Source organism: Triticum urartu, chromosome 2A (genome assembly GCF_056163025.1).
Source record: "Triticum urartu cultivar PI428250 chromosome 2A, HENAU_Tu73, whole genome shotgun sequence".
Taxonomy (NCBI): Eukaryota; Viridiplantae; Streptophyta; class Magnoliopsida; order Poales; family Poaceae; genus Triticum; species Triticum urartu.
Genome location: NC_141874.1, coordinates 81,734,520 through 81,878,698, shown reverse-complemented (window position 1 = coordinate 81,878,698; position 144,179 = coordinate 81,734,520). Strand labels below are relative to the sequence as shown.

The window sequence follows — 144,179 nt, the reverse complement described above, 5'->3', positions numbered from 1 at the left end:
TTGGTGGGTTTTGGGCCAAATTGGAGGGGTGTTGGGCTGCCACACACAAGAGGCCTTTTCGGTCCCTCGGTTAACCGTTGGAGTACCAAACGAAGTCCAAATGGTACGGAACTTGACAGGCGGTCTACCGGTAGTAAACCAAGGCCGCTTGGCAAGTCTCGGTCCAATCCGGAAATGTTTAATCCCCACACACGAAAGAAAGCTAGAAATGACCACCGGAGGAGAACGAAGCGCCGGAATGCAAAACGGACAACGGGGAAAATGCTCGAATGCATGAGATGAACACATATGCAAATGCAATGCACATAATGACATGATATGAGATGCATGAAAACAAAAACAAGACACGGAGACAAAGACCCGAACCCGAGAAATAAATATAACTTAACACCGGAAATGACAAGAGTTGGAGTACAAATTGGGAAAGTTATATCCGGGGCATTACAGGTGTCATGATGACATTCACAGGAAGATTCTCCAGACACCTTTTCGGAACCCAGATCTTCTTCATAGGCAGTCCATTCCTGCAGTTAGTACCAATGTACCTGGCAAACACTTCACCATTCTGATCCTTAAACAGTATATAGTTTGCATGAAAGGATTCATCAATGATAATGGGGTTAGCACAAGTGAAGCCAGATAGATTGGATGGGTCTGCTGAAGGTTCCTTTGCAGCAACCCACATGGTTTTAGGGTATTGCTCAGGTTTCAAGTAAGAGCCATCAGCATTCATTTTCCTTACGAACCCAACACCCTCTTTCCTTGGGTTTCAGTTCAGTATCTGCTTTTTGAGGACATCACATAGTGTCTGATGCCCTTTAAGACTTTTGTACATCCCTGTTTCAAGCAATGTCTTGAACCTAGCATTCTCATCAGCAATAGCAGTGGTATCCTCAGCAGAGGGGCTAGTTACCACATCAACAGTTGAAGATATTGCAACAGTAGTAGCAGTAGAACATTCAGCAACAGAAGTAGCATTATCACGCTCAATGCATTTAAGACATGGTGGTTCAAATCCTTCCTGAGCGGGACTGATCTGTTTGGAGTGAAGTGACTCGTTTTCCTTTTCAAGATCTTCATGAACCGCTCTCAATTTCTCAAGATCTTGCTTTGAAGATAATCATAGGAAAGCTTTTCATGAGTTGTTGAGAGAGTTTCATGACGACTTTCAAGTTCCTGATACTTAACGTGAAGATTTTTTATGTCTTCAATTAAGGATCCAGATCGAGTCATTTCAGCACCTAACAGATCATCGCTTCTGTCTAACAGTTTTTGAATATGTTCCATAGCTTTCTGCTGTTCAGTTGCAATTTTAGCAAGTGTTTTGTAGCTGGGTTTTGAATCACAATCAGAGTCATCGTCACTAGATGTTTGATAGTGAGTAGTGCGTGTGTTTATCTTGGCACCGCGTGCCATGAAGCAATAGGTAGAAGCGGAGTAGTCCTTGTCAATTGCATCGGTGTCGGTGACGAGGTCATTGTCTTCAGTATTGAAGATGGACTTGGCAACGTATGCTGTAGCCAGACTTGCGACGCCTGAATCGGACTCCTCCTCAGACTCCACCTCCGCCTCCTCAGAAGCGGACTCCTCCTCTGAGTCCATTTCCTTGCGAACAAACGCACGTGCCTTGCCAGATGAGCTCTTCTTGTGTGATGAAGACTTTGAAGAAGACTTGGACGAAGACTTTGAGTATTTCTTCTTCTTCTTGTCGTCAGAGTCATATTCCTTGCTCTTCTTCTTCTTTTTGTTCTCATTGTCCCACTGTGGACACTCAGAGATGAAGTGGCCAGGTTTCTTGCACTTGTGACATGTTTTCTTCTTGTAGTCGTGAGCAGAAACTTCATCATTCCTTGAGCTTGATCGGGAAGACTTTCTTCTTGGTGAATTTTTGGAACTTCTTCACAAGCATAGCAAGTTCTCTTCCAATGTCTTCAGGATCATCAGAACTGCTGTCAGATTCTTCTTCAGATGAGGAGACAGCTTTTGCCTTCAAGGCACGAGTTCGCCCATAGTTTGGACCGTAGATATCTCTTTTCTCAGAAAGCTAAAACTCATGTGTGTTGAGCCTCTCAAGTATGTCAGATGGATCGAGTGTCTTGAAACCAGGACGTTCTTGAATCATCAGGGCTAGGATGTCAAACGAACTATCAAGTGATCTCAGTAGTGTCTTGACGACTTCATGTTTGGTGATCTCAGTAGCGCCGAGGGCTTGAAGCTCATTTGTGATGTCAGTGAGTCGGTCAAAAGTGTGCTGGACATTCTCATTGTCATTTCGCTTGAAGCAGTTGAAGAGGTTGCGAAGGACACTGATTCTCTGATCTCTCTGGGTTGAGATGCCTTCATTGACCTTGGAGAGCCAGTCCCAGACCAGCTTAGATGTCTTCAAAGCACTCACTCGGCCATACTGTCCTTTGGTCAGGTGACCACAGATGATATTCTTGGCAGTAGAGTCCATTTGAACAAATTTCTTGACATCAGCAGCAGTGACACCTTCTCCAGCCTTGGGAACACCGTTTTCGACGACATACCATAGGTCGACATCAATGGCTTCAAGATGCATGCGCATCTTATTCTTCCAGTAGGGATATTCAGTTCCATCGAAGACGGGGCACGCAGCGGAGACTTTAATTATCCCTGCAGTCGACATAGCTAAAACTCCAGGTGGTTAAACCGAATCACACAGAACAAGGGAGCACCTTGCTCTGATACCAATTGAAATTGCGTTATATCGACTAGAGGGGGGGTGAATAGGCGATTTTTATGAAAGTCTTCAAAACGTGGAAGTTATGAAGACAAACGATAGAAATAAACCTATTACCATGCAGCGGAAGGTAGACTACACTAGGCAAGCCATAGTCAAGTATTCAATGAAGTGAAAGCACAATGACTTAATAGCAGCAATGTAGTAAGGATCAGGTAGGAAGATACTATGAAGCCATACAGAACATGCAGTCACTCAGTGAAGACAAAAGATAGTGCAAACATACAATGACTTCACAAGGAGCAACAGTAAGTAAAGGGAAGGGAAGATGAAACCAGTGACTCGTTGAAGACAATGATTTGTTGGACCAGTTCCAGTTGCTATGACAACTGTATGTCTGGTTGGGGCGGCTAGGTATTTAAACCTTAGGACACACAGTCCCGGACACCCAGTCCTGAACACGCAGCTCAGGACACCCAGTCCTCACCATAATCCCCTTGAGCTAAGGTCACACAAACCTCGCCCAATAACTCTGGTAAGTCTTCAAGGTAGACTCCCAAACCTTCACAGACTTCGTTCACCGGCAATCCACAATGTCTCTTGGATGCTCAGAATGCGACGCCTAATCGGCTGGAGGATGCACAGTCCTCAAGTGTAATAAGTCTTCAGATCACACAGACAAGAAGACTTAAGTGATGCCCAATTCTCTCTGGCTCTGGGTGGTTAGGGCTTTATCCTCGTAAGGAATTCTCTCTCAAAGGCTTCGAGGTGGGTTGCTCTCAAACGACAAAAGCCGTACTCTCAATCTGAGCAGCCAACCGTTTATGGTTGTGGGGGTGGGCTATTTATAGCCACTTGGCAACCCGACCTGATTTGTCCGAAATGACCCTGGGTCACTAAGGAACTGACACGTGTTCCAACGGTCAGATTTCAAACTCACACGGCAACTTTACTTGGGCTACAAGCAAAGCTGACTTGTCCGACTCTGGACAAGATTCGCTCTCATAGTCTTCACTCGAAGACATAGGTTTTGTTTAGGCATCACTTCAGTCATTCTGACTGGTTCTCTTGGACCCCACTTAACAGTACGGTGGTTCCTATGACTCAACACAAAAGAAAAAGAACTACGAAAGATCTAAGTCTTCGAGCTCCATAGGCTTCATGTGGTGTCTTCTCTTGTCATAGTCTTCAATGTGAATATCTTCATATACCACCTTTGACTTCAATGTCTTCATACATTTTTAGGGGTCATCTCTGGTAGGAAAACCGAATCAATGAGGGACTTCTACCTGTGTTATCCTGCAATTCTCATAAAACATTAGTCCCTCAACTATGTTTGTCGTCAATACTCCAAAACCAACTAGGGGTGGCACTAGATGCACTTACAAAAAGAGATGTCAGGCCTCGTGGCACTCACCAAATACATAAGCGAGCCAATAATCTGAGAATACCTCAGTTGATCTCTAGCAATCCGTCGATTCTTTCGAAGCAACACACTAGCATCATATGGAGTTGGAGAAGGCGTGCAGTCGCTATACCCAAAACGACTCAAGACCTTTTCCACATAATGAGACTGAAGCAGTGTGATCCCACCATTCTCATCTCTCAACAGCTTGATGTTTAAGATAACATCATCTACTCCTAGATACTTCATCTCAAAACAGCGAGATAAGAAATCCTTAACCTACTTGATTAAATCAAGTTTGGTTCCAAAGATCAATATGTCGTCGACATACAGACAAAGAATAACTCCTTCGCCCCCACCATAGAGATAGTACACGCACTTGTCACCATCGTTTACTACAAAGCCGGCAGTAGTTAATGTTCTTTCAAACTTCTCATGCCACTCCTTAGGAGCTTGTTTAAGGCCATATAAAGACTTTAATAACTTGCACACCTTTCCTTCTTGACCAGGTACTACAAAACCATCTGGCTGATCCATGTAAATTTCCTCCTTCAACTCTCCATTGAGGAAAGCCGTCTTAACGTCCATTTGATGAACGAGAAGACCATGTGAGGCAGCCAGTGATAGTAGCACCCGAATTGTGGTCAGTCTAGCCACGGGTGAGTAAGTATCAAAGAAGTCTTCACCTTCTTTCTGGGTATAACCCTTGGCCACAAGCCGTGCCGTGTACTTTTCAATCGTACCATCAGGTCTAAGCTTCTTCTTGAACACCCACTTACATCCTACAGGTTTGCACCCATAAGGAGGGTCAGTGATCTCCCAGGTACCGTTAGCTAAGATGGAATCCATCTCTCTACGTACAGCTTCCTTCCAGTAGTCAGCATCAGGAGATGCATAGGCTTCTGAAATAGTCCTGGGTGTGTCATCCACGAGGTACACAATGAAATCATCACCAAAGGACTTTGCAGTCCTCTGTCTCTTACTCCTCACAGGAGTTCCATTGTTACCCTCAACAGGATTCTCAACGTGTTCCATCACAATGGTGGGTTCAGGAATTACAGTGAATTCCTCACTAGATGGAGTAGGTATCTCCTGATTTGATGAACTCGACATATCCTTCATAGGAAATATGTCCTCAAAGAAAGTTGCATCATTTGATTCCATAATCGTACCAACATGCATGTCGGATACCTCAGATTTTATTATCAAAAATCTATAGCCGATGCTATGAAAAGCATAGCCCAGAAGAACACAATCCACGGTTTTTGGTCCAAGCTTGCGCTTCTTGGGAATTGGTATATTGACTTTTGCCAAACAACCCCAAGTACGTAGGTAAGAGAGTTTCAACCTTTTCCTTTCCCATTCCTCAAATGGAGTCATGGTCTTATGCTTTGTGGGAACTCGGTTTAGGACATGACATGCAGTCATTAGCGCCTCCCCCCACCATTCCTTGGATAGACCCGAAGTGTCTAACATGGTGTTAACCATATCAGTTAGAGTTCGGTTCTTTCTTTCAGCTACCCCATTTGACTGGGGTGAGTAGGGAGGCGTCCTCTCATGGATTATACCATGTTCCGCACAAAACAGATCAAATTCATTGGAAAAATACTCTCCACCACAATCGGACCTAAGCCGTTTAATTTTTCGATCAAGTTGGTTCTCTGCCTCAGCTTTATAGTTTTTAAAGAAAGTCAAAGCCTCATCTTTTGATTTCAGAAGATACACATAACAATATCTAGTGGAGTCATCAATCAACGTCATGAAGTATCTCTTTACACCTTTTGTCAACACGCCATTCATCTCACAAATATCAGAATGTATAAGCTCTAGTGGCGCCAAGTCTCTTGCCTCTGCAGTCTTATGGGACTTGCAAGGTTGCTTAGCTTGCACACATACTTGGCACTTGGAGCCTTTGACAGTAGAGATTTTCGGAATTAAATTCATATTGGCTAACCGCGTCATGCAACCAAAGTTAATATGACAGAGTCGTGAATGCCAAATATCAGACTCATTATTGTGGCAAACATTATTAATAACTTTAGTGCAAATATCTGACAAAGATAGGCGGAACAAGCCTCCGCACTCATAGCCTTTTCCAACAAATTGTCCACACTTAGAAATTACAACTTTATTGTATTCGAAAACCAACTTAAAACCATCTCGACATAAACGGGAACCGCTAACGAGATTTTTATTGATGGACGACACATGATGAACGTTCTTCAGACGCACAGTCTTCCCCGAAGTAAACTTCAGATCGACCGTACCAACACCTCGAACGATGGCATGTGACCCGTTCCCCATCAGCATGGGTGAAGTCCCTGTTGCCTGGTAAGAAGAAAACATGGAGGCGTCAGCACAAACATGTACATTGGTACCGGTGTCAATTAACCAATCAGGGGATTGAAATACTGAAAGGATGGTAGGAAAAATACCGTACCCTGATTCCTTCATATCAGTATCACCAATGACAACATTAGCGGACTTGCGGCTCTTCTCATGTTCGCGCTCCTCAAAGCGGTTAGGACACTTCGGAGCCCAGTGATTAGGATCACCGCAGACATGGCAAAGTCCCTTCCCCTTCTTATGAGAATTCTTCTTGAAGTTGGTAGAATGTGATGGCTTGTTCTTTGTATCAAACTTGCCTTTGCTCTGAGTTTTGTTATTATTGTTTTTGAACTTGTTGGGCTGGGAGTTCTTCTTCTGTACCATGTGGGCACTAGAACCTCCCTCAGCAACTCGAGCACGTGTGTCCTTTGCTCTCGCCTTCTCTTCAACATCAAGAGTACCAATGAGATCCGCAACGGAAAACTCATGTCTCTTGTGTTTCAGGGAAGTAGCAAAATTGTTCCACGAAGGTGGAAGCTTGGCAATGATGCCTCCGGCAACAAATTTGTCCGGCAACACACACTTGAAGTACTCAAGTTCTTTTGCGAGCGACTGTATCTCATGAGCCTGCTGTACAACAGGGCGCTCATCAGTCATCTTGTAGTCATAGAATTGCTCCATGACATACAACTCGCTGCCGGCGTCCGAGGCACCAAACTTGGCCTCGAGCGCAGCCCACATGTCCTTGCCGTTGTCAAATGACATATATGAAGCCACAATGGAGTCATCAAGAACACTCAGAAGAGCGCCTTTAAAGAGGGTATCAATCTTCTCAAAAGCTTCCAGCTGTGCTAGATTAAGATCGCCCTCAGGCTTGCCCTTGGTGGCATCATAGCAGCCCATGGTCTGAAACCAGTAGACTGCTCTCGTGCGCCACCTCTTATATTGCGCCCCCTTAAAGGCAGGCGGCTTCAGATGCGCGGCAAAACCACTTGGAGTAAATTGCCTATAATCAGGTTTTTGGATTGTTGTAAATATGAGCAAATTACTAAATATAGACAACGTGCATAGCTCTGTCCTCGGCTCGTCTCGGCCACGCCGCGCCGCGCCGCGGCGAGCGAGGAGGAGGAGCGCGCGTGTAGGTCTCCTCTTCTTATGCTCATACAAGTGGTAGAAGAGCTCACCTTATAAAGAGGTGCAACTCTCTCTCAACTTCCGGGGTGGGACTAAACTTTAGCCTCACTCACTCCACTCACATGTGTGCATGAATGGGCCAATAGAATTTTAGAATTTTAGTTGGGCTTTGGGCCAAAGGCCTACTAGCAAAATTCCAACAAGGATTCTCACAAATTAATATGGCGGTATGCATGGATCAATTCTTCTCGTGCATGTATATGTTAAATAACTGTCTCTTGGGGTTGTCATCCATTTAGAAATTTATGCTACACTAGATCACAACTTGAATAGTGGACTATGCCTTGAACTACAAGTTTTCTGTGAAACTAGTTTCACACAAATTCTTGACCGATACTGGGCTGCCGCAAGGCTTCCCCGCAGGTGGAGCATATACGTCATACTCCAGGGCCTTTCATGAATTTATTAGAGAACACCCAATTCTCACAGACTGCGACGTTAACAGTCAAATTCATATAGGTGTGTTCCTCAGAAGATGTTCTGCAGGACAACATCTCTGCTTACCCGAATAAGCCACTTGGAACACATTAAGATAAGTATCAACCTGCCATGCAGATCAGGAGAGTATTGCATCTTCACGGAGTGGGATAATTAATATAGGGATACTCTCCTCCCAGCTGACCAACAGCTTGTCTCCCACTTCTACTTCACGGGATCTCCGATCACATAGAGTGGGTTACCACTATGGACAACTCATGCGGTGGGTCTCAAACCCATCTCCATCGATCCATTATTTATCACATTACGTGATAGACCCTTTGTGAAGGGATCTGCCAAGTTTTTCGACGTTTGGATATAATCCAACGTAATAACTCCGGAGTTCCTCAATTTTCTGATAGATTTTAGTCCCCTCTTCACATGCCTTGAGGACTTCATATTGTCCTTAGAATTGTTTATCTTGACGATCACAGTTTGATTATCACAGTTCATCAGGATAGGGGGTATTGGTTTTTCAACCATAGGTAAGTCCATCAAGAGTTCACGAAGCCACTCTGCTTCAACAGTGGCAGTGTCTAATGCTGTGAGTTCTGCTTCCATAGTTGACCTCGTTAAGATGGTCTGCTTGCAAGACTTCCAGGAAACAGTGCCACCACCAAGTGTAAAAACATAACCACTTGTGGCCTTAATCTCATCAGCATCAGATATCCAGTTTGAGTCACTATAACCCTCCAGTACCCTTGGATACCCGGTGTAGTGAATCCCATAGCTCGCGGTGCCTTTCAAATAGCGCATAACTCTCTCAAGCGCATGCCAATGATCATCTCCCGGTTTTGACACAAACCGACTCAGCTTGCTCACAGCAAAAGAGATGTCAGGCCTCGTGGCACTCGCCAAATACATAAGCAAGCCAATAATCTGAGAATACCTCAGTTGATCTCTAGCAATCCGTCGATTCTTTCGAAGCAACACACTAGCATCATATGGAGTTGGAGAAGGCGTGCAGTCGCTATATCCAAAATGACTCAAGACCTTTTCCACATAATGAGACTAAAGCAGTGTGATCCCACCATTCTCATCTCTCAACAGCTTGATGTTTAAGATAACATCAGCTACTCCTAGATCCTTCATCTCAAAACAGCGAGATAAGAAATACTTAACCTCCTTGATTAAATCAAGTTTGGTTCCAAAGATCAATATGTCGTCGACATACAGACAAAGAATAACTCCTTCGCCCCCACCATAGCGATAGTACACGCACTTGCCACCATCGTTTACTACAAAGCCGGTAGTAGTTAATGTTCTTTCGAACTTCTCATGCCACTCCTTAGGAGCTTGTTTAAGGCCATATCAAGACTTTAATAACTTGCACACCTTTCCTTCTTGACCAGGTACTACAAAACCATCTGGCTGATCCATGTAAATTTCCTCCTTCAACTCTCCATTGAGGAAAGCCGTTTTAACGTCCATTTGATGAACGAGAAGACCATGTGAGGCAGCCAGTGATAGTAGCACCCGAATTGTGGTCAGTCTAGCCACGGGTGAGTAAGTATCAAAGAAGTCTTTGAAGGAAATATGCCCTAGAGGCAATAATAAAGTTATTATTTATTTCCTTATATCATGATAAATGTTTATTATTCATGCTAGAATTGTATTAACCGGAAACATAATACTTGTGTGAATACATAGACAAACAAAGTGTCACTAGTATGCCTCTACTTGACTAGCTCGTTAATCAAAGATGGTTATGTTTCCTAACCATGGACAAAGAGTTGTTATTTGATTAACGGGATCACATCATTAGGTGAATGATCTGATTGACATGACCCATTCCATTAGCTTAGCACCCGATCGTTTAGTATGTTGCTATTGCTTTCTTCATGACTTATACATGTTCCTATGACTATGAGATTATGCAACTCCCGTTTGCCGGAGGAACACTTTGTGTGCTACCAAACGTCACAACGTAACTGGGTGATTATAAAGGTGCTCTACGGGTGTCTCCAAAGGTACATGTTGGGTTGGCGTATTTCGAGATTAGGATTTGTCACTCCGATTGTCGGAGAGGTATCTCTGGGCCCTCTCGGTAATGCACATCACATAAAGCCTTGCAAGCATTGCAACTAATGAGTTAGTTGTGAGATGATGTATTACGGAACGAGTAAAGAGACTTGTTGGTAACGAGATTGAACTAGGTATTGAGATACCGACGATCGAATCTCGGGCAAGTAACATACCGATGACAAAGGGAACAATGTCTTCGTAGGATATGTTGTTATGCGGTCTGACCGATAAAGATCTTCGTAGGATATGTGGGAGCCAATATGAGCATCCAGGTTCCGCTATTGGTTATTGACTGGAGACGTGTCTCGGTCATGTCTACATTGTTCTCAAACCCGTAGGGTCCGCACGCTTAAGGTTTCAATGACAGTTATATTATGAGTTTATGAGTTTTGATGTACCGAAGGAGTTCGGAGTCCCGGATGAGATCGGGGACATGACGAGGAGTCTAGAAATGGTCGAGACGTAAAGATCGATATATTGGACGACTATATTCGGACATCGGAAAGGTTCCGAGTGATTCGGGTATTTTTCGGAGTACCGGGTAGTTATGGGAGAAGCAATGGGCCTTGATGGGCTTTAGTGGGAAGAGAAGAAAGGGCCAAGGGGCTGCTGCGCCCCCCCCCCTCCCCTCTGGTCCGAATTGGACTAGGAAAAAGGGGGCCGGCCACCTTTCCTTCTCCTCTACTTCCTTCTCCCTTCCTCCCCTCTTGGTGGACTCCTACTAGGACTTGGAGTCCTAGTTGGACTCCACATCCTGGCCGCACCAATTGCCTTGGCCGGCCTCCTCCTCCTCCATCCTTTATATACTGAGGCAAGGGGCACCCCATGAACACAAGTTGATCCACGTGATCATATTTTTAGCCGTGTGCGGTGCCCCCTTCCACCATAGTCCTCGATAATATTGTAGCGGTGCTTAGGGGAAGCCCTGCGACGGTAGTGCATTAAGATCGTCACCACGCCTTCGTGCTGACGGAACTCATCCCCGACACTTTGCTGGATCGGAGTCCGGGGATCGTCATCGAGCTGAACGTGTGCTAGAACTCGGAGGTGCCGTAGTTTCGGTGCTTGATCGGTCGGGTCGTGGAGACGTATGACTACATCAACCAAACGCTTCCGTTGTCGATCTACAAGGGTACGTAGATCACACTCTCCCCTCTCATTGCTATGCATCACCATGATCTTGCGTGTGCGTAGGAATTTTTTTGAAATTACTACGTTCCCCAACAGTGGCATCCGAGCCTAGGTTTTATATGTTGATGTTACATGCACGAGTAGAACACAAGTGAGTTGTGGGCGATATAAGTCATACTGCTTACCAGCATGTCATACTTTGGTTCGGCGGTATTGTTGGACGAAGCGGCCCGGACCGACATTACGTGTACGCTTACGCGAGACCGGTTCTCCCGACGTGCTTTGCACATAGGTGGCTTGTGGTTGACAGTTTCTCCAACTTTAGTTGAATCGAGTGTGGCTACGCCCGGTCCTTGCGAAGATTAAAACAGCACCAACTTGACAAACTATCGTTGTGGTTTTGATGCGTAGGTAAGATTGGTTCTTGCTTAAGCCCGTAGCAGCCACGTAAAACTTGCAATAACAAAGTAGAGGACGTCTAACTTGTTTTTGCATGGCATGTTGTGATGTGATATGGTCAAGGCATGATGCTAAATTTTATTGTATGAGATGATCATGTTTTGTAACCGAGTTATCAGCAACTGGCAGGAGCCATATGGTTGTCGCTTTATTGTATGCAATGCAATCGCGCTGTAATGCTTTACTTTATCACTAAGCGGTAGCGATAGTCGTGGAAGCATAAGATTGGCGAGACGACAACGATGCTACGATGGAGATCAAGGTGTCGCGCCGGTGACGATGGTGATCACGACGGTGCTTCGGAGATGGAGATCACAAGCACAAGATGATGATGGCCATATCATATCACTTATATTGATTGCATGTGATGTTTATCTTTTATGCATCTTATCTTGCTTTGATTGACGGTAGCATTATAAGATGATCTCTCACTAAATTATCAAGAAGTGTTCTCCCTGAGTATGCACCGTTGTGAAAGTTCTTCGTGCTGAGACACCACGTGATGATCGGGTGTGATAGGCTCTACGTTCAAATACAACGGGTGCAAAACAGTTGCACACGCAGAATACTCAGGTTATACTTGACGAGCCAAGCATATACAGATATGGCCTCGGAACACGGAGACCGAAAGGTCGAGCGTGAATCATATAGCAGATATGATCAACATAGCGATGTTCACCAATGAAACTACTCCATCTCACGTGATGATCGGACATGGTTTAGTTGATTTGGATCATGTAATCACTTAGAGGATTAGAGGGATGTCTATCTAAGTGGGAGTTCTTAAGTAATATGATTAATTGAACTTAAATTTATCATGAACTTAGTCCTGGTAGTATTTTGCAAATTATGTTGTAGATCAATAGTTCGCGTTGTTGCTTCCCTGTGTTTATTTTGATATGTTCCTAGAGAAAATTGTGTTGAAAGATGTTAGTAGCAATGATGCGGATTGGATCCGTGATCTGAGGTTTATCCTCATTGCTGCACAGAAGAATTATGTCCTTGATGCACCGCTAGGTGACGGACCTATTGCAGGAGCAGATGCAAACGTTATGAACGTTTGGCTAGCTCAATATGATGACTACTTGAAAGTTTAGTGCACCATGCTTAATGGCTTATAATCGGGACTTCAAAGACGTTTTGAACATCATGGAGCATATGAGATGTTCCAGGAGTTGAAGTTAATATTTCAAGCAAATACCCGAGTTGAGAGATATGAAGTCTCCAACAAGTTCTATAGCTAAAAGATGGAGGAGAATCGCTCAACTAGTGAGCATGTGCTCAGATTGTCTGAGTTCTACAATCGCTTGAATCAAGTGGGAGTTAATCTTCCAGATAAGATAGTGCTTGACAGAATTCTCTAGTCACCATCACCAAGTTAGTAGAACTTCGTGATGAACTATGATATGCAAGGAATAACGGAAACGATTCCCAAGCTCTTCGTAATGCGGAAATTGACGAAGGTAGAAATCGAGAAAAACATCAAGTGTTGATGGTAGACAAGACCACTAGTTTCAAGAAAAGGGCAGAGGGAAGAAGGGGAACTTCAAGAAGAACAACAAGCAAGTTGCTGCTCAAGTGAAGAAGCCCAAGTCTGGTCCTAAGCCTGAGACTAAGTGTTTCTACTGCAAAGGGACTGGTCACTGGAAGCGGAACTACCCCAAGTGATTGGTAGATAAGAAGGATGGCATAGTGAACATAAGTATATTTGATATACATGTTATTGATGTGTACTTTACTAGTGTTTATAGCAACCCCTCAGTATTTGATACTAGTTCAGTTGCTAAGATTAGTAACTCGAAACGGGAGTTGCAGAATAAACAGAGACTAGTTAAGGGTGAAGTGACGATGTGTGTTGGAAGTGGTTCCAAGATTGATATGATCATCATCGCACACTCCCTATACTTTCGGGATTAGTGTTGAACCTGAATAAGTGTTATTTGGTGTTTGCGTTAAGCATGAATATGATTTGATCATGTTTATTGTAAGACGATTATTCATTTAAGTAAGAGAATAAATTGTTGTTCTGTTTACATGAATAAAACCTTATATGGTTACATACCCAATGAAAATAGTTCGTTGGATCTCGATCGTAGTGATACACATAATCATAATATTGAAACCAAAAGATGCAAAGTTAATAATGATAGTGCAACTTATTTGCAGCACTGCCGTTTAGGTCATATTGGTGTAAAGCGCATGAAGAAACTCCATGCTGATGGGATTTTGGAATCACTTGATTATGAATCACTTGATGCTTGCGAACCATGCCTCATGGGCAAGATGACTAAGACTCCGTTCTCCGGAGCGAGCAACTGACTTATTGGAAATAATACATACTGATGTATGCTGTCCGATGAGTGTTAAAGCTCACGGCAAGTATCGTTATTTTCTGAACTTCACAGATGATTTGAGCAGATATGGGTATATCTACTTGATGAAACATAAGTCTGAAACATTTGAAGAAAATTCAGAGTGAAGTGGAAAATCATCGTGACAAGAAAATAAAGTTTCTACGATCTGATCATGGAGACAAATATTTGAGTTACGAGTTTGATCTTCAATTAAAACAATGTGGAATAGTTTCACAAACTCATGCCACATTGGACACCACAGCATAATGGTGTGTCCAAACATCATAACCGTACTTTATTGGATATAGTGCAATCTATGATGTCTCTTACCAATCTACCACTATCGTTTTGGGGTTATGCATTAGAGACAACTGCATTCACGTTAAAAGGGCACCATCTAAATCTGTTGAGACGACACCGTATGAACTGTGGTTTGGCAAGAAACCAAAGTTGTCGTTTCTTAAAGTTTGGGGTTGCAATGCTTATGTGAAAAAGTTTCATCCTGATAAGCGCAAACCCAAATCGGAAAAGTGTGTCTTCATAGGATACCCAAAAAGTTACTGTTGGGTACACCTTCTATCACAGATCCAAAGGCAAGACATTCATTGCTAAGAATGGATCCTTTATAGAGAAGGAGGTTCTCTCGAAAGAAGTGAGTGGGAGGAAAGTAGAACTTGATAAGGTAATTGTACCTTCTCCCTTATTGGAAAGTAGTTCATCACAAAAATCTGTTCCTGTGACTACTACACCAATTAGTGAGAAAGCTAATGATGATGATCATGTAACTTCAGATCAAGTTACTACCGAATCTCGTAGGTAAACCAGAGTAAGATCCGCACTAGAGTGGTACGGTAATCCTGTTCTGGAGGTCATGCTACTTGACCATGACGAACCTACGGACTATGAAGAAGCGATGGTGAGCCCATATTCCGCAAAATGGCTTGAGGCCATGAAATCTGAGATGGGATCCATGTATGAGAACAAAGTATGGACTTTGGTTGACTTGCCCGATGATCGGCAAGAAATTGAGAATAAATGGATCTTCAAGAGGAAGACGGACGCTGATAGTAGTGTTACTATCTACAAAGCTAGAATTGTCGCAAAAGATTTTCGACAAGTTCAAGGTGTTGACTACGATGAGAGTTTCTCACTCGTATCTATGCTTAAGTCTGTCCGAATCATGTTAGAAATTGCCGCATTTTATGAAATTTGGCAAATGGATAAACAAAACTGCATTCCTTAATAGATTTATTAAAGAAGAGTTGTATATGATACAACCAGAAGGTTTTGTCAATCCTAAAGGTGCTAACAAAATATGCAAGCTCCAGCGATCCATCTATGGACTGGTGCAAGCATCTCGGAGTTGGAATATACGCTTTGATAAGTTGATCAAAGCATATAGTTTTATACAGACTTGCGATGAAGTCTGAATTTACAAAAAAGTGAGTGGGAGCCCTACAACATTTCTGATAAGTATATGTGAATGACATATTGTTGATCGGAAATAATGTAGAATTATTCTGCAAAGCATAAAGGAGTGTTTGAAAAGAATTTTCCAAAGAAAGACCTCGGTGAAGCTGCTGACATATTGAACATCAAGATCTATAGAGATAGATCAAGACGCTTGATAAGTTTTTTTCAATGAGTACATACCTTGACAAGATTTTGAAGTAGTTCAAAATAGAACAGTCAAAGAAAGAGTTCTTGTCTGTGTTACAAGGTGTGAAATTGAGTAAGACTCAAAACCCGACCACGACAGAAGATAGAAAGAGAATGAAAGTCATTCCCTATGCCTCAGCCATAGGTTCTATAAAGTATGCCATGCTATGTACCAGATCTATTGTATACCCTACACTGATTTTGGCAAGGTAGTACAATAGTGATCTAGGAGTAGATCACTGGACAGCGGTCAAAATTATCCTTAGTGGAATAAGGATATGTTTCTCGATTATGGAGGTGACAAAAAGGTTCGTCGTAAAGGGTTACGTCGATGCAAGTTTTGACACTAATCCAGATGACTCTAAGTCTCAATCTGGATACATATTGAAAGTGGGAGCAATTAGCTAGAGTAGCTTTGTGCAGAGCATTGTTGACATAGAAATTTGCAAAATACTTACGGATCTGAATGTGACAGACCCGTTGACTAAAATTATCTCACAAGCAAAACACGATCACACCTTAGTACTCTTTGGGTGTTAATCACATAGCGATGTGAACTAGATTACTGACTCTAGTAAACCCTTTGGGTGTTGATCACATATCGATGTGAACTATGGGTGTTAATCACATGGTGATGTGAACTATTGTTGTTAAATCACATGACGATGTGAACTAGATTATTGACTCTAGTGCAAGTGGGAGACTGAAGGAAATATGCCCTAGAGGCAATAATAAAGTTATTATTTATTTCCTTATATCATGATAAATGTTTATTATTCATGCTAGAATTGTATTAACCGGAAACATAATACTTGTGTGAATACATAGACAAACAAAGTGTCACTAGTATGCCTCTACTTGACTAGCTCGTTAATCAAAGATGGTTATGTTTCCTAACCATGGACAAAGAGTTGTTATTTGATTAACGGGATCACATCATTAGGTGAATGATCTGATTGACATGACCCATTCCATTAGCTTAGCACCCGATCGTTTAGTATGTTGCTATTGCTTTCTTCATGACTTATACATGTTCCTATGACTATGAGATTATGCAACTCCCGTTTGCCGGAGGAACACTTTGTGTGCTACCAAACGTCAAAACGTAACTGGGTGATTATAAAGGTGCTCTACAGGTGTCTCCAAAGGTACATGTTGGGTTGGCGTATTTTGAGATTAGGATTTGTCACTCCGATTGTCGGAGAGGTATCTCTGGGCCCTCTCGGTAATGCACATCACATAAAGCCTTGCAAGCATTGCAACTAATGAGTTAGTTGTGAGATGATGTATTACGGAACGAGTAAAGAGACTTGCCGGTAACGAGATTGAACTAGGTATTGAGATACCGACGATCGAATCTCGGGCAAGTAACATACCGATGACAAAGGGAACAACGTATGTTGTTATGCGGTCTGACCGATAAAGATCTTCATAGAATATGTGGGAGCCAATATGAGCATCCAGGTTCCGCTATTGGTTATTGACTGGAGACGTGTCTCGGTCATGTCTACATTGTTCTCGAACCCGTAGGGTCCGCACGCTTAAGGTTTCACTGACAGTTATATTATGAGTTTATGAGTTTTGATGTACCGAAGGAGTTCGGAGTCCCGGATGAGATCGGGGACATGACGAGGAGTCTCGAAATGGTCGAGACGTAAAGATCGATATATTGGACGACTATATTCGGATATCGGAAAGGTTCCGAGTGATTCGGTATTTTTCGGAGTACCGGGTAGTTACGGGAGAAGCAATGGGCCTTGATGGGCTTTAGTGGGAAGAGAAGAAAGGGCCAAGAGGCTGCTGCGCCCCCCTCCCCTCTGGTCCGAATTGGACTAGGGAAAAGGGGGCCGGCCACCTTTCCTTCTCCTCTACTTCCTTCTCCCTTCCTCCCCTCTTGGTGGACTCCTACTAGGACTTGGAGTCCTAGTAGGACACCACATCCTGGCCGCACCAATTGCCTTGGCCAGCCTCCTCTTCCTCCATCCTTTATATACTGAGGCAAGGGGCACCCCATGAACACAAGTTGATCCACGTGATCATATTCTTAGCCGTGTGCGGTGCCCCCTTCCACCATAGTCCTCGATAATATTGTAGCGGTGCTTAGGCGAAGCCCTACGACTGTAGTGCATCAAGATCGTCACCACGCCGTCGTGCTGACGGAACTCATCCCCGACACTTTGCTGGATAGGAGTCCGGGGATCGTAGTTTCGGTGCTTGATTGGTCGGGTCGTGGAGACGTACGACTACATCAACCAAACGCTTCCGTTGTCGATCTACAAGGGTACGTAGATCACACTCTCCCCTCTCATTGCTATGCATCACCATGATCTTGCGTGTGCGTAGGAAATTTTTTGAAATTACTACGTTCCCCAACAGTCTTCACCTTCTTTCTGGGTATAACCCTTGGCCACAAGCCGTGCCTTGTACTTTTCAATCGTACCATCAGGTCTAAGCTTCTTCTTGAACACCCACTTACATCCTATAGGTTTGCACCCATAAGGACGGTCAGTGATCTCCCAGGTACCGTTAGCTAAGATGGAATCCATCTCGCTTCGTACAGCTTCCTTCCAGTAGTCAGCATCAGGAGATGCATAGGCTTCTGAAATAGTCCTGGGTGTGTCATCCACGAGGTACACAATGAAATCATCACCAAAGGACTTTGTAGTCCTCTGTCTCTTACTCCTCACAGGAGTTCCATTGTTACCCTCAACAGGATTCTCAACGTGTTCCATCGCAATGGTGGGTTCAGGAATTAAAGTGAATTCCTCACTAGATGGAGTAGGTATCTCCTGATTTGATGAACTCGACATATCCTTCATAGGAAATATGTCCTCAAAGAAAGTTGCATCATTTGATTCCATAATCGTACCAACATGCATGTCGGATACCTCAGATTTTATTATCAAAAATCTATAGCCGATGCTATGAAAAGCATAGCCCAGAAGAACACAATCCACGGTTTTTGGTCCAAGCTTGCGCTTCTTGGGAATTGGTATATTGACTTTCGCCAAACAACCCCAAGTACGTAGGTAAGAGAGTTTCAACCTTTTCCTTTCCCATTCCTCAAATGGAGTCATGGTCTTATGCTTTGTGGGAACTCGGTTTAGGACATGACATGCGGTCATTAGCGCCTCCCCCCACCATTCCTTGGATAGACCCGAAGTGTCTAACATGGTGTTAACCATATCAGTTAGAGTTCGGTTCTTTCTTTCGGCTACCCCATTTGACTGGGGTGAGTAGGGAGGCGTCCTCTCATGGATTATACCATGTTCCGCACAAAACAGATCGAATTCATTGGAAAAATACTCTCCACCACGATCGGACCTAAGCCGTTTAATTTTTCGATCAAGTTGGTTCTCTGCCTCAGCTTTAGAGTTTTTAAAGAAAGTCAAAGCCTCATCTTTTGATTTCAGAAGACACACATAACAATATCTAGTGGAGTCATCAATCAACGTCATGAAGTATCTCTTTCCACATTTTGTCAACACGCCATTCATCTCACAAAGATCGGAATGTATAAGCTCTAGTGGCGCCAAGTCTCTTGCCTCTGCAGTCTTATGGGACTTGCAAGGTTGCTTAGCTTGCACACATACTTGGCACTTGGAGCCTTTGACAGTAGTGATTTTCAGAATTAAATTCATATTGGCTAACCGCGTCATGCAACCAAAGTTAATATGACAGAGTCGTGAATGCCAAATATCAGACTCATTATTGTGGCAAACATTATTAATAACTTTAGTGCAAATATCTGACAAAGATAGGCGGAACAAGCCTCCGCACTCATAGCCTTTTCCAACAAATTGTCCACACTTAGAAATTACAACTTTATTGGATTCGAAAACCAACTTAAAACCATCTCGACATAAACGGGAACCGCTAACGAGATTTTTATTGATGGACGGCACATGATGAACGTTCTTCAGACGCACAGTCTTCCCCGAAGTAAACTTTAGACCGACCGTACCAACACCTCGAACGATGGCATGTGACCCGTTCCCCATCAGCATGGGTGAAGTCCCTGTTGCCTGGTAAGAAGAAAACATGGAGGCGTCACCACAAACATGTACATTGGTACCGGTGTCAATTAACCAATCAGGGGATTGAAATACTGAAAGGATGGTAGGAAAAATACCGTACCCTGATTCCTTCATATCAGTATCACCGATGACAACATTAGCGGACTTGCCGCTCTTCTCATGTTCGCGTTCCTCAAAGCGGTTAGGACACTTCGGAGCCCAGTGATTAGGATCACCGCAGACATGGCAAAGTCCCTTCCCCTTCTTATGAGAATTCTTCTTGAAGTTGGTAGAATGTGATGGCTTGTTCTTTGTATCAAACTTGCCTTTGCTCTAAGTTTTGTTCTTATTGTTTTTGAACTTGTTGGGCTGGGAGTTCTTCTTCTGTACCATGTGGGCACTAGAACCTCCCTCAACAACTCGAGCACGTGTGTCCTTTGCTCTCGCCTTCTCTTCAACATCAAGAGTACCAATGAGATCCGCAACGGAAAACTCCTGTCTCTTGTGTTTCAGGGAAGTTGCAAAATTGTTCCACGAAGGTGGAAGCTTGGCAATGATGCCTCCAGCAACAAATTTGTCCGGCAACACACACTTGAAGTACTCAAGTTCTTTTGCGAGCGACTGTATCTCATGAGCCTGCTGTACAACAGGGCGCTCATCAGTCATCTTGTAGTCATAGAATTGCTCCATGACGTACAACTCGCTGCCGGCGTCCGAGGCACCAAACTTGGCCTCGAGCGCAGCCCACATGTCCTTGCCGTTGTCAAACGACATATACGAATCCACAATGGAGTCATCAAGAACACTCAGAAGAGCGCCTTTAAAGAGGGTATCAATCTTCTCAAAAGCTTCCAGCTGTGCTGGATTAAGATCGCCCTCAGGCTTGCCCTTGGTGGCATCATAGCAGCCCATGGTCTGAAACCAGTAGACTGCTCTCGTGCGCCACCTCTTATATTGCGCCCCCTTAAAGGCAGGCGGCTTCAGATGCGGAGCAAAACCACTCGGAGTAAATTGCCTATAATCAGGTTTTTGGATTGTTATAAATATGAGCAAATTACTACGAGATTTAATCCGAATAAACAGAAGATAAATCATGACCACAGCAGCAGAGATTAAACTAATCATGCGAACTGGCATAGCAGATGAACATATCACATCTAGGGCATATACTAGAAGCATGAATTCTACCACGATCTCGAATAGGAAGGATAGAATCACATACGGTGCAGCGGGTGCAGCACCGCCGGCGTTGACGTTGTCGCCCATGTCATCGAGGACGAGGTTGCCGAGGTCAGGGAAGAAGTCGTCGTTCGCGAGGTCGTCGCTGCCAGCAGTCGCGCGAGTGCGCTCCCCAAAAACCTGATCGCCCCTCTCCCGTACAGTATCACGAGAGGCGGGGTTCCGGAGGCCTGCTGTCCCTTCTCGCGGTGCACGCCCGAAGGAGGGATGGAGAAGACTTGCTTGGCGGCGCAATGATCTGGAACGGTGGTGAGAAACCATACGAAGCGGCCGCGGCTAGGGTAGACGTCTGCCTGACTATATAGTGCGGGCCGGGTAGGTCGTGGGAGTAAACCCCATGTCCGAGTCGTCACGATCCAAAAGAATCGGAAACGGTTCAGTAATTAACGCATCCGTTAATTATTAATTAATGACTCATTAATTTTCCCATGCAGCAAAAATATAGACAACGTGCATAGCTCTGTCCTCGGCTCGGCTCAATCCCGCAACCCGCGGCGCGTCGTGACGAGGCGTGGCGTGGCGAGGCGAGCGAGGAGGAGGAGCGCGCGTGTAGGTCTCCTCTTCTCATGCTCATACAAGTGGTAGAAGAGCTCACCTTATAAAGAGGTGCAACTCTCTCTCAACTTCCGGGGTGGGACTAAACTTTAGCCTCACTCTCTCCACTCACATGTGTGCATGAATGGGCCAAGAGAATTTCAGAATTTTAGTTGGGCTTTGGGCCAAAGGCCTACTAGCAAAATTCCAACAATCCCCCACAAAGTCTCATTGGCACATCTCATCATTTAGTTCCAAAACATTATTTTATATATCGCTGCTTAGTGGAGACTGTGAAGTTGAACTTCCATTTAGAAATTTATGCTACACTAGATCACAACTTGAATAGTGGACTATGCCTTGAACTACAAGTTTTCTGTGAAACTAGTTTCACACAAATTCTTGACCGATACCGGGCTACCGCAAGGCTTCCCCGCGGGTGGAGCGTATACGTCATACTCCAGGGCCTTTCATGAATTTATTAGAGAACACCCAATTCTCACAGACTGCGACGTTAACAGTCAAATTCATATAGGTGTGTTCCACAGAAGATGTTCTGCAGGACAACATCTCTGCTTACTCGAATAAGCCACTTGGAACACATTAAGATAAGTATCAACCTGCCATGCAGATCAGGAGAGTATTGTATCTTCACGGAGTGGGATAATTAATATAGGGATACTCTCCTCCCAGCTGACCAACAGCTTGTCTCCCACTTCTACTTCACGAGATCTCTGATCACATAGAGTGGGTTACCACTATGGACAACTCATGCGGTGGGTCTCAAACCCATCTCCATCGATACATTATCTATCACATTACGTGATAGACCCTTTGTGAAGGGATCTGCCAAGTTTTTCGATGTTTGGATATAATCCAACATAATAACTCCGGAGTTCCTCAATTTTCTGACAGATTTTAATCTCCTCTTCACATGCCTTGAGGACTTCATATTGTCCTTAGAATTGTTTATCTTGACGATCAAAGTTTGATTATCACAGTTCATCAGGATAGGGGGTATTGGTTTTTCAACCATAGGTAAGTCCATCATGAGTTCACGAAGCCACTTTTCTTCAACAGTGGCAGTGTCTAATGTTGTGAGTTCTGCTTCCATAGTTGACCTCGTTAAGATGGTCTTCTTGCAAGACTTCCAGGAAACAGCGCCACCACCAAGTGTAAAAACATAACCACTTGTGGCCTTAATCTCATCAGCATCAGATATCCAGTTTGAGTCACTATAACCCTCAAGTACCCTTGGATACCCGGTGTAGTGAATCCCATAGCTCGCGGTGCCTTTCAAATAGCGCATAACTCTCTCAAGCGCATGCCAATGATCATCTCCCGATTTTGACACAAACCGACTCAGCTTGCTCACTGCAAAAGAGATGTCAGGCCTCGTGGCACTCGCCAAATACATAAGCGAGCCAATAATCTGAGAATACCTCAGTTGATCTCTAGCAATCCGTCGATTCTTTCGAAGCAACACACTAGCATCATATGGAGTTGGAGAAGGCGTGCAGTCGCTATACCCAAAACGACTCAAGACCTTTTCCACATAATGAGACTGAAGCAGTGTGATCCCACCATTCTCATCTCTCAACAGCTTGATGTTTAAGATAACATCAGCTACTCCTAGATCCTTCATCTCAAAACAGCGAGATAAGAAATCCTTAACCTCCTTGATTAAATCAAGTTTGGTTCCAAAGATCAATATGTCGTCGACATACAGACAAAGAATAACTCCTTCACCCCCACCATAGCGATAGTACACGCACTTGTCACCATCGTTTACTACAAAGCCGGCAGTAGTTAATGTTCTTTCGAACTTCTCATGCCACTCCTTAGGAGCTTGTTTAAGGCCATATAAAGACTTCAATAACTTGCACACCTTTCCTTCTTGACCAGGTACTACAAAACCATCTGGCTGATCCATGTAAATTTCCTCCTTCAACTCTCCATTGAGGAAAGCCGTCTTAACGTCCATTTGATGAACAAGAAGACCATGTGAGCCAGCCAGTGATAGTAGCACCCGAATTGTGGTCAGTCTAGCCACGGGTGAGTAAGTATCAAAGAAGTCTTCACCTTCTTTCTGGGTATAACCCTTGGCCACAAGCCGTGCCTTGTACTTTTCAATCGTACCATCAGGTCTAAGCTTCTTCTTGAACACCCACTTACATCCTACAGGTTTGCACCCATAAGGACGGTCAGTGATCTCCCATGTACCATTAGCTAAGATGGAATCCATCTCGCTACGTACAGGTTCCTTCCAGTAGTCAGCATCAGGAGATGCATAGGCTTCTGAAATAGTCCTGGGTGTGTCATCCACGAGGTACACAATGAAATCATCACCAAAGGACTTTGTAGTCCTCTGTCTCTTACTCCTCACAGGAGTTCCATTGTTACCCTCAACAGGATTCTCAACGTGTTCCATCGCAATGGTGGGTTCAGGAATTAAAGTGAATTCCTCACTAGATGGAGTAGGTATCTCCTGATTTGATGAACTCGACATATCCTTCATAGGAAATATGTCCTCAAAGAAAGTTGCATCATTTGATTCCATAATCATACCAACATGCATGTCGGGAACCTCAAATTTTATTATCAAAAATCTATAGCCGATGCTATGAAAAGCAGAGCCCAGAAGAACACAATCCACGGTTTTTGGTCCAAGCTTGCGCTTCTCGGGAATTGGTATATTGACTTTCGCCAAACAACCCCAAGCACGTAGGTAAGAGAGTTTCAACCTTTTCCTTTCTCATTCCTCAAATGGAGTCATGGTCTTATGCTTTGTGGGAACTCAGTTTAGGACATGACATGCAGTCATTAGCGCCTCCCCCCACCATTCCGTGGATAGACCCGAAGTGTCTAACATGGTGTTAACCATATCAGTTAGAGTTTGGTTCTTTCTTTCGGCTACCCCATTTGACTGGGGTGAGTAGGGAGGCGTCCTCTCATGGATTATACCATATTCCGCACAAAACAGATCAAATTCATTGGAAAAATAATCTCCACCATGATCGGACCTAAGCCGTTTAATTTTTCGATCAAGTTGGTTCTCTGCCTCAGCTTTATAGTTTTTAAAGAAAGTCAAAGCCTCATCTTTTGATTTCAGAAGATACTCATAACAATATCTAGTGGAGTCATCAATCAACGTCATGAAGTATCTCTTTCCACCTTTTGTCAACACGCCATTCATCTCACAAAGATCAGAATGTATAAGCTCTAGTAGCGCCAAGTCTCTTACCTCAGCAGTCTTATGGGACTTGCGAGGTTGCTTAGCTTGCACACATACTTGGCACTTGGAGCCTTTGACATTAGAGATTTTCGGAATTAAATTCATATTGGCTAACCGCGTCATGCAACCAAAGTTAATATGACAGAGTCGTGAATGCCAAATATCAGACTCATTATTGTGGCAAACATTATTAATAACTTTAGTGCAAATATCTGACAAAGATAGGCAGAACAAGCCTCCGCACTCATAGCCTTTTCCAACAAATTGTCCACACTTAGAAATTACAACTTTATTGGATTCGAAAACCAACTTAAAACCATCTCGACATAAACAGGAACCGCTAACGAGATTTTTATTGATGGACGGCACATGATGAACGTTCTTCAGACGCACAGTCTTCCCCGAAGTAAACTTCAGATCGACCGTACCAACACCTCGAACGATGGCATGTGACCCGTTCCCCATCAGCATGGGTGAAGTCCCTGTTGCCTGGTAAGAAGAAAACATGGAGGCGTCAGCACAAACATGTACATTGGCACCGGTGTCAATTAACCAATCAGGGGATTGAAATACTGAAAGGATGGTAGGAAAAATACCGTACCATGATTCCTTCATATCAGTATCACCGATGACAACATTAGCGGATTTCCCGCTCTTCTCATGTTCGCGCTCCTCAAAGCGGTTAGGACACTTCAGAGCCCAGTGATTAGGATCACCGCAGACATGGCAAAGTCCCTTCCCCTTCTTATGAGAATTCTTCTTGAAATTGGTAGAATGTGATGGCTTGTTCTTTGTATCAAACTTGCCTTTGCTCTGAGTTTTGTTCTTATTGTTTTTGAACTTGTTGGGCTGAGAGTTCTTCTGTACCATGTGGGCACTAGAACCTCCCTCAGCAACTCGAGCACGTGTGTCCTTTGCTCTCGCCTTCTCTTCAACATCAAGAGTACCAATGAGATCCGCAACGGAAAACTCCTGTCTCTTGTGTTTCAGGGAAGTAGCAAAATTGTTCCACGAAGGTGGAAGCTTGGCAATGATGCCTCCGGCAACAAATTTGTCCGGCAACACACACTTGAAGTACTCAAGTTCTTTTGCGAGCGACTGTATCTCATGAGCCTGCTGTACAACAGGGCGCTCATCAGTCATCTTGTAGTCATAGAATTGCTCCATGACATACAACTCGCTGCCGGCGTCCGAGGCACCAAACTTGGCCTCGAGCGCAGCCCACATGTCCTTGCCGTTGTCAAATGACATATACAAATCCACAATGGAGTCATCAAGAACACTCAGAAGAGCGCCTTTAAAGAGGGTATCAATCTTCTCAAAAGCTTCCAGCTGTGCTAGATTAAGATCGCCCTCAGGCTTGCCCTTGGTGGCATCATAGCAGCCCATGGTCTGAAACCAGTAGACTGCTCTCGTGCGCCACCTCTTATATTGCGCCCCCTTAAAGGCAGGCGGCTTCAGATGCGCAGCAAAACCACTCGAAGTAAATTGCCTATAAACAGGTTTTTGGATTATTGTAAATATGAGCAAATTACTAAATATAGACAACGTGCATAGCTCTGTCCTCGGCTCGGCTCGGCCGCGCCGCGCCGCGGCGAGCGAGGAGGAGTGCGCGTGTAGGTCTCCTCTTCTTATGCTCATACAAGTGGTAGAAGAGCTCACCTTATAAAGAGGTGCAACTCTCCCTCAACTTCCGGGGTGGGACTAAACTTTAGCCTCAATCACTCCACTCACATGTGTGCATGAATGGGCCAATAGAATTTCAGAATTTTAGTTGGGCTTCGAGCCAAAGGCCTACTAGCAAAATTCCAACAAGGATTCTCACAAATTAATATGGCGGTATGCATGGATCAATTCTTCTCGTGCATGTATATGTTAAATAACTGTCTCTTGGGGTAGACAATGATAGACAAGGCAACAATCAACAATGGGAAACACTTTAGTTCAGACGTCTGAATCCATGTGTTTCGTCAGACCAGCCCCTTGTCATTCGTTTGGAGGGATTCATCCAACGATGTAGAAGTGAGCTATATATAAAGTAAGGACTGTCTATTTGACATTTGACTGTTTTTCAATTCGAAAACAGTCAAATTTCCTGACCAATCAACACATTACACGTGAGCGAGCAGGAAAATCAGCAGATAGCTAAAAAAACCTCCTGGTCGTCTAAACGGGTCGGGTAAACATCTGACCCGATTTGTCCGATCCCAGGCACAACAAAACACGCCAATTGCCATCAACCACTACAAAGATCTCACCTAACAGCCTAGAACAAATCTGGGAGGCGCCCATGGGAAAGGGAGAGGTGGCCATGGGAGATCGGGGAATCAACAGGTCAGCAACAATCGTACACAAACTCCTCACCATCATCTCTCTTCACCTCTTTCATTAACAAAATCTGAAGGAATTTTATTCATCTTCAAAATAGAGAGATCAAGATCAGCTATAATTCTAGGAAAGATACATGGGGATTAACATAAAAAATACAGGAAAAATTCAGAAAACATTCAGAAGCTTATAGTGCAAGTGGTAGTCATTTTCCAGTGTAAATCCTATAAAATTCTAGTGTAATTCCCAGAAAATTACAGTGCAAATCCCCATGTAATTAAATTGTAGTGTAAATTCTCCATAATTTCCCATGTAAATCCCCCATAAATACCAGTGTAAACATGGGACAAATGATGTAATTACACTGTACATACCTAGTAATTTACACTGTAAATCATAAAAAAAATACAGTGTAAATCCCAAAAACTTGTGAAATCTGGTGTAAATTCCAGTGTAAACATGAGACAAATTGTGCAATTACATTGTAAGTACACAGTAAATTCCAGTTTAACTACACTGTACATACCTAGTAATTTACATACAAAAAATTGTAAAATCTGGAATTTCAGTGTGGGATAAATCTGATATAAATTCCAGTGTAAACATGAGACAAATGATGCAATTACCTAGTAACCTGGTTTGTAATACAAAATGGACTATCTATCCATGGTTACTTGCCACTGGCAGCAGCCAAACTTTACACACAATTTCCTAGCTTTACATTGTAAGTACATGGTAAATTCCAGTTTAATTACACTGTACATACCTAGAATCTACAAATTAAATTCCAGTGTAAGTTACACCGGAATGATGTAGGTTACACTGTAAGTACCTTGTAAAAATTCCAGTGTAATTTACACTGTAGGTACTACTTACAGTGTAAATTAAATTGTAGGTATCTACAAATTAAATTACAGTGTAAATGCCAGGGAAAATTACACTGTAGCTACCTAGAAATTTCCACTATAAATCTCTAGAAATTCTAGTGCAAAAATCTAGGGGTTTTACACTAAGAAACCAGTAAAATCCACAGTGAAAATAAACTAGAAGAAAACTCAGGTAATTACACTTTTACCTAGTAATTTGCAGTGTAAAAGCCTTAGAAAACATTCAGGCATAGAAAGAACATAGAAAGCAGAGAGCATAAGCACAAACACAATCTACAGAATACATTCAAGCATGCAGACATTACAAAATACTAGCATTAACATTCAAGCATACAGAATACGTTCAAGCATCTATTACTAAAATGCTTTGCTACTCATGATTATGTTAACACTAACATTCTACTTTCCAATTGTGACAGGACAGGAGCATGATGAGGGTAGTGACTGAAGAGGATCTACTGAGTTATCACAGGAATAACTCATACTAAATGTGAGATATAGTTGCTAAAACATTGGGAAGATGTTTAAAAATACATAAAAAGGGTAAAAGGCTAACAAAATTATGATGCAAGAAACGTTTTATTTCACTGCGCTCCTTCATTCCGACAATATATACAAGGTAAAGTGACAAAAACAAAAAATACCACGGACATTCATGAGATGTCTAAAATTAAACTTGTGATGAATCTTGCAGGTACATTCAGGAGATGGATCTACGAACATTCAAGTGAGCAAACCAGATGACAGTTTCATCACAACAAGATGACAATGTAAGCAAAACAAGAGCTGAATAACTATTACAAGAAAATGCCAAAGAAAAACACACTAACAATCATTGAAACTTACATTTGCAGACATTGGAGGCAAACTTGCATAATGAAGTGGCAGCAAGCGAAGATGGGGGAGGAGAATGTAATCCCTGGGACACAAACCTGTTCTATAACATGAATCTGCAACATGTACACACCACAAAATTCAGAAATACAATGATGAACCTAAGAGAAACTCATAACATTTCAGAAGAAAATAACTAAAAGAAATCCCTAAAAGTTGCAGGTGCCTGAAGATGTTGATTGCAGTAGAGCAGCAGCTAACACGAATTCAAGCACGGGTCAAAGGAATGGAGAAGGAGAAAGAAAAGAACCAGAAGACTCACTTGAACAAGGAGACGATGAATTCCTCAATGAAGAAGGCATTAAAGTGAGCTAAATGAAAACTGCCCTACAGTACTGAACCAAGCAAGGAACATTGAATACTAGCTAAATAATATATAGGAACCAATGGTATTACTGAGCAAACTAGACTTAATTACATTGGAAAATAGACAAAATTAATGTGCAAACAGTGTGCAAGACGGGCTAAAATACACTGACAAAACCACTCAAAATCCAATAACAACCCACACTGGAATTATTGGGTAAACTACACTCTAATGTTGGGGTAAATTACACTGAAACTACATTCAAATTACACTATAAATCCACTGGAATTAATGGATGAATTACAATTAGAAGTCTGTAATGCTGGGATGAACTACACTGCAATCACAATCAAATAACATAGAAAATTCACTCATTACCACACTGAAAAAGGTTAATTAAATTATAAATCTGGTAGAAATTACACCATAAATTTGGGACAAATTACACTGCAATACTGAGATAAAATTACACTGTAAGTCTACACTGGAATTACAACCAAATAACACTGTAATATCCACTCAATATACACTGTAAATCTGGGACAAATTACAATGTAAATCTGGGACAAATTACACTGAAAGACTGGCACAAATTACAGTTCAAAAATCAGGTTAATTACACTGCAAAATCTGAAAGAAATTACACTGATACAGTACTGAGATTACACTGCAAGTCTGGGACAAAATTACATTGTAAGTCTGAGATGAATTACAGTGTAAAATAACACTGCAAATCCAATCACAACAACTGAGTAAATGACCATCAAAGGCTGAGATAAAATTACACTGAAATTAAACTCAAACCATCCCTGCAAGAAGTAAACAAACATGGTACAAGGGGAACTAAACACCTACATCCCGCAAGAACAAATCAGGAGGCGAAATGTACTTAGTACATGAACAGGAATACACACAGGAGCATCAGAACATGAGCAGGAAAGAGCTAGGCATCTATACAAACCTCACCTACAGGAACATGAGCAGAACATCTATAGAAATCCCGCACACTACATCTACAGAAAATCCAGCACCTGTAGCTGCATCTACAGAAATCTGCCACGGAATCCCGCATGCTACATCTACACCTACAGAATCCCGCATGTTATATCTACGTAGAAAAGGAAAACAACCGTTACATCTACAAACTACAACAGGAGCACGCACGCGTGTATCACAAGGCCCAGCAAATCACACATACCAGCGGCTGCATCAGATGGCGAGAGGGCGACATGAACTGACCTAGATCTGGAACAACACAAGCAGAACAACAAACACGCGAGAGAGAGAGAGAGAGAGAGAGGGGAACAACTAACCATGACACAGGGGGCGAAGAGAAAGGGAAGAGAGATCAAGCTCAGGCGGTGGGAGATCTCGAAATCGCCATGGACGGGGAGAATCGCATCCTCTGCTCCCCGCTCGAGCTCCCCCTCAGCCTTATCGAAACAGAGAAAACGAAATGAAAAGAGTCGGCCCGGGCGGCGGTAACGGACAGAGAGAAAACCGCACCAGACAAAAAACCGGACCCGGGAACAAGCTCGAACAATCGCAGAAACCAGCGTGAATCTCCGTGCAAAAACGGATGGACAACAATTTGAACGTCAACGAATTGCAAAACACTCAGCTGTAAAATAGCAAAACCGCCGTATATAAACCTTCGGTTCATCTCTCTAATTCCCTGTTCACAACCCTAACCAGTGCCCACGCCATCGCTGCCGATCGGAGCCACGGGGAGCAGCGCGTCGGCGGCTCGTCGCCCATGCCCCCCACCGTCAATCCGACTAGAGCCAAGGCAAGAAGCACATCGTCGCCCTTGACACTGGCCCAACGAGGCATATCATGAGCAACACTTTCACAATTCTGGATCATCTCCCACTCCCGCGATCCCTGACTACAATGGGAAGTGCTTCGTTCTCCTTGGTCCTTGCATCCACCGTCCTGTACGAGGGCTACTACGATCAACACACTATCACTGCCTCGTTGATGTACCCTCTATTTCTACTCATGCCAGATCTCAATATCCAATCTGGTGCCATGCTTGTCCCCATCACCCTCCCAGTACTACCGGCAGCTCTACATGCATACCCAGTCACCCATATCTACTTCTCAACTGCTGCATCCCCTTCTCACTCTTGATCACCCCTCCAGTTCCACCTTTCCCTTCTCAATCCCACATCGAATCTCTCCACGTCTGCTGCTCCGTCCATAGCATTTGATCGATGTCGCCTAGATACAAACCGTCATAAGTGTTGAAGCAATATTGATACAATCAGGAAGCAACTCATACGAATCTAAACTACACATGTGGCCTAGTGTTGAAGCACGGAACAATGCAAAAAGAAGCATGCTTATTTTATTTTTTTGTCATTTTATTTTTTCTGCCTAAGTATGGAATGACAAGCTATGAAGCTTTATGAAAGTATGTACGAAGTAAATAAATAGATACTAAACCCAAAAAAGAAGTGCAAGCATGCCACATGGAAGCATATATGAAAAATCAAGGAAGCACACCACATCACAGTGGTTGGAGAAAAAAAGCTACGAAGCATGGTTTGTGCAGCTGAATAATGCTTCTGCTACATACATAAACTAAGCATCTAGTATTAGTGAATTATGCATCTATCTTTAGAGTATTTTGCTTCAAGCACAAAATAACATGTCACCCATACCAGCTACTCCCTTTGTCCGCGAATAAGTGTACTTTTAGGTTTTGTCCTAAGTCAAAGTTTTAAAACTTTAATCAACTTTATAGGGAAAAGTAACCGCATTTATAACACTCAATTAGTATCACTAGATTTGTTTTGAAATGTACTTTCATAATATACCAATTTGATGTAATATATGTTACAAATCTTTTGTATATAGATGGTCAAAATTTAAAATTTTTGACTTAAGACAAAAATTAGAAGTACACTTATTTACGGACGGAGGGAGTACGTTGCTTCAACGAATCTGAGAGATTTACGGGAGCGGTTAACCATAATAGATGAAGCCATTTATGGGAATAATTAATAACCGCAAAAAGAAGCGTAATGGACCACCTAATCTAATGACCCGAGCACTGTCTCATCCAGAGGTAGGGAACTGGTATGATGGGAGCACAGGTGTCACACGTTTGATGCCCAGTGCCAACCTTGCATTGCATGTGGAGTGGACCGTGGCCCATGGCAGCTGCAAGTTGGGCCTTGACACAACCAACGTGGACCATCAAGGATGGCTTGTTTCATCAGCCGTGGGAGGGCAGTGGTGTGGAAGGGTAGGTGTAGTTTAGTACCACCTCGACTGTGGACAAAAATCGAACCCGTTTATAAGGGGAGTCCTCGTGTTCCACTTAGTTGAGGTGCTACGTAGGAGAGAGATATGCTAAATACACATACATGCATATAGCGTGTGCGCTTGCGTGACTATTCGCGGAACATATGCGCCTTGACGACGCTTGGCGCGCCTTCCTTGTATTTTTTTTTCTAGTTGCTAGTCTTATGCCAATGATCTTATACACCTTTTAACACTGACGCCATATTGGTGCCCGGAGGCGAGTGGCGAGGAGCACCGGCCACAACGAATGGAAGGGCTGGTGCTGGAGGTGGAGGACATCGCCAAGGCGGCGCTGTACCTGGCGTCCGACGACTCCAAGTACGTCAACGGCCACAACCTCGCACGCGGGTGCTGGAGGTGGAGGACATCGCCAAGGCGGCGCTGTACCTGGCGTCCGACGACTCCAAGTACGTCAACGGCCACAACCTCGCACGCCGCCAGCCTTCCTTGTATTTTTTTTCTAGTTGCTAGTCTTATGCCAATGATCTTATACACCTTTTAACACTGACGCCATATTGGTGCCCGGAGGCGAGTAGCGAGGAGCATCGGCCACAACGAGATGGAAGGGGTGGTGCTGGAGGTGGAGGACATCGCCAAGGCGGCGCTGTACCTGGCGTCCGACGACTCCAAGTACGTGGCCAACCTTCCTTGTATTTCTTTTTCTAGTTGCTAGTCTTATGCCAATGATCTTATACACCTTTTAACACTGACGCCATATTGGTGCCCGGAGGCGAGTGGCGAGGAGCACCGGCCACAACGAGATGGAAGGGGTGGTGCTGGAGGTGGAGGACATCGCCAAGGCGGCGCTGTACCTGGCGTCCGACGACTCCAAGTACGTCAACGGCCACAACCTCGCACGCCGCCAGCCTTCCTTGTATTTTTTTTCTAGTTGCTAGTCTTATGCCAATGATCTTATACACCTTTTAACACTGACGCCATATTGGTGCCCGGAGGCGAGTAGCGAGGAGCATCGGCCACAACGAGATGGAAGGGGTGGTGCTGGAGGTGGAGGACATCGCCAAGGCGGCGCTGTACCTGGCGTCCGACGACTCCAAGTACGTGGCCAGCCTTCCTTGTATTTCTTTTTCTAGTTGCTAGTCTTATGCCAATGATCTTATACACCTTTTAACACTGACGCCATATTGGTGCCCGGAGGCGAGTGGCGAGGAGCACCGGCCACAACGAGATGGAAGGGGTGGTGCTGGAGGTGGAGGACATCGCCAAGGCGGCGCTGTACCTGGCGTCCGACGACTCCAAGTACGTCAACGGCCACAACCTCGCACGCCGCCAGCCTTCCTTGTATTTTTTTTTCTAGTTGCTAGTCTTATGCCAATGATCTTATACACCTTTTAACACTGACGCCATATTGGTGCCCGGAGGCGAGTAGCGAGGAGCACCGGCCACAACGAGATGGAAGGGGTGGTGCTGGAGGTGGAGGACATCGCCAAGGCGGCGTTGTACCTGGCGTCCGACGACTCCAAGTACGTGGCCAGCCTTCCTTGTATTTCTTTTTCTAGTTGCTAGTCTTATGCCAATGATCTTATACACCTTTTAACACTGACGCCATATTGGTGCCCGGAGGCGAGTGGCGAGGAGCACCGGCCACAACGAGATGGAAGGGGTGGTGCTGGAGGTGGAGGACATCGCCAAGGCGGCGCTGTACCTGGCGTCCGACGACTCCAAGTACGTCAACGGCCACAACCTCGCACGCCGCCAGCCTTCCTTGTATTTTTTTTCTAGTTGCTAGTCTTATGCCAATGATCTTATACACCTTTTAACACTGACGCCATATTGGTGCCCGGAGGCGAGTGGCGAGGAGCACCGGCCACAACGAGATGGAAGGGGTGGTGCTGGAGGTGGAGGACATCGCCAAGGCGGCGTTGTACCTGGCGTCCGACGACTCCACGTACGTGGCCAGCCTTCCTTGTATTTTTTCTTTCTAGTTGCCAGTCTTATGCCAATGATCTTATACACCTTTTAACACCGACGCCATATTGGTGCCCGGAGGCGAGCGGCGAGGAGCACCGGCCACAACGAGATGGAAGGGGTGGTGCTGGAGGTGGAGGACATCGCCATATACACCTTTTAACACTGACGCCATATTGGTGCCCGGAGGCGAGTGGCGAGGAGCACCGGCCACAACGAGATGGAAGGGGTGGTGCTGGAGGTGGGGGACATCGCCAAGGCGGCGCTGTACCTGGCGTCCGACGACTCCAAGTACGTCAACGGCCACAACCTCGCACGCCGCCAGCCTTCCTTGTATTTTTTTTCTAGTTGCTAGTCTTATGCCAATGATCTTATACACCTTTTAACACTGACGCCATATTGGTGCCCGGAGGCGAGTGGCGAGGAGCACCGGCCACAACGAGATGGAAGGGGTGGTGCTGGAGGTGGAGGACATCGCCAAGGCGGCGTTGTACCTGGCGTCCGACGACTCCAAGTACGTCAACGGCCACAACCTTGCGTGTCGCCAGCCTTCCTTGTATTTTTTTTCTAGTTGCTAGTCTTATGCCAATGATCTTATACACCTTTTAACACTGACGCCATATTGGTGCCCGGAGGCGAGCGGCGAGGAGCACCGGCCACAACGAGATGGAAGGGGTGGTGCTGGAGGTGGAGGACATCACCAAGGCGGCGCTGTACCTGGCGTCCGACGACTCCAAGTACGTCAACGGCCACAACCTCGTCGTCGACGGCGGGTTCACGGTGGGGAAGGCACCCAACATGCCGGCACCGGCACAATGAAGGGACATATTGCTCTACCGGAACAAATCTGTTTATTTCTTTTCTTTTCTTGCGGGTGAAATCTGTTTATTTCTTCAGCATTGCCAAAGAAAACCTTCGTGATGAATGAACTGTATCACTTCAAAAATATATCTCGTAGACTTTTTTAAATTTTGCAAGGGAATTGGACGTTGACTTATGAAACACATCCCTAGGGCTCCACAATCAACACACTCCACCACAGGTTTAGAGATGTGCTTGGAAAACTAAATCAAAATAAGCACATTGTTTTGTGGCGTGGGGGATAAAAGCCAAGTTTATTCATCAAACTCAGAAGGTCTAGGATACAGTTTACGTCGTGAGGTAGGCCAAATCAGACGTGACGTCCCTGTTCTAGAGAAAGCGAGAACTTGTCTAGAGTGTGTGCCTCAAAGTTAACAGCACGACTCTTAAAAACAAAATTACATTGAACCTGAACTGCTTTAAACTTTATCTCACTATGTCGCACACTAACCTAAATAGCGTACGTGGACGTCCACTTAAACACATTGCAATTCTAAAAAAAAGTAAATAAAAACGCAGCCAGCCAACCAAAGCCCACAAAACCCAGGGGCCGGCACAAACAAATCCAATCTCCTTTCTAACGCCGCCGCCATGCCCTAGGCCTCGCAGCGCCGGTCTCGCTCACATCCACCCCGCGCCTCCTGCGGCCAGTGTCCCCCGATGCAGTTGGTTTGTCGGTGTCGAGCCCAAGAACGCTCGATTGGAGGCGACGAGGTCACCCGATGCAACGGCGCGGTGGAGTTCATGGGCGGGTCGAGATCCGCCAGCATTCGTTGTTGACCAATCGTCTCGACAATCGATTGCAGAACTTTAATCACCAGTTTCACCATTCACCGTTGACAAAAAAAATCACAAATTTCTTAACAATTCATATAAAGTAAAAAAAATCACAAATTTGAATAAGTTCATCAATTTGAAAAGTTAAGGAATATGAAAAAAAAACTGCACGGCATATGGGAAAAAGTTCATGAAATTGGAAAAAAAATCACGAAACCAATTTTTTTCCAAATTTGAAAAAATGCATAAATATTTTTTTACAAAATTTGGGAAGTTTTTAACTTTGTATAAACTACGCGAAATTGAAAACCAAATCATGAATTTGACAAAAAGTTCACGGATTTGAAATTGTTTGTAATTTTCCAAAAACTGCGAAATGAAACAAATCATGAAATATTTAGATTTCTACAAACGATAAATAATAATAAAAAATAAAAACAAGAAATAGGAAAAAACAAAAGGAAAAAAATTGGTAAAATCAAACAAAGCAAAAAAACAGAGAAAATCGGCCTAGAAAACAGCAAAAAACACTTCAAGCGCGAGACTTTAGGACATCTCGCTGAAGGCAGCCGTCCGATTGGGCCGGGCCACCGCGGACACAGCCCTCAAGCCCTTTTTCTCTCTCTTTATCTATTCTTTTTAAGTTTCATTATTTTACTTTTGATTATATTTCGAAATCTTCTGAGTATGTTCATTATAAAAATCACTTTTTTATACATAAGTTACGAAAATATTAACCATGCATTAAAAAATTGTAATTGTGTATAGAAAATAATGTATACAGAAAATGTACAATGCGTATGGGACGAGGAAACAAAAAATACTATAAGTTTACAAATGTTTTCTAAAAATGTTAATCAGGGCCTAAAAGATATTAAACGTGTAAGAAAAGGTTTTTCAGATGTATACATTAAATGTATACAAAAATTTAAAATGTGTATGAAAAAATGTAGAAATCAAAAAATACTATAGGTTCCAATTTGTTTGATTTTTTAATCATGCATTTAAAATGTTAAATGTGTATAGAAAAAATGGTTCCGCTGTATACATAAATGTACAATATGTAAGGAAAAACATAGTCATCACAATATATAAGTTTTCAAAATTGTTAATCATGTATTTTGACAATGTTTAACGTGTATATAAAAATGCTGCTGATGTCTAAAAAAATGTAGAATGTATAAGGAAAAATTAGAAATAAAATCTATGTTGTAAAAAATTTTAATCATTAGAAAATATCAAACATTTGTACATAAAATCTTCCTGGTGTATACAAAAAATTTAAAATATTTATTGAAGAATAGGCAATAAAAATATATGTTTTGAAAATGTTGATCATCTATTTTTAAAATGCTAAGCATATATAAAAAAAAATTCTGGCCTATACGAAAAATATACAAAGAAAATAATACAAACCTATAAAAATCTAAAGGAACACACAAAAAAACAAATGAAACAAGAAAAGAAAAGAAAAAAACTAGTAAAAATTAATAAAAAAACATGGATAAAATATAAATAAATAACTGGTCAAACTTTGAAAGAGACGAACAAAAAGGATGAAAAAGTAGTAAACCGAAGAAAACCAATGAGTAAAACCAGAAAAAGAAAAGAAAAAGGAAATAAATGGATGAAGCCGTATGTAAAACGAGTGAGCGAAGGACTGAACTAGCAAGCGAGCGACATCGCTAATGGGCCGTCCTATACGTGAGAGCCGTTCAGGCGAGACAGATGCTAATCTCGCTATAAGAGAGATAGCATTCACGAGCTTGTAGATTGTTTCCAAAATCGATGGGGGAAGAGAGATAATGTGCCTATAGGCCATTTAACATTTTTTTAACACAGTACAGACGCAAGTGCTCATATAAACGCGCATACAAACTGTATGCGAGCACCAGGATTTGAACCCTAGTGGGTTGGGGATACCACTGTCCACCTAACCATCTCAACCAGAAGACGTGTTGAGTGTGAATGTTGTACCAATTGACCTGTAATTAACGCTATAGGCGCCACATAGGATTTGGTATGTCCGCCTTGCTTGCATTCCTCTCCACCCTGCCTCTTTGGGTTGTGCTGATAGTTGGGATCTTCGGATGTTAATATAGTAGTTTGACTGTTCCACTCATAAAAAAACTCAATAAATAAATAAACAAAAACTTATAAAAAAACATTCCACTCCAACATAAAAATAAGAAAATAGCTTAGCCGTTGACTTGTGAATCACTTGTATAGGACTCCAAGCGTCTGACATAAAGAAACAGATATAAGATTCTTATATTTGTATTTGGTAATAACTTGTTATTCCCCCTGGTCCTACTTAATCTAGTGCCTATGGACGATAAGGAGTTTTCCCTATTCACTGTCATGATCCATGCGCTCATGCCACCCCTTCAACCCACCCCTCAAAGCCCCTGCAACCTGCCGTCATGAGATAGGCCCCATTTCAGAGTTTGGCACAAGATCTTTGATTTCGCCTGCTGGGCCTTGACTTTGTCCTATGGTTGATGCATGGTAACCCATGTGGTTTTGTTTTGGTTTCAGTACTCCCAATTTTTTTTAAAATACTTCACATAATAGGTTCTGGACCAGCAATTACTGGTGTATATTTTATGTGATACAAAATTGATATCATTGGATTCATATTAGAAACAACTTATTTATGCTCAGGACGTTGTGTCATACTCCCTCCTTCCCATTGTATTAGGCGCCTAAGTGTTTCACACAAGATTTAACGCATAGTGGTTTTTTTTTTTGAGTCGTACAGTTGCACGAGGAAAAGACTCCACGACCCATTTGACCGATACAGTTTTCCAGCCTCAACACCTCTCATGCGCTCAAAATGGTTGGTTGGATAGCTAACCGTACAAGAGAAAATAGGTGAGGAAAAAATCGTGGCAACCGTACAAGAGAGCTAAAGCGCCTTGATTTGGGGATTTTTTTTAGAAAAACTAAGACACCTTAGATAATGGGAAGGAGGGAGTAAAAATCACAACTTAGTACTATTGCAATTATTGGTCAAAGACTTGTCACAAATTTAAAACACAGGAAGCATAAACCAAGATCTATATGGTGCAACCAGCCCAGCAGAGTTCATGTCTTAGACTTGACACAAGTGTTCACGTTCTTCTGAATTTATTTCGGATCTTCCGGCGATGTTCGGTCAGTGAGAGGAGCCGTTCCTGTCGACTGTAATGCGCATGTGGTGACTTTAATTTTAAAATGATGTGCCGACTCGGTAACTCGAAAATGCTCATAAGGGTAAGATGTGTGTGCATGAGTGCGTTGAGTGTATGTGCATGTATGTAAGCGTATGTGTTAAAAAAAACTTAAACCAAGATGACGCTATAGGTAGTCCTCGACACACACAAAAAAGGTTGGCACCTAACGGTAGTTTGATACCGTTTAGGACACGTTTAGATGTGACATAATTATGTCACATCTAACATGACATCACCCTGTTTGTAGGCTCCCGATCGCCCATGTTCTTGTTCTGTCGTTCGATTGTTTGTCACCCAGTCGTTCAATTGTTTGTCGTTGCTCGTCCTTTTTTGTTGGACGCTTCCAGGGCTGGGCCGTCCTCTCCCCCTCCACCACCCCCACACTCTCGGCAAGTTTCCTGGGCCTAGGCCTTGTGTTTGTGGGCTTAATTTGTTTGTTTGTTGTAAAAAAAAGCTTGGGACCAGATGTAGGACTTGGCAAAATTGCTTGAATCCAGAGTTCTTCACAAGCTCCATTCTGTAATTGCTTTTGCAAACACTGTCGACTATCTTGGAAGAACACTCTATGCTAAATCTGCTATACGCACTTGCTCTTCCTTTATTCAAACATTCTTGGGTTGTTCCCATGTGAGCCCTTGACCTCTGATAATCAAGCAAAAAAGACAAGTTAAAATTAGTAATTCAGCTCTATCAAACAAAAAAGTATTTGGCATGATAACACACTACTTATAATAAAAAACCCGATGGCGTGGTAGGTAAAAGATGTTAATTGAAATAAAAAACAATTTACCTTCCTGCTTTGCTCCTTCAAAACATTCCTCCCATGTTTACTCTCATCGCTCTTTTGCAGCTGCATACAAAAAAACCAAAATAACAAAAAAGAAAATTAGGCTCTTATAGAACAGATTATATTCGAACAAGACTGAACTTATGAAGGCAAAAAAGAAGCACGAAAACACAAAAAAGTTTGGTGCGGTGAAAAATGATTTACCATTTTCTGATACCATCAAGCAACATGCCATCTGATGCATCCGTTTCTGTTAAATCAATATTAGAGGCCTCAACTTCAGAAACATTGCCATGAAAAGTTTGGTCCAGGTCTTCAATGATGATATTGCTCTCTGAATTTTGATGGTTGGTATCTCTGCTTACATCCCCCTGTAAAAAGAAACAAGAATAGATAAACAAAGAATTTTGAAGAATAGTCAAGTATGAACTGAGCACGGAAAAATTGTTGTAATCGTATTGTGACAAGCACGTACATAATTAGACATATTAGGAGGAACCAGCCAATGGGAAAAAAATTGAATGTCTAAAATCAGAAATGAAAACAAGAGGAAAAAGTATATATAATCCCCTAGAATCGGAGTTGTATGACTCCTAGGGTTGCATGTCTGAATCACAACAAAATTCATTTCTGGAAAAACAAAAGTATGTGACTGACCACTGAGAATTTCAAACTGACCAGGGAGAGAATTACAACCTCAATCAAGCAAAAAAAAATCAGCCTTAGATGGACACAAATTCAGTATGAATGAACAAAAAAACAGTCTGTATAACCAACACACTATTAATTTCAGTCTGCATGAAGTCCGGGTCTCCCCTACTCAAAAGTTTCACATAAGCCTAGAAGGATGCTACTAATTACACCTAAATCACCCCCTGCCACATAACCACGCTCTTAAATTTTCAGAAATTCTATGATACTCTGAATCTAACAAATTCAGTCTTACTGAACAAATTCTGAGTATGTAACAGATTCGGTCTCTATCAAAATTGCAGTTATATTAAAACAAACTAGAAATCTTTTTTTTCTTTAGGGGTTTCATGAAAAAGTACCTTGTAAATTTTTATTACATCAAAAAAGGAAAAAAAACTATCAAAAATGGAATAATTGTAAATGGGGACCCTCAACAAACACACACACACCCTTTGTGAGTCAATGGTTGCCTTGCAATTGGGGCCACGACAAAACACACACACACACACACACACACACCTAGTTGCGAGTCGATACTCGGCTTGCAACTGGGGAGTCTTGACAAACACACGCACGCACACACACACACACACCCTTAGTTGCGAGTCGATGATGGACTTGCAACTTGGGGCCATGACAACACACACACACACACCCTAGTTGCGAGTCGATGGTCGACATGCAAGTGGGGACCATCAACAAACACACACACTCGTACTTGCGAGTCGATGGTGGACATGCAACTGGGGACCCTCGAAAAACACACACACCCTTAGTTGCGAGTCGATGGTCAGCTTGAAACTGGGGGCGACGACAAAACACACACACCCTAGTTGTGAGTCGACGGTCAGCTTGCAACTGGGGGGGGGGGGGAGGGGCTAAACAAACACACACCCCACCTAGTTACGAGTCGATGGTTGACATGCAACTGGGGACCCTTGACAAAACACACACCCCTAGTTGCGAGCTGGTGGTCGGCTTGCAACTAGGGACCCTCGATAAACACACACACACACCCTTAGTTGCGAGTCGATGGTTAACTTGCAACTGGGGGCCACGACAAAACACACACACACCCTAGTTGCAAGTCGAGGGGAGTCTCGACAAACACGCACACACCCTTAGTTGCGAGTCGATGGTCGACTTGCAACTGGGGACTCTCGAGAAACACACGCACGCTTAGTTGCGAGTCGATGGTGGGCTTGCAACTAGGGGCCATGACAAAACACACACCCCCTAGTTGCGAGTTAATGGTTGACATGCAACTAGGGTCCCTCGACAAACAAAAACACACCCCCCTAATCGTGATTCGATGCTCGGCTTGCAACTGGTGATTCTCGACACACACACACACCCTTAGTTGCGAGTCGATAGTCGGCTTGCAATCAGGGGGTCCCAAAAAAACACCCCCGAGTTGCGAGTCACTGGTCGACATGCAACTAGGGACCCTCAACAAAACACACACCCCTAGTCGTGAGTCGATGGTCGGCTTGCAACTTGGGACTCTCGACAAACACACACACCCTTAGTTGCGAGTCGATGGTCGGCTTACAACTTGGGACTCTCGACAAACACACACACACACACACACCCTTAGTTGCGAGTCGATGTCGATGATCGACTTGCAACTGGGGGCCACAACAAAACACACACACCCTAGTTGCGAGTCGAAGTTCGGCATGCAATTGGGAACCCACAACACACACACACACACACACACACCTAGTTGCGAGTCGATGCTCGGCTTGCAACTAGGGAGTCTCGACAAACACACACACACACCCATAGTTGCAAGTCGATGCTCGGCTTGCAACTGGGGACTCTCGACAAACACACACACCCCCTTAATTGCGAGTCAATGGTGGGCTTGCAATCGGGGGCCATGACAAAACACACACCGCCTAGTTGCGAGTTGATGGTTGACATGCAACTGGGACCTTCGACAAACAAAAACAAACCCCCTCTAGTCGTGATTCGATACTCGGCTTGCAACTGGGGTCTCTCGACAAACAGACACACACCCTTAGTTCTGAGTCGATGGTCGACTTGCAACTGGAGGCTAGGACAAAACACACACACCCTAGTTGCGAGTCGATGGTCGACATGCAACTGGGAATCCTCGACACACACACACACACTTAGTTGCGAGTCGGTGCTCGGCTTGCAACTCGGGGCCCTCGATAAGAACACACACCCATAGTTGCGAGTCGATGCTCGGCTTGCAACTGGGGACTCTCAACAAACACACACACACCCTTAGTTGCGAGTCGATGGTGGGCTTGCAACTGGGGCCCATGACAAAATACACACCCCTAGTTGTGAGTCGATGGTTGACATGCAATTGGGGACCCTTGACAAACAAAAACAAACAACCTCTAGTCGTGATTCAATGCTCGGCTTGCAACTGGGGACTCTCGACAAACACACACACACACACACCCTTAGTTGTGAATCGATGGTCGGCTTGCAACCAAAGGCCCCGAAAAAACACTCGCCCCCTGGTTGCGAGTTACTGGTCGACGTGCAACTGGGGACCCTCAACAAAACACACACCCCTAGTTGCGAGTCGATGGTTGACATGCAACCAGGGACTCTCGACAAACACACACACACACACACCCTTAGTTGCGAGTCGGTGGTCGGCTTACAAGTGGGGTCCCTGACAAAACACACACACACCCTAGTTGCGTGTCGATGGTCGGCTTCCAATTGGGGACACTCGACAAACAAAAACACACACACACCCCCAGTTGCGAGTCGATGGTTGACATGCAACTGGGGACTCTCGACAAACACACACACACTCTTAGTTGCGAGTCAGTGGTCTACAAGTGGGGCCCTCGACAAAACACACACACTCCCTAGTTGCGTGTCGATGGCCGGCTTGCAATTGGGGACCCTCGACAAACAAAAACAAACACACCCTAGTTGCGAGTCGATGGCCGGCTTGCAATCGGGGCCCCCGAAAAAACACACACACCCCTAGTTGCGAGTCACTGGTCGACATGCAACTGGGGACCCTCAACAAAACACACACCCCTAATTAATTGTGAGTTGATGGTTGACATGCAACTGGGGAGCCTCAACACACAAACTCACACCGTTAGTTGCGAGTCGATGGTCGGCTTACAAGTGGGGCCCCCGAGAAAACATACACACCCCTAGTTGTGAGTCGATGGTCGGTATGCAACTGGGGATCACGATAAACACACACACACACACACCCCTAGTTGCGAGTCGATTGTCTAGATGCAACTGGGGACCCTCGACAAACACACACACTCCTAGTTGTGAGTCGATGATCGACATGCAACTGGGGACTCTTGACAAACACAGACACACCCTTAGTTGCGAGTCGATGGTCGACTTGCAACCGGGTCCCTGGAAAAACAAACATGCCCCTAGTTGCGAGTCGCTGGTCGGCTTACAAACGGGGAGCCTCAACAAATAAAAACACACTCCCCCTAGTCACGAGTCGATGCTCGGCTTGCAACTGGGGACTCTCTCCACACACATACACACACACACATGCACACACGCACGCACCTTAGTTGTGAGTCGATGATCGACATGCAACTGGGGACTCTCGACAAACACACACACTCCTAGTTGCGAGTCGATGGTCGGCTTGCAACTGGGAACCCTTGACAAACACACACACCCCTAGTTGTGACTTGATGGCCGGCTTGCAACTGGGTGCCCCGACAAACACACACATCCCTAGTTGCGAGTCGATGATCGGCATGCAACTGGGGATCAGACCCTCGACAAAACACGCGCAAACCTTAGTTACGAGTCGTTGGTTGACATGCAATTGAGGGCACCGACACTAGTTGCGAGTCGATGGTCAACATGCAACTAGGGGCACCGACAAACACACACACCTCCTAGTTGTGAGTCGATGGTCAGCTTACAACTGGGGGCCCTGAGAAAACACACACACCCCTAATTGCGAGTCGATGGTCAGTTTGGACTGGGGACCCCGACAAACAGACACAAACGAACTAGGGGGCGTACAAAAACAAACTAGGAGGTGTGTTCAGAGGTACTTAAGACCGCCTCCATTGTACACTTCTCATCCTGCTCGGAAGGAGTGGACATCTAAAACTCTTATAGACTAAAAAACTTATAAAATAAGTTGAATCTGGAGTAGACTATACTGAAAGTTCAGGTTGCTATGATATAACTGAAACAGAGTTCATTTCAAAAAAGGTTCAACACCAGATGAGTTTATCCACCTAGTTACCATCTGTTTCACTTACCTTATCACATACATTTTCTCTAGTGCTCATAGATCAGAAAATACTCTTGTTAGATTTTGAAATCACATATCTTCAAACAAGAAAAGATTTTAACAAAAAGCAAAAGCTATACATTCGGGCCTGCTACTACTATACTTTCAATTTCTGGAGTTGTGCCATATGCCACAACTTTTAAGAAATCAAAAAGACCTCGCTTAGTCTGAGAAGTTTGAAGTATTCAGAAGAAGACTACACATGCTCCCTACAAACAGACACACATAAAAATTCAGACATTCCTGTCTGAAAAAAGAAGGATTGCAATGTATGCCACTGAAAATGTTTATCCACTCGCATTATGCCTCTTAAATTTCAGACAAAAATGGCAGGCAACTCTGTCTGCTGTCTATATGTAGTATGTGCTACAAACTCAAGATTATAAAATGGGGTGCTAGCTGCTACATTCAGATTACAAAACTGGGGTGTTCGCTGCTACATTCAGATTCACACACACAAAAAAACTGGAAGTCCCTAGATGTACAGACTCAAGTTACAAAACTGGGGGTGCTCGCTGCTACAATCAGATTCACACAGAAAAACAAATCTACAGCAATGGGCATGAACATAACCGGGTTGGATTGCTAGTTACTATTCATCAGCTGCATATATAGGCATATATTCAGGCATTCCACACTTAAAAACATTTCATTTTCTCTCTAAAAATATGTGTGATGCAAACGAATCTAATATATCACGTAAAAACAGCAAGCCATTCATCTATGCATATATTCAGGTTCTTGATGTTCATCCCTCAAAACAAACAAACATCCCTAAATGGCATGGGAAAACAGGAAAAAAAGGCGAGGAAAAGAAAGAGGGGATGAACACTCACTCCGCTGGATTCCCCTGCCATCTCTGTCGCCACAAGCCCACCAGATCAGGTCGTCTCTCCCTTGGATTCGAGTCAGAAGGAATACAGTGGTGGCAGAACAAGGGATGAGGAGGGGAAAAGAGGCGAGGAGAGTGAGGACGGGACTCCAGATCAGGTTAGACTGTTCAGATTCTAAAGCAAGCCCAATAAACAAACAAAAATCGTAGGCCGGCCCAAACAAAAAACGGAGGCCGCTACGCTGTATCCCACTCGGCCCGACAGACAAGACAATGCGACGATGCGAGCGCATCACCTCGTGCGCGAATAATAAAGCAGAGACAGATCGGACGGTACAAACACTTAGATGTGACATCCTTAAATATCAGCTAGATGTGAATTAGTCATTCTGTTCAAGATAATACCACCATTTTAATGAGACGGCAATCAGCTAGCTGATCCGAGCCGGGTCATACGATATTGCATAAGGTCCAAAACAGCACTCCATGGAAGGATGGAAGAATCATCACAAACAGGTCTGACCTTACGCCTCCCTCCCACGGTCATACCTATGCTGTCCGCGTGCACCACGCGAGAAGATAAACAAATGGCATCATCAAGTTCCCCGCCCAAGGAGCCAATGCCAGGAAAGCAACGTCTTTTTCTAGACAGCGCCGAGCTCTGCTACTGCTACATATCTCATCGATCACTAGTGCGCAAGCTCTTGGATTATCCATGGTCATAAGCATCTTCTAGCTCGGTCGCGCGGCACGAGAGGATGTTCCGAGCAGTGAAGCATGCCGTCGTCTTGGCGAAGAAGAGCCGAGCTGAGCCCGCGGCCTTGTCTGCCTTCGCCAGCCACTTCTCCGCGGCTTCCACCTCGCAGAGGTACTAGTCAACTGGTCATCTTAGCTTATGTTCGGATCATGGAAGGTCTCACTGGAGTTTGTGCGTTTGATTTGATTTGTAGGTTGGCCGGGAAGGTGGCCGTGATCACCGGCGGCGCCAGCGGCCTCGGCAAGGCGACTGCCGCGGAGTTCGTCCGGAACGGCGCCAAGGTCATCCTCGCCGACGTCCAGGACGACCTCGGCCACGCCGCCGCCGCCGAGTTCGGCCATGACTCCGCATGCTACACGCGCTGCGACGTGACGGACGAGGCGCAGGTCGCCGCGGCCGTGGACCTAGCCGTGGCGCGGCACGGCCGCCTCGACGTCATGTTCAACAACGCCGGCATCAGCGGCGCCCTCACGCCCGTGCCCCTCGGCTCCCTGGACCTCGCCGACTTCGACCGCGTCATGGCAGTCAATGCGCGGGCCGTGCTCGCGGGCGTCAAGCACGCCGCGCGCGTCATGGTCCCGAACCGCCGCGGGAGCATCATCTGCACGGCCAGCACGGCGGCGGTGCTGGGAGGCGTGGCGTTCCCGGCGTACAGCGTGTCGAAGGCGGCCGTGGTGGGGCTCGTGCGCGCCGTGGCCGGGGAGATGGCGCGCGCCGGGGTGCGCGTGAACGCCATCTCGCCTAACTACATCCCGACGCCGATGGTCATGGGGTACATGGCCGAGTCCTACCCCGGGGCGAGCGCCGAGGAGCGCAGGCGGATCGTGGAGCGGGACATGAACGAGATGGGCGGGCCGGCGCTCGCGGTGGAGGACGTGGCCCGTGCGGCGGTGTACCTGGCGTCCGACGAGGCCGGGTACGTGAACGGGCATAACCTCGTCGTTGACGGCGGGTTCACCGTCGGCAAGACGCCGAAAATGCCGGCGCCGTGACGTTGACAGGTCTTGATGCGATGAAGTGTTTTGCCTTGGACCAACCGGACATGTTCGTTCTTCAACATTGCAGTTGGACTTGCACAACCTGTTACGCTACATAGTACTCCCTCTGTTTTTCTAGTCTGCTTATAAAATTGTCTGAAGTTAAACTTCGTGAAATTTGATCAACTTTCTAGAAAAAAATATCAACGTTCACAATAAAAAATCAATATCATTAGATGTATCATGAAATCACTTTTCATACCATGAAACTTTACTTGTAATAGTTCCCTAAAATTCTAACGTTCACCACATATTATGGTCCAAGAGGGGATAAATTTTATACTGTTGGTCTTGCAGCCACTTGCTGGGCAATCTGGCTTGCTCGCAATAAGGCTACCTTTGAGAAAAAGCAAATTAAGTCTCCTTTTAAAATTGTGTTCTCTATATGCTCTTTTCTTTTGTATTGGACAGGACTGCAGAAGGGTGATGACGCTGACAAGCTTCGCTCAGGTGCCGACATGATCAGGGCCAGCACAATGCAGCTGATGAGACTTTGCAGGACTACTGCCCAGTCGATTGGAGGAGCGTGAAGATCGTGATGGATGTACACTGTTTTGAGGGCGGACGAAGTGGAGTGTTCTGCTGGGAGGGCCATCTTCCTCATAGTAGCTTTCCTCTTTTGATTGATGATATATTTTGGTGTGTTGGCATGTATCTCTCTCTGGGTGTCGTGGAACATAGTACTCAGATAGATGTAGGTGTTATCAGGTTTTCGCCCCACAGCGTTCGGGTCGACGGCGACCGAATGACAGTGGGTTTCCTGGTAATACTTGAACCCGCCTTATCTCTTTCCCTCTCTCTGACTCTGTATTCGGAACTGGTTGTATTTCCGTTGTTTGCAATGGAAAGGCGTAACGCCCGATTCAAAAAAATAAATATTACGGTCTATGGCTCTATCAGTTTTCTTCGACCAATTTCAGCTTTAGAAAGGTCATTCTTCTACAGAAACATTGGCCCACTCCTTTCAAGTTTCAAGTATACATATACACAAAACTTAAGTCTACGAGAGAACAAGTATATTTTGAAGAACACAACACAACGACTTTGCTAACTCATGTATCATGTATTGTATAACGCACCACCTGGATGGGTGCTGGCGTGCATCCATGCTCGAGGATCAACACATACACCAGGGAAGTGACATTTCCATCACCCTATTTTATCAAGGGAACTGGAATCCGCCGCTTCGTGCACCACCGGTGGAGTTCGCCTCTGGTGGACTGAGGGCCACCCACAGGAGGGAGATGGTGATGGATATGAGGCCTGACCAGACAAAGATGATGGTGGGTGTCTTGCCGCGGCGGCCCATGAGACCCTTGGCGAATGGGTTGAGATGAGCGAGCACCCAAAAACTGAAGAAACCGCCGCCGATGAACTTGCCCCACCGTGGGTTTTCGCTGTAGATGGTGCGGGCGAAGGCGAAGGCGATGGCGATGATGTTGAGCATGCCGATGGTGATGGGCGGGATGAGCAGCGATGACCACTTGACGACGTAGAGATCCGCGTAGATATCCTCGTTGTCGTCGGCCGCCGCCTTGGCGGTCAGTGTGAAGGAGATCTCAATCCCGGCCATCACCTTGAGCAACCCCTGCACCACCGCATATAGGTGCGCGCTTATGCCTGTCATCACATTAATTGTGCAAAGAGACATGTGGTGGTCAGGTTAGTATCGGGACCCTAGCTAGGTTGTCCGTATCAAGATTCATGATGCGCGTGCCTGAGATGAGCCAGAATTGCTCATTGCGCCACCAGTCCTCGAGTTCGATGCCTGACCACTTGACCTCGAGGATGCCGAGCGCGATGAGGGTGATCGTGATGGTGAGGAGGTAGAAGAGGAAGGCGACGTTGAGCGTCTGCACGATGAAGAACCCGGAGAAGAGGGAAAGCGCCGGGATGAAGCAGTAGGTGAGCAGGAAGATGGAGGTGAACGGGTAGATTCCGACGTTGAGGTACGCGACCCGCTGCAGGAACATGAGCTTCCGCGACGCCAGGAACGCGTTGTTCCGGGAGAAGAAGATCTCCACGGACCCGGTCGCCCAACGCAACACCTGATGGATGGTTCGATGGTCATTCACCGGTAACACATGTGTAAATGATCAACCCTTTTTGTTTCTATGATATATACGTCAACTTTCTTATTAATGATTCGAACAAAAAGGAGCGAACCTGGTGCAGTCGGTCGGTCATGTTGATGGGGGCTGTGCCGAGGAAGGCATCCCGTTTGCTGATCCAGTAGACGGAGCGCCAGCCGCGGTTGTGCATGCGGTAGCCGGTGACCACGTCCTCTGTGACGGAGCCGTAGATCCATCCCACGCGGTCTCCCCACTCGGTCTTGTCCTCGTACCAGCAGGAGATGACGGAGACGGCCTCGGCAACGGTAGGCGGGTCCAGCGGCGGGCGCGGCACGGTGAGCGTGCCCGGCGGCCTTCCATGCAGCACGGCGGGGTGGTCGGCGATTGGACGTGCCTGGAACTCGGCGATGGGGATGGACGCCAGCATCGCCGACGAGTTGCCGAACCGCCTGGGCACGAGCTGCGCGGTGAGCTCGGCGTCGAAGTCCTCCGCCTTGAGCTGCTGGGTGTCCGAGTCGGGGTCCTTGAAGTTGGTCACCTTCTTCTTCTTGAAGAGCCAGCCCGTGTACTCGGCGGTCCGCGGCGGGTCGAAGCCGTAGAGAGCGAAGCGGCGGAACATGCAGCCGGTGCCGACGTACATGGGGCCCTGGAGGCCGTCGAGCGCGCGCATGTTGCCGTCGAAGAAGACGGTGTTGTGGTTGGCGTAGCGGTCGGAGGGGTCGATGCCCTCGAACCTCTGCGGGAACTGGATGAAGCAGATGCGCTCGCCGCCGCGGTCCATCATGAAGCACATGGCCTCGCGGACGGCCTGATTGTTGTTGATGTAGTGGTCGCAGTCGAAGTTGAGGATGAAGGGCGCGTTGGACATGACGGCGGAGCATCGCACCAGGGCGTTCATGGCGCCTGCCTTCTTGTTGTGGTCGTAGCCCGGCCGCTTCTCCCGCGACATGTACACCAGCATCGGCAGCCGGGTGTCCACGTCGCTGTAGTCGATCAGCTGGTCCTCGTCGTGCATGCCGTACAGCGGGTCCGGCGACGGCGGCCTCAGCATCACCTGCCATGTCATGCATGTCGATGTTTGTTTGATGCATGCGTGAGAACAACTAGCTAGGCAAAGTTCCGGCGTGATGATTGAGTGAGTACCTGTAGGATGCCGGCGTGGTTGCCCTTGGCATGGTCAGGCGAGGAGACGGCCCATGTGCCCGGCCAATGCGTGCCGTCGGCCATCCAGGTGGCCTTTTTGACCTTGGGCTGCTCCGACGGGTCGGCGCCGGTCTCGCGGAGGTGCTTGAGCATCTTCATGTCCTCGCGGGCGTTGAAGGCGTCGGAGCGGCGGCGGATGGAGTCCGGGAGGCCGTTGATCCGCACCTTGAACTCATCGTATTCCCGCTTCACCTTGCGGCGGTCCTTGACGAAGTCGGAGCGCCGCTTGCCCTTGGTGGGGTCTCCCTTGAGGGCGAAGTAGCTGTCCGGGTTGCGGGGCTCGATGTCGTGCTTCTTGCAGAACGGCACCCATATGTTGGCGAAGCTGGCGGCCTCCGCCATGGCCTCGAAGGTGAGCAGCGCGCCGCCGTCGTCGGACACGTAGCATGCCAGCTTCTCCACGGGGTAGTCCACGGCGAGGATGGAGAGGATGGTGTTAGCGGTGGTGAGCACGGGCTCCTTCTCCGGGTCGGCGGTGGAGACGAAGACGTCGAGGCCCGGCAGGTCGGACCTGCCGTGCGGGTTGGACGGCGAGGGCGTCTCGAACTTCTCCTTGAGCACGGCGAGGTCGGTGCTGCGGTTGATGGGGTTCACCTTGGGGAGCATGTCGAGGAGCCAGGAGAAGGCGAACCAGAGCTCGCAGACGATGGACATGCCCCACAGCCAGAGAGCCTCCATGTTGGGGTTGCGGATACGCCACGTGAGGTAGAAGATGAGCACGAAGAACCGGATGACGATGAAGATCCGGTACGGGCTGATGATGGACGTCGGCATCGGTATCTTGCGCGTCAGCGGCTTGAACGGCTTCTGGTTCATGTCTTGCATGCCACCGTCGCCGCCTACGCCGTCCTCGTCTAGGTCATCCTCGTACATGCCGCCCTTGGGCATGAACGCGTTGCCATAGCCGTAGGTGCCGGAGCTCTCGAAGAGCCACCGGTTGTGGTCGAACTCCCCGTTCTGGTTCCGGGCGAGCAGGGACTTCCCCGACGACACGTCATGCGGGTCGTCGTCGGCGTAGTCGCCGATCTTGTAGTGCTCCTTGCACCCCGGGCAGAGACAGCCGTCCTTCTGCGCGTCCAGGTAGCAGTCACGGCAGATCTTGAACCTACACTCGCAGGGGTCGATCTCCTCGCCGCGCTCGTTGCGCATGACCTTGCCGTCGCAGGCCGGCATGGCGCAGCGGGTGGCCTTGGCCCCGGCCATCTGCGGGTGCTTCACGTCGGAGTCGATGACCCTGTCCATGAGGTGGGCGCGGGTCACGCTGTTGAACCCGCCGGTGAAGAGCGAGTTGGACACGTACTGCTCCTCGGCCTTCATCGCCACGGCTGTCGGCTCCGCGCCGTCCTTCATGGGCTGGTTGTCCGGGGTGGGCGGGATGTGCACCGTGTAGTTGGCGTAGTCCGGCCCCATCTCGCCCTCCATGTCTATGTCCTCGCGCGACAGGCTGAGATACCGCCCGCTGGGCGTCCGGCGCGCGAACTTCACCGGCTGCCCGGACGACGACTTGGGCGCGCCCGCCGACCCGCCGCCGGGGTTCCTGGGCGCCTTCGACATGTTCTCCTAGCTCCTCTCTTTTCTTTCACGCTGCACCCGTTGCGCGCATGGCTGGGATCCTTCAACTGGACGGCGCCACACCTGTGTGCTCGTCCATGGCGATGGTTTGCAAAAAATGTATGGGCGCGGTAAGGGGAGGGATATGGTGGGAAGAGGCGGCCTGTGCGCGCGCGTGCGGTGGTGGTTGCGAGGGAGACCCGGTCTCCTGCCTGGAAGAAGAGATGGCTATATTAGGGCACAAGGCGGAGGTGCCTGGTTTGGTGGGGAGCTTGTGTGGTGAAGGAGAAGAACCATGAACCAACGGTTTTGCTTGGTAGCCATGTAAATTTATCGGAAGTGGTTCGAAAAATATTTTATGGGAAGTGACATTTATGTAAGTCTTCTCAAAATTTATTTTGTATAAGGGCATGTACAATGGTTCTATCTTAACAGTGCCATGTAAGATAAATGATGAAGTAGAGGAGAGAGAAATCATAAGAGAAGGCTTGTCTTATCTTATTTGTCTCAATATGTTTTTAGAAACAACTAATTATTGAAGATAAGGCTAAGAGATGACCCATTATAGACATGTTTTTTTATCATCTCTAATTTACATGCAAAACTTAAGATAAGACTATCTTATCAACCATTGTACATGCCCTAAGTCGATTTTCTGGCCACTAGATTAAGAGATCCAACGGGTCATCCTTCGTCCTTCTTTCTTCCTTCTCAGGCTTTCTACCTCTTCTAAGGGCATGTACAATGGTTCTGTCTTAGCAATGCCATCTCTATTCCTAATGGAGCAGTTGATGAATAGTATCCACGGTTTATTTTCGTTGGTTTTTTTTGTCTTACATCCCACCATCATATCTCCCCGTGTTGTTTTTTTACCATCACAATAAAAACTTTCCTAATCTTTTTAGAATTTCCAAACTAGACATGTTACAAACGGGCAAGAAAAGATAGCACGTTATCAATCAATAAAATTCAATTTCATGACAATTAATTCTAAATCCTAACTTTCCTAATGCCATCTATGTCTTTTGTCTATACTCCTAATGTGTTCATTTTCCTGCCAAGCGACCACATCTTGCCCCACCCGTCGTCCATCTCAGAGTGAAGTCTGAAACAAACCCTGTCTTTGTACGACCCGTCGGAATCGAACCCCCAACTCCTAATCCCTGAAATCCACACCCCCACCTCTCAAATCCCGGTCGTCACAGCCCTTAAGCCCGTTTTAAGAGTGGGATCCATGACGTGGCACCGCTGGCGGCAGGGTTTGGTGACTAATGGGGCCGGGTTGCTGAAAATAATTGTTCTTTGCCTTATCCCAGTGTACCACTGGTCTGCTGCTGCTGCTCACAGCCACTCATTCCACTGAGAGGGAGGATTCTGACCAGGTAAAAATCTGCCGTTCAGGGCCGTGGCCGGCGGCAAGACCAGAGCTGTATAGCGCCGTTCGTCTCCGACGCTCTTCTCCGCCCGGAGCTGCCACGGTAGCCACACCCGTCTCCGGTGTGCTGGGGCCGCTGTCTCACGCGTGCTCCGCTCGCTCGCCTTAGGCGCGCTCTGCTCGCTCGCGTCAGGCGCGCTGCGCCACGCCCGGCCGTGGCTGGCGGCAAGACCGGAGCTGTATAGCGCCGTCCGTCTCCGACGCTCTTATCCGCCTAGAGCTGCCACGGTAGCCACACCCGTCTCAGACGCGCTAGGGCCGTTGTCTCAGGCTTGCTCCGCTCGCTCGCCTCAGGCGCGCTCTGCTCGCTCGCGTCAGGCGCGCTATGCTGCTACCTCTTGAGCTTGCGTTGGATTTCCCCGAAGAGGAAAGGATGATGCAGCAGAGTAGCGTAAGTATTTCCCTTAGTTTTTGAGAACCAAGGTATCAATCCAGGAGGAGGCCACACTCAAGTCCCTCGTACCTGCACAAAACGATAGCTACTCGCAACCAATGCGATTAGGGGTTGTCAATCCCTTCACGGTCACTTACGAGAGTGAGATCTGATAGATATAATATTTTTGGTATTTTTGGTATGGAGATGCAAAGTGAAAAGTAAAAGGCAAAGTAAAAAGCAAAGCAAGATTAAAGTGATGGAGTTTGATATGATGAGAATAGACCCGGGGGCCATAGGTTTCACTAGTGGTTTCTCTCAAGAGCATAAGTATTCTACGGTGGGTGAACAAATTACTGTTGAGCAATTAACAGAATTGAGCATAGTTATGAGAATATCTAGGCATGATCATGTATATAGGCATCACGTCCGTGACAAGTAGACCGAAACGATTCTGCATCTACTACTATTACTCCACTCATCGGTCGCTATCCAGCATGCATCTAGAGTATTAAGTTAAAAACAGAGTAACGCTTTAAGCAAGATGACATGATGTAGAGAGATAAATTCATGCAATATGAAATAAACCCCATCTTGTTATCCTCGATGGCAACGATGCAATACGTGCCTTGCTGCCCCTTCTGTCACTGGGAAAGGACACCGCAATATCGAACCCAAAGCTAAGCACTCCTCCCATGGCAAGAACTACCAATCTAGTTGGCCAAACCAAACAGATAATTCGAAGAGACTTGCAAAGATAACCAATCATACATAAAAGAATTCAGAAAAGATTCAAATACTATTCATAGATAGACTTGATCATAAACCACAATTCATCGGTCTCAACAAACACACCGCAAAAAGAAGAAGATTACATCGAATAGATCTCCACGAGAGAGGGGGGGGGACTTTGTATTGAGATCCAAAAAGAAAGAAGAAGCCATCTAGCTAATAACTATGGACCCGAAGGTCTGAGATAAACTACTCACACTTCATCGGAGAGGCTATGATGATGTAGAAGCCCTCCGTGATGACGACCCTCTCCGGCGGAGCTCCGGAACAGGCCCCAAGATGGGATCTCGTGGATACAGAAAGTTGCGGCGGTGGAATTAGGTTTTTGGCTCCGTCCCTGTTCGTTTGGGGGTACGTAGGTATATATAGGAGGAAGAAATACGTCGGTGGAGCTTCGGTGGGCCCACGAGGGTGGGGGGCGCGCCTGGGGGTGTAGGGCGCGCCCCCCTACCTCGTGCCCACCTTGAAGCTTCCTTGGCGTAGGGTCCAAGTCTCCTGGGTCATATTCGGGAAGAAAATCACGTTCCAGAAAGGTTTATTCCGTTTGGACTCCGTTTGATATTCCGTTTCTTCGAAACACTGAAATAGGCAAAAAACATCAATTCTGGGCTGGGCCTCCGGTTAATAGGTTAGTCCCAAAAATAATATAAAAATGGAAAATAAAGCCCAATATAGTCCAAAACAGTAGATAATATAGCATGGAGCAATCAAAAATTATAGATATGTTGGAGAGGTATCATGCGCCATGCCCGACCGTGGCCTTGGCTGCTGGCGGCAAGACGGTGGCCGTCGCAGCTAGTGCTGCCCACCTCTGGCGCACCCAACGGCAGGCCAAGGTTCTGGCTGACCCGCTCCCTGGGAAAAGGTGGATGGTGGAGCTGCAGCGCGTGCAGCCGGTGGCCGAGATTCCGCCGGAGGTCGCGCAGTCACACTAGAAGATGCGAACACAATGCAAACTAAACATGCAAAGGTAAGTGATGATTCATTGCTTGATCTACCTCTGTACTAGTAGCTATCTACTGAACTTTGAAGTATGCGAGTTATGCACTCTGCTTTTCAATCGCACACACTAGGGAAATCACAAATTGGTGAAAGCGCTTTTTAGTAAGAAAATCACAAGATATTCAGAGTCCTAGTTTTAGTGAAACCTGAAAATCACCTGAAGAGATCAAAACGTTTTGCAAACATCACACAATATTCACTCGAGTAATAGCAAAATATTGTTCTGTTCCTTTGATATACAGTATCTCTTACATTAGAGTTGGCAAAAAAGAGAACTTGTCAAAGGAGAAGTTTGATACATTAAAATTTAAAATAAACTTAGGTGGTACTCTATTAGTAGTGAACTTTGATTCTAAGTAAGATTGAGTTGATGTCTCTTTACTAAATCAACTCACGATGCTGATGTATAATTGCTCTCCCTCTTTATTTGTCAGCAACTAGAGCTCAAAAAGCTGCTATTGTGCTTCATTTGATAGCAAGTGGAGCTATAAAATTCTGCTACTTTGCTTTATTTAACAGCAAGTTGAGCTAAAGAATTCTGTTATTGTGCTTCAGTTGACAGCAAGTGGAGCTAAAAAAATTCTGCTATTGTGCTTCATTTAACAGCAAGTAGAGCTAAAAAAAATTCTGCTATTATGCTTCATTTAACAGCAAGTAGAGCTCAAAAATTCTTCTGTTATGCTTTATGTAACAGCAAGAACATTTGCACTTTTTTTATAGCAAGAAAAGTTCTAAAATTCTATTATGCTATTGTGCTTCATTTAACAGCAAGTAGAGCTAAAAAATTCTACTATTATGCTTCATTTAACAGCAAGTAGAGCTCAATAATTCTTCTATTATGCTTTATGTAACAGCAAGAACATTTGCACTTTTTTATAGCAAGAACAGTTCTAAAATTCAGATATTAAACATAAACCACAAATAAGAGCAGAGGGAATGGATATTATGATAGTAGCAGAAACACATATCCACTACAAAACCACAAGTCCACACATAACTAGTGATTCGAACTATTAATAGTAACTAGTACACACTGACAGTAGCATCCAAAAGGCAACTCCACGAGTAGTAGGTCATGCAGAGAGTGCTCTCATGTAGACAACTCCATCCACCATAAGCTTTAGTAATTCCCACTAGCTGTAAAGAAGGCCGTAAACCCAGTTTCTTAGCCTCTCCCTCTCCCAGTTCCTCCCACACTTCCTCTGCCATTGCCTCTCCCTCTAACTGCAGTTGTGCTACCTCTAGGGACATCATTGTTAGTTGTTGATGAACTTCTAGGAAGTCTAAACCTGGATGTTATAGCTTGAGAGCTTGTTGCAGCTTGAGAGGGTGCAGCTTGAGATCTTGTTGCAGATTGAGACCTTGCTGTAGCTTGAGATCTTCTTGGGCCTGAAGCTCTAGCTGCTACAACCTTGCTTGTAGATGCATCTATCTGTGCTTGCTGCAAGGAAAACAGATCACTCAAACAACAATTGCACTTTTTTTGTAAAAGACCAACACAACATGAAAATAAAATTACCTCCATTTCCCTCACTTTTCTCCCTCTCTTCCCAAGATATGACTTTGTTTTTTTGGTGTTATCTCCATTCTTTTTACAGGAAGTTTTGTTGTGCCCCTGACCACCACAACTTCAACATGTGATCTGTATGCCATGCTTGCTCAGTTTCTTCCCGTTGGGTGCTTCCCCCTCTTCTCTCTTCCTATCATTGTTCTTTTTCCTGGCTCCTGGCATGGCAATGTAGCCAGGTGCTACTGGCCTAGGTTTTTGAGACACAGGCCAACTTTCTTCTCCTTCAACTGGTTGCAGGCAATGCTCATAATTTTTTTTGAAAGTATCAATGTAGTAGCACTTGTCAATGAAATCCTCTACTTTTCTTCCACTCTTATAGATAGCACAAATTGCATGACAACAAGGAAGGCCTGCAAGCTGAAAATAACCACATGAGCAAGTCCATTTCTCAAGGTTAACAGTGTACCTCCTGCCTCTGCTATTCAAATGATTCACCTCAAAACCATCCTTTCCATTCCAGAGCACCTCCAAGAACTGAGTTCTCTTGATATTGGCCTTAATCTTCTTGAAGATGTTTGGGCAAATTGTGCCATTCCACTTCTCACTCTTGGTTTTCTGCTCTTGAACTCCAACCATCATTTTTTCCTAATCTTTTCTTGCTGTGAAATAATGGGGTAGAACCTAGATTCTATGATGGCATTGTTAAATGATTCACAAAGGTTGTTGTCAACTGACTCACAATTTGCTCCTATTGGAAAGAAAGCCCTAGCCCAATGCTTTGGGTCTGTCTTCATGATATCTTTTGCACCTTCTGGAGTTAGTTGAGCAAGCTTGGCCTTGTTGTAGTTGAGGTCTTCTCTGTTCGCAGACTTAGAAATTGCCCAAAACCTTTTCTGCAATTGATGATCTTTATGCTTCTTTCTCCAGTTAGCATAGATGTGCCTAGCACACATCCTATGCTCCGCCTTAGGCAGATAGTCTCTCATGCTGTTAATTAAGCCCTGTAGTAGACATAAGTATTTATTAGTAAAATAAAGTAGTAGGGCTAGGACTAGTACAATGAGACAAGACTAGGACCAGTACAGTGACACAAGGACTAGGACTACTACAGTGAGTGACACAGTACATATCGAAAAAGGTCTAGTCGTGTCGACAGAGCATCAAGTAGTCATGTGGCTAGGTACATGTCGACGAAGAGAAAAGTAACTACTTTTCTCTTCGTTGACATGTACCTAGCCACATGACTACTTGACGCTTCGTCGACAACGCTCCATCGACACGACTAAACCTTTTCGACATGTACCTAGCCATGACTACTTGACGCTCTGTCGACAACGCTCCGTCGACACGACTAAACCTTTTCGACATGTACCTAGCCATGACTACTTGACGCTCCGTCGACATGACTAAACCTTTTCAACAATTGAATAGGGCAGTAAATAAATTTAACCTTTTGCTTATCAGAAATAAAGACCCATCCAGCTCCTTGATCGTTAATGTCCAAGTCTTTGATTAAAATACCAATGAACCAGGCCCAACTCTCATTTGTCTCCTTCTCCACAACAGCCCAACCTACTGGATACATTTGGTTGTTTGCATCCCTAGCTATTGCAGCCAGTAGCTCACCTTGGCAGGCTCCCTTGAAGAAACAACCATCTAGCCCAATCACTTTCCTACACCCAGATTTAAACCCTTGCTTCATAGCATTGAAACATACATAGAATTGTTGAAAAATATTTTCTTCCTTCTCTTTTGGATCCAAGAAAACAGCCACAGTACTCCCAGGGTTGCTCCTAAGAAGTTCCAACTAATAATCAAACACCTTATTGTACTCACTTTTCATACCACTCATCAGCTGGTCAAGTACAAGTTTTTTTGCTGCCTTGCACTTTGAAATGGACACATTAGCAAACATGTCTTTCATCACTGTGGCTTTCATACTATCAATCTTCCACAAAGGATTTGCTAGGATGAAGTGCTCATACCTTTTGGCAATGACCTTAGCAGTAACCAGTTTGTTGTCTCTGTTTTGTGCACATTGGTGTTCATCTTCAAATGTGATGATTTGAAACCTAGAACACCTGCTGGTCTTAGCTGCATACAACATCCAGGGATACCCAGGCCAATCACATTTTTCTCTAACTCTGGCCTCCTCTGACTTTAAAAATGAAATGCTTCTTTTGGTAGCAAGCCCATTCATAGCTCTAGTCAATTGTTTCGTGCTTTTAAAAACCATTCCAAGACTAAAATGAGGAATATCAGAGTCTGGGTTAAACCTCACAAACCGGCTCTTCCTCCTAACCATGTTCCTCATCCTCATCATAGGAGTAGTCTTCATCTGATGACTCAAACTCCATGTCCTCCACAACTTCCTCCACATTTGCTACCAGATCAATGGGCACGACCCCTGTTGCATCTTCATCAGCCCACATCTTGGAATCTCCCATCTTTTTCCTAAATGTTCTTGCATGTTTTCTCATCTCAACAACCTCTGATTCTTCCCTACTATCATCAGTATGTGGCACATACTCATAGTCCTCTGAGTCCTCTGAATCTGAACCATTTCTGCCACTTTAGCAACTGAACCAGATATGTCTTGGGCTGCTTGACATGGTTGACTTACATTAAGAACTTGAGAACTCTTAGTAGGATAATCAACTCTCACATTTTGCTTCAATGGACTGTTTATCACCTGAGAAATCACACCACCTACATCAGGAACAAATATATGCTCAATAATTTCTCCTGCAATACCAGTCTGTTCAGTGGCATTGACATTATCATTGACTTCAGCACTACAATCTTCAGCTGTGATAACTGCATCAGGTTCTTCTTCACTGCCAATGTTCATGAGTTCATCAAGCTCATCCTCAAAATCTCACCCACTGTCTATTTCTCCTTGTTCTTCTTCTTCACCATTGTACTCCACATATATTTCACCAACTCCCCCCTATGTAATGTAGTCAGACATCTTCATGCAGCCACCATCATCATGTAAAAAAAGAAATTGCTACGTCTTGAGCTTGCGTTGTTTTCCCCGAAGAGGAAGGGATGATGCAGCAGAGTAGCGTAAGTATTTCCCTCTGTTTTTGAGAACCAAGGTATCAATCCAGTAGGAGCCCACGCTCAAGTCCCTCGTACCTGCACAAAGCGATAGCTACTCGCAGCCAACGCGATTAGGGGTTGTCAAGCCCTTCACGGTCACTTACGAGAGTGAGATCTGATAGATATAATATTTTTGGTATAAAGATTCAAAGTAAAAGGTAAAGGCAAAGTAAAAAGCAAAGCAAGATTAAAGTAATGGAGATTGATATGATGAGAATAGACCCGGGGGCCATATGTTTCACTAGTGGCTTCTCTCAAGAGCATACGTATTCTACGGTGGGTGAACAAATTACTGTTGAGCAATTGACAGAATTGAGCATAGTTATGAGAATATCTAGGCATGATCATGTATACAGGCATCACGTCCGTGACAAGTAGATCAAAACGATTCTGCATCTACTACTATTACTCCACTCATCGACCGCTATCCAACATGCATCTAGAGTATTAAGTTAAAAACAGAGTAACGCCTTAAGCAAGATGACATGATGTAGAGAGGTAAATTCATGCAATATGAAATAAACCCCATCTTGTTATCCTCGATGGCAACGATACAATACGTGCCTTGCTGCCCCTTCTATCACTGGGTAAGGACACCGCAAGATCGAACGCAAAGCTAAGCACTTCTCCCATGGCAAGAACTACCAATCTAGTTGGCCAAACCAAACGGATAATTTGAAGAGACTTGCAAAGATAACCAATCATACATAAAAGAATTCAGAGAAGATTCAAATATTATTCATAGATAGACTTGATCATAAACCCACAATTCATCGATCTCAACAAACACACCGCGAAAAGAAGATTACATCGAATAGATCTCCACAAGAGAGGGGGAGAACTTTGTATTGAGATTCAAAGAGAGAGAAGAAGCCATCTAACTACTAACTATGGACCTGAAGGTCTGAGGTAAACTACTCACACTTCATCGGAGAGGCTATGATGATGTAGAAGCCCTCCTGATGACGGCCCTCTTCCGGCGGAGCTCCGGAACAGTCCCCCAGATGGGATCTCGTGGATACAGAAAGTTGCGGCGGTGGAATTAGGTTTTTGGCTCCTATTCTGATCGTTTGGGGGTACATGTGTATATACAGGAGGAAGAAGTACGCCGAAGGAGCAACGAGGGGCCCACGAGGCAGGGGGTGCGCCCTAGGGGGGTGCGCCCCCACCCTCGTGACCGCCTCTTCTGTTCCTTGGAGCAGGGTCCAAGTCTCCTGGATCACGTTCGGTGAGAAACTCACGTTCCCGAAGATTTTATTCCGTTTGGACTCCGTTTGATATTCCGTTTCTTCGAAACATTGAAATAGGCAAAAAACAACAATTATAGGCTGGGCCTTCGGTTAATAGGTTAGTCCCAAAAATAATATAAAAGTGGAAAATAAAGCCCAATATAGTCCAAAATAGTAGATAATATAGCATGGAGCAATCAAAAATTATAGATACGTTGGAGACGTATCAGGCATCCCCGAGCTTAATTCCTGCTCATCCTCGAGTAGGTAAATGACAAAAAGAGAATTTTTGATGCGGAGTGCTACTTGGCATAATTTCAATGCAAATCTTCTTAATTGTGGTATGAATATTCAGATTAGAAAGATTCAAGACAAAAGTTTATATTGACATAAAAAATAATAATACTTCAAGCATACTAATAAAGCAATTATGTCTTCTCAAAATAACATGGCCAAAGAAAGTTATCCCTACAAAATCATATAGTCTGGCTATGCTCCATCTTCACCACACAAAGTATTTAAATCATGCACAACCCCGATGACAAGCCAAGCAATTGTTTCATACTCTAACTTTTTCAAAACTTTTTCAATCTTCACGCAATACATGAGCGTGAGCCATGGATATAGCACTATAGGTGGAATAGAATGGTGGTTGTGGAGAAGACAAAAAAGGAGAAGATGGTCTCACATCAACTAGGCATATCAACGGGCTATGGAGATGCCCATCAATAGATGTCAATGTGAGTGAGTAGGGATTGCCATGCAACGGATGCACCAGAGCTATAAGTATATGAAAGCTCAAAAAGAAACTAAGTGGGTGTGCATCCAACTTGCTTGCTCATGAAGACCTAGGGCAATTTTTGAGGAAGCCCATCATTGGAATATACAAGCCAAGTTCTATAATGAAAAATTCCCACTAGTATATGAAAGTGATAACATGAGAGACTCTCTACTATGAAGATCATGGTGCTACTTTGAAGCACAAGTGTGGTAAAAGGATAGTAACATTGTCCCTTCTCTCTTTTTCTCTCATTTTTTTATTTGGGCCTTTTCTCTCTTTTGGCCTCTTTTTATTTGGGCTTCTTTGGCCTCTTTTTTAATTTATTTTTCGTCCGGAGTCTCATCCCGACTTATGGGGGAATCATAGTCTCCATCATTCTTTCCTCACCGGGACAATGCTCTAATAATGATGATCATCACACTTTTATTTTTCTTATAACTCAACAACTACAACCCGATACTTAGAACAAAATATGACTCTATGTGAATGCATCCGGCGGTGTACCAGGATATGCAATATGACAATGATGGAGTGTGTCATGATAAACGGAACGGTGGAAAGTTGCATGGCAATATATCTCGGAATGGCTATGGAAATGCCATAATAGGTAGGTATGGTGGCTGTTTTGAGGAAGGTATATGGTAGGTGTATGATACCGGCGAAAGGTGCGCGGTATTACAGAGGCTAGCAAAGGTGGAAGGCTGAGAGTGCGTATAATCCATGGACTCAACATTAGTCATAAAGAACTCATATACTTATTACAAAAATCTAGAAGTTATCAAAGCAAAGTATTACGTGCATGCTCCTAGGGGGATAGATTGGTAGGAAAAGACCATCGCTCGTCCCCGACCGCCACTCATAAGGAAGACAATCAATAAATAAATCATGCTCCGACTTCATCACATAACGGTTCACCATACGTGCATGCTACGGGAATCACAAACTTTAACACAAGTATTCTTTAAATTCGCAACTACTCAACTAGCATGATGATAACCCACAAGTATAGGGGATCGCAACAGCTTTCGAGGGTAGAGTATTCAACCCAAATTTATTGATTCGACACAAGGGGAGCCAAAGAATATTCTCAAGTATTAGCAGCTGAGTTGCAATTCAACCACACCTGGAAACTTAGTATCTGCAGCAAAGTGTTTAGTAGCAAAGTAATATGATAGTGGTCGTAGCGGCAACAAAAGTAAAGACAGCAAAAAGTAATATTTTTGGTATTTTGTAGTGATTGTAACAGTAGCAACGGAAAAGTAAATAAGCGTAAACCAGTATATGGAAAACTCGTAGGCACCGGATCAGTGATGGATAATTATGCCGGATGCGGTTCATCATGTAACAGTCATAACATAGGGTGCCACAGAACTAGCTTTCGTCAATGTAATGTAGGCATGTATTCCGTATATAGTCATACGTGCTTATGGAAAAGAACTTGCATGACATCTTTTGTCCTACCCTCCCGTGGCAGCGGGTCCTATTGGAAACTAAGGAATATTAAGGCCCCCTTTTAATAGAGAACCGGAACAAAGCATTAGTGTAAGTGCATCTAGTGCCACCCCTAGTTGGTTTTGGAGTATTGACGACAAACCTAGTTGAGGGACTAATGTGTTTGTGAGAATTGCAGGATAACATAGGTAGAAGTCCCTCATTGATTCGGTTTTCCTACCAGAGATGACCCCTAAAAATGTATGAAGACATTGATGTCAAAGGTGGTATATGAAGATATTCACATTGAAGACTATGACAAGAGAAGACGTGACATGAAGCATATGGAGCTCGAAGACTTAGATCTTTCGTAGTTCTGTTTCTTCTTTATTGAGTCATAGGAACCACCGTACTGTTAAGTGGGATCCAAGAGAACCAGTCAGAATGACTGAAGTGATGCCTAACCAAAACCTATGTCTTCGAGTGAAGACTATGAGAGCAAATCTTGTCCAGAGTCGGACAAGTCAGCTTTGCTTGTAGCCCAAGTAAAGTTGCCGTGTGAGTTTGAAATCTGACCGTTGGAACACGTGTCAGTTCCTTAGTGACCCAGGGTTATTTCGGACAAATCAGGTCGGGTTGCCTAGTGGCTATAAATAGCCCACCCCCTACAACCATAAACGGTTGGCTGCTCAGAGTTAGTGTACGGCTTTTGTCGTTTGAGAGCAACCCACCTCGAAGCCTTTGAGAGAGAAATTCCTTGCGAGGATAAAGCCCTAACCACCCAGAGCCAAAGAGAATTAGGCATCACTTAAGTCTTCTTGTCTGTGTGATCTGAAGACTTATTACACTTGAGGACTGTGAATCCTCCAGCCGGTTAGGCGTCGCGTTCTGAGCATCCAAGAGACATTGTGGATCGCCGGTGAACGAAGTCTGTGAAGGTTTGAGAGTCTACCTTGAAGACTTACCAGAGTGATTGGGCGAGGTCTGTGTGACCTTAGCTCAAGGGGAATACGGTGAGGACTGGGTGTCCTGAGCTGCGTGTTCAGGACTGGGTGTCCGGGACTGTGTGTCCTCAGGTTTAAATACCTAGCCACCCTAACCAGACGTACAGTTGTCACAGCAACTGGAACTGGTCCAACAAATCATTGTCTTCAACGAGTCACTGGTTTGATCCTTCCCTTCCCTCTACTTACTGTTCCTCCTTGTGAAGTCATTGTATGATTGCACTATCTTTTGTCTTCACTGAGTGACTGCGTGTTCCGTTTGGCTTCATAATATCTTCCTACCCGATCCTTACTACATTGCTGCTATTAGTCATTGTGCTCTCACTCCATTGAATACTTGACTATGGCTTGCCTAGTGTAGTCTACCTTCCGCTGCATGGTAATAGGTTTATTTCTATCGTTTGTCTTCGAAACTTCCACGTTTTGAAGACTTTCATAAAAATCGCCTATTCACCCCCCTCTAGTCGATATAACGCACTTTCAGTTGGTATCAGAGCGAGGTACTCCCTTGTTCTGTGTGATTCGGTTTAACCACCTGGAGTTTTAGCTATGTCGACTACAGGGATAATTAAAGTCTCTGCTGCGTGCCCCGTCTTCGATGGAACTGAATATCCCTACTGGAAGAATAAGATGCGCATGCATCTTGAAGCCATTGACGTCGACCTATGCTATGTCGTCAAGAACGGCGTTCCCAAGGCTGGAGAAGGTGTCACTGCTGCTGATGTCAAGAAGTTCGTTCAATTGGACTCTACTGCCAAGAATATCATCTGTGGTCATCTGACCAAAGGACAGTATGGCCATGTAAGTGCTTTGGAAACATCTAAACTAGTCTGGGACTGGCTCTCCAAGGTCAACGAAGGCATCTCAACCTAGAGAGATCAGAGAATCAGTGTCCTTCACAACCTCTTCAACCGCTTCAAGCGAAATGACAATGAGAATGTCTAGCTCACGTTTGATCGACTCACTGACATCACAAATGAGCTTCAAGCCCTCGGCGCTACTGATGTCACCAAGCATGAAGTCGTCAAGACACTACTGAGATCACTTGACAGCTCGTTTGACACCCTAGCCCTGATGATTCAAGAATGTCCTGATTTCAAGACACTCGATCCGTCTGACATACTTGAGAGGCTCAACACACATGAGTTTCAGCTTTCTGAGAAAAGAGATATCTACGGTCCAAACTATGGGCGAACTCGTGCCTTGAAGGCAAAAGCTGTCTCCTCATCTGAAGAAGAATCTGACAGCAGTTCTGATGACCCTGAAGACATTGGAAAGGAACTTGCTATGCTTGTGAAGAAGTTCCAAAAATTCACCAAGAAGAAAGGCTTCAGGAAGTCTTCACGATCAAGCTCAAGGAATGATGAAGCTTCTGCTCATGATTACAGGAAGAAAACATGCCACAAGTGCAAGAAAACTGGCCACTTCATCTCTGAGTGTCCGCAGTGGGACAATGAGAACAAAAAGAAGAAGAAGAGCAAGGAATATGACTCTGACGACAAGAAGAAGAAGAAATACTCAAAGCCTTCTTCCAAGTCTTCCTCAAAGTCTTCATCACACAAGAAGAGTTCATCTGGCAAGGCACGTGCGTTTGTTGGCAAGGAAATGGATTCAGAGGAGGAGTCCGCTTCTGAGGAGGCGGAGGTGGAGTCTGAGGAGGAGTCCGATTCTGGCGTTGCAAGTCTGGCTACAGCATACGTTGCCAAGTCCATCTTCAACACTGAAGACAATGACTTCATCACCGACACCAATGCAAATGACAAGGACTACTCCGCTCCTACCTACTGCTTCATGGCACGGGTGCCAAGGTAAACACACGCACTACTCACTATCAAACATCTAGTGAAGATGACTCTGATTGTGATTCAAGACCCAGCTACAAAACACTTGCTAAAATTGCAACTGAACAACAGAAAGCTATGGAACATATTCAAAAACTGTTAGACAAAAGCGATGATCTATTAGGTCCTGAAATGACTCGATCTGAGTCCTTAATTGAAGACATAAAAAATCTTCACGTTAAGTATGAGGAACTTGAAAGTCGTCATGAAACGCTCTCAACAACTCATGAAAAGCTTTCCTATGATTATCTTCAAAGGAAGCAAGATCTTGAGAAATTGAGAGCGGCTCATGAAGATCTTCAAAAGGAAAACGAGTCACTTCGCGCCGAACAGATCAGTTCCGCTCAGGAAGGATTTGAACCACCATGTCTTAAATGCATTGAGCGCGATAATGCTACTTCTGTTGCTGAATGTTCTACTGCTGCTACTGTTGCAATATCTTCAACTATTGATGTGGTAACTAACCCCTCTGCTGAGGATACCACTGCTATTGCTGATGAGAATGCTAGGTTGAAGACATTGCTTGAAACAGGGATGTACAAAAGTCTTAAAGGGCATCAGACACTATGTGATGTCCTCAAAAGGCAGATTCTGAACCAAAACCCGAGGAAAGAGGGTGTTGGGTTCGTAAGGAAAATGAATGCTGATGGCTCTTACTAGAAACCTGAGCAGTACCCCAAAACCACATGGGTTGCTGCAAAGGAACCTTCAGCAGATCCATCCAATCTATCTGGCTTCACTTGTGCTAACCCCATTGTCATTGATGAATCCTTTGATGCAAACTATAAACTGTTTAAGAATCAGAATGGTGAAGTGTTTGCCAGGTACATTGGTACTAACTGCAGGAATGGACCGCCTATGAAGAAGATCTGGGTGCCCAAAAGGTGTTTGGAAAATCTTCCTGTGAATGTCGTCATGACACCGCAGATGAAGAAGACTAACCCCAGACCACAGGCTTCATACAGCCCAAAGGCTTCATACAGACAGAGGACTCATCTGAGTCGCACTAACGCAAATGTTTTGCAGGGAAACCATACTCAGGCCTATGAATATGAGCACGGTTCATCGAACCGCCATATTCATAAGACCAAGAACTATTCTGCTTATTCTTATGAGTACTATTGTCCGCCTGCAAGACTTTTTGCTAGGGCTCCAAAGCCAAAGTTCTCAGACGCTGCACTTAGACTTATCGCTTCTAATCCACCCTTGAAGATGTGGGTGGCTAAGAAAGCTTAACTCTCTTTTGCAGGGAAAGGTCTCCAGCAGAAAACCAAAATCGTTTGACGCTATTACTGGGGACCTTAAACATCTTGTAGGGCGCAAGATCAAATGGCCGAATGGTCTTACTATGTACTTCGTTCCTGAATCGCTTGCTACTCTCCCTATCAGTCCTAATCTGGATCTAAGCTTTCATAACCCACTGGTTCATCAAATGTTTTTGCTTCACAATTCTCTTCGTGAAGCCTATCCCCCTAACTGCACTGTAGGGTATGACACCAGCGTCTTCAGAATGGATTATTGATAGTGGGTGTACCAACCACATGACTGGCAAAAGAAACCTTCTTATGGACTCAACCTTACGTCCATCCGACAAGAGTCACATCACATTTGCTGACACTGGTAAAAGTAAGGTATTGGGTCTAGGTAGAGTTGCAATCTCAAAGGATCAACACATGGATAAGGTCATGCTTGTTGAATCCCTTGGCTTCAACTTAATGTCTGTCTCAATGCTTTGCGATTTGAACATGATCGTAATATTTGGAAAATATCGTTGTCTTGTTCTAATGGAATCTGACAAGTCTCTAGTGTTTGAAGGGTATCGGAAAGATGATTTGTACGTGGTAGATTTCTTAGCAGGACCACAGCTTGCCGTATGTCTACTAGCAAAAGCTTCAGAATGCTGGCTCTAGCATCGGAGGCTTGGGCATGCTGGCATGAGGAACCTCCACACCCTTGCAAAGAAGAAGCATGTCATAGGCATCGAGGGCGTCAAGTTCAAGAAAGATCACTTATGCGGTGCGTGTGAAGCAGGAAAGATGACGAGGGCCAAACATCCCTCAAAGACAATCATGACTACTACTCGACCCTTCGAACTGCTCCACATGGATCTTTTCGGTCCCACTCATTACTCAACTCTTACTACTACTGCTTGTCTCTATGGCTTTGTCATTGTTGATGATTATTCTAGATATACTTGGGTGCACATAATCCTCTACAAGACTGAAGTGCGGGATGTCTTCAGACGCTTCGCCAATCGAGCAATGAACAACTATGGCGCCAAGATAAAGCACATCAGAAGTGACAATGGCACTGAATTCAAGAACACTGGCCTTGATACATATCTTGATACCTTAGGCATCACACATGAATTCTCAGCCCCGTACATGCCACAGCAGAATGGCGTCGTCTAACGCAAGAACAGAACACTCATTGAGATGGCCAGAACGATGCTAGATGAATACAAGACTCCAAGAAAATTCTGGCCTGAAGCCATTGATACTGCATGCCATACAATCAATCGTGTTTATCTTCACAAGCTTCTGAACAAGACATCTTATGAGCTCCTTACTGGCAAGAAGCCAAATGTCAGTTACTTCAGAGTATTTGGCGCCAGGTGCTGGATCAAGGATCCACATCACACTTCAAAATTTGCACCAAAAGCACATGAGGGTTTTATGCTTGGATATGGAAAGGATTCGCACTCCTACAGAGTCTTCAATCTCTTTCATTATAAAGTGGTTGAAACAATGGATGTGCGATTTGATGATACTAACGGTTCACAAAGAGAACACCTGCCAAATGTGCTAGATGAAGTTCCATCCAGCGAATCAATCAAGCAGATGGGAACTGGAGAAATCATGCCCTCTGAAGCTCAACCTGAAGAGGAACTTATCATCTCCGCACCTGATCAACCTGAAGACAATGCTCAGCCTGAAGACAATCCCTCTAACAACGACAATGATCAGCAAGAGCAAAATCTTCGCCCTGTACATCCTCGTGTTGCCAATGAAGTGCAGATTGAGAGAATAATTGATAGCATCAATGCACCCGGTCCGCTCACTCGTTCAAGGGCAACTCAACTAGCAAATTTCTGTGGGAACTTCGCATTCGTCTCAATAACAGAACCCAAGAAAGTTGAAGAAGCCTTCATGGAACCTGAATGGATTCAAGCTATGCAAGAAGAGCTTCAACAGTTTGAGCTGAATAATGTATGGGAACTGGTTAAGCGTCCTGATCCTCGGAAGTACAACATAATAGGCACCAAATGGATATACTGCAACAAGCAAGATGAGCATGGTCAAGTTGTCAAAAACAAAGCTCGTCTCGTTGCTCAAGGATATACTCAAGTGGAAGGCATTGACTTTGATGAAACATTTGCTCCTATGGCTAGACTTGAAGCCATACGCATACTGCTGGCCTATGCAAATCATCATAACATACTTCTATATCAAATGGATGTGAAGAGTGCCTTTCTCAATGGAAAAATTGAAGAAGAAGTGTATGTTGCACAACCGCCTGGCTTTGAAGATCCAAAACATCCTGACATGGTATACAAGCTCAACAAGGCACTGTATGGCCTCAAACAAGCCCCTCGGGCCTGGTATGACACACTCAAATACTTCCTGAAGAGCAAAGGCTTCATACCTGGTTCCCTCGACCCCACTCTCTTCACGAAGACATATGATGGTGAACTATTTGTGTGCCAAATATATGTGGATGACATAATCTTCGGCCACCAATCAGAAGTACAGTGAAGAGTTTGGATATATGATGCAAGAGCAATATCAGATGTCCATGATGGGAGAGCTGAAGTTCTTCCTCGGTCTTCAAATACGATAGCAACGCAACGACATCTTCATATCTCAAGAGAAGTATCTCAAAGATTGCCTGAAGAAGTTTGGTATGCAAGACTGCAAAGGCTTCACGACTCCAATGCCAGCCAAGCATCATCTGGGTCCTGATAACAATGGTAAAGAGTTTGATCAAAAGGTATACCGCTCCATGATTGGTTCTTTGCTTTATCTATGTGCATCTAGGCCAGATATTATGCTTAGTGTTTGCATGTGTGCTTGATTTCAAGCGGCACCAAAGGAGTCGCATCACTTAGCTGTGAAGCGAATCCTTCGATATTTGGCTCACACCCCAACTCTAGGATTATGGTATCCAAAGGGCTCAGAGTTTGATCTGGTTGGATTCTCGGATGCTGATTATGCTAATGACAAAGTGGATCGCAAGTCTACATCAGGCACATGTCATTTTCTGGGACGATCACTTGTATGTTGGTCTTCAAAGAAGCAGAACTGTGTATCTCTCTCCACTGCTGAATCTGAATACATTGCTGCTGTATCTTGCTGCGCTCAGCTTCTATGGATGAAGCAAACACTCAAGGACTATGGCATTCATCTGAAGTAAGTGCCACTCTACTACGACAACGAAAGCGCCATCAAGATTGCCAACAACCCAGTTCATCACTCGAAGACAAAGCACATTGAAATTCGTCATCACTTTCTCAGAGATCATGTTGTGAAGGAAGATATTGATATCATACACGTCAACACTGAAGAGCAATTGGCAGATATCTTCACCAAGCCCTTGGATGAGAAGAGATTTTGCAAGTTACGGTGTGAGCTAAATATCTTGGAATCCTCAAATGTCCTGTGATCAGGCACACATCCTAACACTTATGCATATTGATGACTTAGATGTGCAACACACGAAGTAAAGTATATCTTCAATCAATGAAGACATACATTCTAAGTGTGAATACATTAATGTGGAATTTGACTTCGGAGCGCCATGATAATTGTGCGTCGTGTCTGGGTCTAATACTTCCTATACGGTGGGTAACGCCACCATCAAATGTTCTGTTTGAAGTGTTTCACTCATGGCGTTACATTTGCTATGTATTCACATTTGGTTTGGCTTCAATTTCAACATGTCTTCATGATTATCTTCACTATGTTGATTATATATATATATACTAGTGTTCTGTCCTCTACAGCATTCACTTATAGCTATGTCTTCTTGTTGAATCTTTTGAACTAAGTGAATGTGATCGGACCCTAACCTCTCTATGCTTTCTATCTCAAACTCTATCTCTCCAAATCATATGCATTCTATTGAAACTATCGAATGTCTTCTCTGCGTCCTTGTCAGCAGAAGATACAGAGACAACCATTAAGTCCGTTTTCAATGCTCATTCCTTCACCTGAAACCCAGAGAAGTGGGAATGACCACCCGACAATCCAGGCGTGCGTGGGACGTGGAATAACCCCCGATATGCTGCATGACATCCACGTGTCCCTCAGATGTGAATCGCCAGGGGCACCTATGTAATAACGCAGTGCCGCCCCTGTACCTATAAATACACACCTCGCAGCAGTCATTATCTCTTCTTCCACTCTCGCACGAACCCTAGCGCCACCGCTAGCCCTCGACGACGCCGGTGACGAAGCGCTTCGCTGCCGCAACCTCTTCGACGCCGTCTTCACGCCGACCGCGGACATCGTCCTCTCCACCGTCGTCGTAGGTGTCCTCCGTCGCCAAGTTAGAGCACGGAAGATCGAACTGCTCGGCCTCCTCTTCCACTCCGTCTAGCAGTTCTTCGTGTGGTAAATAAAACTTCCTTTTTATGGCCCCTTTGATCCTATAGCGTTATCACTTTCTACCACAAACAGTTTCTATTCACACAAGTTGGATCTCATTCATACTGCATCTCATAACATGCCTAGTATATTCACTTATGCTTCACAAGTAGTTAGATTCCTCACTTGTACTGATCCGTGGATTTGTACAAATCTGGAACCAAATCCTTATCTACGAGTGAATGTCTTTGCACGATGAGGTCAATGTCTTCTAAACTGATTTATCTTCAAAATCTTCCGAGAATGCATATGACCTCTTCCCCTTCCCTCGCACCTTAATGCTGTCACAGGTACATGTCCGTGGGAGAATCCCTTGGTTCTCATAGTCTGCATTAATTTGCAGAATTCTTACAGCATCACATAAATTCTCCCGAAGCCAGTTCCTGTTTGTTCAGCAAGCGAAAACCTTTGAAGCCTTTGAACGTATTGAAGCCTTTCAGTTTAAAGTACATGGCTTCAGAGAAATCAGCAAAGAAGGGTGGCAGAAAGCGTCGAGGAGAAACATCAAGAGATCTGCCCGATGACCTCTCAGAGCTGTACAAGACAGATCCTGAAGAGGATTACAATCAGCGCAAGACACGAATCCAATGGATTCGACGCTATTGGGCAGAACAGTGGTTCAAGTACAGATTTGTGACAAAGGAATATGCTGAAAAGAATACCATCAAGCGACCATGGGGAGACATCCTCTACAAAAATCTTCAACCCAGGACCAGAGATGAAGCCATTGAACAAGGCTTCTATCCCTGCATGGTCCGTGGGCCACAGCCTGCAGATGCACACTCATCGTCACTACTATGGTGTCGTGACAACATTCTGTTCAAGCGCAACTTCTAGTTTGCCCAGGACTCAGCAAAGCAAAACAAGAAGACATTGGGACTAGACTTCAACCCTGGTCCTTCTGCTCCAAGGGCTGACGGCACACGTGATGCAAAACCCAATGTCGTCGGTCCTTTCTACAACCTTGAAGGTCTCATCACCCATATCTTGGTTCAAGGGACAGCCGTGAATGAGCCTGCAGATGACGCTGAATCAGATGAAGCGCCTGCAGCGCCGAAGCTAAAGAAGCAGCCTAAAGCTTCAAAACCTGCCTCTGCCCCAAAAATCTCACGGGCGAAGCCACTGGCAACTGCACCTCCTGAAGATAGTGTGTAGTCTGAAGATTTGTCACGCATCTCCAAGCCACAGAAGGTCAAGATGCCTCTGCCACACACCGGCCAAGAACTGACAGCTGCTGCTGTTCTGCGTAATAATGCCATTGATCTGGCCAGCGATGAAGATCTTGCAGATGACGCTCTTGAGCAACTGATCAAGAGCAAAGAAGAAGCAGAAATCTTCAATAATCTGCCTCTCTTTGACGTGGCAATCATCCATAACTTCATTGATGAATGGTTTGACACGCCCAACATCAGCTTCGACAATCTGCAACTTCCCATTGGCCTCAGTGTCGCCTTCCATGGCGCCATTGCTTCAGAGTTAGCTATCGCCCAGCGCATTCTTGAACTGAAGCAGAAGATTGACTTTGAGAAATCTCAGTTCAAGAAGCATATGGCCAAGCTCAGCGTGCAAGAGGTGAAGAACTTCAAGATTATGCTGCACGAGCTCAAGGAAGCCTTTCTCATGAAACGTGCAGAAGCTCAGGGTTCTCGTGAGCGCATGAAGGTTCTGGCTGACAGGTGTGTGCAAGCCTACAATGAGGCTGAGAAGCGCAAGACCCTTGGGCGTCCTGGCATCGACCCCAGGATGGCTGCAAAGAAGAAGAAGAAGCCCGCTACGGCTGAACCCGGCGCACCAAGGCAGGAAGCAGATCCCATTGTCTTCCCAACCAGCATGACTGGCTCGAAGCCAAAAGCCCGGTCAACCGCTTCAAAGCTGAAGAAGACAAGGACTGCTGAGGCTGAAGCCAGGAAGAGGAAACATCCTGAAGCCTCTCCTACTGCCCCCTCCAAGAAGAAGAGGAAGACCAAGAAAGAACGGGCTGCTCACACAGAGCCCTTGATTGTTGAACCCATTTCCATGGTTCACCCTGACGCTGAACCATAAGAGCGTCAACTGACTGTCCATGATCCTGCTTTCACAGAGGCTCATGAAGCTGAAGACTTTCCAGCAGCTGATCCCATCGCTGCTGAAGACATTGGTCACCATGACCATGTTGAAGATGATGCAGTCCTTCCTCAGCTCAAGCACCAACATGTATCATCGCCTGTGCTAACGCACAACGAACCCATCAGCATTGGTCGTCCTCTGACGCCAATTGCTCAGAATGCTTCGTGGGCTGATCGCCCACAAGAGGAAGAAGACTTTGAGGCCCAGCCAACACCAACTCCACAGGCGTCGTCAGCGTTACGCAGGCTTCGCAAAGGACCAAGGCCTCCAGTCTCTGAGTCTGAAGCTAAAGCTGCTGAAGACATTCCGGCTGCATCAGCCGATGAAGAAGAAACCCCAGAAGCTGCTACTCCCCCGTCCCACCAAGAAGCTGTTCTCGAGGAGAACGTGATTGTGACCAACCCTCCAGCTCGTCAAGTGGAGGTTGAAAATCTTGAGGCTGCCACCACCAACACCACTGAAGCCACTGACGCTGTCATGGCTGAAGCTAATGTGGAACCCTCACCCACAAAAGCACCAGAAGTCAGCGAAGCCACTGATCCCATTGCTTCTGTTCCTGCGCCTGCTGCCGGTCCCCAGTTCGACTATCATGTTGAGCACAGGCCTCAGGTACAGAAGCCAATCCCAAGATTGCCCAGGTTCCCAGGTCCTGCATCAGCACCTGGATCCTTCAATATCAATGGCTTTAGAGCAGACAACACATTCTTCAATAGCTCCAGGAACCCCTACTCAAGGGAAAGAATATCATCTGATCGGTTCTGGAGCTATCCACAGTGAAGCTATTACTCCTGCATTCTTTACAATCAAGGTCGCATCTTCCCACACAAGCGTCTTGACATTGAAGCAATAGCTGGTCTGCCCTGTCTGGAAGAGGCTCTGGATTGCTTCAAAGAGGTTGGATTGCTGCCGTTTGTCACTGACCAAGAGCATTGGAATGAAGAGTTGCTGCTCCAATTCTATGCCACACTTCACATCCGCGGGTATAACAGAGATCCGAAGACTTGGGTCCTAGAGTGGATGACAGGAAATGTTCATCACGAAGCCAAAGCCTTTGACATCATTGAGCTCACTGGTCTACCCACTCCTGGCGATCTCTACGAATCTGGCTATCAACTTCACAGTGAAGCTGTGGAGAGCATCTTTCAGAAGCCTGAACCTAACATGAGTCAGATGCTCAGTATGATGAAGCCATTGCCCCAAGATGCTGCATATCCCAAAGAGTTCTTTGTTGAAGACCTAGAGTATCTGCCTAGGACTATTTATCACATCATAAGGCGAACTCTCTGGCCCATCAAAGGACACTCTCCACATGCCAAGCTGGAAGGTGCAATGAAGACTTTGGTCTTCTATATTCTTCATGGCAAATGCTTCAATGCACAGGACTTCTTCATTCGCCAACTTGCTGCCTTAGGCTCTGATCTTTTTGGCTTGAAGTTCTACGCCCCATGGGTAATGCGACTGATCAAACTTCACTCCGCTATCTCATATCAGCCATCTGCTCGCAATCATCGGATCTTTCTGCCTGATGTGGATATGTCTATTGAAGCCATCTATCCTGAGCCTGCCAAGGAACCTCTAAGTCTTCAGAATGCAGAGCATCAAAGTTTTTCTCAGAACATTGAAGGAGTTGAAGCAGTAACTCGTGTGTATCCTTTGGTTGGCACTACACGTGCACCGCATCCTGCTCTCACTGAAGCCACTGATAGCACCATTGCCCAACGACCCAAGAAGTGCACTCGTGTTCTCAATGACCGAGAGATTCTTGTGGCTCTTCATCAGAAACATGATAGGCATCATGACTGGCTGAAGCGTCAGATGCAAAGCCTCTTGGTGGATGTTAATCGCATTCGAAATCTTGCCACCAAGAATGCCTTTGTTGCCCATGAAACCTCTTGACGCACATGGAAATGGCTGACGCTGATGTGCTTTGAAGATGATCTTCAAGAGGATGGCTTCTCTGACCGCTTCAAGTTTGACTCCACACCTCCTCGAAGGGCAGTGCTGCGACGAACTCCATCTCTTGAAGACTCTGAGTTCTCTTCCTCTGTTGCAACTGTGAATGCCAGAGTGATCGAGGATGAAGACGATGCTACTTCACCGCCTCCTCCTTCAGCACGCTTCGACACTGCTCCAAGTTCTTCTGTACCGCCGAACACCACTAACGACCCTGCTGCTTCACCTACTCTTCATGGGAACGAGTAGATGCTCTATGTCTTCGAACCTTTTTGGTCCTTACTGACAAAAGGGGGAGAAGCATATGAGTTTGATAGTCTTCAAGCGGGTCCATATGGGCGGGTGCTTTATATTTTGCTTCGGTATACAACTCTCGTTTTGATACATTTGGGTCTTTGAGTTGTAACACTTAAACTCGATGGTCGTCTGCTACTTATTTGCCACCTTGTGATGCGATGATAAATTCCGCATGTGCGATGATAAATTCCGCACTTAGATTATTTTGCAGACGTCCATTTTCCATTATGCATGTCATTATCTTCACATACCTTCACATGCATAGTGGATTGTCATCATAAGTTGAAGAGGATCTCCACAAGCACAACCTGCCATGTGCATTTGCATTCCAAAAGCAAATTACTTATATGCACATCTTCAGGGGGAGCCCTTGCAACTTATGAAGACAATTCCTTACCCTTTACAATTTCACATATTATATTCCCCGTTGAAAACTTCAACTAGTTTGTCATCAATCACCAAAAAGGGGGAGATTGTAAGTGCATCTAGTGCCACCCCTAGTTGGTTTTGGAGTATTGATGACAAACCTAGTTGAGGGACTAATGTGTTTGTGAGAATTGCAGGATAACACAGGTAGAAGTCCCTCATTGATTCGGTTTTCCTACCAGAGATGACCCCTAAAAATGTATGAAGACATTGATGTCAAAGGTGGTATATGAAGATATTCACATTGAAGACTATGACAAGAGAAGACGTGACATGAAGCATATGGAGCTCGAAGACTTAGATCTTTCGTAGTTCTATTTCTTCTTTATTGAGTCATAGGAACCACCGTACTGTTAAGTGGGGTCCAAGAGAACCAGTCAGAATGACTGAAGTGATGCCTAACCAAAACCTATGTCTTCGAGTGAAGACTATGAGAGCGAATCTTGTCCAGAGTCGGACAAGTCAGCTTTGCTTGTAGCCCAAGTAAAGTTGCCGTGTGAGTTTGAAATCTGACCGTTGGAACACGTGTCAGTTCCTTAGTGACCCAGGGTCATTTCGGACAAATTAGGTCGGGTTGCCTAGTGGCTATAAATATCCCACCCCCTACAACCATAAACGGTTGGCTGCTCAGAGTTAGTGTACGGCTTTTGTCGTTTGAGAGCAACCCACCTCGAAGCCTTTGAGAGAGAATTCTTTGCGAGGATAAAGCCCTAACCACCCAGAGCCAAAGAGAATTAGGCATCACTTAAGTCTTCTTGTCTGTGTGATCTGAAGACTTATTACACTTGAGGACTGTGAATCCTCCAGCCGGTTAGGCGTCGCGTTCTGAGCATCCAAGAGACATTGTGGATCGCCGGTGAACGAAGTCTGTGAAGGTTTGGGAGTCTACCTTGAAGACTTACCAGAGTGATTGGGCGAGGTCTGTGTGACCTTAGCTCAAGGGGAATACGGTGAGGACCGGGTGTCCTGAGCTGCGTGTTCAGGACTGGGTGTCCGGGACTGTGTGTCCTCAGGTTTAAATACCTAGCCGCCCTAACCAGACGTACAGTTGTCACAGCAACTAGAACTGGTCCAACAAATCATTGTCTTCAACGAGTCACTGGTTTCATCCTTCCCTTCCCTCTACTTACTGTTCCTCCTTGTGAAGTCATTATATGATTGCACTATCTTTTGTCTTCACTGAGTGACTGCGTGTTCCATTTGGCTTCATAATATCTTCCTACCCGATCCTTACTACAGTGCTGCTATTAGTCATTGTGCTCTCACTCCATTGAATACTTGACTATGGCTTGCCTAGTGTAGTCTACCTTCCGCTGCATGGTAATAGGTTTATTTCTATCGTTTGTCTTCGAAACTTCCACGTTTTGAAGACTTTCATAAAAATCGCCTATTCACCCCCTCTAGTCGATATAACGCACTTTCAATTAGCACATAGTGAATACATGAACTCCTCAAACTACGGTCATCACCCGTAAGTATCCCGATTATTGTCACTTCGGGGTTAACGAATCATAACACATAATAGGTGACTATAGACTTACAAGATAGGATCTAGAACTCTCATATATTCATGAAAACATAATAGGTTCAGATCTGAAATCATGGCACTTGGGCCCTAGTGACAAGCATTAAGCATAGCAAAGTCATAGCAACATCAATCTCAGAACATAATGGATACTAGGGATCAAACCCTAACAAAACTAACTCGATTACATGATAAATCTCATCCAACCCATCACCGTCCAGCAAGCCTACGATGGAATTACTCACGCACGACGGTGAGCATCATGAAATTGGTGATGGAGGATGGTTGATGATGACGATGGCGATGAATCCCCCTCTCCGGAGCCCCGAACGGACTCCAGATCAGCCCTCCCGAGAGGTTTTAGGGCTTGGCGGCGGCTCCGTATCATAAAACACGATGATTTCTTCTCTCTGATTTTTTTCTCTTCGAAAGCAAATATATAGAGTTGGAGTTGGCGTTGGAGGGTCTCCAGGGGGCCCACGAGGTAGCGGGCACACCCTAGGGGGGGCCCACCCTCGTGAGAATGGTGTGGCCCCCCTGGTCTTCATATTTGGCGAGGATTTTTTATTATTTTTTCTAAGACCTCCCGTGGAGTTTCAGGTCATTCCAAGAATATTTGTTTTCTGCACATAAAACAACATCATGGTAATTCTGCTGAAAACAGCGTCAGTCCGGGTTAGTTCCATTCAAATCATACAAGTTATCCAAAACAAGGGCAAAAGTGTTTGGAAAAGTAGATACGACGGAGATGTATCAACTCCCCCAAGCTTAAACCCTTGCTTGTCCCCAAGCAATTCAGTTGACAAACTGAAAGAAAGAAAGAAAAACTTTTACAAACTCTGTTTGCTCTTGTTGTTGTAACTATGTCAAGCCAACATTCAAGTTTTCAGCATAGATCATAACTAACCACATTTGCAATAATTCTCAGGTCTCACAATTACTCGTATCAATAGCATAATCAACTAGCAAGTCATAATAATAAATCTCGGATGACAACACTTTCTCAAAACAATCATAATATGATATAACAAGATGGTATCTCGCTAGCCCTTTCTGAGACCGCAAAACATAAATGCAGAGCACCTTTAAAGATCAAGGACTGACTAGACATTGTAATTCATGGTAAAAGAGATCCAATCATAGTCACAACCAATATAAATTAACAGTGATGAATGCAAATGACGGCTGTGCTCTCCAGCTAGTGCTTTTTAATAAGAGGGTGATGACTGAGCATAAAAGTAAATGGATATGCCCTTCGTAGAGGGAAGCAGGGATTTGTAGAGGTGCCAGAGCTCGGTTTTGAAATAGAGATAAATTGTATTTTGAGCGGTATACTTTCATTGTCAACGTAACAACTAAGAGATGGCGATATCTTCCATGCTAAACACATTATAGGCGGTTCCCAAACAGAATGGTAAAGTTATACTCCCCCTCCACCAACAAGCATCAATCCATGGCTTGCTCGAAACAACGAGTGCCTCCAACATACATTAGGTCCCAGGGGGAGTTTTGTTTGCAATTAATTTTGATTTAGTTTGCATAAAGCATGGGACTGGGCATCCCGGTGACCAGCCATTTTCTCGTGAGTGAGGAGCGGAGTCCACTCCTCTTAAGAATAACCCGCCTAACACGGAAGATAAGGACAACCTTTGTTGATACATGAGCTATTCGAGCATACAAAACAGAACATTTACTTGAAGGTTTAGAGTTTGGCACATACAAATTTACTTGGAACGGCAGGTAGATACCGCATATAGGAAGGTATGGTGGACTCATCTGGAATAACTTTGGGGTTTAAGGGATTGGATGCACAAGCAGTATTCCCGCTTAGTACAGGTGAAGGCTAGCAAAAGAATGGGAAGCGACCAACTAGAGAGCGACAACAGCCATGTACATGCATTAAAATTAATAAACATTGGATGCAAGCATGAGTAGGATATAATCCACCATGAACATAAATATCGTGAAGGCTATGTTGATTTTGTTTCAACTACATGCATGAACATGTGCCAAGTCAAGTCACTTAAATAATTCAAAAGAGGATACCACCCCATCATACCACATCATAATCATCTCAATAGCATGTTGGCATACAAGGTAAATCATTATAACTCATAGCTAATCAAGCATGGCACAAGCAACTATGATCTCTAATTGTCATTGCAAACATGTTTATTCATAATAAGCTGAATCAAGAATGACGGGCTCATCGTATTTACAAAAACAAAAGAGGTCGAGTTCATACCAGCTTTAGTCAGTCCATCATATATCATCATAATTGCCTTTCACTTGCACGACCGAAAGGTGTGAATAATAATAAGAGTGCACGTGCATTGGACTAAGCTGGAATCTGCGAGCATTCAATAAACAGGAGAAGACAAGGCAATATGGGCTCTTTGGTTAATTCAACAATAATGCATATAAGAGCCACTTCAACAATTTAATTATGGTCTTCTCCTACTGACCCCCAAATAAAAGAAATAAAACTATTTACACGGGAAAGCTCCCAACAAGTAAAAGAAGAATGGGAAATATTTTTGGGTTTTCTTTTTAGTTATTACTACTACAGCAAAAAAATAAACTACTACTAATTTTTTGGTTTTTCTTAAGGTTTACTAAACACACAAGAAGAAAGCAAGAAAAACAAAATAAACTAGCATGAATATTACAGTGAAAAAGTATGAGCACCGACATCTAGCAATGAGTGTGTGTGAACATAAATGTAATGTCGGTGAGAAATACGTACTCCCACAAGCTTAGGCTTTTGGCCTAAGTTGGTCTATGGCCACGGCTGGCCTGGCGGATATCCATAATAATAGTTGTTGGGGTCGTACTGTGATGAAGAGGAATAGTTGGGATCATACTGTTGTGCAGCGGTTATCGCCTGCTGAGCTGCAGCATGGAGTCGAGCTGCCTCCGCTCTCCTCTCGTACTCTTCTGCCTCCTCTCTGGTAATAACATATCTTCCTTTTGTCTGTGAATCAAAGAAGGCAGGAGCAGGGAGAGTAATACAGAAAACACGTCGTTTATCAAAAATTAAGCGATATAAGAGAGGTGATTCAGGCCTCTCGACAAACTGATGTGAAGCCATAGAGTCATAATCTAAATATGCAGGGGGCAACTCCATATCACCCTCACAAATGTCTATCTCCAGAAAATGAGCTAAGCGGGTTGCATATATTCCTCCAAAGAAATCTCCATTATGTCTATTATGATGCAACCTACGAGCTACAATGGCTCACATATGATAAGATTGGTCTCCTAACACAGCACTCCTAAGAATGCTAAGATCAGGGACACACATGTGACATGCTTCATCCTTAGCATTTATGCATCTACCAATGAAAAGAGCAAAATAATGTATAGCAGGAAAGTGAATGCTCCCTATGGTAGCCTGCGTTATATCTCTAGATTCCCCCACAGTTATACTAGCAAGAAGGTTTCTAAATTCAGATTTAGGGGGATCCCTAATACTGCCCCATGATGGAAGTTCGCAAGCAGAAGTAAAATCCTCTAAGTCCATGGTATAAGATTTGTCATAGAGATCAAACATGACTGAAGGAGAATTACGCGAAGATGAATACTCAAACCTCCTCACAAATGAACTTGTGAGATCATGATACTGGGGGCATTTGTTAGCCTCAAAATCCTCAAGACCGGCATTGCGAAAATATGATTTGAATTCTTCTTTAATTCCCGCACGGTCCATAAAATTTTCCGACGGCCATTCGCAAGGCCGTACTTGAGCGTCTCTTGGTGGATCCTCGTCAGCATCGCTCATAGCAATTATGGGTCCTTGCTTCTTAGAGGAACCACCTTGGAACATCTTCCTAAACATATTGTTTTTCTCTGAAAAATTCTGAATTTTTTAGTAACTTCAAAATAAAAGTAAACCAAACTCAATAAAATTGATAGTAACTACTCCTACAAGTGCCTAGAGCCTATATCAAGCATTAGAACTACTTGGAACCATATAAATTTGACATGCAAGCTCAAGAACATGGTCACCTATGCAGCACAAATTTGTAATGAATAAATCACTAGAACAAAAACTAATTGGACCAATGGAGGAGTCACATACCAAGGAATAATCTTCCCAAGCAGTTTTGAGAGAGGTGCCTTGAGCAAGGAGATCGAAAATCACAGCAAAAGTGGCTGGAACTCGTGCTTGAGTTGGTTTTTCGGGTTTGTGTGAGATAGAGGAAGAAGATGGGTGCTGGGATAAGTGGAGGAGGGCCACCATGGGCCCACGAGGCAGGGGGACGCGCCCTATAGGGGGGCGCACCCACCACCCTCATGGCCAGGTGGCAGCTCCTCCCGCGGTATTTTTTGCACAGTAAATTCTCAAACACTCCCGAAAAAATCATATTAAGTTGGCATAGCATTCTGAGGACTTTTATTTTCGGGATATTTTTATATTGCACGGACAAGTCAGGAAACAGACAGAAAATACTATTTTTTACTTTATTTAATATAAATAACAGAAAGTAAAAGTGGGGTACAGAAGTTTGTGCTTCTAGTTTCATCCATCTCATGCTCATCAAAAAGAATCCACAAACAAGGTTGATCATGTCTTGTTAACAAACTCATTCCGATAATCATGAAACCAGAGAAATTTCGAATAGCACTAAGTTACCTCAACGGGGATATGCACATCCCCAATAATAAGAATATCATATTTCTTCTTGACAGTAGGAAGAGGAAATTCAAAATCTCCAAATATAATTGATGGAATTTTTCCAATAGAGTTGATACTATGAACTTGAGGTTGTTTCCTCAGAAAGTGTATGATGTCTACTACACAACCTTCTTCTTGTAGACGTTGTTGGGCCTCCAAGTGCAGAGGTTTGTAGGACAGTAGCAAATTTCCCTCAAGTGGATGACCTAAGGTTTATCAATCCGTAGGAGGCATAGGATGAAGATGGTCTCTCTCAAGCAACCCTGCAACCAAATAACAAAGAGTCTCTTGTGTCCCCAACACACCCAATACAATGGTAAATTGTATAGGTGCACTAGTTCGGCGAAGAGATGGTGATACAAGTGTAATATGGATAGTAGATAATAGTTTTTGTAATCTGAAAATAGAAAAACAGCAAGGTAGCAAGTGATAAAAGTGAGCGTAAATGGTATTGCAATGATAGGAAATAAGGCCTAGGGTTCATACTTTCGCTAGTGTAAGTTCCCTCAACAATTGTCGGAGTAAATAGCCACGGGTAGCCTAGCCGGCTTCCCCTGGCCCTTCTGAAAAAATTACGAGCCCGTCCGGCTCTCAAGAATCCAAGACATGGAGCCGTCTTCCCCTTGCTGGCTGCCATCCAGGCCGGCTTTCGGAAGGCGGCCCGACTTTAGCTCTCATGAAGGAAGCCACGGGAGGGCCGACTTCGGGAAGCCGGCCATGAGAAGGCCGACTCCAAGAAGCCGGCTCCCATAAAGTGGTCGAGACCGTACCCTCAAAGTTTGCACCAACCTAACGGCAGTGCGACGGGGCGTGGCTACAGTGAAGCCTGCCACCCCCGAATCCCGGAGCACGCCTGGCACAGTGCGCCGTACGGAGTAGGCATGACCCGTCCGGCGCGGCACTGTTGCCATGTTGACCTTGGTGTCACCCACGACGGGCCGCCAGCGTGGCCCACAGATGGTGGGCCCCTTCGGGCAGAGAGACGCCCGAAGGCGGCCACGCCTCCAACCAGTCGGCCTAAGACAGAGCCAGATCCCCGCAGCCGGCTTGCCGCCTCCCTCGAAGGAGACGCCCCATTAAGGAGACAAGACGCGGTGAGGCTACAACGATCACCCGACGGGCGGCGGCACTGTAGCCGCGCCTACCACGACGAAGCCCACGTCACCAAGATGGAGCCACAGTAACCAGCCGCCGACCAGGCCCTGGACAGTGGGGCCTGCCTGTCGACCAAGGGGCCGGTAGCCGGCGGGACCCACCAGTCGGCGGGCCCCAGTAGCCGGCGCAGGAGCCGGCGAGCGCAGTCACAGACGGCTGGGCCCCGCGCCCAGTCGGATTACCATTGTACCCCCGGGGGGTAGGCCTATATAAACCCCCCGGGGCACCCATGCAAAGGGTTCGACCCCCTGCTAGTCTTAGACACCACACAAGGAGAGGAAGCAGGCTAGACGTGCCCTTCTTCCTCATCCCACCAAACAGCTCAAGGAGCATTGTGTAGCTACTTGTCCATCTAGTGATCATGCGGGGACCCCGCAGAGCAGCAGTAGGGGTGTTATCCCCATGGAGAGCCCCGAAGCTGGGTAAGATCCGCCGGCGTGCATGTCTTCGCCTTATCCCGTTTCCAGGCACCGGCGATGTCTTACTGGCTCCCACAATGATAAGCCACCCGTTGGCATATGTCACACCTACCACCCGACATTTGGCGCCCACCATGGGGCCAGGTGTACCGTCGTCCGGAGACCTGTTCTGGACGGGAACCTTCTTCCTCCCCCGCGAGCGTAGCTAGCCCGGCACACCCGATGGCGCTTGCCACGATGCGCTGCAAGGCATCACCAGCGTCTGTGCGGCGAGCAGCCTCGCCGATCTCCTCGACGAAACCCTCATCTCCAACGAGCTCGCCTCTGATGCGGGCACCGACCACCTCGCCAACCTTCTCGGCCAGCTCCATGTCTCCAGCGAGCCCGCTGTGGACCTGGAGTCGGTTGGCTCCACCGACCCGATGCCTGTCGACTCCGATACGGCCTCGTTCGACACCTTCCCCACCAACGTCACGATCTACAACGACCCGCTTCCCCGAGCCGGTGGCTGCGACGCTATCACCACCGAAGTGATGGTTGTCGGCCACGGTGGCCCGGCCGACGAGAGCGCCCACGACGCCCCGCACGTGGCGGCCCATGACTTGTTCACCCCCTCCCGGCTAATGCTGACGACGAAGCACTGGAGGCACGTCGCCTCGCCCTCCTCGCTGAGGGCCAGAGGCTGGCTTCCGTAAGACGCCTCACTGAGGCCTACCAGCGCGAAGCTGACCGCGCCGCCTTCGGCACGCCGGCCCCGGGCGGGCCAAGCCGGGCCGGCCTTGTCAAGCAACGCGGCGCCGTCATCGCCGACACGCTGGGAGTCGACCGCCCGGTCTATGCCACTCCGCTCGAGAACTTGCGTGCCGCCCAGGCGGCCGTAGACGAGTTGGACGGCTTGGAGGCCGAAGACCTCCCCCACATGACCCGGCGCATCCAGCAACTGATTGACGCAGCCGCGCAGCGACATGAAGCCGACGCCCGCGTGGAAAGACCTCCCCCGTGCCAAGATCATGGCGCGACGTCCCGGACACCAACTACGAGCAACACCCGCGCGCGGCGCGGGAAAGAGCCGGCTGCCAGCCGCAGCCAGACCCGAATCTCCATCGAGCGAGACGCGGACGGCCATCCCCGAGCCATGGAATGGCGGGGCAACCCGCCTCTGCCTCCACCCCGTGGAGAGAGATATCCCGCCCCGCCGCCAGTGGCGCACCCGACTCTCAGCAGCCGGCTAGGCCGTCGCGAAGGAGTCGGCGAGAACGACGCCCGCCATCGGATCGACCGCCTGGCGCGATCCCTGGCGTTGGAAGAAGAAGAAGATGTCGGCCCGCCTTGTTTCGGCCCCCGCATCCGCGACGAGCCCTTCCCCAAAGGGTTCTCGCTCCCAAGAGACACACCCAAGTACAACGGCTCCGTGAAGCCGGAAGATTGGTTGATCGACTACTCCACGGCGGTTAGCATAGCCAACGGCAACCGGCGCGTTGCCGCGAAGTACGTGCCCCTCATGCTGCAAGGCACGGCGCGGACCTGGCTCAACAGCCTCAAGCCGCGCAGCATCAACAGCTGGCTGGACTTCACAGAATCCTTCATCCGCAACTTCACCAGCACCTACAAGCGGGCTCCCAAGCCCAGACAGCTCTCCTTGTGCGTACAAGGCCCCGCCGAGTCCACTCGCGACTATCTCACGCGTTGGGCCGAGCTCCGCAACTCTTGTGAAGGGGTGCACGAGGTGCAAGCCATAGAATACTTCACAGCCGGATGCTAAGAAGGCACCCTCCTCAAGCACAATCTCCTCTGCGACGAGCCGACTACCCTCGACGAGCTTCTGGACATAGCGGACAAGTACGCCACCGCCGACTCCTCGATGAAGACCGAGCTTCGGGTAGACGCGTCCGGGAAAGTACTTAACCCGGCGCCCAAGACGCCGGCTGGGGATTCCGGCCGACGCCCACACTCGAACGACCACAAGCGCAAGGGCCCCACGCCGCCTCCCGCCAGTCGGCAGGTGGCCACAATTGAAGACGCGCCGCCTGAAGGGCGACCCGCGCCCAAGAAGCCCAAGGGCGGCAGGCCGGCTTGGCAGCCTGCCTTCTCCTACGAGCAAATTCTCGTCGCCCCCTGCAAGTTCCACAGCGGCGCGAAGCCGTCCAACCACACAACCCGGAAGTGCCATTGGCTCACCCGAATCTCTAAAGGCGAGGGGCTCGTGCCGCCTCCGCCTGCCGGCCCGCCGCCTCCGGCCCCGCCGCCTCCGGCAGCTCGGCCCACGGTCGGAGCCATGCACGACGAATTCCCCAACGAGCAAGCAACCTACATCGTCTTTACGAGCCAGCCCGAAGACCGGCGCAGTAGGCGCCGAGAGCACCAGGAAGTCAGCATGGTCGCTGCCAACCCCGCTGGACACATGCATTGGTCAGAAAAGCCCATCAGCTGGAGTCGGGACGACCATCCAGAGGTGATGCCGTCTCCCGGCTCTTATGCGTTGGTCCTGGAAGCCACCCTCGCGACGGACAGACGCGCTACTCGCTTCTCCCGTGTGTTGATAGACGGCGGGAGCAGCATCAACATCCTGTACCGTGACACCCTGGAGAAGCTAAACGTCAAGACGAAGCAGCTCATGCCTACTCGGACAATGTTTCATGGCATCGTACCCGGCCTGTCCTGCGCCCCCATTGGCAAGATCAAGATTGATGTACTTTTCGGGGACAAGGAGCATTTCCGCCGGGAAGCGATCTGGTTTGAAGTGGTGGACCTGGAGAGCCCTTACCATGCATTGCTTGGCCGACCTGCCTTGGCCAAATTCATGGCAGTTCCCCACTATGCATACCTCAAGATGAAGATACCAAGCACCAAAGGCGTCATCACCATAGCCGGCGATTACAAGAAATCCTTTGAGTGCGCAGCAGCCAGCAGCCGGCTGGCCGAGTCCCTTGTGATTGCCAAAGAAAAGAAGATGCTGGACCGAGTCGTGGCCATAGCCTGCAAGCAGTCGGCCGTGTCCCCCGACCCCAAGGAGCATGATGCTCAAGGATCTTTCCAGCCGGCCAAGGAGACGAAGAAGATACCTCTTGACCCCGAGCATCCAGAGAGGTTTGCCGTCATCGGGGCAAACCTGAACAGCAAATAGGAAGGCGAGCTCGCCGATTTCCTCCGTGAGAATCGGGACATCTTTGCATGGTCCCCCAAGGACATGCCGGGTGTTCCGAGGAAATTCGCCGAGCACAAACTACACGTTCGAGAAGACGCAAAGCCAGTCAAACAACCCCTTCGCCGACTGTCGGAGGAGAAACGCAGGATTGTAGGGGAGGAGATAGCCCGGCTTTTGGCAGCCGGCTTCATTATGGAAGTTTTCTTTCCAGACTGGCTCGCCAACCCGGTCCTCGTGCTGAAGAAGAACAACAAGTGGCGCATGTGCATAGACTACACAAGCCTCAACAAGGCCTGCCCCAAAGATCCCTTTGCCCTGCCAAGGATTGACCAAGTGATAGACTCCACAGCCGGATGCGAGCTGTTGAGCTTCTTGGATGCTTACTCAAGATATCACCAGATAAAGCTGGATCCGGACGACCGCCTAAAGACCGCCTTCATCACGCCATTTGGAGCCTTCTGTTACCTGACTATGACATTCGGCTTGAGAAATGCCGGTGCCACTTTTCAGCATTGCATGCAGAAGTGCCTCCTCAAGCAACTCGGCAGAAACGCTCACGTTTACGTGGACGACATCGTGGTGAAGACGGAGAAGCACGGCACCTTGCTGGGAGACCTCAAGGAAACGTTTGAGAGCCTACGCCGGTTCCAAATCAAGCTCAACCCCGAGAAATGCGTGTTCGGAGTGCCAGCCGGCCAGCTCCTAGGCTTCCTGGTCTCCGAACGCGGCATCGAATGCAACCCGGTGAAGATCAAGGCCATCGAGAGAATGGCGATCCCCACCAAGCTTCTAGACATTCAAAAGTTCACCGGGTGCTTGGCCTCCTTGAACCGCTTCATCAGCCGGCTCGGAGAGAAAGCTCTCCCCCTCTACCGCCTCATGAAGAAGAGCACTCACTTCGAGTGGAACGACCAGGCCGACCAAGCTTTTCACGAGCTGAAGAAGATGCTGGCCACGCCGCCCGTTCTGGCGGTGCCGACTAAGAAAGAGCCCATGCTCCTCTACATCGCCGCAACCAGCCGGGTGGTCAGCACCGTCATCGTAGTCCAACGCCCAGAAGAAGGCCGAGCCCAGCCGGTCCAGAGGCTTATTTGAGCGAGGTGCTGTCCGCCTCAAAGCAGAACTACCCGCACTAGCAGAAGATGTGTTATGGCATGTACTTCACCGCCAAGAAGCTGAAGCCCTACTTTCAAGAGCATCCCATCACGGTCGTATGCACCGCCCCGCTGGCCGAGATCATAGGCAGCCGGGACGCATCCGGCCGGGTGGCGAAATGGGCCATCGAGCTGGCCCCTTACACGATCTTCTACCAGCCCCGCACCGCCATCAAGTCCCAAGCACTGGCCGACTTCCTCGTCGACTGGGCCGAGACCCAGTACCTGCCGCCGGCTCCCGACTCCACCCATTGGCGCATGCACTTCGACGGGTCCAAGATGCGCACCGGCTTGGGAGCCGGCGTCGTCCTTACCTCTCCCAAAGGCGACAAGCTCAGATACACCCTACAGATCCACTTTGCCGCCTCCAACAACGTGGCCGAGTACGAGGCGCTCATACACGGGCTCCGGCTTGCCAAAGAACTCGGCATTCGCCGGATCCTATGTTATTGCGACTCGGACCTGGTGGTCGAGCAATCATCCGGTGACTGGGACGCCAAGGACGCAAATATGGCGAGCTACCGCTTCCTGGTCCAACAACTCAGCGGATACTTTGAAGGATGCGAGTTCCTCCATGTACCGTGAGCCGACAACGAGCCGGCCGATGCCCTGGCTCGAATAAGCTCTACTCGGCAAGCAATACCAACCGGCGTCGCTCTACAACGCCTCCTCAAGCCATCTATCAAGCCGTCTCCAGAGTCCGACTCCATCTTCGTGCCGCCTGACCCCGATGCGGCCGGGTCTGGCTCGAGGAACCAAGCAGGCAACCCCGAGACTCCCGCAGCCGGCCCGGGGACTTCGGCAACCGGCTCGGGGACTGCCACACCCGGCTCGGGGACTGCGGTAGCCGGCCCGGGGACTGCACCAGCACAACAGCCGGCGGCCGACTCCAGCATCTCACCACCCAGCCCGCCCACCCTGGTGGCAGTAGCCACATTGGTAGTAGAAGAAGTTGCGGCTCCGTCATGGGCTCAGTCCATCCTCAACTTCCTAGTAAACCAAGATCTGCCGGCTGAAGAAACAGAAGCAAGAAAAGTCCAACGTCGAGCCGGAGCATACACAATCGTCAACAGAGAACTAGTCAAGCGCAGTGTCATTGGAATCCTCCAACGGTGCGTCGAGCAAGATAAGGGCATTGCAATCCTCAGAGACATTCACCAAGGAGAATGCGGCCACCATGCGGCCTCAAGATCACTTGTCGCCAAAGCCTTCCGCCATGGTTTCTTCTGGCCGACTGCTTTGGATGGCGCCAAAGAATTAGTTAAACATTGCAAGGGGTGCCAACTCTTTAGCTCCAAACAACACATGCCGGCTTCGGCACTCAAGACCATTCCCCTCACTTGGCCCTTCGCCGTTTGGGGACTGGACATGGTGGGCTCATTCAAGACGGAACGCGGCGGCATGACGCATCTGCTCGTCGCCGTGGACAAATTCACCAAGTGGATTGAAGCAAAGCCGATCAAGAAGCTGAATGGGCCGACTGCTGTGACGTTCATCGCAGACATAACAACTCGGTACGGCGTGCCACACAGCATCATCACCGACAATGGCACGAATTTTGCCAAAGGAGCCTTGGCACGTTTCTGCGCAGCCCAAGGTATCCGGCTGGACTTAGCATCCGTCGCCCACCCGCAGTCAAACGGCCAGGTCGAGCGAGCCAACGGCCTCATCCTCTCCGGCATCAAGCCCCGACTGATCGTACCTCTGGAGCGTTCAGCCGGCTGTTGGCTCGATGAGCTGCCGGCTGTCCTCTGGAGTCTGCGCACTACACCAAACAAGCCAACCGGCTTCACCCCTTTCTTCCTTGTGTATGGTGCCGAGGCGGTCATCCCAACTGACATCAAGTTCGACTCGCCTCGAGTAACCATGTACACGGAAGCGGAGGCCAAGGAAGCACGAGAAGACGGCGTCGACCTGCTGGAAGAAAGCCGGCTGTTAGCCCTCAGCCGGTCTGCCATCTACCAGCAGGGTTTATGCCGCTACCACAGCCGAAAGGTCAGGCCAAGATCTTTCCAAGAGGGCGATCTTGTGCTCCGGCTGATCCAACGAACAACCGGCCAGCACAAGCTCTCGGCCCCTTGGGAAGGCCCCTTCGTCATCAGCAGAGCTCTAGGCAACGACTCCTACTACCTGATTGACGCACAGAAGCCGAAGGCACGCAAGAGAGACGACTCCGGCAAGGAGTCGGAACGACCATGGAACGCCAACCTCCTTCGAAGATTTTACAGCTGAAATGCAGTATGTATCACGCTAACTTTTGTACTAAGTTCGAGACAATAGGCCCCCGAGGAGGGCTCGGGGACTGCCATCTCTTATCTATGAATGAAAAGTATAATGCTTATGACCTTGTCATTTCATTTACTTGTTCCGTCCGGCACCGGGTTCGACTAGTCGGCTCGGGGACTCGCCGACTGGAGTTATATTAGAAGTCCTACCCGCAGTCAGACAAGTAGTGTGCCGGCTCCCAAGCCTTCTCTCACCAAAAGTCGCAGTTCAAAGAACCGGCCGTCCGGCTGGCAAGAGTTAAAGGCAGGAACGGGCGCCCACACGAAAAACGGCTAGGGACTAACGGACTAATATAACAAAAGCCGGTTTTTCTCCCACCGCCAACTGGCTACCAGAGTAGCCGGCCGGCCGGTTTCCATTCACTTCACTTCAATCCAAGAAAGCTCAAGTACTTGCCTCCCCAAAGAGGGAAGGCGGCAAAGGAAAAGGCCTAAGGATAAAAAGCATACGCGAATGGAAACCAAACATGCACATAACAATATTTACATAAAAGACCTCCGAGAGGCCAGCATTCAACATAGTTTGGATACACCCCCAGTGGGTGGAACTGCGAAAACTTAATGAAGATTGTTCAAAAGACAACAAGCAGGAAAAATAAAGACGGCAGGTCAAGCTAGCGGAGCGACTGATGAGCCGGGCTGGTTGGCGGAGACGGTTGTGCCGGCTGAAGGAGCGGCCGGCTGGCGAACTTCGGCTTGGTCACTGCCTCCCGCAGAGGGCGAGCTTCCAGCGCCTCGTTGCTGGAGGCACGGTCGGCCTGAGGTCGGCTGGTTGTTCCACCAGCCGGCTCGACGTCTTCACCGTCCTCCTCTTCGTCATCCTCGCCCTCGTCACTGGAGGCAATCTCCTCCGCCGAGTCCTCGCCCACCGCCGGGTTCAGCCCGAACCACTCCTCCGGCTGGGCAACACCGTCATCATCGATCTCAGGTGCAAAAACGCTGATGTCGGTGCACTCGACGATCGTCGAAGCCCGCTGGGCGATAGCCGGCCTCACCTCTTCCAGCTCCGCGTCGGCCTCCATCCGCCAAGTGCGCAGCTGGTCCAGGCTCATCCTTGGGTACCAAGCCCGAACGAACTCCAACGCCCGCCCGGCTCCGAGGCGGGCCGCCGACGCCTTCCAAGCCTCAAAGCGACCGACTGCGACCTCCAGCCAGTCGGCAGTCCAGCTTGGGGTGTGGGGGATCGTCTCGCCGGGCCAGAGGGCGGCCAACACTTGCGCCCCGGCACGTTGGAGCCGGCGAAGCATCCGATGAGCCGGCTGCAACCGCGCCTGGACAGCCAAGAGCTGCTCCTCAAGCGTCCGGTTCGCATCCGGCGCGATGTTGGCCCCCGCCTGACGGCGCGCCTCGCGATGGGCCTCGATGCTTTGGGCGGCAAAGGCAGAGTAGCCGGGGAAGTAGTCTGCACCAAAAAACAAGCAGCAGCTCAAGTTAAGCCAAATACCCAGGCGGCAAGGGGCAGGAGAGGGGCGAGGAAGGCGGCTTACCGTCGATCAAATCCTCGATCCGGCCGAAGCCTTCATCCAGGGCTCGCCGGGTCTCAGCCCAGCTCGCTGCCTCGGTCTCATACTCTGCTTTCAGGGCGGGTTCGCTATCCTGCGCTGCCTGCAGGGCCGCCTTGTGGCTCTTCTCCTGGTCGGCCAGCTTCTTGGCCAGGCGATCACGCTCCTGGACCAAGGCAGCGTACTCGGCATCCTTGGTATGAAGGGCGGCCTTCGCTTCGCCGAGCTCCTTCCTCAAGTCGGCGTTGGCCCCTGAAGACAAAGAAAAAGAAAAACCAATAAGGAAAGAGTCGTCAAGAAAGATCTGACCCGACTGCTCAGCAGTCAGCCCGAATCTCGGGGACTACACCCAGTGGGTGTGCTGACGCGCCCCCACAGGAGACAGACAAGATCGAGTACTTACTTCGGCTGTCGGCCAGCTCGTCGGTCCTCCGGCTCAACTCCCGAGCCTGGGAGTTGAAGGCGACAGCACGGAGGTTGTGATATTCCTGGAAGTTCAGACAAGAGGCAAAAATAAGGTAGCCGTCAAGAAAGATCCGACCCGACTGCGCAGCAGTCGACCCGAATCTCGGGGACTACACCCAGTGGGTGCGCTGACGCGCCCCCACGGAAGAAATTAAGAGAGCAAAGCGGCTAAGAATGAAGGACTCACCCGGATGGTGGCTCGCGTCGACAGGAACTCCTGGGTGAACTGTTGCAGCAGGGCAGCCTGAGCTTGCAGCCGGCTCCGGACCCCTTGAGCCGCCACCTTCAGCTCGCCAGTCCCCCCGCTGGGAGTCCACTCGGACGTGGCAGTGCTGGCCGCCTCCAGATCTTCCGCCGACTGGCCTGCGCCCGTGACTCGGTGCAACTCCGGCGGAGCGTCGCCTCCCCCTGCGCGCCGGACCGTCACCGGCTGCACCTTGAGGCCGGCTCTGTTCTCCGGCTCACCCCCGGTCGGCCCCTCTGGCGCCGCTGACGATTGGCCGCCTTGGCCCGCTCCGGTTGGCGCTGCTGGCGGCGCTCTCCTCGCAAAGGCCACGGGGTCCTCCCCCCTCTCCATCAGCGGCGGGTCTTGGACGATCTCCTCCGCCAAGGGCAATGGGGTGTCGGGGGCCACGGCTCGGAGGGGAATGGCGAGCAGCGGAGGCTGGTTGCGCGAACCCTCCGCCTCCGTCTCCGCGGTCGCCGCCTCCGTCTGGGCCTTGGCTGCCGCGTCGGCCTGCTCCCTCGCCGCCTGGGCGGCCGCTTTCTCCGCCGCCTCGCGCTCCTCCCGCGCTTCACGGGCGTTCCGCTCTGTGGCCTCCCCGAGGTCGGCGCGGGGGTCCACGCGGCGGGAGCTTGAAGAACCTCCAGCCGGCCCAACTACGGAGCCGCCCGGACCACGCTCAAGGGAAAGCAGCGCCCTGTCCAGCAAGCGGAAGAAATTAAGAAGAATGCTCGAACAAGAAGAGAATGATGAAGAGCATGCGACAAGGCAATTGACGACTTACGCTGAGACCGCCTGAGGCTGCTTCACCGCCTTGCGGAAGCGGGCCGCTTTCACAGCCGCCTCGTCTCGCTTGGTCGCCGCGGTGGAGGCTTTGGACTTCTTCGGCCGACTGCCGAAGAGGCCTGAAGCGGCCCGGCGCTTCTGTGCGCCACCGCCGGCAGCCGGCGCGATGGACGAGCCCGCGCCCTGATGGTCGGCCGCCGGCTGGTGACGCGGGGCAACTTCGGCTTCAGCATCATCCGGCCAGTCCTCGAAGCTCGCGGTGAGCCTTGAGCCCCCGGGCTCGGCGTCGTCCCCCACGACGGCGTCTTCCATGGCGGCCGCCCCCAAGTCCGGATCGTCGACGTCGTCCGCCGTGCGGTCGGGGGCATACTGGCGTTCTATCCCTGCTGACCGATCGTCGGCGGGAGAAGGGGGTTCTGCTAAGAAGAACCGACTGATCAGAAGCCGGCCATCATAAAGCCGACAACCAACGAAAAGAAGAAAGAAAGGAAAGCTTACCACGAGCGGAGGGTTGGCGCGAGAATACGACACCTTGCCGTATCGCCAGTCCTCGGCGAGCTTGCAGTTGGAGATATAGTTTACCATATAAGACACCTCCACATGAGGCATCTCCCTGGTGCTTAGCCGGCTTGGGTCGAAGCGGCCGCTCATCTAGCACATCATGTGGGGCCGGCTTTGGAGAGGAGATATCCGGCGCTCCATGAAGGCAGCCACCAAGTCGGCCCCGCTCAGGCCTTCCGACTGGATCATCACCCGAAGCCGGGAGACGGCGGCGTTCCCGGCCTGAGACAGTGACCGGGACCGAAAACTCCATGAAGGCTGCCTCCCAGCCGGCGCGCCGGCTACATAAGCCGGCAGGTTGACGTGGTGTTCTTACTCGGCGACGTTCTTCACGTAGAAGTATGACTTCTGCCAGATCTTCACCGACTGGATCAGGGGGATAGGCGGGAACGGGTTGTTCTCGCCCGCCCTCCTCATGGCGATGAAGGCCCCGCAGGGGGCGGGCACGCCTGCGACGACGGTGCCGAGCTTGCTCTGGAAGAACTCCCCCCAGAGCTCCAGCATGGGGAGCAGCCCCAAGAAACCTTCGCAGAGGGAGACGAAGGCCGACAGTAGCATTACCACATTGGGCGTGAGGTGATGCGGCTGAAGGTTGTAGAACTCGAGGAAGGAGCGCAGAAATCCGCTCGCCGGAAGACCGAAGCCGCGCAGGAAGTGCGAGCGGAAGACGACCCGCTCGCCCTCCTCCGGCGCCGGCGAAATCTCCGTCTCCGGCGCTAGGCGGACCCGCACGAGGTTGGCGTTGGGCAGGCGCCGAGTCTGGCGGAGGAATTCAACGTGGTCCTCATGGACGCTGGAGCCGTCCCACGAGCTTGACAGCGCCATGGGAGCGAGACGATGTGGAGGCGCGGCGGCGCTGAGACGGGAGGCTGCGGCGGCAACGAGAGGAAGAAGCGAGGATGAGAAGGGGCGGAGCAAGAGAGAGCGTGCGAACCTCTGTCGCTCCCCCTCCTCCCCCTACTTATAGGCTCGCGTGGTGGAGCCGAGGAGGCGCGGCATGGGGAAACGTGGGGATCGATCGTGCCCACTCCCCCACGTCCCGCGCTTATTGTGCCTTAACGACGAAATAAAACCGCCGCGGGAAGGCGAGCGGCCCATGTGGGCCACAGAAGATCCGCGCTCGGACCAAGGCCTGCGAGTGGCGGGCCTGGGCCTGCGGCGGCGTCCCGTCGCGCGCGTGCGCTGGCAGGATCTCGCTGCCACGTGGCCGCGGGAGGGCCCTCGGTCAGCACGCAGGTCGGCCCCTTTCCCGCCTGCAAGACGCGGAGCTCTCTGAAGTCGGCATACACCCGCAAAGCCGGCTCTTCAGGATGGGAAGCTGACCAAGCTTCTCGTCCCATTGTCCGCCTCGGAGCTCGATCAGCTTCGGGGACTACTGTCGGAGTAAATAGCCACGGGTAGCCTAGCCGGCTTCCCCTGGCCCTTGTGAAAAAATTACGAGCCCGTCCGGCTCTCAAGAATCCAAGACATGGAGCCGCCTTCCCCTTGCTGGCTGCCATCCAGGCCGGCTTTCGGAAGGCGGCCCGACTTTAGCCCTCATGAAGGAAGCCACGGGAGGGCCGACTTCGGGAAGCCGGCCATGAGAAGGCCGACTCCAAGAAGCCGGCTCCCATAAAGCGGTTGAGACCGTACCCTCAAAGTTTGCACCCACCTAACGGTAGTGCGACGGGGCGTGGCTACACTGAAGCCTGCCACCCCCGAATCCCGGAGCAAGCCTGGCACAGTGCGCCGTACGGAGTAGACATGACCCGTCCGGCGTGGCACTGTTGCCATGTTGACCTTGGTGTCACCCACGACGGGCCGCCAGCATGGCCCACAAATGGTGGGCCCCTTCGGGCAGAGAGACGCCCGAAGGCGGCCACGCCTCCAATCAGTCGGCCTAAGACAGAGCCTCTCCCCGCAGCCGGCTTGCCGCCTCCCTCGAAGGAGACGCCCCATTAAGGAGACAAGACGCGGTGAGGCTACAGCGATCGCCCGACGGGCGGCGGCACTGTAGCCGCGCCTACCACGACGAAGCCCACGTCACCAAGATGGAGCCACAGTAACCAGCCGCCGACTAGGCCCTGGATAGTGGGGCCTGCCTGTCGACCAAGGGGCCGGCAGCCGACGGGACCCACCAGTCGGCGGGCCCCAGCAGCCGGCACAGGAGCCGGCGAGCGCAGTCACAAACGGCTGGGCCCCGCGCCCAGTCGGATTACCATTGTACCCCCGGGGGGTAGGCCTATATAAACCCCCCGGGGCACCCATGCAAAGGGTTCGACCCCCTGCTAGTCTTAGACACCACACAAGGAGAGGAAGCAGGCTAGTCGTGCCCTTCTTCCTCATCCCACCAAACAGCTCAAGGAGCATTATGTAGCTACTTGTCCATCTAGTGATCATGCGGGGACCCCGCAGAGCAGCAGTAGGGGTGTTATCTCCACGGAGAGCCCCGAAGCTGGGTAAGATCCGCCGGCGTGCATGTCTTCGCCTTATCCCGTTTCCAGGCACCGGCGATGTCTTACTGGCTCCCACAATGATAAGCCACCCGTTGGCATATGTCGCACCTACCACCCGACAACAATACTAACATAATTGGATCACATAACTATCCCTCAACATGCAACAAAGAGTCACTCTAAAGTCACTAATAGCAGAGAACGAACGAAGAGATTATGGCAGGGTACGAAACCACCTCAAAGTTATTCTTTCCAATCAATCCGTTGGGCTATTCCTATAAGTGTCACAAACAGCCCTAGAGTTCGTACTAGAATAACACCTTAAGACACAAATCAACCAAAACCCTAATGTCACCTAGATACTCCAATGTCACCTCAAGTATCCGTGGGTATGATTATACGATATGCATCACACAATCTCAGATTCATCTATTCAACCAACACAAAGGACCTCAAAGAGTGCCCCAAAGTTCTACCGGAGAATCACGACGAAAACGTGTGCCAACCCCTATGCATAGGTTCCCAATGTCACAAAACCCGCAAGTTGGTCACCTTAACATACATCAAGTGGCACGTGGTATCCCATTGTCACCACAGATATCCACGACAAGACATACATCAAGTGTTCTCAAATCTTTAAATACTCAATCCGATAAGATTACTTCAAGGGGAAAACTCAATTCATTACAAGAGAGAAGAGGGGGAGGAGAAACATAAGATCCAACTATAATAGCAAAGCTCACGATACATCAAGATTGTACCATCTCAAGAACACGAGAGAGAGAGAGAGATCAAACACATAGCTACTGGTACATACCCTCAGCCCCGAGGGAGAACTACTCCCTCCTCATCATGGAGAGCACCGGGATGATGAAGATGGCCACCGGTGAGGGTTCCCCCCTCCGGCAGGGTGCCGAAACAGGGTCCCGATTGGTTTTTGGTAGCTACAGAGGCTTCTGGCGGCGGAACTCCTGATCTATTGTGCGTTCTGGAAGTTTTAGGTCACGTGGGTATATATGGGTGCAGGAGGTACGTCAGGGGAGCCACGAGGGTCCCACGAGACAGGGGGGCGCACCCTAGGGGGTGGGCGCGCCCCCACCCTCGTGGGAAGCTCCCGTATCTTCTGACGTGGGGTCTAAGTCCATCAGGTGTGTTTCCTTCCAAAAATAACTTCTCCAGTTGATTTCGTTCCGTTTCGACTCCGTGTGATATTCCTTTTCTTCAAAACACTGAAATAGGCATAAAACATCAAATCTGGGCTGGGCCTCCGGTTAATAGGTTAGTCCCAAAAGTAATATAAAAGTGGATAATAAAGCCCAATATTGCCCAAAACAGTAGATAATATAGCATGGAGCAATAAAAAATTATAGATACGTTGGAGACGTATCAGTGTACCGTATGCTCATTACCATTAACATGAAAAGTGACATTGCCTTTGTTGCAATCAATAACAGCCCCTGCAGTATTAAGAAAAGGTCTTCCAAGAATAATAGACATACTATCATCCTCGGGAATATCAATAATAACAAAGTCCGTTAAAATAGTAATGTTTGCAACCACAACAGGCACATCCTCACAAATACCGACAGGTATAACAGTTGATTTATCAGTCTGAAGATATTTCAATAGGTGTCAACTTATTCAAGTCAAGTCTACGATATAAAGAGAGAGGCATAACACTAACACCGGCTCCAAGATCACATAAAGCAGTTTTAATATAATTTCTTTTAATGGAGCAAGGTATAGTAGGTACTCTGGAGTCTCCAAGTTTCTTTGGTATTCCACCCTTAAAAGTATAATTAACAAGCATGGTGGAAATCTCAGCTTCTGGTATCTTTCTTTTATTAGTAATGATATCTTTCATATATTTAGCGTAAGGATTTGTTTTGAGCACATCAGTTAATCTCATACGCAAAAAGATAGGCCTAATCATTTCAGCAAAGCGCTCAAAATTCTCATCATCCTTTTTCTTGGATGGTTTCGGAGGAAAAGGCATGGGTTTCTGAACCCAAGGTTCTCTTTCTTTACCATGTTTCCTAGCAACAAAGTCTCTTTTATCATAACATTGATTCTTTGATTGTGGGTTATCAAGATCAACAGCAGGTTCAATTTCTACATCATTGTCATTACTAGGTTGAGCATCATCATGAACATTATCATTAATATTTTTACTAGGTTCATGTTCATTACCAGATTGTGTTTCAGCATCAGACATAGATATATCATTTGGATTATCAGGTGGTTCAGCAATAGGCTCACTAGAAGTTCGCACAGTTCTATCATTTTCATTTTTCTTCTTTTTAGAAGAACTAGGAACATTCTTTGAGAATCTTGCTCGATTCTCTTAGGGTGGCCTTCAGGATACAAAGGTTCCTGAGTCATTCTACCAGTTCTAGTAGCCACTCTAACAACATAATCATTTTCTTACTATTCATTTCATCAAGCACTTCTTTTTGAGCTTTAAGTACTTGTTCTACTTGAGTGGTAACCATAGAAGCATGTTTGCTAATAAGTTTAAGTTCACCTTTAATATCAGTCATATAATCACCCAAGCGTCTAATCATATAAGCATTTTCTTTTAATTGTCTACCAAAATAAGCATTGAAGTTGTCTTGCTTAAGCATAAAGTTATCAAACTCATCCAAGCACGGACTAGCAATTTTAGTAGGAGGGACTTCAGTTTTATCATATCTATAAAGAGAATTTACCTTTACTACCTGTGTCGGGATATCGGGATCAGGAGGTTCTTCAGTAAATAAATAATTGAGATCATAAGTTTCTTCAACAGGCGGTGAATTAAGACCATGTATTTCTTCAATAGGAGGTAAATTCTTAACGTCTTCAGCTTTAATACCTTTTTCTTTCATAGATTTCTTTGCCTCTTGCATATCTTCGGGACTGAGAAATAAAACACCTCTCTTCTTCGGAGTTGGTTTAGGGATAGGCTCAGTAATTGGAGCAGGAGCTGGCTCAGGAGGTGCCCAACTATTCTCATTTGTCAACATATTATTCAATAGAATTTCAGCTTCATCCGGTGTTCTTTCCCTGAAAAGAGAACCAACACAACTATCCAGGTAATCTCTGGAAGCATCGGTTAGTCCATTATAAAAGATATCAAGTATTTCAGGTTTCTTAAGGGGATGATCAGGCAAAGCATTAAGTAACTTGAGAAGCCTCCCCCAAGCTTGTGGGAGACTCTCTTCTTTAATTTGCACAAAGTTGTATATTTCCCTCAAAGCAGCTTGTTTCCTATGAGCAGGGAAATATTTAGCAAAGAAGTAATAAATCATATCCTGGGGGCTACGCACACAACCAGGATCAAGAGAATTAAACCATATCTTAGCATCGCCCTTTAATGAGAACGGAAATATTTTGAGTAAATAGAGGTAAGGTGATCTCTCATTATTAGTGAACATGGCAGCTATATCATTTGACTTAGTAAGATGTGCCACAACAGTTTCAGATTCATAGCCATAAAACGGATCAGATTCAACCAAAGTAATTATATCAGGATCAACAAAGAATTCATAATCTTTATCAGGAACACATATAGGTGAAGTAGCAAAAGCAGGGTCGGGTCTCATTATATCTCTTAGTGATTCTTTGTTCCATTTAATTAATAACCTCATAAGCTCATATCTATCCTTGCAAGCGAAAATAGCGGCAGAAGATTCCTTATCAAAAAGATAACCTTTAGGAATAACAGACATGTTTTCATCATCACTATCATCATCGTATTCAGATTCAATAATTTCTTTTTCTCTAGCCCTAGCAATTTGTTCATCAAGAAATTCACCAAGGGGCACAGTAGTATCAGACATAGAAGCAGTTTCATCATAAGTATCATGCATATCAGAAGTGGCATCATCAATAACATGCGACATATCAGAACGAATAGCAGAAGCAGGTGTAGGTATCGCAAACTTACTCATAACAGAAGGTGAAGCAAGTGCAGAACTAGATGGCAGTTCCTTACCTCCCCTCGTAGTTGAGGGATAGATCTTGGTTTTGGATCTCTCAAGTTCTTCATAGTGTCCAGCAGATATAAATCCCAAGTGACTCAAAGAATAGAGCTATGCTCCCCGGCAACGGCGCCAGAAAAAAGGTCTTGATAACCCACAAGTATAGGGGATCGCAACAGCTTTCGAGGGTAGAGTATTCAACCCAAATTTATTGATTCGACACAAGGGGAGCCAAAGAATATTCTCAAGTATTAGCAGCTGAGTTGTCAATTCAACCACACCTGGAAACTTAGTATCTGCAGCAAAGTGTTTAGTAGCAAAGTAATATGATAGTGGTGGTAGCGGCAACAAAAGTAAAGACAGCAAAAAGTAATATTTTTGGCATTTTGTAGTGATTGTAACAGTAGCAACGGAAAAGTAAATAAGCGTAAACCAGTATATGGAAAACTCGTAGGCACTGGATCAGTGATGGATAATTATGCCGGATGCGGTTCATCATGTAACAGTCATAACATAGGGTGACACAGAACTAGCTCCAATTCGTTAATGTAATGTAGGCATGTATTCCGTGTATAGTCATATGTGCTTATGGAAAAGAACTTGCATGACATCTTTTGTCCTACCCTCCCGTGGCAGCGGGGTCCTATTGGAAACTAAGGGATATTAAGGCCTCCTTTTAATAGAGAACCGGAACAAAGCATTAGCACATAGTGAATACATGAACTCCTCAAACTACGGTCATCACCGGTAAGTATCCCGATTATTGGCACTTCAGGGTTAACAGATCATAACACATAATAGGTGACTATAGACTTGCAAGATAGGATCTAGAACTCTCATATATTCATGAAAACATAATAGGTTCAGATCTGAAATCATGGCACTCGGGCCCTAGTGACAAGCATTAAGCATAGCAAAGTCATAGCAACATCAATCTTAGAACATAATGGATGTTGGGGAATGTAGTAATTTCAAAAATTCCTACGCACACGCAAGATCATGGGGAGTGTTGTCTACGTACCCTCGTAGACCGGAAGCGGAAGCGTTATAACAACGCGGTTGATGTAGTCGTACGTCTTCACGGCCCGACCGATCAAGCACCGAAACTACGACACCTCTAAGTTTTTGCACATGTTCAGCTTGATGATGATCCCCGGACTCCGATCCAGCAAAGTGTCGGGGATGAGTTCCGTCAGCACGACGGCGTGGTGACGATCTTGATGTTCTACCATCGCAGGGCTTCGCCTAAGCACCGCTACAATATTATCGAGGATTATGGTGGAGGGGGGCACCGCACACGGCTAAGAGATCAATGATCAATTGTTGTGTCTCTAGGATGCCCCTCTGCCCCCGTATATAAAGGAGTGGAGGAGGGGCTGGCCAAGGAGGGTGGCGCGCCCAAGGGGGGGAGTCCAACTCCCACCGGGAGTAGGACTCCCCTTTTTCCTATTAGGAGTAGGAGAGGGAAGGAAGAGGAAGGAGGGAGGAAGGAAAGGGGGAGCCGGCCCCCTTCCCAATTCGGATTGGGCTTGGGGGGGGCGCCCCCTCCCTTGCTCCTTTCCCCTCCTTTCCACTAAGGCCCAATAAGGCCCATATACCTCCCAGGGGGTTCCGATAACTTCCCGGTGATCCGGTATTGTCCCAATCTTACCCGGAACCTTTCCGGTGTCCAAATATAGTCGTCCAATATATCGATCTTTATGTCTCGACCATTTCGAGACTCCTCATCAAGTCCGTGATCACATCCGGGACTCCGAACAACCTTCGGTACATCAAAATATATAAACTCATAATGAAACTGTCATCGTAACGTTAAGCGTGCGGACCCTACGGGTTCAAGAACAATGTAGACATGATCGAGACATGTCTCCGGTTAATAACCAATAGCGGAACCTGGATGCTCATATTGGCTCCTACATATTCTATGAAGATCTTTATCGGTCAGACCGCATAACAACATACGTTGTTCCCTTTGTCATCTGTATGTTACTTGCCCGAGATTCGATCGTCGGTATCTCAATACCTAGTTCAATCTCGTTACCGGCAAGTCTCTTTACTCGTTCTATAACACATCATCCCGTAACTAACTCATTAGTTGCAATGCTTGCAAGGCTTATAGTGATGTGCATTACCGAGTGGGCCTAGAGATACCTCTCCGACAATTGGAGTGACAAATCCTAATCTCGAAATACGCCTACCCAACAAGTACCTTCGGAGACACCTGTAGAGCACCTTTATAATCACCCAGTTACATTGTGACGTTTGGTAGCACACAAAGTGTTCCTCCGATAAATGGGAGTTGCATAATCTCATAGTCATAGGAACATGTATAAGTCATGAAGAAAGCAATGGCAACAAACTAAACGATCAAGTGCTATGCTAACGGAATGGGTTAATTCAATCACATCATTCTCTCTAATGATGTGACCCCGTTAATCAAATGACAACTCATGTCTATTGCCAGGAAACTTAACCATCTTTGATTCAACGAGCTAGTCAAGTAGAGGCATACTAGTGACATACTGTTTGTCTATGTATTCACACATGTATTATGTTTCCGGTTAATACAATTCTAGCATGAATAATAAACATTTATCATGATATAAGGAAATAAATAATAACTTTATTATTGCCTCTAGGGCATATTTCCTTCAGTCTCCCACTTGCACTAGAGTCAGTAATCTAGTTCACATCGCCATGTGATTTAACATCAATAGTTCACATTACCATGTGATTAACACCCATAGTTCACATCGTCATGTGACCAACACCCAAAGGGTTTACTTGAGTCAATAATCTAGTTCACATCGCTATGTGATTAATACCCAAAGAGTACTAAGGTGTGATCATGTTTTGCTTGTGAGGGAAGTTTAGTCAACGGGTCTGCCACATTCAGATCCATATGTATTTCGCAAATTTCTATGTCAACAATGCTCTGCATGGAGCTACTCTAGCTAATTGCTCCCACTTTCAATATGTATCCAGATTGATACTTTGAGTCATCTGGATCAGTGTCAAAACTTGCATCGACGTAACCCTTTACGACGAACCTTTTGTCACCTCATAATCGAGAAACATATCCTTATTCCACTAAGAATAATTTTGACCAATGTCCAGTGATCTACTCCTAGATCACTATTGTACTCCCTTGCCAAACACAGGGCATGGTATACAATAGGTCTGGTACACCGCATGGCATACTTTATAGAACCTATGGCTGAGGCATAGGGAATGACTTTCATTCTCTCTCTATCTTTTGCCGTGGTCGGGTTTTGAGTCTTACTCAACTTCACACCTTGTAACAAAGGCAAGAACTCCTTCTTTGACTGTCCATTTTGAACTACTTCAAAATCTTGTCAAGGTATGTACTCATTGAAAAACTTATCAAGCGTCTTGATCTATCTCTATAGATCTTAATGCTCAATATGTAAGCAGCTTCACTGAGGTATTTCTTTGAAAAACTCCTTTCAAACATTCCTTTATGCTTTGCAGAATAATTCTACATTATCTCTGATCAACAATATGCCATTCACATATACTTATCAGAAATGATGTAGTGCTCCCATTCACTTTCTTGTAAATACAGGCTTCACCGCAAGTCTGTATAAAACTATATGCTTTGATCAACTTATCAAAGCATATATTCCAACTCTGAGATGCTTGCACCAGTCCATAGATGGATCGCTGGAGCTTGCATATTTTGTTAGTACCTTAAGGATTGACAAAACCTTCTGGTTGCATCATATACAACTCTTCTTTAATAAATCCATTAGGGAATGCAGTTTTGTTTACCCATTTGCCAGATTTCATAAAATGCGGCAATTGGTAACATGATTCGGATAGACTTAAGCATAGATAGGAGTGAGAAACTCTCATCGTAGTCAACACCTTGAACTTGTCGAATTTTTTTTTGCGAAAATTCTAGCTTTGTAGATAGTAACACTACTATCAGCGTCCGTCTTCCTCTTGAAGATCCATTTAATCTCAATGGCTCACCGATCATTGGGCAAGTCAATCAAAGTCCATACTTTGTTCTCATACATGGATCTCATCTCAGATTTCATGGCCTCAAGCCATTTCGCAGAATCTGGGCTCATCATCGCTTCCTCATAGTTCGTAGGCTCGTCATGGTCAAGTAACATGACCTCCAGAACAGGATTACCGTACCACTTGGGTGCAGACCTCACTTTGGTTTACCTATGAGGTTCGGTAGCAACTTGATCTGAAGTTACATGATCATCATCATTAGCTTCCTCACTAATTGGTGTAGTAGTCACAGGAACATATTTCTGTGATGAACTAATTTCCAATAAGGGAGCAGGTATAGTTACCTCATCAAGTTCTACTTTCCTCCCACTCACTTCTTTCGAGAGAAACTCCTTCTCTAGAAAGGATCCATTCTCAGCAATGGATAACTTGCCTTCGGATCTGTGATAGAAGGTGTACCCAACATTTTCTTTTGGGTATCCTATGAAGACGCACTACTTCGATTTGGGTTTGAGCTTATCAGGTTGAAATTTTTTCACATAAGCATTGCAACCTCAAACTTTAAGAAACGACAGCTTAGGTTTCTTGCCAAACCATAGTTCATACGGTGTCGTCTCAACGGATTTAGATGGTGCCCTATTTAACGTGAATGTAGCTGTCCCTAATGCATAACCCCAAAACGATAGTGGTAGATCGGTAAGAGACATCATAGATCACACCATATCTAATAAAGTACGGTTATGACGTTCGGACACACCATTACACTGTGGTGTTCCAGGTGGCGTGAGTAGTGAAACTATTTCACATTGTTTTAACTGAAGGCCAAACTCTTAACTCAAATATATTACCTCTGCGATCATATCGTAGAAAATTTTATTTTCTTGTTACGATGATTCTTCACTTCACTCTGAAATTCTTTGAACTTTTCAAATGTTTCAGACTTGTGTTTCATTAAGTAGATATACCCATATCTGCTCAAATCATCTGTGAAGGTCAGAAAATAACGATACTTGCCGTGAGCCTTAACACTCATCGGACGGCATACATCAGTATGTGTGATTTCCAACAAATCTGTTGCTCGCTCCATTGTTCCGGAGAATGGAGTCTTAGTCATCTTGCCCATGAGGCATGGTTCGCAAGCATCAACTGATTCATAATCAGGTGATTCCAAAAACACATCAGCATGGATTTTCTTCATGCGCTTTACACCAATATGACCTAAACGGCAGTGCCACAAATAAGTTGCACTATCATTATTAACTTCGCATCTTTTGGCTTCAATATTATGAATATGTGTATCACCACGATCGAGATCCAACAAACCATTTTCATTGGGTGTATGACCATAGAAGGTTTTATTCATGTAAACAAAAGAACAATTATTCTCTAACTTACATGAATAACCGTATTGCAATAAACATGATCCAATCATATTTATGCTCAACGCAAACACCAAATAACACTTATTTAGGTTCAACACTAATCCTGAAAGTATAGGGAGTGTGCAATGATGATCATATCAATCTTGGAACCACTTCCAACACACATCGTCACTTCACCCTTAACTAGTCTCTGTTCATTCTGCAACTCACGTTTCGATTTACTACTCTTAGCAACTGAACCAGTATCAAATACCGAGGGGTTGCTACGAACACTAGTAAAATACACATCAATAATCTGTATATCAAATATACCTTTGTTCACTTTGCCATCCTTCTTATCTGCCAAATACTTGGGGTAGTTCCGCTTCTAGTGACCAGTCCCTTTGCAGTAGAAGCACTTAGTCTCAGGCTTAGGTCCAGACTTGGGTTTCTTCACTTGAGCAACAACTTGTTTGCCGTTCTTCTTGAAGTTCCCCTTTCTTCCCTTTGTCCCTTTACTTGAAACTGGTGGTTTTGTTTACCATCAACACTTGATGCTTTTCTTGATTTCTACCTTCGTTGTTTCAGCATCACGAAGAGCTTGGAATCGTTTGCGTTATCCCTTGCATATTATAGTTCATCACGAAGTTCTACTAACTTGTTGATGGTGACTAGAGAATTCTGTCAATCACTATTTTATCTGGAAGATTAACTCCCACTTGATTCAAGCGATTGTAGTACCCAGACAATCTGAGCACATGCTCACTGCTTGAGCTATTCTCCTCCATCTTTTAGCGATAGAACTTGTTGGAGACTTCATATCTCTCAACTCGGGTATTTGCTTGAAATATTAACTTCAACTCCTGGAACATCTCATATGGTCCATGACGTTCAAAACGTCTTTGAAGTCCCGATTCTAAGCCGTTTAAGCATGGTGCACTAAACTATCAAGTAGTCATCATATTGAGCTAGCCAAATGTTCATAACATCTGCATCTGCTCCTGCAATAGGTTTGCACCTAGCAGTGCATCAAAGACATAATTCTTCTGTGCAGCAATGAGGGTAAACCTCAGATCACAGATCCAATCTGCATCATTTCTACTAACATCTTTCAACTTAGTTTTCTCTAGGAACATATCAAAAATAAAACAGGGAGCTAAACACGAGCTATTGATCTACAACATAGATATGCTAATACTACCAGGACTAAGTTCATGATAAATTAACGTTCAATTAATCATATTACTTAAGAACTCCCACTTAGACAGACATCCCTCTAATCTTCTAAGTGATCACGTGATCCATATCAACTAAACCATAACCGATCATCATGTGAAATGGAGTAGTTTTCAATGGTGAACATCACTATGTTGATCATATCTACTATATGATTCACGCTCGACCTTTCGGTCTCAGTGTTCCGAGGCCATATCTGCATATGCTAGGCTCGTCAAGTTTAACCTGAGTATTCTGCATGTGCAAAACTGGCTTGCACCCGTTGTAGATGGATGTAGAGCTTATCACACCCGATCATCACGTGGTGTCTGGGCACGACGAACTTTGGCAACGGTGCATACTCAGGGAGAACACTTTTATCTTGAAATTTAGTGAGAGATCATCTTATAATGCTACCGTCATAACTAAGCAAAGTAAGATGTATAAAAGATAAACATCACATGCAATCAAAATATGTGACATGATATGGCCATCATCATCTTGTGCCTTTGATCTCCATCTCCAAAGCATCATCATGATTACCATCGTCACCAGCATGACACCATGATCTCCATCATCTTGATCTATATCAATGTGTCGTCACATGGTCGTCTCGCCAACTATTGCTCTTGCACTATTGCTATCGCATAGCGATAAAGTAAAGCAATTATTTGGCTCTTGCATCTTATGCAATAAAGAGACAACCATAAGGCTTCTGCCAGTTGCCGATAACTTCAACAAAACATGATCATCTTATACAATAACTTATATATCATCATGTCTTGACCATATCACATCACAACATGCCCTGCAAAAACAAGTTAGACGTCCTCTACTTTGTTATTGCAAGTTTTACGTGGCTGCTACGGGCTGAGCAAGAACCGTTCTTACCTACGCATCGAAAACCAGAACGATAGTTTGTCAAGTTAGTGCTGTTTTAACCTTCTCAAGGACCGGGCATAGCCACACTCGGTTCAACTAAAGTTGGAGAAACTGACACCCGCTAGTCACCTGTGTGCATAGCACGGCGGTAAAACCAGTCTCGCGTAAGCGTACGCGTAATGTCGGTCCGGGCCGCTTCATCCAACAATACCGCCGAACCAAAGTGTGACATGCTGGTAAGCAATATGACTTATATCGCCCACAACTCACTTGTGTTCTACTCGTGCATATAACATCAACGCATAAAACCTAGGCTCTGATGCCACTATTGGGGAACGTAGTAATTTCAAAAAATTTCCTACGCACACGCAAGATCATGCTGATGCACAGAAATGAGAGGGGAGAGTGTTGTCTACGTACCCTCGTAGACCGGAAGCGAAAGAGTTATAACAACGCGGTTGATGTAGTCGTACGTCTTCACGGCCCGACCGATCAAGCACCGAAACTACGACACCTCCGAGTTTTTGCACACGTTCAGCTCGATGACGATCCCCGGACTCCGATCCAGCAAAGTGTTAGGTATGAGTTCCGTCAGCACGACGTCATGGTGACGATCTTGATGTTCTACCGTCGCAGGGCTTCGCCTAAGCACCGCTACAATATTATTGAGGATTATGGTGGAGGGGGGCACCGCACACGGCTAAGAGATCAATGATCAATTGTTGTGTCTCTGGGGTGCCCCTCTGCCCCCGTATATAAAGGAGTGGAGGAGGGGGCCGGCCAAGGAGGGTGGCGCGCCCAAGGGGGGGAGTCCAACTCCCACCGGGAGTAGGACTCCCCTTTTTCCTATTAGGAGTAGTAGAGGGAAGGAAGAGGAAGGAGGGAGGAAGGAAAGGGGGGCCGGCCCCCTTCCCAATTCGGATTGGGCTTGGGGGGTGCCCCCTCCCTTGATCCTTTCCCCTCCTTTCCACTAAGGCCCAATAAGGCCCATATACCTCCCGGGGGGTTCCGATAACCTCCCGGTGATCCGGTATTGTCCCAACCTTACCCGGAACCTTTCCGGTGTCCAAATATATTCGTCCAATATATCGATCTTTATGTCTCGACCATTTCGAGACTCCTTGTCAAGTCCGTGATCACATCCGGGACTCTGAACAACCTTCGGTACATAAAAATATATAAACTCATAATGAAACTGTCATCGTAACGTTAAGCGTGCGGACCCTACGGGTTCGAGAACAATGTAGACATGACCGAGACACGTCTCCAGTCAATAACCAATAGCGGAACCTGGATGCTCATATTGGCTCCTACATATTCTACGAAGATCTTTATCGGTCAGACCGCATAATAACATACGTTGTTCCCTTTGTCATCGGTATGTTGCTTGCCCGAGATTCGATCGTCGGTATCTCAATACCTAGTTCAATCTCGTTACCGTCAAGTCTCTTTACTCATTCTGTAACACATCATCCCGTAACTAACTTATTAGTTGCAATGCTTGCAAGGCTTATAGTGATGTGCATTACCGAGTGGGCCCAGAGATACCTCTCCGACAATCGGAGTGACAAATCCTAATCTCGAAATACGCCAACCCAACAAGTACCTTCGGAGACACCTGTAGAGCACCTTTATAATCACCCAATTACGGTGTGACGTTTGGTAGCACACAAAGTGTTCCTCCGGTAAACGGGAGTTGCATAATCTCATAGTCATAGGAACATGTATAAGTCATGAAGAAAGCAATAGCAACAAACTAAACGATCAAGTGCTATGCTAACGGAATGGGTCAAGTCAATCAGATCATTCTCTCTAATGATGTGACCCCGTTAATCAAATGACAACTCATGTCTATGGCCAGGAAACTTAACCATCTTTGATTCAACAAGCTAGTCAAGTAGAGGCATACTAGTGACATACTGTTTGTCTATGTATTCACACATGTATTATGTTTCCGGTTAATACAATTCTAGCATGAATAATAAACATTTATCATGATATAAGGAAATAAATAATAACTTTATTATTGCCTCTAGGGCATATTTCCTTCAATGGATACTAGGGATCAAACCCTAACAAAACTAACTCGATTACACGATAAATCTCATCCAACCCATCACCGTCCAGCAAGCCTACGATGGAATTACTCACGCATGGCGGTGAGCATCATGAAATTGGTGATGGAGGATGGTTGATGATGACGACGGCGACGAATCCCCCTCTCCGGAGCCCCGAACGGACTCCAGACCAGCCCTCCTGAGAGGTTTTAGGGCTTGGCGGCGGCTCCGTATGATAAAACGCGATGATTTCTTCTCTCTGATTTTTTTCTCTCCGAAAGCAAATATATAGAGTTGGATTTGGTGTCGGAGGGTCTCCAGGGGGCCCACGAGGTAGGGGGCGTGCCCTAGGGGGGGCCCACCCTCGTGAGAAGGGTGTGGGCCCCCTGGGCTTCATATTTGGTGAGGATTTTTTTTATTTTTTCTAAGACCTCCCGTGGAGTTTCAGGTCATTCTGAGAATATTTGTTTTCTGCACATAAAACAACATCATGGTAATTCTGCTGAAAACAGCGTCAGTCCGGGTTAGTTCCATTCAAATCATACAAGTTAGAGTCCAAAACAAGGGCAAAAGTGTTTGGAAAAGTAGATACGACGGAGACGTATCACATGACTTTAATATTATCACCTCCATATCTCCAAACAATTATCATGCTTCAATCTTTTCTTAGTATTCAACACACTCAAAAGAAAGTTTCACAAATCTCGAGTACCAAGCATATTATTATTAAGCAAATTACCATGCTATTAAGAGACTCTCAAAATAATTTAAGTGAAGCATGAGAGATCAATAGTTTCTTTAAAACGAATCCACCACCGTGCTCTAAAAGATCTAAGTGAAGCACATAGAGCAAAATTATAACGCTCAAAAGATATAAGTGAAGCACATAGAGCAAAACTACTACGCTCAAAAGATATAACTGAAGCACATAGAGTATTTTATCAAATTTTAATTCATGTATGGCTCTCTCAAAAGGTGTGTACAGCAAGGATGATTGTGGCATACTAAGACACAAAGACACAAATAATACAAGACGCTCCAAGTGTAGCGACCAGACCTCAAACAGTCTGATCTCTGTGCTCAGGTGTCATCCCTGGATCAGTAATGCTGACACCACACAGTACTCGGAGGATTTATAACAGAGTAGCAATCACACACTTATTACATCGAGTGTCTCAATAGAGAACTTATTACAATAAATATGGCTTAAGGCCATCTAATAACGATAACAGCGGAAGGCTTGGAAGATAAGTGAGTCCATCAACTCCAACGGCATCACTGAGTATAGAACCACGACCTAAAAACTCCTTAATCATCGTCTGAAAAGTCTGCAACATTAACGTTGCAGCCCGAAACGGGTCAGCACATGGAATATGCTGGAAAGTAACACATAGAGAGTAATGGAATGAAACAGCTATACTATATGCATATTTGGCTGGTGGAAATCTCTATGGTTACAGTTTTGCATAAAGCCAAATTTTCCCTACTACAAAGAAATAAATTTTATTTAACTATCATGGTGGTTGTTAAACATTGAGAATGATTGACAGCATCCTCAATCCCAATTAAGCATCATCATTAAACAAAACCCAACAAAATTAATTTTTAGAGTAACATGTTGAGATTCACATGATAATCCAAATACTAGATAGTCAAGCTGTCCATAACCGGGGACACGGCTAACCATGATTAGTTTATACACTCTGCAGAGGTTTGCGCACTTTTCCCCACAAGACTCGATCGCCTCCGTTTGGTTTGTCGCACTACATGGTGTTTGAGAAGACAGATGACCGAGACATAGTCTTTCAGAAGCGCTAGCACCTTATGATGGATAGACCGTTACACCTACTTTCCCCTACATCTGCTAGTCTACCCTGTAAGAGTTCGCACGATTTAATCAACTATGCTAGAGCCCATAATAGCTTGTGGCTGCACACGGAAGTTTCTAGTATGAAAAATCTCATGATCCCTTTGGGCCTGGGTGGCGGTCCATAAAGAAAAACAGGCAATCCTGGAATACCCAGGTACCTCAATCCACCCAATGTGTGTTTAAGTTGCCACCTTAGATAAACCATTAATTAACAAACTCACATCTGTCATGGATATCACTCACCCAATCCAAGTCTACTAGCATAGCATGACAATAGTAAGCAAACGTAGAAGTAACTCCCAAAGGTTTGATAATATAACAGGTAATAGGTACTACCTCAACTACTTCCCATCCCATAATTTCATTAGATCCTAATCATGCAATGTTTGAGGATTTATCTAATGCAATAAAACTGGGTAGTAGGAGGTATGATCAAAGTGTTACTTGCCTTGCTGATGATCCGCGAAACCTAGAGATTCGAAGTAACATGCGGCGCACTCCGGGTATTCTATCGCAGACAAACAAATAAGCATACAATAAGTATTCATCTAATGCACGGGTAAAACTCAAATAAGAGATTTAACGAGAAGGTTCAATTTAAGAACTCTGGTTTGCAAAAAGAATCAAATCAAACGAAGCAACGAAAGTCAAACGGCAAAAGAAACAGGCTTCGTTTATTATTCTGGATCTAGGGCAATTTTTACAATGGCAAAAACTTGTTTAAGTTGGTTAAACGGATAGAGGGTTTCGAGACGAAACTCCAGGCGCTTGAATCGCCAGAATCCGATAAACGAGCGAAAAGTTATACTAAAACGAAAATCGGATCAGGAATCGCGATCAGAAAAATCGCGGATTAAATCCGAGAAAAAGAAAAACAACGAACGTTCGCTAAAGGAACGAACGAACGAATGCTCACTATTTAAATAAATCAGAAAAAACCGATCTATTAAAAAAACCGAAACTAAAAAAACCCGCGACTTTTTTCTTTAAAAAAACGGGCGGCGAAAACGAGGTTGACCTCGGGCGGCGGCTCCGGCGGCGACGGCTCCGGCGGCGGCTGATTAGAGTTTCGGGCATGGTGGGCTGGCGGCTCGGGTCGGGCGGCTTATAAAGGCTGCCCCCGGGCAGAGTCCCGCTCGGGTACGGCCCAAAGTCGGTTCGCATTTTTTTAAAATTATTCTGCACAGAAAAACAAATAAAAGAAATACTAAACGAACTCCAAAAATCCCGAAATAAATTTTTCCGGGCTTCTAAAATCATGCCGCACAAGGTGAACATTTATTTGGGGCCTAAATGCAATTTTGAAAAACGCACATTTTTCCTAAATTCAAATAAAATACCGAAAAACTCCGAAATAAAATCTTATTTTATTTTATTATTAAATCCTCAATATTTCTTTATTTTGGGAAAGTCATTTTATTCTCTCTCTCATATTTTTGTAATAGAAATAATTGATGATAAAATAATTAAAATCAAATGATCCTATTCTCAAAATTCGAGAAAACTCCAATATGAAAATAAGGAAATCCCCAACTCTCTCCGTGGGTCCTTGAGTTGCGTAGAATTTCTAGGATCAAAGCCAAAGGCAAATAAATTATGATATGCAATGATGAGCTAATGTATAACATTCCAAAATAAAAATTTGGGATGTTACAAACCTACCCCCCTTAAGATGAATCTCACCCTCGAGATCCGGGTTGGCTAGAAAATAGGTGAGGGTGGTCGTTGAGCAAATCTTCCTCTTGCTCCCAGGTGGCTTCATCCTCTGTGTGGTGGCTCCACTGAACCTTGCAAAACTTGATAACCTTGCTACAGGTGACTCAACTGGCATACTCTAGAATCTTAACTGGTTTCTCCTCATAGGTCAAATCACTGTCCAACTGAATTGCTTCCAGTGGTACCGTATCTCTCAGCAGTATGTCAGCCATCTCCGCGTGGCACTTCTTTAACTGAGAAACGTGGAACACATCATGAACTCCTGACAATCCTTCAGGCAATTCCAACTTGTAGGCCACTTCTCCCATACGTTCCAATACTCTGTATGGTCCTACAAATCGTGGCGCTAACTTTCCTTTAACACCAAAGCGCTTTTTTCCCTGAAGTGGGGATACTCGAAGATAAACTCTGTCTCCGACTTCGTAAACTGTCTCCTTGCGTTTAGAATCTGCATAACTTTTCTGCCGGGATTGAGCTACCTTGAGCCTATCACGAATCAATTTCACCTTCTGTTCAGACTCCTTAATCAAATCAGGTCCAAACAACTGGTGGTCTCCAACTTCATCCCACAACAATGGTGTCCTGCACCTTCTTCCGTACAAGGCTTCGAAAGGGGCCATCTTTAAACTGGATTGATAGCTGTTGTTGTAAGAGAATTCGGCATACGGCAAATTCTCGTCCCAACTAGATCCATAATCTAGCGCACAAGCTCTTAGCATGTCCTCCAAAATCTGATTGACTCTCTCGGTCTGTCCATCTGTCTGTGGATGAAAAGTTGTGCTGAAATCTAGCCTGGTACCCAAAGTTTCGTGCAACTGATACCAGAACTTTGAGGTAAACTGGGTTCCTCTATCTGATACTATACTCCTCGGAACTCCATGTAAGCATACAATCCTGGTCATGTATATTTTTGCCAACTTAGCACTGGTGTAAGTGGTCTTTACTGGGATGAAATGAGCTACTTTCGTCAACCGATCGACTACAACCCAAATCAAGTCATAGCCTGAACGAGTCCTGGGTAATCCCGTGATAAAGTCCATGCCTAATTTATCCCACTTCCATTCGGGTATCGACAATGGCTGTAGCAATCCTGCTGGCTTCTGATGCTCTGCCTTTACTCTCTGACATACATCACAAACTGCTACATACTCTGCAATATCTTTCTTCATTCCGGTCCACCAGAAAATATCCTTCAAATCCAAATACATCTTGGTATTTCCTGGGTGAATCGAATACGGTGAATCATGTGCCTCTTGCAGAATCAACCTCCTGATCTCCGGGTCATTGGGCACATAAACACGGTCTTCAAACCATAGGGTGTCGTGCTCATCCTCACGAAATGCTTTAGCCTTTCCTTCGCTCATTTTCTCCTTTATAGAGGCAATCTCCCTATCAGTCTTCTAAGCTTCTCTGATTCTGTCCATCAAAGTTGACTGAATCTCCAATGCTGCTACATAGCCTCTCGGAACTATTTCCAAACATAGCTCACGAAGATCCTCGGCTAACTCCTTTGGTATTTCTCCCGTCTTCAGAGTATTGACATGGCTCTTACGGCTCAATGCGTCAGCTACTACATTAGCCTTTCCGGGATGGTAATGCAATCTCATATCATAATCCTTGATGAGCTCCAACCATCTCCTTTGTCTGAGGTTTAACTCCTTCTGTGTGAAAATGTATTTCAAACTCTTGTGATCCGTGTACACCTCACAATGATTTCCAATGAGGAAATGTCTCCATGTTTTTAATGCATGAACTACGGCTGCTAACTCCAAATCATGCGTAGCATAATTCAACTCATGAGGCTTAAGCTGTCTTGAGGCATATGAAACAACTCTCCCTTCCTACATAAGCACTGCTCCAAGTCCTCGACGTGAAGCGTCGCAATACACCTCATAGTCCTTGGTCTGGTCTGGCAAAATCAACACTGGTGAAGTAACCAAGCATTTCTTCAACTCCTGGAAACTAGCCTCACATTCCTCAGTCCATTTGAACTTGGTATCCTTCTTTAATAACTCCGTCATAGGCTTCGCAATCTTTGAGAAATTCTCAATAAATCTCCGGTAGTATCCTGCGAGTCCAAGAAAAGTCCGGATCTCTCCAACTATTGTTGGCGCTTCCGAATTTGTCACAGTGTCAACCTTATTGGGATCTACTGCTATACCTTCTCCGGATATAACGTGTCCGAGGAATCCTACTTCCTTCAACCAAAACTCACATTTGCTGAACTTGGCATACAACTGATGTTCTCTGAGCTTCTCAAGTACCAATCGCAAATGTTCCTTATGCTCCTCTTCATTCTTCGAGTAAACCAGGATATCATCAATGAACACCACAATGAACTTATCCAAGAACTCCATAAACACTCTGTTCATCATGTTCATAAAATAGGCAGGTGCGTTAGTCAGACCAAATGACATAACGGTATACTCGTACAGCCCATACCTGGTGGTAAAAGCTGTCTTAGGTATATCCTGTTCTCGAATCTTCAGCTGGTGGTATCCTGATCGCAGATCAATCTTGGAAAATACCTTAGCTCCTTGCAATCGATCAAACAGGTCATTGATCATTGGTAGTGGGTACTTGTTCTTGATGGTTACTTCATTCAATCCTCGATAATCAACAATCATCCTTAACGATCCATCCTTCTTCTCCACTAGAAGTACCGGCGATCCCCAAGGCGAAGAACTTGGGCGAATATATCCCTTATCCAATAACTCCTTAATCCGCTTCTTAATCTCCACCAAATCCTTTGCAGGCATCCTGCATGGTCTCTTTAATATTGGCCCTGTGCCTGGCAATAGCTCAGTCAAAAACTCAATATCTCTATCCAGTGGCATGCCTGGCAACTCTTCTGGAAATACTTCAGGGAAATCCCTTACCACTGGTACTTCCTCCTGCACAACTCCTGTTAAACAATTTACTTGAGTCCCTTTTGGCACATGTCGGGATACATACTTGATCCTTCTCCCTTCTGGGGTGGTAAGCAAAATTGTCTTACTGGCGCAATCGATGTTTCCTCCATACATCGACAACCAATCCATACCCAGAATTACATCAAATCCTTGTAATTCCAAAATGATTAAATCCGAGGGAAACACATGCCTACCTATACTCAATGGCACTTGAAAACATCCTTGACTGGCCATATACTTCGCTCCTGGTGAGCTTACTAGCATAGGTGTTCTAAGAACCTTAGTGGGCAGGTTATACTTATCCACAAATCCCCTTGATATGTATGAATGCGGTGCACCAGTATCAAAAAGAACGAGTGCAGTAAATGACTTAACCAAAAACTTACCGATTACGGCATCCGACTGCTCTTCAACCTCCTCCACGTTAACGTGGTTCACCTGTCCCCTGTTGAAAGGGTTTGCCTTCTTCCCAGAGTTTCCATTGCCATTCTGGCCTTCAGGACATTCATTGGCATAATGTCCGGTCTTCTGGCACTTAAAGCAAGTGACTTGGCTCAGGTCCTTCTTGGCTGGGGTTGATGGGTTGGTGCGATTCTGGCCATTGCTTCCTCCATTCCCATTACCATTTTTGGTGCCATTGTGATTGTGTGAGCTACCTCCTCCATGGATATGCTGAAAATGTCCTCTCGGTCTAGGGGTAAAACGTGGCTTCTGCTAAACTCCTGAATTGTACTTCCCTTGTCCATACTTCCTCTTGCGGTTCTCAATCTGCTGCTGCTGCCCTTCAATCATAAGAGCATGGTCTACCAACTCCTGGTAGTTGTTGAAGGTTGCTACCATCAACTGCATGCTCAACTCATCATTCAGTCCTTCCAGAAACTTCTCCTGCTTAGCTGCATCTGTAGCAACGTCATCTGGGGCATAACGTGCTAATTTACTAAAGTCCTCCACATACTGGCCAACTGTCCGTCCTCCTTGGCGCAAGTTGCGAAACTCACGCTTTTCATGGCCATAGCTCCTGCTGAAACATGGGCAGTACGAAAAGCCTGCTGAAACTGGTCCCATGTGATAGTGTCAACAGGGAAAGTGGCTGTGAAATTCTCCCACCATGATGCTGCGGGTCCTTCAAGCTAATGCGCGGCAAACTTCACCTTCTCCGCATCTATGCATCCTGCTGTGGTCAACTCTCTAGCTGTCTTGCGGAGCCAATCATCTGCTACTATCGGCTCGGTGCTACTGGAAAACACCAGCGGATTCAGCCTAAGAAAACGGGCTAAGTGATCAACAGCTGGTGGTGGTGGTGGTGGGTTGTTGTTGTTGTTCCCCTGATTCTGATTCTGGACTAGCAACTGCATCAATGTGTTCTGCTGCTGGATCAACTGGGTGAGCTCCGGTGGAAAGGTAAATCCGGGGTCACGTCTCGGAGGCATCTGAGGGTTTAGAAAAGATGAGATTTAAGAATAGAGAGGGGTCTAGAGAGAAAACACTACCCATAGGCACAAGAGGCAAAAATAAACAATTCACTTCATTCAATCAAACAAGGGCATACAATCGGTCTAACTATCACAAAAGTGTTCGAACTACTGTATTTACATGGTGGACTACTACTGCTGGTGAGGTGGTCTACTAGAAATATTCTTCGGTTGCAGACTCCATGATATCTGCTCCGGCTTCATCAACATAGTCATCATCGCTGTCATCTGGGTCCGAGTCGATGTCGTCGATGATGATGTAGTCTTCCGGGTGAATCTCATTGGGTTCTTCGTCTTCATCTACTAGTGTAGCGCCTCCCATAAATATCCCGATCTTCTTGATCAGATCGTCATTCTTCTCCACCAATACTTCAATTTCTTCTTCATAATCTTCTCATGTAGCCTTGAGTTCTTCCTCCAGTTCCTTGATTCTTGTCTTAGCCTTCTTCAGGTCTATCATGTCAGCGCACATCTGGTTCTCCTGTCGTCGAATGTGCTGGTTTAGTTCCTGGATAAAAGCTGCAATTGATCTATCCTTTCTGGTGCTGGTCATCTCCCAGTCCTCATCTCGGCGTCCACAAATCTGGTAGATAGTATCCTTGAGATCATTGCGGTAGACTTCTCCAATGCGTCCCATGGCGATGTGAGCTGCCATGCTCTTTCCTAGACTCCAAGTTGGTGCATCAAAAGAAAACTCTATGGGCTCAGTGACTGGCATGAACGTCCTTCCTGGAACTTGAACTTGAATCATCCAGCGCTCTTCTTCAGGTAAAGTGGCGTTGTAGGTTCCGGTGAAGTTTGATACTCCTATGTTCAGGAGTATAGTGACTTCCTTCAAGTGACGTCCAAAGGGTGTATCGTCATCCAGTTGCGTGAACTTGTTCCTTGCATCCGCCATCCTAAAGAGTAGAAAAGATGAGAGGTCAGAAGAGAAGAGAGTGAATAGTGATCTAGGTCTTTAGCTTAGTGGTCGTGTCCTACAGTCAGCGTGTGCTCTGATACCATCTCTGTAGCGACCAGACCTCAAACAGTCTGATCTCTGTGCTCAGGTGTCATCCCTGGATCAGTAATGCTGACACCACACAGTACTCGGAGGATTTATAACAGAGTAGCAATCACACACTTATTACATCTAGTGTCTCAATAGAGAACTTATTACAATAAATATGGCTTAAGGCCATCTAATAACGATAACAGCGGAAGGCTTGGAAGATAAGTGAGTCCATCAACTCCAACAGCATCACTGAGTATAGAACCACGACCTAAAAACTCCTTAATCGTCATCTGAAAAGTCTGCAACATTAACGTTGCAGCCCGAAATGGGTCAGCACATGGAATATGCTGGCAAAGTAACACATAGAGAGTAATGGAATGAAACAACTATACTATATGCATATTTGGCTGGTGGAAAGCTCTATGGTTACAGTTTTACGTAAAGCCAATTTTTCCCTACTATAAAGGAATAAATTTTATTTAACTATCATGGTGGTTGTTAAACATTGAGAATGGTTGACAGCATCCTCAATCCCAATTAAGCATCATCATTAAACAAAACCCAACAAAATTAATTTTTAGAGTAACATGTTGAGATTCACATGATAATCCAAGTACTAGATACTCAAGCTGTCCATAACTGGGGACACGACTAACCATGATTAGTTTATACACTCTGCAGAGGTTTTCGCACTTTTCCCCACAAAAATCGATCACCTCCGTTTGGTTTCTCGCACTACATGGTGTTTGAGAAGACGGATGACCGAGACATAGTCTTTCAGAAGCGCTAGCACCTTACGATGGATAGACCGTTACACCTACTTTCCCCTACATCCGCTAGTCTACCCCGTAAGAGTTCGCACGACTTAATCAACTATGCTAGAGCCCATAATAGCTTGTGGCTGCACATGGAAGTTTCTAGTATGAAAAATCTCATGATCCCTTTGGGCCTGGGTGGTGGTCCATAAAGAAAAATAGGCAATCCTGGAATACCCAGGTACCTCAATCCACCCAGATGTTTGTTTAAGTTGCCACGTTAGATAAACCATTAATTAACAAACTCACATCTGTCATGAATATCACTCACCCAATCCACGTCTACTAGCATAGCATGACAATAGTAAGCAAACATAGAAGTAACTCCCAAGGATTTGATAATATAACAGGTAATAGGTACTACCTCAACTACTTCCCATCCCACAATTTTATTAGATCCTAATCATGAAATGTTTGAGGATTTATCTAATGCAATAAAACTGGGTAGTAGGAGGTATGATCAAAGTGTTACTTACCTTGCTGATGATCTGCGAAACCTAGAGATTCGAAGTAACAAGCGGCGCACTCCGGATATTCTATCGCAGACAAACAAACAAGCATACAATAAGTATTCATCTAATGCACGGGTAAAACTCAAATAAGAGATTTAACTAGAAGGTTCAACTTAAGAACTCTGGTTTGCAAAAAGAATCAAATCAAACGAAGCAACGAAAGTCAAACGACAAAAGAAACATGCTTCGTTTACTATTCTGGATCTAGGGCAATTTTTACAGTGGCAAAAACTTGTTTAAGTTGGTTAAACGGATAGAGGGTTTAGAGACGAAACTCCAGGCGCTTGAATCGCCTGAATCCGATAAACGAGCGAAAAGTTATACTAAAACGAAAATCGGATCAGGAATCGCGATCAGAAAAATCACGGATTAAATCCGAGAAAAAGAAAAACGACAAACGTTTTCTAGAACGAACGAACGGACGAACGCTCGCTATTTAAATAAATTGAAAAAACCGATCTATTTAAAAAAACCAAAACTAAAAAAAAGCACGACTTTTTAAAAAAAAAACGGGCGGCGAAAACGAGGTTGACCTCGGGCGGCGGGTCCGGCGGCGGCGGCGGCTGATTAGGGTTTCGGGCGCGGTGGGCTGGCGGCTCGGGTCGGGCGGCTTATAAAGGCTGCCCTTGGGCGGAGTCCCGCTCGGGTACGGCCCAAAGTCGGTTCGCGTTTTTTTTAAATTATTCCACGCAGAAAAACAAATAAAAGAAATACTAAACGAACTCCAAAAATCCCGAAATAAATTTTCCCAGACTTCTAAAATCAAGCCGCGCAAGATGAACATTTATTTGGGGCCTAAATGCAATTTGTAAAAACGCACATTTTTCCTAAATTCAAATAAAATACCGAAAAACTCCGAAATAAAATCTTATTTGATTTTATTATTAAATCCTCAATATTTCATTATTTTGGGAAAGTCATTTTATTCCCTCTCTCATATTTTTGTAATACAAATAATTGATGATAAAATAATTAAAATCAAATGATCCTATTATCAAAATTTGAGAAAACTGCAATATGAAAATAAGGAAATCCCCAACTCTTTCCGTGGGTCCTTGAGTTGCGTAGAATTTCTAGGATCAAAGCCAAAGGCAAATAAATTATAATATGCAATGATGAGCTAATGTATAACATTCCAAATTGAAAATTTGGGATGTTACACCAAGCAAAACACATATCATGTTGGTGAATAAAAATATATTTCCAAGTAAATTACCGATGGAAGTGGACGAAAGAGGGGATGCATTCCGGGGCATTCCCAAGCTTTGACTTCTTGGCGTCCTTGGATTATCTTGGGGGTGCCATGGTCATCCCCAAGCTTAGGCTCTTGCCACTCCTTGTTCCATGATCCATCAAAAGAATCCACCCAAAACTTGAAAACTTCACAACACAAAACTCAAAATAGAAAACTCGTGAGCTCCGTTAGCGAAAGAAAACAAAAGACCACTTCAAGGTACTGTAATGAACTCATTATTTATTTATATTGGTGTTAAACCTACTGTATTCCAACTTCTCTATGGATTATAAACTATTTTACTAGCCATAGATTCATCAAAATAAGCAAACAACACACGAAAAACAGAATCTGTCAAAAACAGAACAATCTGTAGTAATCTGTAGCTAGCGCAAGATCTGGAACACAAAAAATTCTAAAATAAATTTCTGGACGTGAGGAATTTATCTATTAATCATCTTCAAAAATAATTAACTAAATAGCACTCTTCAAATAAAAATGACAGCAGTTCTCGTGAGCACTAAAGTTTCTGTTTTTTACAGCAAGTTCAACAAGACTTTCCCCAAGTCTTTCTAGAGGTTCTACTTAGAACAAACACTAATTAAACACAAAAATACACAACCAAAACAGAGGCTAAATAATTTATTTATTACTAAACAGGAGCAAAAGGCAAGGAATAAAAATAAAATTGGGTTGCCTCCCAACAAGCGCTATCGTTTAACGCCCCTAGCTAGGCATAAAAGCGAGGATAGATCTAGGTATTGCCATAATAGTAAGACAGATTATTAAAACTCATTTCATATTCTCTACGTTCGGCAGCAAGCTTTCTTTGAGGCAAGCAAAAGTAATCAAAATGACTAAATTTAACGGGACAAAAGTCCCCAAGATCAACCTTGGGAGGTATAGGTTCCTCCTTTGGTCCTTCATAATGCACAACCAATTCATCATTATAAGCATTCTTTTGACAGACCTTTGTAAGCCTATATTCAAGAGAATATCCTAGCTCATTATTTCGAATAGCCAAATCATCATTAAGTTCAGAAATTCTATCAACTAAAACATTGGTAGGAACATTTCTTCTAAGATTTTCATTGAAAGCAACATAATCTAGAGATTGAAAACGCACTATTTCTTCTTGATCAAAGAGGATAGCCTCTATGGAAGGACGGCAAGCATCCACCCTATAATGTGCAAAGATTTCTTTGGCTTCTCTTATTATGAATCTAAACTCATGAGCCAAAAAGATAGTAGCGGCACGTTTAACAGAAGAATGCTCAATATTAGAAAATTCCAGAAAAATCCTTTATATGGAAGGATGCATGTGCATGAATTGTCTTTCAAGTTCAACTACAAGCATGGTAATAGCGTCCGCAAGACTACTAGTTCTGTGAAGGATAGAACTACCCATAGAAGGTAAAGCACCGGCACGAGTAAAGAAATCTTGAATAACTCCTTTTCCAATAATATTACCACTACCAACACGGAATTTTTTTGTATGAAAAATGGTAGGTTCTTTAGCAGGAGCATCAGAATTTTCCATGATATTGTTATCGCTCATATTGGAGATAACTTCCCCAGTTTCAGACATAACGACAAGCAAGCAAACTAGCACATGAGCAAACAAGAGGCAAATAGATAGGGAGGATAGGGTGAGAGAGAGGGCGAATAAAACGGCAAGGGTGAATTGGAGGGAGAGGAAAACGAGAGGCAAATGGAAAATAATGTAATGCGAGAGATAGGGATTGTGATGGGTACTTGGTATGTTGACTTTTTGTGTAGACTCCCCGGCAACGACGCCAGAAATCCTTCTTGCTACGTCTTGAGCTTGCGTTGGTTTTCCCTGAAGAGGAAGGGATGATGCAGCAGAGTAGCGTAAGTATTTCCCTCAGTTTTTGAGAACCAAGATATCAATCCAGTAGGAGCCCACGCTCAAGTCCCTCGTACCTGCACAAAGCGATAGCTACTCGCAACCAACGCGATTAGGGGTTGTCAAGCCCTTTCACGGTCACTTACGAGAGTGAGATCTGATAGATATAATATTTTTGGTATTTTTGGTATAAAGATGCAAAGTAAAAAGTAAAGGCAAAGTAAAAAAGCAAAGCAAGATTAAAGTAATGGAGATTGATATGATGAGAATAGACCCGGGGGCCATAGGTTTCACTAGTGGCTTCTCTCAAGAGCATAAGTATTCTACGGTGGGTGAACAAATTACTGTTGAGCAATTGCCAGAATTGAGCATAGTTATGAGAATATCTAGGCATGATCATGTATATAGGCATCACGTCCGTGACAAGTAGATCGAAACGATTCTGCATTTACTACTATTGCTCCACTCATCGACCGTTATCCAGCATGCATCTAGAGTATTAAGTTAAAAACAGTGTAACGCCTTAAGCAAGATGACATGATGTAGAGAGATAAATTCATGCAATATGAAATAAACCCCATCTTGTTATCCTCGATGGCAACGATACAATACGTGCCTTGCTGCCCCTTCTGTCACTGGGTAAGGACACCGCAAGATCGAACCCAAAGCTAAGCACTTCTCCCATGGCAAGAACTACCAATCTAGTTGGCCAAACCAAACGGATAATTCGAAGAGACTTGCAAAGATAACCAATCATACATAAAAGAATTCAGAGAAGATTCAAATATTATTCATAGATAGACTTGATCATAAACCCACAATTCATCGGTCTGAACAAACACACCGCAAAAAGAAGATTACATCGAATAGATCTCCACAAGAGAGGGGGAGAACTTTGTATTGAGATTCAAAGAGAGAGAAGAAGCCATCTAGCTACTAACTATGCACCCGAAGGTCTGAGGTAAACTACTCACACTTCATCGGAGAGGCTATGATGATGTAGAAGCCCTCCGTTATGACGGCCCTCTTCCGGTGGAGCTCCGGAACAAGCCCCAAGATGGGATCTCGTGGATACAGAAAGTTGCGGCGGTGGAATTAGGTTTTTGGCTCCTGTTCTGATCGTTTGGGGGTACATGTGTATATATAGGAGGAAGAAGTACGCTGGAGGAGCAACGAGGGGCCCACGAGGCAGGGGGGCGCCCCCCACCCTCGTGACCGCCTCTTTTGTTCCTTGGAGCAGGGTCCAAGTCTCCTGGATCACGTTCGGTGAGAAAATCACATTTTTGAAGATTTTATTCCGTTTTGACTCCGTTTGATATTCCGTTTCTTCGAAACACTGAAATAGGCAAAAAAAACAATTCTGGGCTGGGCCTTCGGTTAATAGGTTAGTCCCAAAAATAATATAAAAGTGGAAAATAAAGCCCAATATAGTCCAAAACAGTAGATAATATAGCATGGAGCAATCAAAAATTATAGATACGTTGGAGACGTATCAACAATCCATTTATCAAATCTCTGCCAGGCAACAGGAAATAGTACTTCATGCTCTCCTTCACTGTCATATGATCTCCTAAAAACCCTTTCAGCTCTTGCAAAGAGAGCTTGTCCCGCTCAATCTCTGACATTCCAGTTTCTCCCCCAAGATAATCTATACTTGGACCAATTCGTATGAACTGACCCCCAAAGTGAAATCTAACATTCAAGATCTCTGCCGGGTCCATGATTTCAACAAGAAAACCCTACATTACAAGCAAAGCAACTAATGCATCAGTGATTGTCGGCCGATTCAAACACCCAAAAACCCCAACTTGATCTCACTGTAGAACCCTAAACCTAGCCCACAGAGAGGGGGAAAAAGGCCAAACGGAATAGAAGGAAGAACATCACATACCTGATTCTACTCTGCTAGAGTGCTCGTCGGAGATGGCCGCGATCATCCGTCCTTCACCATGGCCGCCGCGGAGAAGTTTGACACGTCAGGCTGCAGGGAAGGGAGGCGAGGGGGGGGACAGAGAGCGACGGGGAGGCGGAGCTGGGCCGGCTCAACCAGATTTGGCCCGCGCCGCGACCAGTGGACCCACACCCCCAGGCTAACTCAGCAATCCCTATTTGGGAATGGGCTTAAGGGCTGTGACGACCAGGATTTGAGAGGTGGGGGTGTCGATTTCAGGGATTAGGAGTTGGGGGTTCGATTCCGACGGGTCATACAAAGACAGGGTTTGTTTCAGACTTCACTCTCCATCTCGTCCTCTCGTCCCGAAAATAAAAACTTACTTGCACACCCACCAACGCACACACGACCCAACCTAGCGATCGAACTTCACGCACGGCCCACACGCACATGACCCGCGACCGCAAGAAGATTAGGGTTCCTGCCTACCCGCCGACTACTCCCCCCATTGATCGATCTACCCAACACGATCGTCCTGCCCTGAGTGTCCACGTCGGTCTCCCTCTCGACAGCCACTGCCACCATGACTCCGGATCCTGGCCGGCCCGTCACCGCCAGCACATCTTACCGCAAGGTCGCCTCGGCACCGCGGAACCCCGGCCCCTTGGGTTAGCGTCCTCTATGTCGGCCTGCCACCGCGCCTTCTCCGGCCAAGGCCGACGACCATGGGATCCTCACAAGCGTGTGAAGCCCTGCTGATGTGCGGAGCTGAACCTGAACGATTGCATCCGAGAGGCCGATGAGTAGGCCGTGCGCTGCCACAAGGACAGGAGCACTGGTTCGGCGCCATGTACGCCTGCAAGGAGGACGCCGTGCTCTAGGCCCTCGAGACTGAGAGGGCTCGCCCGGACAGGAGCGCCGGCTCCTAGACCAAGCCTGCTTCTCAGGGCGCCGATGCGCATTATTTCTTCTGCCCAGCAAACGCCAAACGACCCGAGGATGACATGCCGCAGGGATTCCAGCGAATGAGAGACCTAACCGAAATGGTGCTTTTTCCGAATCTTGTTTGTTGCATATGAGTGGACAGATACCTGTTTGCTCGTATATCTTGCTTCAGTTGATGCACTGGCTGATGTACAGTATGGAGCACCCTGACATCACAGGTACCTCGTTATCTCCCACCTCTCTGTTTTTCTTCAGTTCATAGTGTGTGAAGGGTGTGCGAACCTACAATTTCGAGTTCTCCTCTTATGTTTTGTGGATCTTCCGATTTTGAACCTTAACACCTCGCATGCATGTCTGCCAATCTGAATGCTACAGATTGTATGCTGCTAAAATCATCAAATACTAGGATGTGTTGGAATTTTGCTAGTAGGCCTTTGGCCCAAAGCCCAACTAAAATTCTGAAATTCTCTTGGCCCATTCATGCACACATGTGAGTGGAGTGAGTGAGGCTAAAGTTTAGTCCCACCCCGAAAGTTGAGAGAGAGTTGTACCTTTTTATAAGGTGAGCTCTTCTACCACTTGTATGAGCATGAGAAGAGGAGACCTACACGCGCGCTCCTCCTCCTCGCCACGCCTCGCCTCGCCACGCCTCGCCTCGTCACGACGCGCCGTGCCGTGCGCGCCGTCATTAATTAATAATTAACGGACGCATTAATTACTGAACCATTTTCGATTCTTTTTATCGTGACGACTCGGACGTGGGGTTTACTCCCACGACCTACCCGGCCCGCATTATATAGTCAGGCAGACGTCTACCCTAGCCGCCGCCGCTTCGTATGGTTTTTCACCACCGTTCCAGATCATTGCGCTGCCAAGCAAGTCTTCTCCATCCCTCCTTCCGGCGTGCACCGCGAGAAGGGACAGCAGGCCTCCGGAACCCCGCCTCTCGTGATCCTGTACGGGAGAGGGGCGATCAGATTTTTGGGGAGCGCACTCGCGTGACTGCTGGCAGCGATGACTTCGCGAACGACGACTTCTTCCCCGACCTCGGCAATCTCGTCCTCGACGACATGGGCGACAACGTCAACGCCGGCGGTGCTGCACCCGCTGCACCGTATGTGATTCTATCCTTCCTGTTCGAGATCATGGTAAAATTCATGCTTCTAGTATGTGTCCTAGATGTGATATGTTCATCTGCTATGCTAGTTTGCATGATTAGTTTAATCTCTGCTGCTGTGGTCATGATTTATCTTCTATTTATTCGGATTAAATCTCGTAGTAATTTGATCATATTTCCAACAATCCAAAAACCTGATTATAGGCAATTTACTTCGAGTGGTTTTGCTGCGCATCTGAAGCCGCCTGCCTTTAAGGGGGCGCAATATAAGAGGTGGCGCACGAGAGCAGTCTACTGGTTTCAGACCATGGGCTGCTATGATGCCACCAAGGGCAAGCCTGAGGGCAATCTTAATCCAGCACAGCTGGAAGCTTTTGAGAAGATCGATACCCTCTTTAAAGGCGCTCTTCTGAGTGTTCTTGATGACTCTATTGTGGATTCGTATATGTCGTTTGACAACGGCAAGGACATGTGGGCTGCGCTCGAGGCCAAATTTGGTGCTCGGACGCCGGCAGCGAGTTGTACGTCATGGAGCAATTCTATGACTACAAGATGACTGATGAGCGCCCTGTTGTACAGCAGGCTCATGGGATACAGTCGCTCGCAAAAGAACTTGAGTACTTCAAGTGTGTGTTGCCGGACAAATTTGTTGCCGGAGGCATCATTACCAAGCTTCCACCTTCGTGAAACAATTTTGCTACTTTCCTGAAACACAAGAGACAGGAGTTTTCCGTTGCGGATCTCATTGGTACTCTTGATGTTGAAGAGAAGGCGAGAGAAAAGGACACACATGCTCGAGTTGCTGAGGGAGGTTCTAGTGCCCACATGGTACAGAAGAAGAACTCCCAGCCCAACAAGTTCAAAAACAATAAGAACAAAACTCAGAGAAAAGGCAAGTTTGATACAAAGAACAAGCCATCACATTCTACCAACTTCAAGAAGAATTCTCATAAGAAGGGGAAGGGACTTTGCCATGTCTGCGGTGATCCTAATCACCGGGCTCCAAAGTGTCCTAACCGCTTTGAGGAGCGCGAACATGAGAAGAGCGGCAAGTCCGCTAATGTTGTCATCGGTGATACTGATATGAAGAAATCAGGGTACGATATTTTTCCTACCATCCTTTCAGTATTTCAATCCCCAGATTGGTTAATTGACACCGGTGCCAATGTACATGTTTGTGCTGACGCCTCCATGTTTTCTTCTTACCAGGAAACAGGGACTTCACCCGTGCTGATGGGGAACGGGTCACATGCCATCGTTCGAGGTGTTGGTACGGTCGATCTGAAGTTTACTTCAGGGAAGACTGTGCGTCTGAAGAACGTTCATCATGTGTCGTCCATCAAAAAATATCTCGTTAGCGGTTCCCGTTTATGTCGAGATGGTTTTAAGTTGGTTTTCGAATCCAATAAAGTTGTAATTTCTAAGTGTGGACAATTTGTTGGAAAAGGCTGTTGAGAGATGAGAATGGTGGGATCACACTGCTTCAGTCTCATTATGTGGAAAAGGTCTTGAGTCGTTTTGGGTATAGCGACTGCACGCCTTCTCCAACTCCATATGATGCTAGTGTGTTGCTTTGAAAGAATCGACGGATTGCTAGAGATCAACTGAGGTATTCTCAGATTATTGGCTCGCTTATGTATTTGGCGAGTGCCACGAGGCCTGACATCTCTTTTGCTGTGAGTAAGCTGAGTCGGTTTGTGTCAAAACCGAGAGATGATCATTGACATGCTCTTGAGAGAGTTATGCGCTATTTGAAAGGCACCGCGAGCTATGGGATTCACTGCACCGGTATCCAAGGGTACTGGAGGTTTATAGTGACTCAAACTGGATATCTGATGCTGATGAGATTAAGGCCACAAGTGGTTATGTTTTTACACTTGGTGGTGGCGCTGTTTTCTGAAAGTCTTGCAAGCAGACCATCTTAACGAGGTCAACTATGGAAGCAGAGCTCATAGCATTAGACACTGCCACTGTTGAAGCAGAGTGGCTTCGTGAACTCTTGATGGACTTACCTATGGTTGAAAAACCAATACCCCCTATCCTGATGAACTGTGATAATCAAACTGTGATCGTCAAGATAAACAGTTCTAAGAACAATATGAAGTCCTCAAGGCATGTGAAGAGGAGACTAAAATCTGTCAGAAAATTGAGGAATTCCGGAGTTATTATGTTGGATTATATCCAAACGTCGAAAAACTTGGCAGATCCCTTCACAAAGGGTCTATCACGTAATGTGATAGATAATGCATCGATGGAGATGGGTTTGAGACTCACCGCATGAGTTGTCCATAGTGGTAACCCACTCTATGTGATTGGAGATCCCATGAAGTAGAAGTGAGAGACAAGCTGTTGGTCAGCTGGGAGGAGAGTATCCCTATATTAATTATCCCACTCCGTGAAGATGCAATACTCTCCTGATCTGCATGGCAGGTTGATACTTATCTTAATGTGTTCCAAGTGGCTTATTCGGGTAAGCAGAGATGTTGTCCTGCAGAACATCTTTTGAGGAACACATCTATATGAATTTGACTGTTAACGTCGCAGTCTGTGAGAATTGGGTGTTCTCTAATAAATTCATGAAAGGCCCTGTAGTATGACGTATACGCTCCACCCGTGGGGAAGCCTTGCGGCAGCCCAGTATCGGTCCAGAATTTGTGTGAAACTAGTTTCACAGAAAACTTGTAGTTCAAGGCATAGTCCACTATTCAAGTTGTGATCTAGTGTAGCATAAATTTCTAACTAAAAGTTCAACTTCACAGTCTCCACTAAGCACCGATATATAAAACAATGTTTTGGAACTAAATGATGAGATGTGCCAATGAGACTTTGTGGGGCATTGTTGGAATTTTGCTAGTAGGCCTTTGGCCCAAAGCCCAACTAAAATTCTGAAATTCTCTTGGCCCATTCATGCACACATGTGAGTGGAGTGAGTGAGGCTAAAGTTTAGTCCCACCCCGGAAGTTGAGAGAGAGTTGCACCTCTTTATAAGGTGAGCTCTTCTACCACTTGTATGAGCATGAGAAGAGGAGACCTACACGCGCGCTCCTCCTCCTCGCTCGCCACGCCTCGTCACGACGCGCCGCGGGTTGCGGGATTGAGCCGAGCCGAGGACAGAGCTATGCACGTTGTCTATATTTTTGCTGCATGGGAAAATTAATGAGTCATTAATTAATATGAACCATTTCTGATTCTTTTGGATCGTGACGACTCGGACGTGGGGTTTACTCCCACGATCTACCCGGCCCGCACTATATAGTCAGGCAGACGTCTACCCTAACCGCCGCCGCTTCGTATGGTTTCTCATCACCGTTCCAGATCATTGCGCCGCCAAGCAAGTCTTCTCCATCCCTCCTTCCGGCGTGCACCGCGAGAAGGGACAGCAGGCCTCCGGAACCCCGCCTCTTGTGATCCTGTACGGGAGAGGGGCGATCAGGTTTTTGGGGAGTGCACTTGCGCGACTGCTGGCAGCGACGACTTCGCGAACGACGACTTCTGTCCCGACCTCGGTAACCTCGTCCTCGACGACATGGGCGACAACGTCAACGCCGGCGGTGCTGCACCCACTGCACCGTATGTGATTCTATCCTTCCTGTTCGAGATCATGGTAGAATTCATGCTTCTAGTATGTGTCCTAGATGTGATATGTTCATCTGCTATGCTAATTCGCATGATTAGTTAATCTCTGCTGCTGTGGTCATGATTTATCTTCTGTTTATTCGGACTAAATCTCATAGTAATTTGCTCATATTTCCAACAGGATGTGCTGAGTAGCTAGAGTGAATGGAAATTTCTAGCTACTCAACAAACAATTTCCAAGACTGATCTGTTCGTGCATGTGCAGGTGTGCGCTTCACTAAATGAATCATCGTGCAACATTCCTACTTCAACATATACTCAAGTCAGCTACTCATTTATATACAAAAAATTCCCGCATTGCTTATTTATGAAATATTTTAGCTGACAGAGGGCTCCGACAACCTTATGCAGATGGCGGTGATGTTCTCCTCTGAGATGGAGGGGGCGGGTCTGTGGGCATAGTAGAGAAGTGGTCGGGTCCACAAGATAACTGAAGTTAGTATGTGATTCATTTGGAAAGGGAGCTGGAAAATATAAATGGCGGTATGCTTCTTTCTGAACAAAAGTAATAAAAGGACTTGGTCGGGGAGGGAGTAGAGCCGGTTAATTCAGTACTTTAGGGACAACAGTAATAAAAGGGCTTATTCAGTTTTAATTTTTTCCAGTAAATAATGAAAATGTCTGTATTTTTTTCTCCCAATATGCTATGGTCATCTTGTTGCTATGCATATAAAATTTCATGGCCAACTTAGCAGCTGAGGGTTGGCTCTCCTATCTACCTGTCTATTTTGCTTTGACAAGGTGATGTAAATATTCAAAAAACATGTGACCATCTCCTGTTGGTCAATATTATCTTTGGCCATTCTGCTATTTGTGTTTGCTTTTTTTGCATGTTCATTATGACGGTGAAATTCTAGAGACGACCAGGTACTGTTCTGAATCCAGGTTATTTCCTATTATGTATGGATTTGATATCTGGTGAACGGTTGTCATACATGCTTTCAACAATATTTAGAAATGCCAGTGTTGCTTGTCTGCTGCTGGACTTGGTGCACACACAATCAGCTCCCAAGTCATGGCAGGTCGTTCCAGACATGAGGTTCATCTTTATGATTTTATTTTCGCAATGCAAACTTGGAACCTGGTGATACAAACTAAAAGCATGCTTATATCGAGATGTAGTGCATACCCAGCCTAAAGTGATGTTTTCCAGTTTGATTGATTTTATTTCTATGCAAATTACAAATAGATTAGAGCTCTCAGAGCTGCAATCAGAAGTTCTCACCAATGGTTTGATCTTTTTTCTTTTCTTTTTATAGGCTATGAGGTCTTATTGTGCTTTCAAATTGGGATTGACTATTCGACACTCTGGGTGAGGAATAGTTATTCTTCACCCCCCTCTATTTTACCACCAATACACTGAAATTTTATGTTCCGTAAGTTTTGTCTTATTTCTGACGTAAAAAGAGACCGTAAGAAAATATATAATCGCCGTAAAAATATTTTATGTTATGTAAAATTACAAACGTAAAAACATAGGGTAAAATATACATAAACTCCAAATTTTCTTGTCTTATGACCTATATTTTTATTTTCTTATACCAAATTTTACGTAATGAATCAATATGAATTTAACTATTTGAATTCCAAATGTAATTTAATTATGAAGTGATCGTAAAATTACCTTGGGTGAAGAATAACATATTCTGCACCCTGGGTGATGAATAGCATCACTATATATATATATATATATATATATATATATATATATATATATATATATATATATATATATATATATATACATACACACACACACACACTTTGATTGCTACATTTTCTAGCAGCAAGATAGTACTAGCATATCTATATGCACCTTGAGAGTTACATTTTCTACCAGCGCTTGTACTACTATTACTACTGTACTGACATAAAGTCAGGGAGTTCAAAATTTTCATGTTTAGTTTGCACTGATGTTATTCTTCATTGAGTTTTGGTCCAGGTATTTATCTAGGTCCTTGAGATGCTATTCATATTGGCCAGAATACTATTGAATTCTGAATCATAAAGAAGCTAGGATAATATCATAATTACATGCCAAACTTTTCTAAAGGGATTTGTCTTCCACGTAGTAGGTGCTGATGCTTATGATTTTCTTATTCAAAAAACATATGGTAAAGGCTAACCCAATATTTAAGTTCTCATTATGAGCCAATCTGGACCATGTACATAATCGACCATATAGTTCAAAACAGATCTATTGATGAAGATTGGTTTGAGACCCACTATTTCAGCTCACAAATGTACATCTGCATTTTTTTTTTGCAGTTTTCAGTGCATGCTCGGAGAAGAGGATAAGAGGAGAGGCTTGGATCTTGAGATGACAAGGGTAGTCACCTGGTACAACTAAAGGTTCAATTTCATACTTCTGATGATATTATTCGGATGATTGCCCTTGTGCTATTGTTCTCAGTAGGTACTAAAATATTGTATTGTACGGTAATTTGATTTCTATGAAAACTTTGTCAAGATACTCATTTTTCTTGTACTAAAATCTGCATTTTTTTACTGATTACTGAAATGTACCTTGTTACTAAAATTTCATAGGAAGGAGGAGGTGAATGGGGCAAGAGGCACGAGAAGAAAGGAGTAGCGCCACAGGGATGACGTTGTCGGCAGCGCCTTTGGACCGGTTCGTTCTAGAGAAGTTACGGTGGTCAGCCATCGCGCTGGGGAAGCGGGGAGGATGTCGTTCGGAATACACGGTGGGTTTAGAGGAGTGTGTCGAGGCAGTGCCCGAGGATGGCCATGGGAAGTTGGATTGCACACTTCTCAACGAGATTGCATCATTGGTCAAGGTACCAACACCATTGTTGTGACCCAATGTTTCTCGGATAGATGTGCATGGTCGGGACTGTTTCGTGCATCCATGCGACAGCTGATGCCACTCACTTCCAACGCAATAAGGTAGCCATTTGTCGTTGTCGCCTGTTGTTAGTTTTTTTGATTCCATACTCTGTGGTGTTCCTTAATGCACGAATCTTCTTCGATATGGGCGGGAGTATAATTTTTTTGGTATGTTTATCGCCATTTTTTGAAACTACAGAAGTCTAAAGATGAGAAGCATGATCTTTTATTTTTCATGTTGCTCTACCTATGCAGTGTCAAATCAAAGGAACTTCTATCACATATGTTCATGCGCGGTATGCCAATTTCTCCTTGATGGCAAATAATCCAGACAAAATATTTGGAAGTAATGGCGGCCTCGCCGGAGTAAGCGGCAAAATTGTGGGAGTGGACGCACATCATGTAGGCTAGACGACAGAGTTTGTGGTCGTTGTGTCCTGAGCGAGCATAATGAAGTTTACACTAATTACTTCTACATTGATATTATTGTTTGTACACTTTGAAAGGAGAAGGAAATAGCAAAGAATACCTAAAAATTCATAGTGTGTATGTAGAAGGTTGGGGTATTTTGACCCGGATGGGCCATTGATGGTTGCGGCAAGCTTGGATAGGGAAGGTACAAATAGTTGGAGAAGAGGAGGATAATGAAGATGAATAGGAATGATGGTTTAAAGGTAGCAAAAATCAACAATTTTTCTTAATGTGCATGAAGATTCGAACGATGTATGTTTGACATGATTAATGTTGAATCACTGGCATATATATACCCCTGTTGTACTCATGTCAAGCTTCAGGATGGTGGCGTGCTGATGGCGGACGGTTGGCTGCGGCTCCCATGTAGGGGTTGGAGCGGGTCCCGTGAGAGAGGTAGTCGGCAACCCGGGGCAGGATAGGAAAGTGATGCCGGCAATGGCGACCATGTCGGTAGGCAAGGTAGGGTGGACGGTGGCTGTCATGGTGTTTCCGAGTGAGCGAGGCATCTACAGCCAAAGAAGTCGAAGCTTGGGCCGAGGTTGGCCACCATGGTTGGCATGAAAGCTAGCGGACCCGAAGGCCGGTGAGGAAAACATTTTTATTACACTTGCTCAGATATTATGTGAAAGAAGCTAAAGACAATATTTTTGATATTGTGCGAGAATTTCTTAAATGCATCGAATTAATCTTAATTTTTAACAGGTTTTTAGTTGGATCGTCGCTCTATAACTATGCATTGTCAAATTGCCTTTTAATCTCTACTCCTAATGGAGCAGTTGGTAGGATTGCGTCCACGGTTTATTTTCGTCTGGTTTATTTTCGTCTTACATCCCACCACCATACCTCCTCATGGTGATGCAAGGAGAAGCTGCTGGGGGCTCAAGGGGTCGCGTGGATGCTCACCATGAAGGTGCTCAACATCAGTTTTTCGCCTCTCTCTTTTCATTTGGTTGGTGTGGTTTGCTAATGTTTTCATTTGTCTTCTATGTGCTTCTATTCTATATAATGCTACTTGCCTAACTGTCTATTTTTCTATTCTGGGTGCAGCATCTGCGTGCATATATGAAATCAATATTTTTCTCTGGATAAAGTTTCAGAATGATAACAGTGACAACTCTGAGCTGGTATGAAGTAATAGATTCTCTCGGGATACTCAGGTATACTTCTCACATTTGAACACAAAACTGTAATTTCTCTTATGTTAATTTGTCTGGAAAATGTGAAGTCAGTATACCTGGTTATGTACGAGTCGATGTTATGTGGAAGAGCATTCAGATTGTGCTATCAATACTATGAAGAGTAGAGATAAAAGAGATAACATTTTTCCAAGTGTTAGTAAATGTATTGTTGGACTACAACACAAACATCTTCTATATTGCTTACAGCAATTCTAAAGCTTTCAATGTACGAAGTGCTGCAGTTTTTTAGATAAATGAACTGTTACAGTTAAGAGTTAACTACATAGTGCCAAGATATTAAACTCCAATTTCACATGGGCCTCATATATTTCAATTTCTGGTCAACTCTCCATGTTCCAGCGACTCCTTGAACTTTTACTTGGTGATCAGAAGTTTCTATTTTCTTTTTTCTTTCACATGATCTTTAGGTTTTGTCACAATGTAGTTTCTGCTATTAGCTACATTTTTTTTCTGGTATACCATTCTGTTAAATAACATGTTGTGATGTTACTTTTGATTTGTATCTAATATTTTTGGTAATTCTACAGCAAGCCGTTCTCAGGGAATTAGAAAAAGTTGTAGCACTTATGATTATTTCTTTGTATTTGTGAAGATGTATAATTCTGTATATACAGGGAACTATTGGATGTTTCGCAACGCTTGAACACGACGAGTGAAGTTACTTCTGCCATTTTACAAGCCAAAGCCACGAGGTATGTACTAAGTCACAGAGGCATGCATATGAGATGATAACCTTGAATTTGCTTATCTATCTTATGATTCAATGTCACTAATAATGATACAAGTTGTGATTTATAAATACAATATTATCTTCCATGTATACAGATTGAACAAAATATAAGCCAAAGTGGAATGTCAAGCCTTAATTCATACTAAAAATGATATAGGTTTGCTATGTGTAGAATAGGATTTCTTATCCTTGGATAATATACTAGCTGGAGTGGTCATTTCCGATATCCTTGTGAAAGTTGGAATGATCTTAGCATGAACCAGCTCACAATGCTATCTTGAGCAGTGTTTATTTCACATAAGTATCTTTTCTCAGGAAAACACTAGGTTAAAAGCCTACTTCAAAACAATTAAACGCAAAATTTACAAGGGTTACATGGGGCCATATAATGTTGAGTTGCATGCCTCTAATTATTTGTATTTATGTATTCTAGCTCTATGGATACCAGGAGCATTAGTTATTTTAAAGTACTGCATTTATAAACTTTACTATTCAGACATTGTATATGAAAATATCAAATAATTATAAATGCCATTTATGATCGTGAACAATCTTACGGGATGCCTATTTTCATGGCCTTCGAAGAAAGGGTATCCTAGAAGTTGAGCGCATCTGGAGTGGCTTAAGTAATTTTGGGCCAAGAAAAGTAGATATGGGGCATGTCCAAGCTATGAATGGATAATAACAATAGATATGCTTTCATGAGATGATTGGTCTTAAGCATAAAAATGCATCCATGTGCCACCTATCATTTGTAATGCACAACAAAGAGTTCTATGTTTTTGAACCACTTTCTTTATTTTGTGCATTAGATCGGATAGTAAATGTGATCGAAGTATATTTTTTATCAAAATACATTGCAAGTGAAGTGGATTTCAATTACTTTTTGCATGTTATTGGCTATATTTTCTATACATGTGAAATTTGATATGCAATCAGTGACAACCAACCTGCAAGGCATAGTAATGCTATGAATAACCCATTATCAACTATTGATTATAATATGAACACAAGAACGTTCTCAAACTTTTTAAGGCCCGTGTCAACGGACAGACACTCTATTAGTGTAGGATAAATGATGAGGTGGAGGAGAGAGAAATCATAAAAAAGGCTTGTCTTCTCTTATTTAAGAGAAGGCAAGAGGTGATCTCTTAGCACAATATGTTTCACCACGTTTTTAGGAATAGCTAGTTATTGAAGATAAGGCTAAGAGATGACCCATTGTAGAACATGTTTTTTTTGTCATATCTAAATTACATGCATGACTTAAGATAAAACTGTCTTATCAACCATTATACATGCCCTAACCAATTTTTCTCGCACAAAATCGACTTATCCAAATTGCAAATTCAGTTAACTTATATATTGCATGGAATTACACAAGGTCTAGCACGTTCTTAATTAGTACGGTCCGCTTATTACGGAGAGATGGACCACCAGTTCGGTTCTCGGCTCACAAGGCCGGATGGACATGGCAATGTCCACATAAACATGGTATGGAAGGATGCATGGCAACTTAAGGTACCGGGTAAGATTAAACAATTTGCATGAAAAGTACTTCATGGAGTTCTACCGTGTTTTTGTGTTCTAGCTGCTCGGCATATTCCCTCAGTGCGCCAATGCCGCAGTGCCCTCGTTGTTCCGTGGGTGCCGAAGGTGTGCAACATACGCTATTTGGGTATCGTGATGTGAAGGATGTTTGGTCTCACTTTGGGCTTTTGAAAAATGTTCAGAAAGCAATGGTTGAAGACATATTCGGATCTGTTACAATGGAGATCTGATTAAACTAAACGCTACTCATGATGGGCTCCCGGTGGCAGAATTGGCGACTGCCACAACATGGTTTATGTGGTGGTAGCAGCGCCAACTTGTGAAAAGTACTAAAGCATCCACAACCGGGCCTCAAACCCCCCTCATATGCCCGGGCGGATGGCCCGATCAGTGATCGGTCATAAAAAACAGGGATTTTCGTCGGCCTGGCCGAAAACAGCGCCGGCGGATCCAGGCCGAACCAGGCGCGCTGGGGGCGCCCGGGGACGCCGCGCCGAGCTGTTTTGGCGTGAAAAACCCGCGGGCCAGCCGCGTCAGCGACACGGCGCCTTGTCATCCCCCAACGGCCTCGGTTCCCGCGGGGAATCAATGGCAAGGCTGCCGCCGGTCAGCCTTGCCATTGATTCCTCACGGGCGGCGCGTCACGGGACGGCGCGCCGATGCCTCCCCTCCCTCGCACGCGTTCACACAGGAACCGAGGCCTGATTGTTGAAGGCTGACACGGGAAACGCTCTGCCATGGCGACGGGCTCGGGAGAGGTAGAGAGGGAGAGGGAGGGGCTGGGCGGTGACGCTCGGGAGAGGTAGAGGGAGGGGCTGGGCGGCGGCGAGGGGCGGGGCTGGTGTGGGCACAGGCAAGTGAGGCTGCCGGCTATATAGCTGCGCCGCGAGGGAGCCGGGGTTCGCGCCGGTGAAGACAGAGCCAGGGCTCGCGCCGGTGAAGAAGGAGCTCGACGACGACGACGCGGCCCTGGAATGGGTGCGCAGGGACTCCATAGCGATGGAGAAGGAGCGCTTGGAGAAGGCGAAGGAGCGCCAGTGCGCCGTCCTGCTCCGCTTCGCGGAGCGCCGACGCGGCCGCGATGAAGGTGGGGTCGTCGTCATCTGCGACGACGACGCGCCACCGCCACCAGCCCGCGTTGGCGACGCCGGTCAGGGGTCCACCAGGGACGGCCGCGTCAAGGAGGAGAAGTCCGACGACGACAACGACGATGGCGGCGACGACGGCGACTACTCGGCGTTCAGCCAGTTTCTCTTTTAGTTTATTAGTTATCTATTTTCCTATGTAATGAAAACCGGCGAACATGTCTAATATATACCTAAGTTTGCTGAAATTTATCGTGTTTTGCCGAACTTCGCCGAACTGTGCCGAACTTTGCTAAACAAATTTTATTATCAAACGCGCCTGGGGGCGGCCCTGGGGCCGGCGGCTGGGGACCAACTCGCCCCAGGCCCAATTTTTGCGCCGGCTCACCCCCAGACGGCGATTTTAGGCGGCCCCTGGGGGCCAACGGCTGGAGATGCTCTAACCACTTCACTCCACTCTCCTCTATCACCCAAGCTCCCATTCGGCAATCTTCAGCCTTCTTCGGCATGGTGGGCAGCGGATCCGAGTCCTACACCTCCAGCCCGAGCTCATGTCACGCGGCCCCTAGGAAGAGATGACTGTCCGGCTTGCGCTTCGCCGCTGCCGGGAGGAGGCCACCCAACGGAAGCACTTGAACTCCTTGCATCCGGAATCCATTGCGTCCACCCAAATGCGCATGGATCTGTTATAAGGTGTGTTGCCGCTGCCTCACTGGGGGTGGTGCGGTTCGTCTGGCATCCGAACGCTATGGCGGACGCGCAAACCCTCCGTTGGCGCGCGGAGTAGGGAATGAACGCATGGGCTTGTCTGACGAGAACATGGCACGGTGCTACTTGTGATAACGTTGGGCTTTCCACGAAGAGGAAGGCTGCTGTAGTATAGTAGCAGATAGTATTTCTCTCAATTAAGAACCAAGGTTTATTGAACCAATAGAAGACACCACGCAAATAAGATAAGCGATACTTGCACACACACACACACAGCAAATACTTGCACCCAACGAAGGCAAGAGGGTTGTAATCCCCTTGTTCTAGCCAATTGTAAGGATTAAATCTGATAGTGGTAGATAGATAAAAATAAAATAAAATAAAATAAATTATAGCAAGGTATTTCTACGGGTTTAGTAAATATAAAGTGAATGGACCCGGGGGCCATAGCGTCACTAGAGGCCTCTCTCTCATGAGCACATCAATGATGGGTAAACAAATTAATGTTGTGCAAAAGATAGAATAGGGCTTAGTTATGATGATTGTTCATGGCATAATCAATATATAGGCATTACGTCCGAGACAAGTAGACCGACATCCATCTACTACTATAACCCCACCCCTCGACTGCTATCCAGCATACATTACCTTAAGTTCATAATAAACAGAGTAACGCTTGAAGCATGATGACAAAATGTAGACAAAGTAAGACTGATTAATACGTTCGAAACCCGTCATTTTACCCTTAGTAGCAACAATACAAATACCATTACTAGGGAAAACCTTATACACAAAAGTTTATCAGTAGCGCGGTTTAAAAATATGCGCTACTGCTAATTAGTAGTAGCGAGGGGTATAAAAACCACGCTACTACTAAGTTGATAGTAGTAGCGAGGGGTATAAACCCGCGCTGCTACTAAATGGTCTCCAACAATGTCCCCGGGATAGGCATAGTAGTAGCGAGGGGTATAAAACCGGCGCTACTACTAAGTATGTAGTAGTAGCGCAGGTAAGACCCCCACGCTACTACCAAACGTGTCCACCCCGGCCCGATCCACACTCCCACCCCACCACCACCTCCCACCCCAAGAAATTTGGTGTCTGATGGGGCTCGTTGATAGAGTGTTATTTATTCATAACTAGCAAGATGCCCATGCGTTGCACGGAAAATCAAGATGCATTTGTATGAGTAGTTTATATTGTGGGAGCAAAGGATGAACAAGAGAAGTCCTTATTTGCAAATGTGGAAAGGGGTGTGGGCTTCTTTTTGCAAAATTGCCATAGTTTCCTTCCTATCCGTTAGATATAAATCGGACGGCCTATATTGCAGGATGGCAGGCGCACCATCATCACCAACTCTATTTTTTATAAGAGTATATAGATATAGATATAGATATAGGGAGTAGAGAGTAGAGATTACCAGTTGGTTACCAAATCTGATGCGTGCAATGCACGTGTAGCTTACTAGTTGGTTACCAAATCTCATCCGGGTTTGGCACGAGCTCGTACTGCGGGAGCACCACAAGGCCTGCCATAGGAGTTACATTTCCCTCTCACGGCCCACGGGACCGAGCTTCAGTGGCTTAGTGCAGCGGCCTATGACTCAATGACATGCGGACCTTAAATGCAGCTGGCCCACATGTCATTCTCATGGTGGTGGCGTGGTTCGCGACTCACTCGTTCGAGATGAACCGGACGGTGGTGGCGTGGCCGTGGCGAGGGTGCCACAGCTGGGCGTCGAGGCGTTACGAGGCGTGGATGGCCACACCGGCGGGTACTACATGTAGTACAGAAGTACTCTAGATGAGGGTTGATGCCCGGGATGAAATGTGTGACTGCCGCTGGATGAAAATTCGATGGTGCGGGAGTACGGATCGGAGCAGGCAAACCGCGTCTAATCGGGTGTGGCTGTGGTAGAAAGTCGATGGTCGCCGTAGTTCAGCTAGCCCGCATGTCATGCAAACAAAGGCAGAGGAGCGGTGGGACCGAGAGGGATGAGGCGCACGTCGGGGGACGTCGTGTCGTGGGTTGGAGCAGCGTCGTGGGAATAGCGTGTGGGTGTGGCAGTGGTAGAAATAAGAAATGTGATGGTCGATGATGTATACTACACAACCTTCTTCTTGTAGATGTTGTTTGGCCTCCAAGTGCAGAGGTTTGTAGGACAGTAGCAAATTTCCCTCAAGTGGATGACCTAAGGTTTATCAATTCGTAGGAGGCGTAGGATGAAGATGGTCTCTCTCAAGCAACCCTGCAACCAAATAACAAAGAGTCTCTTGTGTCCCCAACACACCCAATACAATGATAAATTGTATAGGTGCACTAGTTCGGCGAAGAGATGGTGATACAAGTGCAGTATGGATGGCAGATATAGGGTTTTGTAAACTGAAAATATAAAAACAGCAAGGTAGCAAGTGGTAAAAGTGAGCGTAAACGGTATTGCAATGCTAGGAAACAAGGCCTAGGGTTCATACTTTCACTAGTGCAAGTTCTCTCAACAATAATAACATAATTGGATCACATAACTATCCCTCAACATGCAACAAAGAGTCACTCCAAAGTCACTAATAGCGGAGAACAAATGAAGAGATTATGGTAGGGTACGAAACCACCTCAAAGTTATTCTTTCCAATCAATCCATTGGGCTATTCCTATAAGTGTCACAAACAGCCCTAGAGTTCGTACTAGAATAACACCTTAAGACACAAATCAACCAAAACCATAATGTCACCTAGATACTCCAATGTCACCTCAAGTATCCGTGGGTATGATTATACGATATGCGTCACACAATCTCAGATTCATCTATTCAACCAACACATAGAACCTCAAATAGTGCCCCAAAGTTTCTACCGGAGAATCAAGACGAAAACGTGTGCTAACCCCTATGCATAGGTTCATGGGGGGAACCCGCAAGTTGATCACCAAAACATACATCAAGTGAATCACGTGATATCCCATTGTCACCACAGATACGCACGGCAAGACATACATCAAGTGTTCTTAAATCATTAAAGACTCAATCCGAAAAGATTACTTCAAGGGGAAAACTCAATCCATTACAAGAGAGTAGAGGGGGAGAAGCAACATAAGATCCAACTAAAATAGGAAAGCTCGCGATACATCAAGATCGTACCAAATCAAGAACACGAGAGAGAGAGAGAGATCAAACACATAGCTACTGGTACATACCCTCAGCCCCGAGGGTGAACTATTCCCTCCACATCATGGAGAGCGCCGGGATGATGAAGATGGCCACCGGTGAGGGTTCCCCCCCTCCGGCAGGTTGCCGGAACAGGGTCCCGAGAGGTTTTTGGTGGCTACAGAGGCTTGCGGCGGCGGAACTCCCGATTTATTCTGTTCTTCGGAAGTTTTAGGGTACGTGGGTAT

The 144,179-nt window shown here is 45.9% G+C and overlaps 3 protein-coding genes, 1 long non-coding RNA gene and 1 pseudogene across 6 annotated transcripts; 2 read left to right on the top strand and 3 right to left on the bottom strand.

Moving 5' to 3' along the window:
- Positions 1-26,769: 26,769 nt before the first annotated feature.
- LOC125535806 (uncharacterized) lies at positions 26,770-30,672 on the bottom strand. Its single transcript, XR_007294804.2, has 3 exons — positions 30,487-30,672; positions 28,819-28,922; positions 26,770-27,174 (listed from the first exon to the last, which is right to left on the bottom strand). It is a non-coding gene; the product is annotated as an uncharacterized LOC125535806 (long non-coding RNA).
- Positions 30,673-34,854: 4,182 nt separating this feature from the next.
- Positions 34,855-35,230, top strand: LOC147983942 (uncharacterized). The gene is made up of 2 exons (XM_087539643.1): positions 34,855-34,925; positions 35,047-35,230. Exons 1-2 carry the CDS (start codon positions 34,855-34,857, stop codon positions 35,228-35,230), a joined length of 255 nt encoding a protein of 84 aa, XP_087395769.1.
- An 11,237-nt stretch (positions 35,231-46,467) lies between these two features.
- On the top strand, positions 46,468-48,485 carry LOC125535798 (momilactone A synthase-like). 3 transcript variants are annotated; one of them, XM_087543224.1, is made up of 3 exons: positions 46,468-46,738; positions 46,821-47,543; positions 48,076-48,485. In XM_087543224.1, exons 1-3 carry the CDS (start codon positions 46,629-46,631, stop codon positions 48,089-48,091), a joined length of 849 nt encoding a protein of 282 aa, XP_087399350.1. In that variant the 5' UTR covers positions 46,468-46,628; the 3' UTR covers positions 48,092-48,485. The 3 variants fall into 3 exon arrangements, 2 of the variants coding, with proteins under 2 accessions (XP_087399350.1, XP_048554827.1); XR_007294802.2 differs by having other exon boundaries at positions 46,469-46,738; positions 46,821-47,671; XM_048698870.2 differs by lacking the exon at positions 48,076-48,485 and having other exon boundaries at positions 46,469-46,738; positions 46,821-47,790.
- A 224-nt stretch (positions 48,486-48,709) lies between these two features.
- CSLD4 (cellulose synthase like D4) lies at positions 48,710-52,528 on the bottom strand. The gene is made up of 4 exons (XM_048698871.2): positions 50,880-52,528; positions 49,831-50,790; positions 49,382-49,712; positions 48,710-49,284 (listed from the first exon to the last, which is right to left on the bottom strand). Exons 1-4 carry the CDS (start codon positions 52,491-52,493, stop codon positions 48,827-48,829), a joined length of 3,363 nt encoding a protein of 1,120 aa, XP_048554828.1. The 5' UTR covers positions 52,494-52,528; the 3' UTR covers positions 48,710-48,826.
- Positions 52,529-56,245: 3,717 nt separating this feature from the next.
- LOC147983941 (uncharacterized) lies at positions 56,246-126,330 on the bottom strand (annotated as a pseudogene).
- Positions 126,331-144,179: the final 17,849 nt, after the last annotated feature.

What these genes read in the sequence shown, in the direction of transcription:
- LOC147983942 (XM_087539643.1), top strand. Translation starts at nt 34,855, where the DNA reads ATGGAAGGGGTGGTGCTGGAGGTGGAGGACATCGCCAAGGCGGCGTTG. An exon ending in CTGGCGTCCGACGACTCCAA is followed by an intron (nt 34,926 to 35,046) that starts GTACGTCAACGG and finishes TGGTGCCCGGAG; the next exon opens with GCGAGCGGCGAGGAGCACCG.
- CSLD4 (XM_048698871.2), bottom strand. Translation starts at nt 52,493, where the DNA reads ATGTCGAAGGCGCCCAGGAACCCCGGCGGCGGGTCGGCGGGCGCGCCC. An exon ending in TGACCGACCGACTGCACCAG is followed by an intron (nt 49,713 to 49,830) that starts GTTCGCTCCTTT and finishes ACCATCCATCAG; the next exon opens with GTGTTGCGTTGGGCGACCGG. An exon ending in GCAATTCTGGCTCATCTCAG is followed by an intron (nt 49,285 to 49,381) that starts GCACGCGCATCA and finishes ATGTGATGACAG; the next exon opens with GCATAAGCGCGCACCTATAT.
- LOC125535798 (XM_048698870.2), top strand. Translation starts at nt 46,629, where the DNA reads ATGTTCCGAGCAGTGAAGCATGCCGTCGTCTTGGCGAAGAAGAGCCGA. An exon ending in GCGGCTTCCACCTCGCAGAG is followed by an intron (nt 46,739 to 46,820) that starts GTACTAGTCAAC and finishes TTTGATTTGTAG; the next exon opens with GTTGGCCGGGAAGGTGGCCG.